This window comes from Patiria miniata, unplaced genomic scaffold (assembly GCF_015706575.1).
Source record: "Patiria miniata isolate m_02_andy unplaced genomic scaffold, ASM1570657v1 HiC_scaffold_7, whole genome shotgun sequence".
In the NCBI taxonomy this organism is placed as follows: Eukaryota; Metazoa; Echinodermata; class Asteroidea; order Valvatida; family Asterinidae; genus Patiria; species Patiria miniata.
The window spans coordinates 9,785,366-9,915,992 of record NW_024037074.1 but is presented as its reverse complement, the minus strand read 5'-3'; the positions used below and the strand labels follow the sequence as shown (position 1 = coordinate 9,915,992).

The 130,627-nt window shown below is 40.6% G+C and overlaps 9 protein-coding genes across 12 annotated transcripts; 4 read left to right on the top strand and 5 right to left on the bottom strand.

The window, feature by feature from the left end:
• Positions 1-10,177: 10,177 nt before the first annotated feature.
• On the bottom strand, positions 10,178-18,659 carry LOC119744948 (PR domain zinc finger protein 8-like). Its single transcript, XM_038221171.1, has 2 exons — positions 18,041-18,659; positions 10,178-10,453 (listed from the first exon to the last, which is right to left on the bottom strand). The coding sequence occupies exons 1-2, from the start codon at positions 18,314-18,316 to the stop codon at positions 10,178-10,180; spliced, it is 552 nt and encodes a 183-aa protein (XP_038077099.1). The 5' UTR covers positions 18,317-18,659.
• Positions 18,660-37,783: 19,124 nt separating this feature from the next.
• Positions 37,784-43,120, top strand: LOC119745524 (spermatogenesis-associated serine-rich protein 1-like). The gene is made up of 7 exons (XM_038221914.1): positions 37,784-37,998; positions 38,484-38,622; positions 38,960-39,060; positions 40,356-40,526; positions 40,929-41,055; positions 41,640-41,702; positions 41,838-43,120. The coding sequence occupies exons 1-7, from the start codon at positions 37,953-37,955 to the stop codon at positions 41,974-41,976; spliced, it is 786 nt and encodes a 261-aa protein (XP_038077842.1). The 5' UTR covers positions 37,784-37,952; the 3' UTR covers positions 41,977-43,120.
• Positions 42,579-54,735, bottom strand: LOC119745523 (chromatin assembly factor 1 subunit B-like). 2 transcript variants are annotated; one of them, XM_038221913.1, is made up of 14 exons: positions 54,557-54,735; positions 51,234-51,377; positions 50,621-50,753; positions 49,323-49,431; positions 48,505-48,608; positions 48,118-48,214; positions 47,918-48,005; positions 47,422-47,597; positions 46,716-46,840; positions 45,919-46,051; positions 44,822-44,947; positions 44,193-44,555; positions 43,905-44,062; positions 42,579-43,450 (listed from the first exon to the last, which is right to left on the bottom strand). In XM_038221913.1, the coding sequence occupies exons 2-14, from the start codon at positions 51,375-51,377 to the stop codon at positions 43,143-43,145; spliced, it is 2,064 nt and encodes a 687-aa protein (XP_038077841.1). In that variant the 5' UTR covers positions 54,557-54,735; the 3' UTR covers positions 42,579-43,142. The 2 variants fall into 2 exon arrangements, with proteins under 2 accessions (XP_038077841.1, XP_038077840.1); XM_038221912.1 differs by having other exon boundaries at positions 43,905-44,065; positions 54,557-54,733.
• A 457-nt stretch (positions 54,736-55,192) lies between these two features.
• Positions 55,193-63,216, bottom strand: LOC119744308 (coiled-coil domain-containing protein 58-like). 2 transcript variants are annotated; one of them, XM_038220177.1, is made up of 5 exons: positions 63,064-63,216; positions 56,763-56,888; positions 56,349-56,495; positions 56,184-56,243; positions 55,193-55,814 (listed from the first exon to the last, which is right to left on the bottom strand). In XM_038220177.1, exons 1-5 carry the CDS (start codon positions 63,115-63,117, stop codon positions 55,761-55,763), a joined length of 441 nt encoding a protein of 146 aa, XP_038076105.1. In that variant the 5' UTR covers positions 63,118-63,216; the 3' UTR covers positions 55,193-55,760. The 2 variants fall into 2 exon arrangements, with proteins under 2 accessions (XP_038076105.1, XP_038076106.1); XM_038220178.1 differs by lacking the exon at positions 63,064-63,216 and adding an exon at positions 62,954-63,035.
• Positions 63,217-63,836: 620 nt separating this feature from the next.
• Positions 63,837-88,779, top strand: LOC119744307 (importin subunit alpha-7-like). Its single transcript, XM_038220176.1, has 14 exons — positions 63,837-63,966; positions 73,104-73,243; positions 74,295-74,372; positions 74,541-74,637; positions 75,339-75,430; positions 76,922-77,053; positions 78,580-78,668; positions 78,860-78,959; positions 79,855-80,018; positions 80,718-80,796; positions 81,114-81,239; positions 81,455-81,582; positions 82,399-82,577; positions 83,594-88,779. The coding sequence occupies exons 1-14, from the start codon at positions 63,954-63,956 to the stop codon at positions 83,779-83,781; spliced, it is 1,605 nt and encodes a 534-aa protein (XP_038076104.1). The 5' UTR covers positions 63,837-63,953; the 3' UTR covers positions 83,782-88,779.
• A 7,317-nt stretch (positions 88,780-96,096) lies between these two features.
• On the bottom strand, positions 96,097-97,946 carry LOC119745576 (protein FAM162A-like). The gene is made up of 3 exons (XM_038222034.1): positions 97,594-97,946; positions 97,093-97,204; positions 96,097-96,755 (listed from the first exon to the last, which is right to left on the bottom strand). The coding sequence occupies exons 1-3, from the start codon at positions 97,844-97,846 to the stop codon at positions 96,551-96,553; spliced, it is 570 nt and encodes a 189-aa protein (XP_038077962.1). The 5' UTR covers positions 97,847-97,946; the 3' UTR covers positions 96,097-96,550.
• Positions 97,947-97,950: 4 nt separating this feature from the next.
• On the top strand, positions 97,951-104,076 carry LOC119745575 (zinc finger-containing ubiquitin peptidase 1-like). Of its 2 annotated transcripts, none has more exons than XM_038222033.1 (7): positions 97,951-98,031; positions 98,848-100,406; positions 100,653-100,821; positions 101,516-101,710; positions 101,836-102,192; positions 103,025-103,248; positions 103,664-104,076. In XM_038222033.1, exons 2-7 carry the CDS (start codon positions 98,859-98,861, stop codon positions 103,697-103,699), a joined length of 2,529 nt encoding a protein of 842 aa, XP_038077961.1. In that variant the 5' UTR covers positions 97,951-98,031; positions 98,848-98,858; the 3' UTR covers positions 103,700-104,076. The 2 variants fall into 2 exon arrangements, with proteins under 2 accessions (XP_038077961.1, XP_038077960.1); XM_038222032.1 differs by lacking the exon at positions 97,951-98,031 and adding an exon at positions 98,077-98,215 and having other exon boundaries at positions 98,849-100,406.
• Positions 104,077-108,164: 4,088 nt separating this feature from the next.
• Positions 108,165-115,883, top strand: LOC119744464 (solute carrier family 22 member 4-like). Its single transcript, XM_038220397.1, has 9 exons — positions 108,165-108,503; positions 109,040-109,270; positions 109,906-110,102; positions 111,026-111,424; positions 112,194-112,328; positions 112,817-112,902; positions 113,067-113,187; positions 113,531-113,603; positions 114,010-115,883. The coding sequence occupies exons 1-9, from the start codon at positions 108,165-108,167 to the stop codon at positions 114,172-114,174; spliced, it is 1,746 nt and encodes a 581-aa protein (XP_038076325.1). The 3' UTR covers positions 114,175-115,883.
• Positions 115,884-122,650: 6,767 nt separating this feature from the next.
• Positions 122,651-130,376, bottom strand: LOC119745955 (procyclic form-specific polypeptide A-beta-like). Its single transcript, XM_038222673.1, has 2 exons — positions 130,161-130,376; positions 122,651-125,065 (listed from the first exon to the last, which is right to left on the bottom strand). The coding sequence occupies exons 1-2, from the start codon at positions 130,221-130,223 to the stop codon at positions 124,841-124,843; spliced, it is 288 nt and encodes a 95-aa protein (XP_038078601.1). The 5' UTR covers positions 130,224-130,376; the 3' UTR covers positions 122,651-124,840.
• Positions 130,377-130,627: the final 251 nt, after the last annotated feature.

The following is a 130,627-nucleotide window of genomic DNA, read 5'->3' as shown; positions in this document are numbered from 1 at the left end:
ACAATCTTTATAGAGACGGCAATGTTGGCACTGAATAGCTTGTTATTCACCGTGGTTGTTCCCTGTTCACGTTAACACAGCTGCATTATAACATCTGACTAACCATCAACGGCCGTTCGCTCACTGACGCGCCGACAAAAGTCCCACTTAAATGTTAGTTGCATCAGATACCTCGAAGCTCGAGCGAAGCAAACCAACCAAACTTACTGTCTCATTCAAATGATGTCAACATTGCATTTCTGCAAGTCTCATGAAAAACTGTCGCTGGAAAATATGCGTTACACGTGCATGACGAAAAGCAAAAACTACTGCAATGTCGATAAACGCGTTATGTTAGGTTTGATATTCCGTATGCTAGCCGATTGCTAGTTTTTGGAGGAAAAAGGTGAAAGGAAAACAGAGAAGTGGACGAGTTGAGCACTTAATGAAGAACACTCTTGCAACTGAGGTTTTCGAGATTTTGGAAGGTGTAGGTCGGGTAGATTATGCTTTAGTGGTGAAGAAGCTTTGCTGGCCAAACTTTGTCACGCGCGTCTTTGTCCGCTTCACCCGCAGTAGTTTAACAGATTCTCCAACATTTGAAAGGGGAGGTTTTTTTCCATGTTATGGCAAACCCCATAATGATCGATTGCATGTCCCATAAACCCTTGCACCCTTAAAACAGGTTTCCACGCTCGAACGAGCCGCCAAAGCACACACTGAACGGGAACCGAGGTGTAGGAGAGGGCGAGAACGGTGGGAAAGTAACCGGTGCTGCCTAGGCTTCTTTTTTTCTCTTCACGGTAGATAGGGTTGGCCCGCCGTGCACGCACGGCGGGGTCTACCGTACCAACCAAACATTCTCCCCTGGTCCGCGTGGTGGCCAGGCCGGTTGCGTGACACGCTACTCGCATGGGGCCGCATTGTCTGGCCATCGATCGCGTTCGATCCACCCAACCAAGCCCGGACTCATTTCGGCTTCAACAAAAAAATGGGGACATTCTTGAACGATTTTTGGTCTTTTCCACCACCATCTCAATCTGGGCCCCTGAAGCACTGACTTGTTTTTTGCTGGGGTTCTGTCTTTGTGTTGTACATCGATCGTAGGATAACTGAAGGATTTTGCTTTGCAGGTGAGATTCTCCCAGAAAAATGCGGAAAAATGCCGAAGACTTTCCCATGTAACGATCGCGCCTCAGTCCAAATACTATACTCCCATTCATATCCATAGCATTTGCCCAAGGGTCATAAGGATTACAGCCGTCACCTTAGCTTTCGGTATAAGACATTATTGCACTAACAAGAGACGGCCATGCAATACTGCCAAACACAAGATCATCCAGTTACTAATAGAAATATAGTTGTATAACTTAATTTTACGTGCACGATTAAAAATACTCTGTTTCCATTCAACATTAACTTTAAACCAAACCAAAGCAGGCTTCTGAAAAAAAAATAGAAAAGTTAAACGAGTAGGCCTTTGTTAAGAGAGCAAATAATTGCGAATAGATACAGACGAGGATCACACGAGAGCTACCACCACGAGAAAAAAAAGGCTGCCACAACGCTCAAGCCGGCCAGGATCATGCCTAGGATACGCATGATGTCCCATCAAAGGAAGTCTACATAAACACCACACGCCCGTTGCATAAAATTTGGCGGATAATTACTCTTTTCAAATATAATTTTTAAATACGTGTACCCTGCAGGCTCTCTCATCCATTTGTAGTAAATCCACCCGAGACAAAGAACACTTTTGTGTATATGCATACGGACAATAACCAAACTTAAACCCCGCCTGCAAGCGCGGAAGCCATTTTACATTGACCAGACATACACACGTTATCCCCCTCATTTTTCGTCGCTGCGGTGCGCATGTACTGTACATGTGTGAGAAATTCCACAGATGCTGCCCGATATTTTTCTGTGTTGTGAATTAAAAACGCAAACATACACACACAAAAACCGTACGTGGATGTGACCGGCATACCAGCTCGCGTACAATGTGCGGGCCAGGCCGGCAAAGCGTGAACTGATATTCATATTTTGATATTAATAATGTTGTTCTGTTGTCTCAAGTTCATAACATCTGCAGTCCCTTGTATAAATGCATTATGGATAGTCTTGTGTGGGGGTAATGTGGCATTTTTCACATGTTTTCCGACACGCTCATGCCGGAAAATCTCAACAATGTTTTCCCGCCGGTGTCACAAATCCATAACAGTTGTGCACGCAAGCCACTTATTGAGATTCACAAGAATGTTTTGGGCATAAACCAACACCGTTTATAGAAGTTACAACATGAAAGACAACGCTAAATACTTGCTATGGTTTAAATTTTCCAAAAGTAACAACTGATAGAGCATCTTTACCCTAAGCCCATAGACGTGGGATGGGTATTTACCCATAATCCTTGGGTATATTTTGGGTACTACAACCGTAGATTCGACTGGATGCTAAGGCAGTAAATGTTTAGAGTTGCGGTGTGCGGTTAAGCCCACTGTATGGCAACACACGTGCTGGTAAATCCGGTCAAATACTGTGGGTTTTTCCCTCAAAGATTGTGATTTCTGATATGTCTGTTTTTATCGTCAAACTAGGCAATGCCCATCCCGATTTAAAGTGGTTAGTTTAATGGACTCCTGTGGACTTCTGTATAATGTCTACCCTAAATTTATTAAAGTTGGTATATACGTACTTTTGCAAAATTTCGATTTTTTTTTTTTTGATTGGGAATTGGTTTTAAATGACGCTCTCCAATTCAGAAATTGCGTACACTATTCAGAACGAACGAATTAAGAGCGTCCCACTCTTAATTCAAAAGTTGAAATTAACTTAATTAATTGATTACTTGTCATGAGCCGATTTTTCATGCGATATCTCATTGAAAAGCTCATAACTAATGTAATGCTAGAAAATTATCAGTTTAATTTGAAAAAAAAATATTTTTCAAGGTGCCACACCCAAAAAGCACGGACACACCAACTTTAATTTATACATAGGGGATTGGGAAGGTTGAGATTTTAAGAAAAGATTTTAAGACAAGATCGACGAATATTTGGCTATTGTATTACGGTGTGTTAAAGACATTTTTATGAACATTAAGTTTCTCCAGTTGCTAACTCAATTTGTAAAGAATTAAAGTACGATAAGGAAAAAGAAAACATTACAGTGTTAGTACACTTTCTGTTGCTAAGATGTATGCGTTGCACAATGTCAAAAGCGTCCCAATTGAGACAAGTTTATGGTCACATGACATTGCACGGTCTTGATAGTCACATGACATGGCTCTTATGCGCATGCTCACTTGCGGGAACTCAAATTCATTACGGAGGCAACTCAGACCAAGTACGAATCCCGCACCACACCTGTCTCAGCCACCCTAAACTTATAAGCCATTCAAGACCGTTCAACTGTCCTGGCAACCTAGCTAACTTTAGCTCTCACTCGCTGTTTGCAAACACAGTTTAACATTTGGAACCCCCGCTGCCTGCTCGGCATCTCTTTTCTTAATCACAGAGGATTATGGGGGATTTAACCTAACGGCCCTGCGGTTTGCGACCAGCTGAACTATCGCCCTGCTGGGAGTCTTATAATCGCCAGACTGCTTCCATTCCCCGCGAGAAACCACGAGACTCGAGACTTTCGCACTCTATAAACAAACAAATTTCACTAAACCTTACTCCAGCTTTTCGCCACAAAAAGTAACTGGCTGTCAAAACCCCCAGTTTTCCTTTCTCAGTCCAAATCAACGGATATCTCTCTAAACAATTACACGAAAGCCCGTCCTCTGCGATCGATCACGGGAATTTTTTTTTCCTATAGCGGGTCGCTCCCACTAGTTGCACGCCGTGCGACACGGCCCAGAGAAACCTCACACCTGGTGTCCGTATTATTCCGTCTTCGATCGCTTCGCTCGGGACAAACGACAGTTAACATGATGGATCCAAAGGGTGCATGGTGGGAAAAGAAGGAGGGAATTAGGAATTGGATTCTAACGGGGATTAGAGCGTGCCGGTCCCTTTCTCATCGTGGCTTTGAAAAGAAGAAAGTCTTTTCAGAAACTGAACGAGAAAATAATTACTGATGCAATTTATTTTTACAAGGGAGAGTTAGGAGGGTTTTTTCTTTTCTTTTCTTTTTTTACTGAAAATGCGATTTGTGGCTTTGCATAATGGTGAAGGGTACAACTTGGGAGAAGTTTCCAATACTCCACGTGAAGTGAATATCTCTTGGGGAGAAAAAGATGGGATCATGAGTTCTGAGAAAAATCTACAGGTGTTTGCTCGTCAATTATGCACTGACCTCCTGCAGGTGTACACTGACCTGCTTCTGTTTTGGAACCACATCTAATGAGAAAAGCACTGCTGTACGCAAACTTCTCTCAACTGTTTGCTTTAAATTATGGAAAAGAAGTATCCTGACGCCACTTCTTTTGGTTGTGTACAAACTCTATGGAGAGTTGAGTACATTTTCAAAGTAATTTTAAACAACAACAAAAATGGAAATGTTTCTCAGTCCCAGATTCGTGTCTTTTCAACATCTTTGCAATGATTGACCTTCATTGAGATAACATGTGATGAAAAAAAAGTGTCGTCAGGATGCAACATTCTTTCCAAAATGTTATGATTATGACGTAACGTATAGGGCTACCTGGGAACGCGTGCCAACTGACCAACCTTTTAAAATCAAATTCACTTGTGGTTTGTACTTTTTTAAATTTTCAACAGCACGTCACGTTAAAGAAGGTTATACGTGACATAAGGCTTTGAATGATGACAACTTAATTTGGTGCGTCAAATCAAAATTCAATTTATAATGGTATTTAACTTTAACAATATTAGTCAATAAACAGGTAAAATATATAAGGTAATAGTTCGATTTTTTGTTAAACAAAACCATAAAATACCATGCATGGCAAATGAAAATGCATGGTTTTACCCAAAAAAAATAGAGGCACAGGTTACATCAAGAACCAAAACCAAAAAAAAAATCGTCTATTTCAAAAATAATGAATGAACGTGCATGGACACAGTAACATCAAAATGCTATACTTTAAAAGACGCCAAAATTCATTTCGCAGAAGGAAAGGGGGAAAAGTTGAAGACCCTACAGTAAACTTCGACGAACAAAACAGAAAAGCAAGTACTTAACCCCTCTCAACGACGCAGAGCCCATAATCCGCCGTCATACTTGTGGCATTTTTTAAGCCTTCGCCAACAGCGCAACTGGAACGAACTTGAAAAAAAACTCGTCATTTATTGGGCGTAAAAATGATTTCATGTCACTGCGAATTAGTGTCAGATACGCGAGACCTTTTTGGTGTGCACGTGGAAGCCTGAAGTGCCTTAATTCTGAGCAGTTGCTTTTAACCATGATTTAACCACCATAATATCCAGTCAGAAACGAGTTAAGTGTCGTGCTCGGTTTTAAAGATATGGTCGTCTACTTTTAATACAGTTTCATTCCTGTAGTACTCCGGGCCATAAGTAGACGTACTGTTACTTTTTAAAATGGCCTCAAGCACCGTTTTATGCACAAATACAAATCGAACGTAAAATCTGCTTTGAGTGCATTGCCAAAATGTGCGATGTTTCGAAAGAAGTGACGATGCGAAATATCCAACAAATTTATACTCAGTTTAAGAGGGAGGAAAACTACTGGCGTTCCATTAAAGAATGAAAAATTATTGATGTCTCTATAAACTGTTTAAGTGAAATCCGATTGAACGTATTTATCGTGGGGCGCTGTGGTTCAATGGTTACGGTGTTCGACTCGGGTGCCGTGGTACGTGGGAAACATAGTGCTTGTGTTCTTGGGTAAGGCACTTTACTACATTTGCCCCTCTAATTCACCCAGGAGTACAAATGGGTACATGTGACGGTAGACCAAATTGCACTGATCTCGAGTTGCTGCAGAAAAATGGTCTCATAATTACCGATGAACAGGGATAATAATTGTAAAGCGATTTGACACCTCAGATATAAAGCGCTATATAAGCACTACATTATAAAATATAAAGTGTTTGTGTTCGCTCAATTATTGTTGATTGTCACAATTCAAAAGAAAATGTCGCTCTCCCAGAATTGCAATTAAAAATAGTAATGCATTGTGAAATCTTTTGGAAAATTATTCCAATTGACGGGAGGGAGAAAAAGAGAGAAATCAAGGGGAAGATTGCCTCATCTGAACACGTCTTTCAGAGATGGAATTGGTGATAAATTATGAAAACATGATGGATAATCCCAAGCGACGAGTTTTGTTGACATTTCGTTATCAAGCCACGAAACAAAGAGGAGGGCGACGATTGATGGCAGACACCTGACACCTTTCCCCACTTATCGCTTTTTATCGCACTTTTCTTATCAAAATTCGCGCGCGGAAATTAATTTATACGATGTGAAAACTGACATGCTAAAATTGGCAGCAGATCAAAAATTCAGTTGATACGGATTCCATCATTACGTAGGTTTTGGTTATAGGCTTGGCTTACGAAAGTCACATGCCTCTTTATCTTGGGGAAAAAAACAGCAATTAATTACTTTGTCTTTTTATTCGTCATCTTGAGCCCCAATAAATTTTGGTGGACGAGACCAAAAAAAAGGTGCTGCATTATGAGTAAATGAAGCATATATTCGGAGTCATATATGGGAAATTCTGGACTTCATAATTTTGGTTACACTTGTAGTGCTCATACTTTTTTCTTTGAATTGTTTACATTCACTAATAATGATGAAATCTTTGCATTCTTGAATAAAATGAAAGATCTGCAACTTGTTGTCCATCGAATACACGAGTGAATGAAGTATATTCGGAGTCATCTATATATCGAGATTTCTAGACTACCGGGAGTGCAAACAACTTTCAATCTGAAACAACACCTGTAGTATTACTACTTTTTTCTTATTGTTTACATTCACTTCAAGAACTCTTATAATAATGATGAAATCCTTGCATTCTTGAATAAAATGAGATAATTGCGGTCTGTTGCTCATCGAATACACCACCCAAACATTCAAGACAGAAACATTAAATCCCTTGCTACAATCATGGAGCTATAAAACACAATCAACCACCACTGTTGATGGTCAAATTTAGTGTGAATTCGAAACGTTCAAAGCAGCCTACCGTGAAGACGTGAAGACAACTTGTTCCGATTTGCCGCTAGAGTACACCTGGAGTGGACACAGTAATGAGTTTTGTGACACTCCCGCCAAAAGTACAACACAGCATCGTCTGCGTTGCGTGGACTAGTTTCTACCAGTGCAAGCTGGGAACTTGCTACCGACGCTCCGCGCCGAACCACGGGGCAAGCACCTCGAGAGCAAATGCTTCTCCAAGAAGAAAAAGAAAAACTCCCGGACAATGTTCAGGGTCCTCACTCACAGATACTCAAACTTCAGATGGCTAAACACGACGCATTTTTCCCTTTTCTTGTGGCTTCAGTTTATACTTCGAAGAATGGTCGAAAATCCGATTAGGCCGCCTTGCGATCCTAACGCGCGCAATTCAAGCAATGGCTAATTGAACTGAGTTTTTTTTCCCTCCGTGTTACACCGTGACAGTATAGGGCTAATATCGCTCCAGGCACTGGGTGGATTTTTTTCCTCTCTCGCCTGACTCTCTTATAGTCTTCTTACAAGCAAGCCGTCTAAATCCGCACTAATACTGTAATTCTGTGGTGGTTGGGTCCCAAAGAAACTTCATTGATCTCTCCTTCCTTGAATGACCTCTTCTCCATTGTGGCTGAGTGGAAGGTTGGACAATGCCACCTGGCTCTTTGACAAGGGAGCTTGGAACGTGTGGAACTCGGCCAGTTATTAAAAAGTTAGAAGGAAAAAATGGTAAGAGAAGAGAACTCCGAGAGTTAAAAGAAAAATGTTAACAGCTCCCCTGGAGAATAGCCGGGCGAGAAGTCAGCAAAAAGGGTCCTTATTTCGCACTCGAGACGACAAAACGGGCGGGCTGGTCCAACCAGTCGGCCGAGCAAAATGAGATGTTAGACGGTTGACAAGGAGTTTGTCTATACAAAAAAAAATAACCGCACTCTCACTAATGGTCACAACCGCTGAAGAACGGGTACGTGGCAAGACTCTTGGACCATCTCCAGCTGGAATAATACATCTTGGAGTAATTGGTCCGAATTCTGTCGGTTGAAATTGGCGCGGCAAACGCAAGATGATGGCACCATTCAAGCCATGAAATGGACCGGTCATCTAGGCCACCCTAACGAGCTATTTAGTGGCTGTCAGAATAAACATGATTACCCGGCTAATTGCGAAATGATTTCCCCGAGCTTTTTACCTAATAATGGTATCATAACTTACAGGTGTTTTTTTTTAAACCAATTTTTGATTGATTGATTGTTTGGTTTTAAGATAATGTTTATTTTCGCCTTGTCAAGCCAGAACAATAACTATCCCTAAGAATAGACTCTGCCATTCAAACCCAGCCGTCAGTTTTGCAGACGTTTCACTCCACTGACGTCGCAAATGGCAAAATGCACCATTCACAAATAAACCTCACCAAATGTATCGGAAAATGGAAACTTATTACACAAAGAATGGCGACCTCAAGTTCCTCAACCCCCCTCCCTCCCTAATGAATTGTAAATTGCAAACTAGAAATGTGTTTGTCACGTTGACAAAGTTAACACATTCTGTTTTGGCTGCTTGAAATGACTCTGTGCCAGGTGATGACGTCACTTAAAACTAAATCTACAACTTATACCGGTCTAGGTACCTACCAAGTTACAACCAACTTGGGACGTATAGTTCTGTAGAAAATGCAACTTTAATGTGACGTCACAAGACTTGTGGTGACGTCATAATGACGCAGCTTCAGTTTTCACCTAATAACACATCCTCGTCTAGGAACGTACCAATTTACAACCAAATCGGATCTATAGTTCTATACACATTGGACTTAGTTAAAACCCTCTAGCTGCATGCAAAAACAAAATGAAACGCGTTACGTCCATCTGCCTCTCGTGCAGATGGGAAATAGATAACAATAATTGGAAAAGGAAATTATAACAAAGATGTGAAGTTACCAGGGAAAACGTTAAAGGTTTTTTACCTTTCGTGAGGTGTCAACATAAAGTAAAAATCAAGTTTCTCTACAAAAGAAAACTTTGCGAAGTTCATGACAAGGACCCTTGAACAAAAAATTGTATCAGTCGCCTCATCAAACAGACGCCGCCCAAAATGTCATACGAAAAGTGCACAATAATTATCTTTGCGAACAAGAAAAGGTACATTAAAATAATATGCACACTCCAGTATCGAACGCATGTCGCAACAGTTTACACACGGCAAAGTAAATTATCAGTTTCGAAAAGACAAGAAAAAAATATCCCCAGCTGGCCCGTATTTGAACACACATTCTCACGGCTGCGTGTTTGCCCAGCACGGCAAATACCGTTAATTTAGTTAGAGCCTTGTCAGCCAGAATCATCAACGGATGGTGTTACTGGTGTCACTGCCATGATAGAGTGACACAAATGGCGCGAAAACAGAAACTCCCGGCAACCGATAAGGTGCGCATGACTACGTCAGTCAGCGCGCGCAGCGCGCATGTTAGCTGTCACATCTGTTTGTTGTCGAATTGTTTACTCATCTCAGAAGAACACAAGTAGACGTTCTTGTAATGAGGCTCACATGAAGGGAGGTGGAGGGCATTAATCACGACAGTCATCATAATTATTGACCGGAAATCGATAGTTTCCCATGCCCAATGTGAGAACCTTTGGACCAGCCAGATGGCAAAGATACCCAGCCGGTAAACATGTCAATGAATCGCATTTTATAACAAATAATGTGTGATTAATATTTTCTCTCCGGAACTACAAGTGGCTAGTCACAAAGTTGATACAACAAATACACATGCAGTTGAGTTTGGCTACCAATGGATTCGCGCCCGTGGATTGACCTTCAGAGCCAACGCGAAACGTTAGTTTCAATCTCCCAAATTATTTGCAACAGTTTCAAACTCCCGCCAAAATCGCACCAGCGGTATGGAGTGCAGTATTGAAATCAATTAAACCAAAATGGTTCCAACAATGTTATCCTCGCGAAATTACTGACATCTGACACCAGGGTTTGAAAGCTAAAACAAAATGGCCGACAGCTACAGCGCCCTCTTTTGGTGAATGACGAGTTTCACTGTGAAGTTGTCATTGCTTCTCAAATCAACATTTTTACAGGTTGACCAAGACTATGCAGTGTTTCTTACCTCTGTATTGGTTGACTGTCGTTGGCATTCCCAGGTACTCGGCAAAAGCGCTGGTGTACCAGACCAGAAGTTCCTCCCCGCGTAGGATACTGCGGGTGGTGCGGAACATCACTCGCCCCTCCGGGGAACGAACAGCGGAGAGGTTCTGCTCGTGCTCGTCGTGCGCCGCAGCGACGAACCGCATCCAGCGGGTGGGATGGGAATCAGGGCCGCTGACTAGCCGACCCTCGGAGTATTTGACCTGGGTCAAGATGAAAAGGGAATTGATAGGCTGTTATATCATACATATTCATATAATTCGATTAATTAAGCTCATTATGGGGGGCTTCCATCTTTGCTAAACTTGAAACCTCACACAGCTTAGATAATCGACCACTGAACTGAACGAGGAATTAAATTGCTCAAAGATTTCCTTATAACGGTGACCTTTCTGATACATTGTTTCAATATAGAGGAAAAAATATTTGAGAACTATGGAGGAACCTGTACGTTTGTGCTTACCGAAATCACGCTAGACTTACAGAAGCTTGTAACTGTGCTTCAACTCCGATTAAATTATGTTCTTAAGAAAGGTTCTTAAGGAACTTTTCTTTATTGGGTCAACTTTCGACTGTATCATTCTGTTAATATAGCTACCCCTGATCTGTAAAAAAAAAAAAAAAAAAAAAAAAAAGGGGGCACTGGCATGCGCTGTCCTCACAAAGACGTTCAGCAAAAGGTGGTATAAGTCCCATACACGCAGAGTCATTTAAGAGCGTCTGAAGAGATAAATGACCGAAAAAAGAAGAAGACTGGTTGTTGGGCCCTTAGAGAGGAACAGACCGCAAGAGGGTGGTAGTATTTAACCCGGGGAAGGACTGCCAGCTAAGCAGCCAGGACAAGAAAAAGGAATACAAAACTGGGTCTTAATCCCCAAATCCGATTAAAGTTCGGAGAGAGAAATGCAGTTTGTGTTATAGTGGGATCCCGTTTCATGCAAAGTCGGTCGTTATACATTTTTATATGGCACACTTTATAATGATTTTCTTTTTCTTTGGAGTGTTGATGTAGCCAATTGTCATGATGCTAAGCTCTGGTAGACAGCATTATGAAAGAGGTGATTCTGTTTGGTGAGTTTGGAAATAGAAAGGCACATTTTACAATTCAGTCACATAAAAAGTGTTTTATACTGGGGAAGCTCGAATGTCAGTCAAGACAACTTGCGGAGACAAATCAAAGAAAAAAGATCTCGTAGTGGAGAAACCAGACTGGGGAAAGTATTTTTCTGTCTCAAAAGAATAAGTTGCACAAACGTAAGTTCCAGAATAAGATTAATTTCATATTTCAGCTTACACTACTGGATGTCTGAGAACATACATCATTAAATTGATCTCTGTTTTCGAATAAAATACGATGAAATGTTTTCTCATCCCTTGAAGGAATTCTTGAAACAGTCTAAATAGTATTCCCATTGGTTTGTCTCTAAATCTTCCCCTAGATGTATCCTTTCAGCCATGTGGAGTTTCCAATCTCGTTAGCTTCTCTGTGGCTCCTTGCATGGTTGCTGGTTTTAGTTGTTTGGTGCCTATGGAGAGTGCCTTCAGAATTCAGTAGAAAGAAACTTGTTAAGTAGAAGGCCTCTTGACGCTAGAACTTGTAGAATGCTTGTCAAGATACCAACCTAAAGATATACAAAGTGCCAAATGAACAAGATACTTTTTCGTCGGTATCTCCTACAACACATAGACACATTATTCCCCGAACAATGCCTTTGGTGTTTTGATAAAGAACTTTTTTTCCCAATAATCTACCAATAATGTATCTATGAGCTTCACACCATGGAGAAACCCGTAGTCTTTCGCTTCAGCGGTTGCGGGTCTCAGCCCAGTGCATGGTAATTGATTGCTTCATTGGAGCAGTGATTTCATAATGGAATGACTCTTGATCCGAAGGGAGTCTAATATAAAAGAGAATCGAAAGACAGAGTGACGGGATCAATGCACTTGTGAGATGTGAACTCCCAGGGAAGTCATTACCGGGTTTAATTGGCTCAGATCTACCTGAGGTTTGGGTCGTAATAAGGACTAATCGGTCCCTCGGGAGACCGGAGTGGACCGACAAAGCAAAGAAACACAGGTTCTTGCGGATTGGAATCCTTGAGGAAAGTTAGCTCATGCAACAAAGATAAGCGAAAGGTATGGCGATCCTTCCCTCACATCCAGGCATCTGGCCCGCAGGCCCTAAAGCGCCCTCAGTTGACATTCGGGTTGGTCGCAAAATAAGCCAGTTTGGGTTGCAGACCAGTAAATAGACTACCGTAGACTTCTCAGTGATAATTACACGCACTTCCCAAAATGTATCAAAAATGTTCACAACTCTCAAAGGTGTTTGAGACACACATCAAATTGAAGCTTACGTCATCATTTTCGATTTTCTTTCCATATTTTTTTAAATTGTATTTTTTTTTTTTTTTTTTTTTTTTTTTTTTTTTTTTCGGGGGGGGGGGGGGGGCCCAACACTCCGACCCCAAAGCTTTAACGATGCCCTATAATACTACTGGCAGGGAGTGTGTCCTTTTGAAAAAAAAAATATTGTACAATGAATCATAAAATACACAAAGCGGCAACGTTCAATAGTGACTACCCGCACCATGTTTGGGCAAATAGTGTAAACGATGAATTTGTTGTATTATCTCCAGGACAATAATGGTACACAGAACGAGGCTTATCACCGAAGCATGACACGTATAGTGTTGACATGTTGGACGGTTATCCTTGGACAATTTGTGTTCTCAATTTCTCAAATTGACAATAACGAAATGCCGCGACAACGACAGTGTTAACGACTGCTTAAAGTTGATGACAAGAATTATTATTATTATCATTATTATTATTATTTATTGCTGGTGATGAAACCAAGGATTCCTCAAAAGCACCCTAGGTACTGTAGCTCGCAAGCCTGAAGAAACCTGCAGAGAGGAAACAATGAGAAGAAAGTACAGTTTTAGAGGTGGGAGGAAAACCCCGGAAGAATATTACAGGGAAAACCCACGGACTCAGGTAGGGACTGAAGAGCCGATCCGCATGTTGGCTGAGGCGGAATTCGAACCTGGGTCACAGCGGTGGAAGGCCAGGAAAGTACCGCTACGCCACCCTGTCTACGCCAACCAAACTCCCCCCAAAAATGACAATACAGGGTGAGTCAAAAAAAAACGAAACCCAAATGTCGGGACTATTGTTTTATTTAAGTTCTGCATGTAGCACTTTCAAAATCTAGGATATGAAAGCCCAATTTATAAGCTTTTTTTAGTACAAGAATCATTCAAATCACACATGTACTTTTTAAGTTACGGAATTTTAAACACAACCACCGTTTTAAAGTTCTGTCCACGGATCACAAAAACGGTGTGCGTTCTTTCGGCAAAACGAAAATAATTCACCCACATCCTATGTAATTTGGTTTCGTTTTGCTGAAAGAACACTGAACTTTTTGTGATCCGTGGACAGAACCTTCAAACGGTGGTTGGGTTTAACATTCTGTAATTTAAAAAGTACATGAGTGATTTGAATGACTTTTGTACTAAAAGAAACCTTATGAATTGGGCTTTCATATCCTAGATTTTGAAAGCGCTACATGCAGAATTTCACTAAAACAATGGTCCCAACATTTGGGTTTCGTGTTTTTTTTACTCACCCTGTACGGTGCGGACAGCGATTGTGATAATGGGTGGGATGTTGACTAAGTTTTCATTGGTGAAACGATTTATAACATCGAGGACGATAGTTATGGTTTTGAAAGTTAACTTTTGTTCCACCAAAGCTCCTATAATTATAAGGGCTAGCCCAGGTTGGACGAAGTCTTCATTGCATTACGAACGTATAGGGAGGAAAGGGAGTCCAGCTGGGCTAGGCCTTGGCCTTAACAACAATCGTGAACCCATCGCGTATAAACTTCGTCTTTTGTGTCTTCTTGATCCCCTACCCGCAACATTGAGTTTCCAAACTCAACTCCACAGTCCCACCCCTCCCCATTAACCCAGTTGACGCTGCTTTGTTCCATTGTTGAGAAAACGAGCCCCATTATGTCTCACACTTGTGTCTTATGGGCCTTCACCATTTGTTTTAGTGTTTTCGTGAAGCCACCACCCCCACCCCCTCCGGCTTTCACATTTCCCAGGATCGCAAACTTCCAACCATATTGGCCCCTTCCCAACATTTTCAAAAGAGATCGCTGTCCATTATACACAGCGTGTTTTTCTTTTGTGTACACTCGCAATCTGCGAGTCTTATTGTTACTAATCATAATTATAAGTTTATACGCGATGGGTTCACGATTGTTGTTAAGGACAAGGCCGAGTATCAATAGTGTGGCCTGGGGCGGGGAAGTTTAGGTGTTGACGTGCTCACTGACAGTCATACTAATGATTTTGTTAACAAGAAAATGTGTAGTGCGAGCATAGGAAAGTATACCTAGGATTGTGTCGGTAGTCCTGGGTGTTTGTAGCCTTGACCAATGCTGTCAAGCCAAGCTTTTTCCCTGAACTGTCCGGCAGCCGTTTTACCCTACTTGTCACGGCAACGTACGCCGCTAGCAGCCCCCTGGCTAGCTCCGCTTGCCTGTACTGTACTTGTCACGGCACACGTACGCCGCGCGCTTTGCCGGTACGTATACAGTACCTACGTACGTACGTACTACGTGCACCCCATGCAGTAACCAATACGCAGTCGCAGTCGAGGCGAAAGACAGCCTTGACGCAACCGTCGCCAATTTCTTATGTGTTTCTTTACGTTTTCGGCCAATATCGGCCGAAAATTTCTGATGCACATATTTTACACGATAGCCAATCACAGCCCGTGCACTTTGACCCAAACATGCATATTCATGTTACTTCGCTTCGTCTTGTGCGTGCGCGTGTTGAACGAACGATGTGTGTGTGATGCGTTGTATTATACATGTACATACTGTACATAATGTACATGTACATGTGTACGTGTGTACACATTGTCGTGCTGCAGTAACCGAACAAAATGGAGGTTTCAGAAGTAAGCCTAAATGGATGTCTCAATTCTGCGGCCGATAAGCTACAAATTGACGATTTTCGTCCTGAACAACGGACTGCACTTCAATACTTTCTTCAAGGACACGATGTCTTCGTCAATTTGCCGACCGGGTTCGGTAAATCAGCGATTTTTCAAGCAGCGCCGTACTGCTGTGAATTTCTTTGGCAGCTCGGCCTGCAACAAGCACGACAAGGAGGAGCGAACGTGGACGAGAGTAGTTTTTGCATAGCCCTCGTAATTTCACCCCTCACCGCCTTAATGAAAGATCAGTTGGACTCCCTAAGTCGCAAAGGAATCAAGGCCACTGCTTTAACCAAGGATACACCCACAACTAAATGTACAGTACAAGTTTGACAGCTACTGAGCTAGCTTTTACTGCGCAAACAACACAAACCACACGCACAAAGTTTATTGACCCTTCGACTTCACGCAGTAGTGATGAATATTTATTTTATCGTCAGCCATTATCCAATGAGAGAAGACTATTTACCATAGCGCATACTTATTATCATAATGAGCAGAAACGGTTGCGTCAAGGCTGTCTTCCGTGTGACTCCCACGGCATGGTTACTGTATACTGTACATGTACATGTACATGTACATGTACATGTACATGTACATGTACATGTACATGTTCTGTACATGTACGTGTACGTACGTCCGTGTGCGGATTTGTGTTAGGAGCATATCGCGCGCGCAGTACTAGTACAGGCAATTCGCAAGCGGAGCTAGCTAGCCAGGGGCCGGGGGCTGCGAGCGGCGTACGTTGCCGTGACAAGTAGGGTAAAACGGCTGCCGGACAGTTCAGGGAACTGAAACTGAAAGCTTGGCTTGACAGCAACGGCTGACGGACAGTTCAGGGAAAAAGCTTGGCTTGACAGCATTGGTCAAGGCTAGGGTGTTTGTAATGAGCGTGGTTAAGAGAGTTGGCGGAAGGGGCTGCAGCCAAGTAATCAAATGAAATTGAACAAAAAGACCATTCTGATCGCCAGCAGAAATGTTCACCCAATTTGTAACAGTTTGGTGACCCCATTAAAGACGAACATTAGACGGCCGTTTCATGTCGTTAAACCCCAACACAAAAACTTTGAAACAAGTTTCATCGGTGCACGATGTGATTTGAGCGTATGTAGGCCTAAGTGAGTGCAATTTGTTTCATTTTTTTTTTTTTTTAACTTTCTTAATTTTTCGAACGAACAGCCGTTGTTAACAAACTTTTTGTATTATATAGAATCAATGCGATTTGCTCGTTGGATTTTCTGTCAAGGTTAAACAAATAAATATACGGGCAAGGTTATCAGAAATAGGTGGTGAAATACAAAGCTAATTAAACAGCGATAAATGTTTTTTTTTGTAAACTCGTTTACTCCACTCAATGCTTCGAGGGGTACCTGCAGAACAACAATGAGCAATCCCGTAAAAAGAAGGAAAAATTGAGTGGGCGGGGTTGTTGAGCGAAGGAGGGAGGTAAACACTAGATGATAATGGAACGCCTGGTGGTCAAGTGGGTTGTATAATTATGTAATTCACATAACCATGTTGCAGTGCACGTACGTGATTGAGAGTGCCTTTGTATGGCCGGCCTCGTGGACAGAAAAGTGCTTTGTATAATGCAATGACTGATCTCCATAGAAGTGTTTTATTATTCACTTTAAACTGACCTCTTCACTTGAACGGATAGATTTCTGGACGTGTCTAATGCTTCATACAGTGAGTAGTTGAATCTTGACTGGTGTGGGTGTATTGATTTGTTTCTGTTTATTTCTAGGTTGCTTGTATTTTCACTGTTTCTGCTTTGTCTGTTATATCACTGCAATCTTGAAACCAAACGCAATTTGTGAACTAAATAACTCATTTCATGAAATGAAATGAAAACATCGATGCTACACCCCTGAGGAACGTAACTAAGATTGCACTGGTTTTATGCAAACAAGGCTCAAGAAAATGTGGAGTTTCCGAAAATAAAATCGTGAGAAAACAAAACATGAGAAGATCTGGGGTTGGAGAACAAAGCATTGCGCAAACTTCACACAAGAAAATGTCTAAAGTCTTCATCCGTTTTTGCCCCCTCTGGAAGCCGATGTAAAGTACCAATATCGAAGAAATCTCAACCACTTCGAATATTGGCACTTGGAATACTTGAAGACTGTGACATTTAAAATTATGCGCCCGCAGAACGTCAATTCAAATTAATTTGATACATTTGATCGTTGAGGGCGCACGTTACACTCGAGCGTTGGCAGCCACCCGCCTCAGTATACTCATTGGACATTTTTCTATAAAATAAACTCAAAACCATTTAACAAAAAAAACATATAAATAAATAAAGTGCTCAGCAGTTTATAACTGGAGACAATTTATTTAGATGTAGGGCCTATCAATACGTCGTCAACGTTGTAACAAGGAGGCGAATTTCCTGTAATTCCTCATCATATTAGCATCATGTCTTCCTTGAAATAATGACGATTTAAGATAAAAGATAACGATATCAAAATTTGCATCATTCTCTTTCGTATTGAGTTTTGCTTTTCCCAGTGGAATTTAAGGAGAGATTGAATCCTGACCTAATTCAAAGAATCGCATGCGGAAAGTCTTGCTGTCGTGTTATTGCACGTTATTTAAAACAAAAGTTGGTTAACATTGTAACTAATAAAATACTGAAAGGTTAGCGTAAACTGGAGCAGCGGTGTCACAAACAAGCATGCCAACCTCAGACAAAACTACCCTGATTTGTTGCATGGTAGTAAATGAATGTGTTTATTGATTTCGTTCCGTTCCTCATGACTCACCTCCAACATGTACGGGCTGTCCCGGCTGTCCTTCATGGCGGCGCCGAGGCGAAACTCCCCGTCGAACGGGCCGAAGCTGACATCGGCCGGTATCTCGGTCGAGGTCCACACGCTGGTCTCGATGTCCGAGGACTTGGTGGTGACCGAGCCGGCCCGCCCCAGCATCGGGGAAGCATGGGGCAGATCCACTGCGGGGAACATCCCCCTGAGCGCGGTGGTGGCAGCAGCAGCGGCAGCGACGACGACGACACTCAGTCCTGGTCCGGACTCAATCATGGATGTACCCCACTAGAGCCCTGGCCGCAACTAAAGGGGGGCCTAGCTGTTACCACTCACCACCGAATGTCTAATGCAAGGCCAGCACCCCGCGCCTATACTGTACGAACGGTGGAGAGAAAAAATAGGAAACGCCAAAAAAAATCTTATCTATACAGAGATGGATATGTTTCGCTTCCACGACAACAAAAAAAATGAGAGAGTGAGTGAGACCGGTGAGAAAAAATTAGCGAGAAACAGCTGTGATTCCGTGGAGTCAACAAAGACCAGTTTTGCAGCGTTTTACCCGGTGATGACTGGTTTTATTGAAAAAAACGAGCGCCTACTTGTTGCGCATGTGCACGGAGGGATGCGCGCCGTATATAGCTCGGGCGCGTATACAGCCAGTCACCGGGTCGCGCTGACACTTCATTGTGGGCAACTCATCCAATCCGCGTCGGCGCTGTGAGCGCCGCATCCACCAAGCCGACTCGCACCGTCCACGGATAAAAAAGTTTCAGGAGAAATTTGCATTTTTCCCCTCTTTTCTATCCAATCCCGGACCAGACAGTGATGTATATTTTACAGGGCACGGTGTCCAAGCCGGGTCTTTTTTTTCCTCTTGTGAGGTATTAATAATTCAGTCAATTTGTAAGTGAGTCGGTCTGGACTGTGATTGGCTGGAAGCAGCAACCAGCCTGACGGCGAGTGGTGCGAATGGTGTCGAAAATACACAGCCGAAGCCTTGCGTGTGCATTAATCATTAACCACCATCAATCTTCACTTGCAGCACCAGTCCAACTCCATCGTCCACCATCTCAATGATTCCCACCAAGTTCTCGACTACCTCAAAGGTAAAGATGGCCAGAGCAACATGGGAACGGGAACAATTATATGCAAGTACATAAAAACGGAAGTGTGTACAGGCACACACCAAACGGGGACGTGTCAAACAAGCCACGTCCGATATCCAATACGCATTTCCCATGGTTCCCACAGACTAAAAAAACACACCCAAAAAGCAGAGACGAGAAAAGGTCCAGGCATAGACGAAAGCAGATGGTGTCCAATAATTTACAGAAATTAGATCGGAAACTGCCTACGAATTGCCCGGCAACCGTGCTCATTAATCTAACTACCGAAACAAAACGGGGGTAGCCGACTCCCCGAAAATAATGGTCGACGCGTGTGGGAGGGTGCTCTTCTTTTCGAATTCGGGAGAAAAGTTTGGAAGATGCGATTGCGCGGTTCTGATTAACTGAGCCAGATTATTTGGACGTAATATACATACAGGGTGAGTTAAAAAAAATGTTGGGACTATTGTTTCATTGAAGTTCTACATGTAGCACTTTCAAAATCTAGGATATGAAAGCCCAGTTCATAAGCTTTCTTTTAGTACAAGAATAATTCAAATCACTCCTGTACTTTTCAAGTTACGGAATTTTACACACAACCCCCGTTTTAAGGTTCTGTCCACGGATCACAAAAAGGTGTGGTTCTTTCAGCAAAACGAAAACAATTCACACACATCCCTTTGTGATTTCGTTTTTGTTTTACTCACCCTGTATACGATCAGATATCTCGAATGGCAAGTATTCAGTTGTAGTCGTGTCAGTTGTAGTCCTGATTCATACTCGTCAAACACTTATTGGCCCTTATTATGAATTGATCATTCAGGCAGTAGCTTGTCATAATTTGTTTGATTATCGTTGGTAGTTGCGTAGACCACAAAGATCAGTGATTATACATGTTCCTACTTTTTCTGTACAATACGCTCTTCTGTGATTCTTGTCGATTTGCTTTAGACCAATCACACTCTCCTCCGGCATCCTTCATTGAGGTCAATTTTAGACACGCCCCTCATAATTTTAAACAAATTCGGCCTCTTAATGATCGTGTATTATTTAATAAGTTTGAGATGCTGTATCCTCATGTTTATGATAAAGATTCAGAAAAAAAATATGTTCTTTCGATGATGCTGAATTCAAGTCTAAAAAGAAGAAATCCAAGACCACATTCCGAACCATATTCCAGTCCTCGTTATATATCACGAGTCTGACGGATCGCCGTCGATCTATCTTGTCTTAAATCACGTCATGAATTTAGAACATTGATTACTGATTATAAACACGAGGGCTTCTAATTAGTTACGACTTTAAAATGTGAAAAGTTCAGAACTGTTGATGATCACCTTTTTTAATAGCTATTCCTTTTTACACACACCGCGTGAAACCTTGAGTTGAGGTCGAGAAGACACCGCCCTTCGCTTAAAGTTATCTGCAGTGTGTCGCATAATGATCCACCCGCGTATTAGTTTTTTTTTTATTATTCATTCGGGTAATGGCTACACTGTAAAAAAGTTGGGCAAAATGGGTTGATAATTCGACCAACGCTGGTCGAATTATCAACTGCCTACACTCTTGGGCAAATTCTTCCCAATAGTTTGACAGTTTCTACCCAATTCAACCCAATATGAGATAATTTCATACCAATTCTGGGTAAATTACATTGTCCAACAATGTTTTATCCAACATGTTTTACAGTGTAAAACTAATTTGAAACATTTCCATTCACCGTAGATCCCCTAGTCCAGTCTAGACTTTAGACAAAACGAACAATGGGCCACTCCGCTTCTATACATCCGAACTATCATGACTGTAAAGATCAAAGCGAAGTCTAGATATCATGACAGAATTCATCATTGCTCTCCTGCTCATAATGCAAGTCACGTCGTGAACGGGACCAAAAAGGGATGAACATTCCCACGAAAATAAAAAGAATCGTCCCAAAATATACCCCCTCCATGGCACTTGTGCACAATGGAAAATGTCTCATTGATGAGTCTGTTTGTAGTAAGTTTGCATTGCGCAGCTAGCCAGCAACTTGTCTAAGTCAAGGGGGGAACAGAATTGTACATTGTCACCGTTTCAATTCAAAAATGTGCGTCCACTAATAAATCATTGCATTGTGGGGAGTCATTGTGCTCTTACCATTGTGCAGATAACAATCATTGTGATACCCCGCACAAAAATGTTTTGAGGGGGAACAAAGAAGTGTTAATTGAAATACAGCAATGTATACAGTTCATTTTTATCTGTGTCATGATGTTAACCTATTTGCATAGCGTCCGTGAGATGCGGGTATTTTAGAAAATTGTTGTCTCACAAGTCTTATAGGGGAAGTTGCAACCTTGGGGTGGAGGGTGGGTTCAGAGCCTTTGAAAGGATAACACTTGCATGGGGGCTAACCCCCTTTATGGAGGGGTGACTTGGAGGGGCTCACACCCATTAAGCGGGCTAACAGCCTTAGAAGGGGGCTCGCACACTTTATAGGAGGGGTTCACACCCACTGGAGGGCCACACCCCTTAATTATAGGAGCAATACCCATGGGGGGTTCACACCCTTTAAGCGGGGCTAACACACTTGGAAGGCGGGCTCACACAATATATAGGAGGGGGCTCACACCCCTTGGAAAGGGGCACACTATATAGGGGGGGGGGCTCACACCCCTTGGAGGGCCACACTCTTCAATGAGCAATGGGAGGGGCTTCAAGGGGCTCACAAAAATATGGAGGTAAAAACTCCTGGGTCAGATTGACCCAGAATCTGAATCTATATTTGCCAATTCCTTTTCCGGGTCAAAAATGACACTTTTCTGGGTCAAAATGATCTAGACAAGCGTCATTTTTTGACCCGGTAAATTGTCATTTTGACCAGGAAAAGTGTCATTTTTTTGACCCGGAAAAGTGTCATTTTTGACCCGGAAAGTGTCATTTTTGACCCGGAAAAAGACCGGGCAATTATTAATTCAGATTCAGAGTCAATCTGACCCAGGAGTGTTGCAGTGGTGTGTTAGAGTGCTCTGTGTAAAGACCACACCATGAGCTGTACTTTGGTGCGAAGCAAATCTATCACAGCAATGATAGGGCCTAATCAATAGAGAAACGAAAAAAAAATCACGGAAACAGGCGATGTGATGTTTGAATGCCGCTAAAAAAACCTAGGTCGCTCAAATGTACGTGTTCTGTCATCAGATGCAACACGGCCTCGGGCCTCACCTCACTTTTCCACCGGTGATTTTTGCCGGTGCGTGACATTTACTAACACAACATAATCCATTTTGAAGTCGATCGCACAAGGACAATCGGGATGTCTGTTGTTATTGTTCGTTTTCACTTTCTGCAAATTAACATCCCGTTCAAAAATTAGAATGAGAATGTCAATTTAATTAGCGTTCATTTTGATGCAGGTGCGAAACATGTGGCGCACTTTTTGAAGGTTGTGTCCAAGAGTGAACTGTTTCGTAGCCGGATTTAAACGTTTAATTAATGGAACAAGTGCCTTCTTCTGGAAAAGAAGACAACCCCAACAATGTTTCTCCTGGGATATATTTTGTTTTTTTAGTGGGTTTCTCGAAGTAGGTCCTCGTGTAGGACCTCCATAATGATGCTTACAGTTTTATATTTGTCCTTAGGTTGAGTTCCAGCTTGCCAGATTTGCCGTCTTTTTAAAGTGACCTAAGATTTTTTTCGACCTTGAAGCAATTGCGGCCAATATTTTGAAGAATTCCACTAGCGAACCTTCGAAGCACAGTTTCCCATGCTGGTAATGTCCAGGCACTGCCGAGACTTGGTCAGCTACGATATTTCAGTCTCTGTCGTTATTTCTTTAGGCTAGTAATATCACAACATAACACCGAAACTGACCAAACCACTTTGGTTTAAAAGAAAAAAAAAGAACCGTAAAGCCCTCTCGTGTTTCATATCAACGAAGAACCGGTGTTGTCTTTTATACAGCCCTGCCGTGTGTGAAGCGTTCCCCACCCACTCGCCCACCGTGCCCGCACCGGTAACCTCTCGCCGTGCACTTGGCAATAACTCACGGGTATCATAACCCGAAATATACCCGGTACCGGATCTAATTGCTTTACACCGCTCCAAGGCCTAATAACATGGATGTTTGTTCCTACCCCCCCCCCCCCCCCCTTCCCGTCGTCAAACTCATTATCAAATACTTATAATGTTTTACACAGTCAATAATATTGGAAAGGGTATATGAATGTGGGAGCCATAATCCGAAGCCCTTTCCTTTTCTCGAGTTATTAGCGACAAGTTATGACCGCACCAGTGGCTCGCATTGTCTACTAGCCGACACTCGGAGACAATCCCGCGCCCCACAGCACCCATTTACCCAATCCACATTTGATTAACACCCAATCGAATTTGGGTTATTGGTTAACTTCTGGCATTAAATACTCATTTCCCCCTTCCTCTCTCGTCTCCTAACGAACCACCGTGCAGTTTAGCCCCGCGTCCCGGCCAGGTTTCCGCCCCGGAATCAGCAAACCATGCCGGCTCTCCTGTGTTACCCCCCTGTACACTGCTCCCCTGCTTGGACCCCCGTCGCTAAATACATTTTCATAATATCCGTTAGGTATGGACCCAACGCGGCATATTGCCGTAATTACACGGGCTGGGGGCTCCCGTGCGGCCAGGGCTTAGCGCTACCGCGCACGGCCCGCTAACGTCCCGCCCGTCCGCTACGGTATATACGCCTCTGGGCGACGCCGCCGCAATATTTCCCTCCCTCCTCCAATCTTGTTTTCTTTGGCCACCGCTTCTTAAACAGATACCTATTTTGTGTCAACAATCGCAAGGGGCAATTTGTGATTAAGACGGCCCGGCTCCCCCTCTCCAATAATTCGAGGGGTGTTACTTTGATTAGAGGGGCTGGCATGTTGACTTGTCAAGGTGATTTTTCTTTATCCTTCGATTAGTTTGCGGGTTGAGGGGGGGGGGGGAGCTGGTTTGGCACAAAAAGTGGACTTTGGAGTAGACTTAAACAAATAAAATTGTGGTATAACGGTAACTGAGGTGTGGCTAATTCCGCGTGCGAACCAACCTGCCAACCTGCGCGGTTTCCGCAAACTCATTCTCTTGAAAAAAAATCGACATTTGGCAAAAGAATACAACGAAAACAGACGAGGTCTACATAAAGAATGACCAACCGGCCAACCTTGGCGTTGCCCTGTGCTCATATCACAATCATTAGCTAATTAAATGGCAATATTAGCATACACCATTTCAATGCAATATCGCTAACCCTAAAGACCAGAAAGTTGGTTGCGGCATGCTATCACAATCCAAAGAGAGGCCATATCGGAAGCAATTATAACAACGCTAACCAGGCGAACAGATTTTGCTGACAACATCGTGTAATTATTAAAAATGAAATGAACTGCTGTAATTTTTGCGCTCAAGGCGTTACATCATTGTTACCCCTGTTAGTATAAAGTAAAGTAAAGGGGACGAATCTGTGTTCACAGGAACGGAGCGCCCATCTCTCTTTCATTAGCGATTGGGCCAGTCATATGCTGCTGTGGGGGGATCACCACACCCAGTGGCGTCACCAGACTTTTCAGTCTGGGGGGGCACAGGGGGGGGGGCACCAGCATTTGATGGGGGGGGGGCACTTAGGTGGATACGGATCGCCGTCCTGGGGGAGGGGTCTAAGGTGCCCCCCTCCCCTTTGGAAAATTTTCGCATACGGAGGATGGGCTAGATGCAAAATGGCGCCACATTTGATGCTAAATTCGATCTGAAGATATCTCCAGAAATTGCTATTTTTGTGGTAATGATTTTAACAACGCGCAGAATTTTACAGAGGATAGGGGGGCACCAGCATTTGATGGGGGGGGGGGGCACTCGGGGGGGGGGCACTAGGTTTTCCAGGGGGGCACGTGCCCCCCCCCCCCCCCCCCCCTTGGCGACGCCACTGACCACACCTCCTCCACAGCGAGTATGTTACCTTCCCAGCACTGAACAATGCCGGTACCCATTTAACACCTAGGTTGAGAGGAGTAATTGAGGTAAAGTGCCTTACTCAGGGGCACAACACGCATGGCCACGGCGGGGCTCGAACCCACAATCTCACGACCATGAATCCTATATGCCCCACCGCTAGACCACACGTTACCCCTGTTCATCGGGCCATTAAAACTATAACGAACATCGCTATAACGAGCATTTGGCTATAACGAACATCCCCTTTGGCTCCAGAAATACAAGCACTATAATGAACGACCACTATTTTTATGGATCCCATTGTGTTCGTTATAGTGGCGTTCTACTAAGACGATCTCAGCTCCGTCTTACTTTAAGCAAAACAATCATCTCTCCCCTCTCGGGTATCATTTCTTTCCTTCATGTATGGAGAGAATTAAGCAATGTTACACTATTAGTTTCTTCATTTGCTCAAGGCCATAGAGAACGGACCCTATCCAACCCTGGGTCCTTGCTTGCTCTGTGATCCCACAATCTGCGGAATATTGTACAAGCTTTCAGTTCGGGTTCTAACTTTTGACCACGAGGACCTGCAGCACTCGCGTCCATATTAAGTTTATGGACTTTCAATCCCCAATCCCCGGCCACGATTTGGTTTACACCACACATGGTGATACACTGCGTGATAATCACGAATCCCCCGGGGTGGGGATGGAGGGACAATTAAACAGGGACGTCAAAAACACAATCAGCACAACAAAATGGCAAACGATGATAATGCTTGCCGATCCTACAGTGCGATACTTTTAAAAACAGTGATTATCAAGTTTTAAGAAATGATCTTAGCGTTTAATTTCCACACTTTCTGTGACATTACATTGTGATTTGGGGAGATGATCGAGTTAACGAGAAATGAGGCTAATAGTTTTATGTTAGATTTACAGTTATTTATTTATTTCTGGCAATGAAACCAAGGATTCCTCAAAAGTGCCCTAGGCACTGTAGCTCGCATTCCTGAAGAAACCTGTTGAGAGAAGACAATAAGAAAACATTACAGTTTTAGATGTCGGAGGAAAACCCCAGAAGAATATTCTGGGGGGAAAGCCCACGGAATCAGGTAGGGACTGAAAACCCAGTCCACATGTGGACCAGGGCAGGAATCGAACCCGGGCCACAGCAGTGGAAGGCGAGGACAGTGCGCCAACCTGACTCCCCACAGTTGTTCGATCAGTACAAAGGTACCAAAATGTTCAAATGTCTGTCCAAATGTCCGTCCAAATGTCTGTCCAAATGTCTGAATTTAAGTCGAGATCTGGAAAATAACCCTCATCTAAGAATAACCTCCCAGAGGCTGTATATGAAATACTGGCCTGACATGAGATTGTAATATATGTTATTCAATAAACGGAAGCTTTATTGATAAAGCAAAAAAGCTTATAGGTCTGAGATGTAACATTTCAATGAGGCTATAATAAGAATCTATAGTACGGGATTTTTTTCAATGAACAAGTTCATCAGCTGCGCTAAATAGGGCACGTTTATATATCACTTTTAGTATAGTACGTGGTCCCTGTGGACATTGTATTACACGTGAATGGACCGTCAGTGAAGTGAGACCGCAAAAGGGGGAGAATAGTGGCGGATCTGGAACGGTGTTCCCGCCAAAATTAGAAAATTAAATTGCGGAACGCGAGGCGTGGTCGTCTGCCCAGCATGTACCGGCTCCCTAAGGGCTGGTGGAGATATTTTATCCATTTTTGTCCTCTTTTTTTTATTTAACAAAGCGTGTTTGTTAAAAGAAGAAAAAAAATGGGGTCCGTGTCGGAAGCAGAGAGGGAGAGTGGGATAATTGGTGTTGGGACCTGGGTGTGTAAAGACAGGAAACTCCAATTCAATCTCGGCTCATTTTGCCGAAGTGGGCTTTTTTGTGTGTGTGTCTGGGTGTGTCGCGGGGTTCTGAATGAATGTACGTGGATACGGATATATTTTGGACGTTGTTGGGGGAATTGAGTGCTGGAGGGGGTGGGTTTAAGATGAGTGAAATTTGAGTCGGGGACCGAACACCGGGTCTAAATATTGGCAGGCACGCTCTTGCCTGGATCGGGGAGCTCATCCGCCTGCCCAGTTTGGGAAGAGAGAGAGAGAAAGAAAGAGAAAGAGGTTGGACAGAAGAGAAAGAACACCGAATAGGTTTTAAATCCGCTGACTTGTTTAAGTGCTCGGAGCGTGTTTCTTGGGCTGCTAAAACCAGCTATTAAAATGGCATGGTGCAAGCTTCATTACACACTAGGGTTTATATAGAAAGGAAAAATATGAAACCGCGTGGAAGTTTTCGTCGCGTGTAGCGAGCACAAAGAAGCATTTGGACTCTAAGCTTGTATAGAAGGGTAAAAAAAGAAACCACTTTTGTGATGTCCACAACTTTTTTGGGGAGGTAGGCTACAATTCCCACTGAATTTGTACAAAAAAACGTTGTGGACATCACAGGCTCTGTATTAAAGCTGTGGGTCCACTGATTTTATACAAGTGTTGCTGCCCACGAATCCCACTGTTTCGATTCTGGTGGCGATTTTTTTTTCCAAGCAAAATTATGCAAGAAAGGAACCCCAAAGTGGCTTGCAATACTCCCCTACCAGTTGGGATAAAGAAGCTCGACAATGGAAGACAGTATAGGCTGGCATGGACTTAAGGACACCAATACGGACCAGGTTACCAGACACTGATTTTTAGGCAGATGACCGCGAGTTGGTGTTTCCCCTTCTGTCCGTTTTCTGGGCGAAGCTTTCGGACCAACATTTCGGTGTGAAGTTGATCAAGTGTGCAGCGACGTATAGTTTAGTGGGACAGGTGCAGCTATTGTTGTCTGGACATGTCAGAGTGTGCAGACGGGCAACTGCCGAACTCCACTTTTTCGTTGATTTGTGTTTGGGTTAATGCTGCCCGTCCGATCACCGGTCTGTAGTTCGCATCGGCGAGTGCCGAGCTTCCATACCAATATTTTTTTTTTCTTTTTACGCTCGGAGGGGAAAAATGGTCTGGGCTTTTGTTGATCACATGCCTGGATCGCTTGGCAGAGCAACGGGGGCCTAGCTTGTGTATAAAACGAATATTAATCTTGCATCTGAAACCGTTTTGCCCGGCCTAAAACAATCGGTGCGAGACAGTGGGGTCTAGCGAGTGTGTAGCTCCCCGGCGCGGTATACGGGTGCGAGAGGTCTGCCCCTAGTGCCCGTGCACGACGCGGCCCCGCTAGCACGGCAGGCCAACTAAAAGCAAAGGGCCGTCTTGTTTGCACGGCATTGTGCACGGCGCACGCGCCATTGTGCGCCTTTTGTGTGCGTCAGTCAACATGTGTTTCTATTGAAGAAAATTCCCACACATCCCGGATTGCGGTGCTATGGACGGCCGGGGACCCGGGCGCTCTACAGCGCGCTGGGTACCCCCCAAGTCACTTAATACGTTACATTAAGTGTATACGGGCGAGCGGCCCGGCAAATAACCTGTTAGTACACAAAATCTGTGCTTTTTGCCCCATCAATCTCGCAGACGCAGCATGCACGGGCAGAGAAGAAATGGGTAATTTTCCGAAACACGGAATTGGATAAATTTAGGACAAAGAGCGAAAGAGCGGACCTGCAATCTGGCTAGCCGAACGGGGGTCTTGCGCGGACAATCAATTCGATGAGAACCGGTCCCACCGAAAAGAAGTGGGTTCTCTCAGAGACACAGGGAAGGGGGTTGAGAGAATGAGTGACTCGATACAGTTTGCGCTTTGGGGAAATCCAGGGGTGTGTGAATGAAAGGGGAAAAAAAGTCTCCAAAAATGCAATCAGTAAGTTGGACGGCACTGTACGTGTTCAAACAGTGGCTGGTTTGGGACATCAATTTAGGCGACAGAAGGGGCTACTTCTTTTCAAACCGACCATTCAGCGCGTCTGAAAGAGAGAAAAAAACAGATGTGGGGCCCTTCGGACCCAAACCATAAAAAAACGGACCAGAACTTGCTATAGTCCAGTGTCTGTATATAACACAAAACACCAAGAGTGACATAAACAAGGAACACATCTCTCCAACTTCAATTCATTTGAGAAACTTTGACAGAGTGGTGGGTCCGATACAGACGGCGCGGCCATCCACCACAAACATCGAAAGGCTGTTTGATGTTCTCGGATTATACACACTCACACGAACCGTCATTTTTTTTAGACGGTGATCTTTTTTTTGACCGAATGTCATCAAAATCTGCTACGGACAGAGAGTCCATTACGAGTACTACCAATTACGAAAACGGAATCAATTGGCCCAGATATTTCTTTTGGTGCTCATTCACACGACAAACAAGTTTGGCATGTGGGTATCGTTTGATTCGCCTGGCCTGCTTTACCAGGAGCAGATTAATTTGATTTTTTTTTTTTTTTTGGATCATCGAGAATTTATCTACATTATAAAAAAATTACTAGTGAAGTTGTACTATAAGCTCGGCTACTTGGAAAAAAAAGTGGGCAACACGTTGGAATGAAATTTTCTACACACGGAGAAAACCCCAAATTTCGAAAGTGTCCGCAGAAGCCAGAGGATTGGAAACAAACTTTAAGAATTTGAGACCGACTCACATTGGTAAGAGAATCTGAGGGAACATTTCTTTACTCCATGCGCGAAAGGAAAACGAACTGAATTGATAGTGTTACGGTGATATAAGCACTAAAACTTATCACCGTTTTGGCAGGGCTAGGGTTGCAGAAGGAGGCAACCTGAACCCCTCTTCGGAATTATTCCCGTCAAACATTGGACAACTTTCACCGTCTAGCCTTCTGTGTTTTTTTTTTGCCATTTGCACGGTTCCACTGGCCATCCTCGGCTGATGGAATCAATTATTACGTAATAGCTTTGCAGCCTGTATGAAACACACGAGTTCTTGTTTTTGCAAGGCCAGCCTCGCTTTGGTTCCTGCACGGCCAGTCCGTGCAAAGTTTGATTTCAAAATGTCCAACCGTTGTAAAACCGAAACGAAAATGAAGCATCGTTCTCTCCCTTTGTTGAAAGTCATTCTTGCCCGAACCCTGCAGCCTCTCCCTTGATTCAACTACTTATCACCTCTCGTGTGAACATTTTTTGTCTCCATCCCCGCTAACCGAATGATCCACCTTCACCATCCGTCACCGAGATAACAAGAGGCAAGCCGACGGGACGATGATCAATAATCACCCGCTCCTGTCAACCCGGCCGCCCCGCTGCAGTCAAGTCTGCGCCAACACGCCGCGCTTCTCCAAAGTGACAAAAAACTTTTTCCCCTTTCCCGTGAACTGGTTTATTGGCGTTACAAAAACTCTAGCTGTCCCGTTTGCATGCCCTCCAAAAGTCGATTACAAGAGTACCTTAGACTGCGAACCAATTCTCTCATACTCGGAGCCATCTGTCGACGATGCAGGGCGCACATGGACCCTCATCTGGAGACCTACTTCTGATGTGGAGGGCCCGGGTGAGCCGGTGGATAGAGAGCATATTGGCCGTTTAAAGCAATTGGTGGGATAGCTTGCGACTGTCCATCCCCATTGGTTGGCTTTGAATCACACTGGTCTCCAACCAATAATGCGCTCTCCATCCATCATATCCCATTCCTCATTCCACACTTTGAAAAACTCTGCAAGTATGAAAAAGGTCTGAGAGTGTAACATTAAGAACACTCGAAATTAAAATACAATTGAAACACACGTTTGCATGGTTCTTTCTTATAGCTAATAAAAGTTGGCTTTCGTCATTGCCAGTCGAGAACGAGTGGAAATCTCCTGCAAGATATCCATGACGTCCTTTCTGTGTTGGTCGTCTAAAAGGTCGCGCCATTCGGTGCATGTACTTGGTTCACAGAACCATGAGAACTTTTCGGGAAAGAGAATAGAGGGAAAACAAATTAGAGGGAAAACAAATTATAAGAAAGACATTTTGGACGAAATTGGACGAAAAGGTGCTTTCGACACTCTTCGTTTCGGTTTGATTTTCCATGGATAAGTAATTAATTTGTGCTACGCGCGAGACTGATATTGTTTGAAATTAACACTTCAATTTTAGAAATTATTTTGGGGTGCCACATAAAAGCAAACAATCCAACAAACAAACAAACAAAATGCGACGTACGAAGTTCAATGTATTTGATTTCAAAAGCCTCATGTTCGGTGAGAATTTGAAAAGTTCATTTCTAAAACTCGAAAATATACGCCATGTTGCTGCTTTTTAAGAATATTTCTCTCTACTGGCTGCCCATAGATTAGAAACAGCTGTTATACTATTTTTATTCTTTAAAATTTTATAAACAGTGCAAAATTTTCACATAGATAATTTTTTTTTCAAATGGATATTTCGTGTTTTGGAAATACACTCTTCATCTATCATCCAAATGTTTCTATATGAGGAGAAAGGCATTATCCTAAGATCACTTCAACCAGAATGCAAATTTCCACATGGGATACCTATAGATCCCTTGCGTATGACGTCACATCTGAGGACACCAGGCCTTTGTCCCTCTGTGATGCCCACCAGTAGACAGTTTGTACTTTCATTGTGACTGAATTTAAATAACAAAAACTGCCCTCAGTAAGGGTACATCGAGCAAAGGGTCTATTGCATGGGAACATTGCAACGACAGGTAATAAAAAGTTGAAAGACGTGAAGAGAAAATGTGAGATAGGAGATCGTACCAAAGTAATAGAAGATTGTGTTCCATTTTCTTCTTCTTTTCCCATAATGGTGTGAACGATAAGAACCGGTTCAAATATTAATAGCTTTGTCGGCTTTGTTAAAACAAACAAATGCGACGACCCGGCAGAATTCAAATGCTCGTAACATTGGTACATGTATTTGTGCACAAACAGTCCAAGATAACATACATAGCTAAATCAACAAGTTGCCCCTTAATGTCTATACACATAAGAGAACTCGACTTGCAACATACCCGCAGGTTGCAACTTGGATTAATACATATCTTGAATTAAAACTAGGACAGACATGCACGGGGCATGCACTTCCTATGTCAACATGTTCCAATCTGCATACCTGCAGCTTTCCAGATTTATGTAGGCCTACCTGCAGAATTTAATGTATCAACTTCAGACGCAGACAAGTGTCTGTTCAACCATTCATCCATTAATAACAAGATGGTAATGATTTATTTGCCTGAACTTACGAGGGGACATTTCGTTGGTTGATCATGACCGTCTCGAGAAGTGGGTTGGCAGTTATGATACGTGATCTGTTTTCTAATGTCGAGACAAATTTCAAAACTCTGAAAGTTCGTCGCCTCTGATTAGATTCGTAATAGACAAGAAAAAAAGTTGGTCATTTTGAAATGAAGCAACAGTCTTCTATTTTGGGCTGATTATTGTAACCACCTTCTTATGGTGGACCAAAACTCTCATCCCCACGGTGCACTGGGTGGAAATATTGAACCGAGGTGGTAGAGGTGGAAAGCCTACAGGAAAGCAATGTTGTAGTCACTTCGTTCACAAGTCCTCATATGTCAATCAAAAGTCCTCACACGTCAATCACAAGTCCTTGCAAGTCAATTACGTGTCCTCACAAGTCAATCACATGTCATCACAAGTCAATCACGTGTCATCACAAGTCAATCACAATTCAATCACATGTCCAAACAAGTCAATCATATGGCCTCACAAGTCAAACTCAAGTCAATCAAATGTCCTCACAAGTCAATCACATGTCCTCGCAAGTCAATCACATGTCCTCACAAGTCAATTACATGTCCTCAAAGTCAACCACATGTTCTCACAAGTCAATCACATGCCCTCACAAGTCCTTACAAGTTCTCAAAGGTCCATCACAAGTCCTCCAGTCTCTAGTCAAGTCATAAGCATATAAAGTGGACTGTGACAAAAGCACTCTCGTTCATCCCCTCATGTTGAATCTTGTGAAAGGACTTTAATTATTTTGACCGGAATTTTGATGGACTTGACAACAGTGCTGCAGGAGAGTATCACTTCGCAACCCAACTCCGTTCACAAACCAAGCGACTGGCCATGAAATTATGGTAGATTTTGGAGGTCACATTGAAATTGTGGATAGGATTTGAACATACTCTCATTTGGGTTTCCGTCCGGAAACAAAAAAACGCATTTGTTCAGCTGAATACGACCTGTGTCAAAAAGCGGCAGTACCGTTTTTGTTTTGTGCCAAAAGGCCAAATGTGTGACCCCTCTTTCCACTATTAACTATAGTTTTTATAGGCATATATATCGATAACATACTAGGCAAAGGCTCAATCATCCCAAATTGTATTATGTGCATTTTTACAATGGACAGAAGATCAGACTTCAGACGTACTTTTCTTTGCAAGATCGAAGTACTGGACTTAAATCGAGTTTCACATCTCTGTGTCCGTGCCGAATTTAGGCACGGAGCGATTTTATCAAACTGGGCCATTTCTTCTTGTTTTAAACAGCCGCAGGGTTTGATTTGAAAAGCCATGCAGGCATCATCAAACAGGCCTGGTATTTTAGAAGGAACAGGATGAGTTAAGTCAAATGTTGTCCGGTCCGTAAGGAGGCCAACCGGCACATGCTGGATCGTACCAGAGAGGAACAAGCCAAGCCGGCCGATGGATGAGCCGACTTGCCCCGTCGCGGGGTGGCCCAGGACGCGCTACGCCATCTGGCTAGTTTTTTTTCCGGCAACGAAGCGCGGCTTTTTGAACAGGCGAGAAAACTCGTATAAATATAAGCGGCACGCCGAAAAAAATTAGCCCTTAAGGATAATTAGAGAAGGGTATACAAACAAGCATGATATATGGTGAGTGGAAGTTGTCCCTTAGTAGTTGACAGTGTCACTTTGATGAGAGGTATCACTGCGTCAAGCCAGATCCGTGCGGGATGGGAGAAGGGTCAGAGCTGGGTGGCGTAGCGGGACACACACGGTGGGGCACAGGGGAGGTATCGGCATCGTCCACCGTTCCATTAAAAAGGATGATGGGGGTGTGGGGGAAGGATGGTTAATCCCCCACGGGAACAAAAGTACAGCCCCAAATCAATTTTTCTCTTTCAATTGATGTTATCAAAAAAGGGAAGGAGAAGTGTCGAGTTGATAGTGATTGATCTTGTCTCTGAAGAAATCTGCCGAAACTGGAGCACGGCGTGTCGGTACGCTTTGTCGGCAACACGCTGGATTGATGAATGGTGGTCCTAGCGCGGTATTAAGGTTTCCTGTTGTGAACCGTCACGCAACTTTTTTGGGTACCAATTTTTTCTAAACATCAGACAGTGAAATTATGAAAGATCTTTCTGTATTTTCTGACGTAGTTTCACCCGAATATCAAAGGGTAAAGGAGAGAAAAATGGGAAAGAGATAGAACGCAAGTATATGGGCACATGAAGGGAATGCCATTTAAGAAAGCCGGAGAATATGCAAGCGCATCACGCAATCAAATAATTTCTTTTTAAGAATTTAGGCCTATCTGAACGCTTGGTGGCAGCAGAGTGTCACGGTACCTGTGACCTTTCACATACACGTAACCCTTAAATGATGCTGTATGAATTAATTATAAAAGCGGCATTCAAATTCAAATACACCATTCAAATCGACAACACCGGATTTTGATCCAAATGTTACAGTGTAATGTCCTTTTGCACCGGCTGATTTTTTCTCCTTTTTGGTCGAATTCTGTTGCAACTATTCTGCCACAAATCAGAATCAGTGTCCGAAGCATGTCCTGCTTCTTGAGACTCCGTACAATTTATCGTCACTTTAAGTACCACCAAAAGACCCAATGGAGTGGGCGTGGTCGAAAATACAATAATCTTTTCCACGAGTGCCGTCATCTATTCGTTGAGGCATCAGAGAAGAGTAATTAGTAATCGCACTTGGATAAGAGAGACAGAACAATATAAGCCTTGCCTCTTACAACAAAATGGAGAGAGATGAGAACATGATAAAGACACCTCAGAACACAAAACTGCGTGGATCATAAAATGGATATGTAGTATAAAGATAAGAATTGGGACTGGGGGTGGGGTGTTTGTGGGGGAGGGGGAGGGGCGAAATCATCCTTACTCGCAGCTGAGAAGCTGAATTGCAAAGGACGCGGCTATAACGAGCCGAAGACATGTACAGGCGCTATTGGCAACCACCATACGACCCATGTATGACCACGGAGCACAGCCACAGATCAAAAGGGTTTGATTTTTGCGAGGGAGGAAAACCGGAGAGCCCGAAGAAAAACCCTCGTGGCACAGGAGAGAACCAACGAACAACTCTACTCACATATGGTCCGAGCCTAGCCGGGAAACGAACCCGGGCCACAGTGGTGAGAGGCGCTTTATACGCACTATAGCCACCCATGCCACCCTCAATCGATAGCCTATCAAGTAGTAGACCCTGTGTCGATTTCACAGTGACTTATCTACTGGGGATAAGGTGAACAGTTGTGCTTCGTAAAATAAAATACTGGTTCAAGTTGAAAGTGGAACAGACTTATACACAGATAAAAAGTGAATTAAGGCACCACCTCCGACTCTTAATACCCCAGGCCCTTTTGGCTAGGATGGTTCCTCAATCTATCCTTCAAAATCTTCCAACTGCGCCACCATGTAAAAATTGGATTCAGCTTCAATCCTCCAAAAATCATCCGTAATTACTTCCTGAAGTTGTTCGGTGGAGGGGCGGCCATTGCCTCAACTTCCTTCAAAATCCCCCAACAATCATTTGGCAATCGTTGAGGCAGCAACGATGACATTCATAAGCAGTGCGAATGATATTAAGGCAGGGCTCAATGCGTGGTTGAACATAAACAACACACAGCCTACGAACTCGATCGACACAGTGCATCCTCCAAAATCAACCAACAGTTTATGCCATTTAGCCTCAATCCTCCAAAATCCTCCAAAAACCGCCTGGGGGATTTAGGAGGATTGAGGAAGGATAGGGTTAAGTTTTTTGGTTTTTGGTGGTTTTTTTTATTTACCGAGGACGTACGGAAGACATAATAGTGTCGGCATTATTTAGTTCACGGAAGCACTGCCGTGAGTTTTACGGGATGGTCCAACTCGAGAAGGCTATAGAGGAGGCCTCACAACTACGGCAGACTGCGGTGGCGATCACAGAGGCCGATTATGATCGCGCCCTTCTGCCGTGTCAAGTCAGGAGGGCCATTTAGCGCCAATTATGCGACTTATACCGGTATATTAGGGTCGCTGAAACAGGAGCGATTTGCCGCTTGATTGATGTACCCATTTACGGCTGAAGAGTTCGTCAGTCGCACGCGCTGCTGTCCATTAGCAGGAACTATAATACTCGAAGGTGCATCATGCCTGTTGTGGTTTATGTGGTATAAAAAAAGGTACCCGGTTCTATGAACGTGCATAAAGCTGTGTGAGTTTTAATTAAGTCTTTGCATCACTGAATATTATTCTCCAGTGAGCGCCTGGGACGAGTGCCTCATAAAAAGCCCTTCACATTGAAATGATCGCGAAAATCTCAGATATATATAACCAGCTTTTGTTCACTGCTTCCACGACCTATGGAGGGAGTTTTTACGGTCCAGCAGTGATGCTGGAGGATGGGACGAGCTATAGGATGCTCTGTTCACCTACATGTCCTGTAGTTAAGTTATACGGCCAGACCATGATGCTGTCGGACCAGTGCATTTAGAAAAGGATAAATCGTCATGTTTGATTGTTCCTCAATCGTCACACGGCCTAAAACGAACGTCAAGTTAATTGCATACACATCCTCGCGTGCCACCTAGGGTACCTGCGTAGGCCTACGTCTTACGACACTGCCCTGGCTTGTAAGGATGTGCTCGCTGTAAACCTCCATTCATAAAGATTTCATAATTATTACCTAGAAAAACTGAAATTCACGTGCTGAGCAAGATAATTGAGAATGGGTCACCAGGAATATGCCTTAGTCTTATCATTCAGCACGGAGATCAAACTAAATACGTACATTAGGCAACCTCAAAACACTCAGTCTACGGTGCAACAAATTATTTTGTTTACTTCGGCCAAGGCAACGTTACGCTTTCGGTTGACAATAGAGGGCGCTATTTCATTTGGGTGCTTTTCGTCCAATTTGCTGATGCATGGAGGAAGGAAAACACTCCTCCCGGATGGCTGAGATGTATAAATCAAAATTAGTGTATCAAAAACACAAAAACCTAATCGTTATTAAACCACTCCAAATTCAGTGAAGAGTGTTTATTGAAGAACTGTTGCGAACTGTCTTGTCAACAATTTTGTTGCGTCCCAACTACAGAGGTTTCAAATAGGCCTTTACAAAGAGTATTTGCCGGTGTGGCAGGTAATTCTGTCCCCCCTGGTAAATGTGTCCCCCCGGACAGATCTACCGGGTCGTGACCCGGTAAATCTGTCCGGGGGGACACTTTTACCTAGGTAATTCTGTCCTCCCGGACACTTTTACCGGGGGACAGAATTACCGTCCACACCGGCGCGGCGTTGGAGGCGTCATAGTTATTAAGCAGGTGTTTTATGGCCTGTGATAGCAGGTGTGCTTTGAAGGCCTTGGAAACACATTTGCACTATCTAAATTAAAACAAAACAAAAAAGAAAAGTTTAAAATAACCATATTTAGGCTGATTAGTACATTCAGAATTGAAAAGTTCGGTACCAATATAAAGATTTAATAATAATGAACATGTTATTTTTCATCCCGAGTAACTAAGCAACGCCAGTAAAGAAGAAGAGCGCCCTCTTTCGACAGTTGTTATGTCAATGCCAGCTAGCTGTACACAACGAGAACGTGAAGAAAGTTGTTGACATTTTGATGAAGTTAAGTGTTTTCCATTCATGTGATTTGTAAAAAAGACAAAGTTAAAAGAAATTGCAATTACTTATAGCTTCCGGGCTGACTGAGACATGTCACTTCATGTCATTACTGAGATAGGGGTGCCAGGGCGAAAAGGTAGGTGCTTAATTTACGTTTAATTTCTTCTTTCCACTTTTTAATACATTGAACTAAACACGTTGAACTAATTTGCCAAATTGATAGTTAGGTTTGAATTGACCGCACTAATCCCGTAAGTTTTACTGAACTAGATCTGGAAAGATTTCCGTATCTGGCCATCACTAATCATTCCCTGCAGTGACCTATCACTATCAGCCATCAGAAAGTGATAATAATGTCCTAAAAAGTCAAATTTAGCAGGGAAAATATTGAAGCACTGAGAAAACACAAATTTTCAGACCAGCCTCAATAATTTACAGGGTTTGTGCACTATGTCAAGTGATGACTAGCCTCCAGGTATGGAAATCTTTCCCTAGGGCCTAGATCTAAACCTACTATTTACAAATTTACTCATTAGCAGTTTTATATTAAACTACAAACAGAGGTTTTCACTTGCCATTTGCAAAGAAATAACGTAGAACTTTATATTCATACATCTGCAGAACGTGAGAGGCGTCACTATGCAGAGAGGCGAGGCCATGAGCAACCCACGGGGCGAGGGCGCCGCTACTTACCCCACGGGGATGGGTCTCAGCCAGACTGGCAGCCCCACCCACACTGTCTTCAAGTCAAATATTCTGAGTTAGTACTACAAGTTTATTACATGTACTTTCACAAATTTGGACTGTATGCCTAATTTGAACAGCTGGAAAAGGGTAATATTTTGTGCAGCATTTCTGCTGGTTGAAATCTGAACTTAGCTGATAAATTCATTGCAATTGACAGATAAACCTCAGTGTATTTAAAATAATAATAAAATATTAATGTCTAACACATTTTCCTGAATCTTTTAATCTTCACTTTCTTTTTAGTGCACTGAAGGAAGGTAATTGGTTGCACGATCACAGCACCTAGTTCAGCTCGTGCCCTGTCCCCTTCATGAAAATAACACTGATTTGTCCGGTCCTTTTTTTTCCAGGGAGGGCCCCGACTGGTCGTCTCGTCTGCGATACATCCCAGCTCCCACCGAACCTGAACCAAGGGAGGATTATAAACTTCCTTCCCTTCGCTGCTTCCCATGTAAGACAATATAAAAAAAGCCTAATGTTGAAACAAGTTGTGAAGTTAATCAAATTAGTTTTTTTGCCCTTCACCGACGTTTAAACACTGTATACTCAGTGGGTTACCTCCAGAGTGAAAGTTGGAAAAAAAATATCCCTCGGGTGGGACTCGAACCCACGACCTCCTGCTTTCTAGTGCAGATTAATGTCTAAGACATTTTCAAAAATCAATTTTATAATTTGATTTATATCACCCCGAGGCAAAATTCCATCTTAATAGAAGTTTTGAAGTTCTACACAACATTTGCATAGAGTAACTCTCTAGAGGGGGACATTACAATTTTCAATGTGAACTGAGGGAATATAATGAAATCTTCTGCAGTTTAATCTAAAGAAGAGTGGCAATCTAGATCTCATACAAAAGTTCCCAACAAACGCAACAAAAGAAGAAAATGAAAGGGAATGTAATACAAAAACCAACTTTGAGTAATTTAATGTTTGGCTAATTAGGCAACAATCATCAAAACCACGAATAAACCAAGTACAGACAATTATATGGGTCAGGGTCACAAAGTGCCTCAGATACCCTGTAATTAATTTGCATACAGTGGATGCTATTCACCCAAGGTTATTTATCACATAAATCTTCATTAAAGGGAAAATACAACATTTGCAAACATCAAAAAATAAAACTACCAAATCATTTTGAAATACCTTGCTGGACTGTTAGTGAATGACAGTGTAAAGCATCCTGTAAAATCATGGCACCTGGTATACTGTCATTTTCAAGAAAAGTGGTATTTTTGTATCAATTTCCAACGCTGGTCGGCCGACCAGCGTTGGAAAAAAACTGGCTTTTTTTTTAAATACTGGCCCCAATTGACCATCGCACTTGTTTGCAATCGATTACACACCTATGAACGGGTACAAGCCAGCTAGACTGGTTCCCTGACCTTACAATTCCCCAATGTATGAAAACTGCTCTGTTTCTTCTTATATGGAGTCAGGGAACCAGACTACAGGAAAATGATTGTTTTTCTTGGTTTTTATAGCATTTTCGAACCCAAAACCTCAAAAAAGTCAGTGTAACTATATTTGCTATATATTTCCAACCCCCCAATTCCATCCATTTCTGAAAATTACAGCAAAAGCAAATGATGTATTTTTCCTTTAACCGATCTATAGATATTTGCCAAAATGCTCTCGTTTACCTTACCAGCGTAGACTTTAGCACCCCTAACCGTTAACAGCTCATGCATAGACGCACTGCAAAACCTTCTTTTTTTTTCTGAACATTTTGTGGTTCACTTTCAGGGCGTCATTTCAAATCAAACGAGGAATGGTCGTTCTATCCCGAGGGATTTCATGTCGGTCGACGATGTCAGTTTCCAGCCGACGCCCCTCCGGAAGAAAAGGAACATCCCGCCAGCATGACTTCAACAAAAGAAGTGACACACTCCTCCCTGCTGGGAATGAATCGAAAATGTGAGTCTGCACAAGCTGTGTTTTTTTCCCTAACTATAATTCTTTCCGTTGAATAGAACCAAGAGTGCTGTACAGGCACTGTAGCTTGGAAGCCTGACGAAACAAAAAGGGGAGAAGATGACAGAGAAAAACAAAGTTCAGTTTCAGATGCTGGAGGAAACCCTGGAATGATTTTCCTGGGAAAACACAAAGAATCAGCCATGGACTGTAAACCCAATCCACATGTAAGCCTCTGTGAGATTTAAACCAGATTCACAGAATGAAAGGCAAGGAATGTATCACCTAGTTGACTCTGTCATTTACAAGATCTTTGTGATTCAGTCTCACTCAAATTTGTTTCAGTGATATCTATTTTATTTACTGGTGTTAACCTCGTGCTTTTGATTTTGCGGTTTCCTATAGTGCCAAGAACGTTTGAGAGGAGAGGATTTTTCCCAGAAGCCTCCCCTGGTGACAAGTCGTACCAGGCATCGGAATACTCGCCAAAGTTTCACAAGTTTGGCTCGACCAGGCCTGTTGTCAACTTTGGGTAAGCTAAGAAGCTATAATACATGTACATGTAGTCACTGTAATTATTGTACAGTCAGTCAATTAATGAAAGAAATCTGAATGCACTTAACTTGATTATCCTCCATGGTTTGTTTATTATTCCTTTCGTGAGAGCCGAGGCTCTTCGGGATAAGGAGCAGCCTTCCCATGTCTGACCAACATGGTGAAACATTTTGACAGATAATAAGTGTTCTTATATTGTGAGAAATAATTATCTAATTGAGGTTAAGTGTCTTGCTCAAGAACACAAGCACCCATCATGCAAGTAGAGTGTAAATAGAGTTAACAAGCAGGACACAGGTTTAGGTGGGTTAAAACCCTCCTGCTATTTAAGAGGTCACAGTCAAAATTTCCTTCCTCACCTCCTGGCCTACTGTTAACAAACCAATGGGGGTCTTGACCAATATTGACCCAAGTAATAACAAGGCTCAAAATGCATGGGTTAATTAAATAATCTGATAAAGTTACACACAGAACAAGTTTACAGAATAGAACATTTTTTTATTGTCAATCACTTTTTTTTTCTAAATTCCTGACGGAGTATCCATTTTTCTTTAACCCCAGTGGCTCACCGAAGAGAAAACACGACACATTTGTTCCCTTGCAAGAGCTTCCACCTTACCCTTGGTAAGTGCATCTATTTTAATGGTGAAATGTAAATTGAAATTCCTCATCACTTGGCGATTGTGGTCGACGATAGATCCTAAATTACATTTTGGACTCGGTACCCTGAACTCAACTTTCAAATGTTTGTTTCTCCAGCGAGCGATATACAAGTAAGGAAAGAAGGCGGAAATACAAGGAGGAACTGGACTCGGTACGAGTATTGGAGAGCTGGGAACCGGCCATGCCGCTGGGCCTCCCCTTCGGATGTGACGATCGGAGATTTGTCGCAGTCTAAAGCTGGCTGAAGATTTTTCTTCAATCTCTTGATGTTGAATTAGTATTCATGGGGGCAAGTTGCATGGTTGTGATCTGCGAAGGGCACAGTTTGAAACAGGAATGCCAGCTAAAGGCAAATTCCATTGTCCGAGCCATTGACAAAACAGCCGGTGGGTAGGGGATAGGGGGCAGGGGTGCAGGGGGAGTGGCTATTAAATCATGCAAAAATGTTTGCAGGAAGAAAACACTAGAAGGAAACACCAGATTCCCCAAGTAACAAACTTCAATCACTTTGTAGAATCCTGTAGTAAAACTTTGGTTTCATATGAATGTTTTATTCCTTTTTTATGCAAAGGTGCAATTCCGAAGTGTAGAACTTGAATGGGGGCTGAGGATTGGTAACCATCTTTGAACAAAACATTTTACCAAGTATTTTTATGCCTGTTGCATTATTTTTTTTATTTTGAAGGCTGTTTTTCAACTCTGTATTTTCAACTCGATAGAAACTCTGATAAAAAAGAACCAGATAGGGGTACTTTTGTACAAAGATTCCGTTAGTAGATTAATATACTTCAGATCATCGGCACACACACATTTTGTAAATGACATTCCACTTTGAAATTATGTTTGAACTGTCTTTATTGTTTGCAGATAAAACTGAAACATTGGAACTAAGTTATTATGCACATGTAAAAAATACATGCCTAAATTTGAAATGGTTAAATAGTATACTAAATAGAGGCCAATGTTTTTTGATACATGTTCAGTTGGAATTAACATACCTAACTTTTTATAAAGTTGTCATATTTCTCAAAATCACTGAAAATGTTATGTATAGCTTTCAAGGTTCTTTTTTTAAATCAAGGTTTTGTAACTAGCAAAACTGCAATCATAAAAGCACCATTTGAAGCACTTTCAATATTCTAAGCCTTGTTAGAAGCCTTATTAGAATAACTTCACAGTAATTTGAGCACCACTTTTGACCATAGAGCAATTTTATATTACTCCCAAGAACAAACCATTTTGTGCAAAGCGTTCTGGCTGAAAACAAAATTGAAGTACCTGACAGTACATAGAGGTTTACCTTTTCAGACCTAACCTTTTTTTATACGTCACAGTTGTAACATAACTTTGTACAGTTTATTAAAAGACAAGATTTATCAGAACATTTTTATCGGGCTTTTCTCAGTTTATCACGATGACTTCCTTGTCACTGCTTTCTTGTGCAGATTCAGTAACACCTTCCATGGGAGTGTCACCCTGTGGCATTTTAACAGCCTCCTCAATCTGTCTGTTGTCTTGCATGGATTCTGCCATTCTCTTTCCTGGGGAAGCTAAATCTGTAGGTATGACATCGGTTTTAGAGGAAATTGAATTTGTGATAGCTGTTGAAGAGTTTGGTGCAGGAACGTCTTTGTTTGTTGGGGGTACTTCACTGGTTGGAGGTTTGGATGACGATAACGAGGTAAGCTGGATACGTCTTGGTTGCACACCTGTGGGCGGAAAAGTGAAATTTTCTTTACGTCTATATCATTTAACACTCCTACTGTTTGAACAGTCACAGACAGTCAAAAAGTCCATCCTCTTCCTCTGCCATGCCTTTGACACAGGCTAGTCACCAACCGTCGGATCATATTTCAAGCAAGCACTCCAACTAGTCAAATTCAGTCAACAGACAAAAACAGGTAAGTGGTAGGCACAGCTGGCTTATCAATCACCCACAGTCAAAGCATGGCTGTATCAAGTTACATAAACAGTCACAGCCAGTCAATCCTGCTTTATGTAGGCTGGGGGCTCTTAACTGTTAAAAACAGTCACTTGACTGATGTTGACTGAAAGGACAGCTTTGCACAGAGTGTATGTTTGCATAGGAGGGTTAATAAGAAACGAGCCATGAAAACTACTAGAGATGACTATTGTCAATTTAAACAAAACAGTGTGACAAACCTTGGGGTGATTTCTGGAGTGCCTGTGCTTGCCCACTGGGGGCGCTGTGGCCAGCAGATACTGGGCTCTGATTGGCTGATGCCGGAGGGCGTGGACTAGGTTGACTGGAGGGCGGACTAGCCAGCAGCGTGGTTGAGATGCGTCTCGGCTGTGGACAACTTCTGAAGAAAAAAAACACAGACTTTGAGTTTGTGGTGACAGGAATTCAAAATAAAATAGCCCTGTGAAATCCATTTCTCACTTCTGTTCAATTCCATTCCAGAAATACTGAAAGACGCATTATATTACCCTGTTGCTTTTGGTGCAGTGTTGGTGCCGAGTGTTGTCAGAGATATCCTCCTGGGCTCCACCTTAGCAACCACAGGCACACTCCCTCCCTGATTGGCTGTGACCTTATGAATATTCATCCCTGCCGTTGTCTCATTGGTCACTGGCTGGTGCTGGCTGGCTGGTACCTGGCCGGGCAGAATTTGATTGGTTGCAAGTTTAGCAGATGACACTTCAGTTGGTGCAGTGACCTTTGACCCCACCGTTGCCAGGGGAACCACTTGTGCTTTTTTGTAAGGAACACCAATTTCACCTTCCTCAAACGCGACCAATGAGCAGAAACCGTCCGTTGAGGAAACAACTAAGATTCGACCATCGGCTGACCTGCAGAAAAATAAAATTTAAAAAAGTTATTAAATTTTAAACAGGAAAAAAACAAACCAGGTATTTTATTTAATTTGACAAGCTGCCAAAGACAGAGTTGTTTATTTTCATGTTGTTTTTTAAATTGTACTTTTTGAGTATTGACCAATGAAAGATGTCATGACTTAATTATTCACATGGCATGGACAAGATTAACCCGTTACATTAATTAATTAAATATTCATCAATACCTAAGACAAACAGTTGAAATTTGATACCACACTTACCACGTCACATCACTCAGTTGGTGGTAGTGGATGTTGGAGATGAACGCAAATGGAATAGTCTGCTGGGAGTCATACAAAAGAATGCTGTCCTCGGAAGCAACAGCAAAGACAATTCTGTACGGCAGGCTGCAAAAGAAGGAAATAGTTCACATTCACTCCAAGGCCGTGTCCCACTATGGGTGTTCAAAGCTACAGCTATGGGTATTGTCAACATGTTCCCATGTAGTTGTAGTTGGAAGAGCTAGACAAAAGCTCTTGACAAGCGATCTAAGATAAGACCTTAGCCTTTCAAGAAAACTCCATGACTTTATAGACAAAATGGTCGACATTCCAAATTATGTACAGCCATGCAACTTAGTACAGTCGACTCTCGTTAATACAAACTCGTTCGGACCTAGCCAAATTGTTTGCTATATCAGAATTTTGTATTCAGAGGAACATCATTCCCATTCATTGTGCACATAAATGCACAGTCGGGACTAAGGCTTTATGTTTGTTATAGCCAGAATTTTGTATTAACAGAGTTTGTACTAACGAGATTCGACTGTATCATTCTTCAGTGACCTGGGCCCAATTTCACAGCGCTGCTTAACAGTTAGCAGAAAAGTTGTGCTTAGCGTAGCAGAAAAAAATTGCTAACCTTAAGCACTATTTCACGGCGTGGACGTGCTGACGGTCGCGCGTGCATGGAGATTTGTATTGTTTCGTCACTGAGTTAAGCAAATTTTTCCTCTGAAGTAAGCGTGCCTTTAGCTGTGCTTATGCTTACAGTCTCCATGAAATAGATGGAGGCTCTGTTAGCATAATCGTGTGCTTAGCAGCGCCGTGAAATTGGGCCCTGTACTTTCAACTAAAGATAGGTACAGCTCCACTTGCAACTTGGAGATAGGCAACCAGATATAAAAACCAAAAATGTATTGAAATTCACTTAACTAAATAAAAATGTTTATTTTTTTTCAGTAAACCTGACTATTTGTTTTTAAAAAAATGGTTCTAAACGATATTTTAATGCAAGAGCTTTTAAAAAGTTTTTAAAAAAATAATTTAATTAGAAATTTGTGGTGATTGATTTTGTACATCTTTGGGTATTGCCCTACCTAAACAGAGACTGAGGTTCTTCGCTGCTTTTGACCGAGTCGGTAGAGGGCGCTGTTTGCTTCACAGCATCAGCCTTCTCTTCCTGTGTGGGCTCATTCTTTTGGCAAGTGGCTTCGGATGTATCCATTGATTCTGTGTAATGTTAATTGTGAAATTATGTTGTTTAGAAATTGACAAAGCAGGGGATGTAAATTTTAACCCTCTCAAATCATTCAAATTCCAACAGAATGTTTGGGAAGATGCAGAAATAGGGAAGGAAGAACCCAATACAAATCAATGGAATGACCCTTGAAAACTTTGGATACCAAACAAAAGGTTTTATTTGGACCATATACAGTAGCGAATTATGACCAATTTAGGAAAGCTACTAGAAAAAAAAACCTGATGGAGTTAGGGCCTGTCTGAATTCATACCCAGGATGAGTTCCGGACAAGTTGCGGACATTGTATCGGGTATAAGTTGCAGGACTCGAAACAACTTCCCCGCAATCTTCTCGCAATAAAGTTATCAGTATTGGTGAGTCAAGCAGTTGCTAATGAAAACTTTCCCGGAACATGTTTCAGGGCAAATGCAGAGCTTCTTCTGGACAAAGTGAATGATTCTACCTGCAACTTGTCCGGAACTCATCCCGGATATGAATTGAGACGGACCCTTAGGGGTTTAGAAATCATTTCTATCCAACAGAGAAAGGCTTGAAATTTTGGCTACTCTCTCTGGACTCGATACTATGCATGGATCAAATATAGCAAATGCAGATAAGATGATGTTAATGCCTAAACCAGGGAAGATTACATACCCTCCTTTGCTGAACTTTCTTTTTCATCTTGCGTTTCCTCGGCAGGTCTGCGTAGTTCAAATAACACAGGACAACAGCGGACGGCTAATGTGGCCTTAGATGACCCAGGTAGGTGCACAGCTGGTCTGAAAATAAACATTATGCAGCCTTATTTTATATATATCATGTTATGAGTTCGTTGTTTCATTTTAGTTGTAAATAAGAATAAAAAAGAAGTCTGAAAAAATGTTGAAAAACAGCAATAGTGGGGAACAAGAGTGGTTTTCAGGTGGTTTTTTTTATAGACGGGCTTGAATCTTTTTAGGGATATTAGGAACTAGGGTAACTAGAATTATTAATTAATTATTTTTATTTATGAGACATTTAAATGAATCGGTGTTCTTTGGTGTTACATTTAACAAAACGAATGAAACACAAATTAACTAAGAAAGTAAATGATTAAGTTGAAAAGTCAGTCGCCGCTCTTTTGGCAGAAACGCAAAGTAGCACAATGAATTTTGAATCATTTTTGTCTTCAAACTCCTCATTGGTATAAAGTGAGCTAGTTTCATAAGAAGCGTTTAATATATGATATTTCGATGGTGAAACAATTGATGGATGAGTAAATGCTATGATTAACCTTGGTAAATGCTATGATTTACCTTGGTAAATGCTATGACTTACCTTGGTAAATGCTATGTTTACCTTGGTTAATCCTATGATTTACCTTGGAACTGAGGATCGTGTGAACACGTAGGTGGTGTTGCACGAGGACGACGCGTCGCCCGTCTCCAGGCAACCAGAGGGTACGATCAGAAGCTGACCGTCGGGGCTAAAGGTCAACCGACGGAAGAAGGACCTCATGCTGTCGTCGTGGAACATGCGACACTGCTTCGTAATGCCCTGGGAAAAAGGCAATGAAACAGTGTAAAGATGGTTTGTCAACACATTTATTGGCGTGGTGAAATGCTGGATTTCTAGTATTCTATTAGGAGCTTTTCAATTCCTTGTGGAATGGAACATTGCATCTGTCACCTCATGAAATTATTCTTGTTATTGCACTCATAATTATTCATTATTTGTATAATATACTACCCGAAAGAACTGAAAACTCCAGGGATTTCGCTAATCCAAGTTGACTCTTTTTTATATTCAGTGGAAAATGAGTTTCATGACAAAAAAAAAAGAACCAAAAAAAATCACACTTGTCTAAAGATTTATACCTCTCCATTGTTGGTGGTGGTAGATAGAGACATCTTGATAATGTTGAATGCACATCGGTTGTTCTTTAGGTTGTACAAACGAAGAGACCTACACAGAGAGAAGTCACAAAAGTTTGTATTGTTTGCTACAGATGGCTGGTCATGTAAGTCAATACTTTTTAACAATTAAAATAAACCCAAGAAAAGTAAATCAAACTCACCTATCACAGCTGAGAGTGGCGCAGTATTTCCCCAGTGGGTCCCAGGTCACGCCTTGGACAAAACTACGATGGTCTTTAAAAATGAAAAGCTTCTCACCTGAACAGAATTACCATAAATTTACATTAATTAATTAAACAAACTACAATAGCATGAAAAATCCTGAGAGTTCTTTGAGTTCAAGGCAGGAAATAATACTTGACAAAATAACATGATAAACAGAAACTGTGCCTTTTTCACACCGAGGCACTAGTGACAACTATTTCATCCATTTTACAATAATACTTAGGGAAACACACGGCAAGTTGTTGGTAGTTTTTACATCATGATTCATGCAAGTGCAATCAAGTGCACAATGTGTGTGCAAACCAGGTACCAGCAAACCCTACCTTTGACTACATCCCAAATGATGGCGCTGTTATCGACCGATCCTGACAACAAACGGTTACCATCAGGGGACCAGGAAAGGTCATACACATCCTCCAAGTGACCTCTACAATTCAAACAAACAATGGATCAAGTTTCTTCATAATTTCTTAAAGTGTATTTGTGGCTCACAAATTACCTTGGTAATGCTATGGACCATTCCGTTAAGGTCGTGGTGAAAAAGTCCATGTTGTAAAAATAATATATACTCTGATGCTGACCTGTATGACTTTCAGAAAACAGAACTGAATCAGCACTTTTTTATCAAAGAAGTCCCCAGAGAATTCATCATTTTCATAGACAGCTCTCGTTCATCCGTCTGTGCATTTTACCATGACGGGTGACGCCTTGTAATAAATAGTGCCACTGTCAGAATATCCGACTGATATTTACGACGATCGATACAAATTTGCAGATTTCTGTATTCTTCGCAATGTCGTCATTCTGATGACACCATTCAGAGCACTCAAGTATTTCATGATGGCTGGGTCCTAGTTCCAAATAGAATTGAACAACTCCAGCCAATCAATTCATTTCTGCAACTGTTGCCGTTAATAACACACAAAAAAGAGTTGTTATAACAAAAATTTCCAGGCAACTTTTTTTTTCATGTAGCAGTAATACGCTTCCATATACGACATCTAGCCAGCACTGGACTGCCCATGAGACTTGTCAATCCTAACTCCCCCTCCCCTTGCCTTTTGTTAGTTGCCTTCCAGAGTGGATTTCAAGGGATCCATGAGAGGGTTAGGTTATAACTTGTAGCTTTGGAGAGGCATACCTGAGCATCTTGAGTACAGTCCATCCTTCTTTGCATTCTTCGTCTTCTTTGCCAAACGCTGAACTGCCTCCCTGGGTGTCTGTCAACTTCCACAAGATGACCAGGCAGTCTGCACATGAGAAGATCAACACAAAGGCATAAAGTTCAGACGGTATGTGACTGGTTTTCCATTTGAATGTGCGCACAACCTTAAGTACACTGCACAGTTTATGCTCAAGTTCCTGCTGAAGAAATACGGGAAAAAAATTGAACCCTGATGTCTTTTTTTCATCACGTGGAGGTCAGTCATTGCAGAAATGTTGAAAAGACAAGAATCTGGGACTGAGAAACATTCCTTATTTTGTTAGAAATACTTTGAAAATGCACTAGACTCTCTATAGTAGCCTTGGTCAATGCTCTCGTCGTTATTCGTCCCGTACGCGGTCAATCGTCGGCATATATCCTCACGCGCTATGCACATGCATGTAAAAATACAGCGCGAACAGCGACCTCACGCGGCCACTATTTTTATGCAAATCAGTTGGAGACGATGTCGAGCCTTGGTTCAATCGTCCATGTGAGGTTTTGGGGGTGGTGCTCATTATGTTAATAGCCTTAGCTGACCTTAAATGTCGTTTTCTTATTGGTCGATCGTTGCGTGGAAACTTGCATAGTGAAACGTGGCACCGTACATAATCCATACACGTACACATTGTGTGTCTCTGCACACGGCACCAATGCACAAAAACTGTGGTTCCTGTCAAGTCCGCAAAAGCCGGAATAGCTGCAAATAATTTGATGACGTCCGGATTTACCAAGGTGTGATTGGACACTCCACATATTAGCCCCGCCTACATTATCTGTATTCGCATACGAGGTCGTGCGCTGGAAATCTAGCGCAAAGTAAAGAAAAACATAAGCTTTGGCCGACGATTGAACCAAGGCTCGACATCGTCTCCAACTGATTTGCATAAAAATAGTGGCCGCGTGAGGTCGCTGTTCGCGCTGTATTTTTACATGCATGTGCATAGCGCGTGAGGATATATGCCGACGATTGACCGCGTACGGGACGAATAACGACGAGAGCATTGACCAAGGCTATCTCTATAGAGACTTTGTACACAACCAAAGTAGTGGCATCAGGATACTACATTCTTTCCAAAATGCACAGTACTCATATCTAAAAAAAAATTAAAATTGCATCATAAGAAAGTTTCTGTGCGCACTGTCTACGCAGGTCTCACGAGAGAAATTTCAAAGCAGGATATTTAGAATCAGAATTGTTATCATTCATTTCATAAAGCAACAAATGAACCCACCATCTCCACCAGACGCGAGAATCTGGCCATCAGGAGAGAAACGCACCACGTTGACAGACTTGGTGTGTCTAGACAGATTAGAGGCAAACTCTGCCATTGCCTTTCCCTCATTGTTGATCTTAATGTACCAGATCTGTTGGGGAAAAATTAATTATATGAATTTCAGACTTCGAAACATAACCAAATTTTATTAGAAAATACTCAAAATTATATAAACAGATTTCTATTTCTCCCAATAGACTTTGTACATACACAAAGGTGCATCTAAATTCTACACTCTTTTCCACACCTTATACTTTACAAGGAAATCCAGTTTATCTCAAACAGCCTTCCTGTGTCACTAAAATTCACATCTTGTTTGCATATAAATCCCAACAACTTTCTAGGCGATACAGTAAGAATTACTTTGACATCCCCGCCTATAAATTTGGATAAAAACCTTCCTGAAAAGCTTTTCTCGATGTTCACAAAGATAAACTTGAATGATGTATTAACTGGATCATTTTCGATGGATTATTAATTTTGTACAAAACTACGAAAAATTTGACTATTTCTTGAGAACGTGTTCCGAGCGTAAGAGTATCAAAGTAAACATGTTTCCACCAATACTAACTCGTAAGTTGCTGTCTGTTCCACACCCTGCGGTGGCCAGTCGTCTGGGTTCCTTCTTACTGGTGCTGGGATTGCATGGTTGGAAGTCCACGCTGTAGATGGGCTCCCGACCGTGCCATGATATCTCGGGTGTATCTAACTTCATCTGTGATTAATTTATGAAAGGCAAAAGGAAAAATTATACACTAGACATGGTAGACCAATCGGCTTTGGTATATAATAAGCTTATCCAGTAAGGAAAATAGTTTGCTGGTGTCTGTGTCATGGTATAGCCTAGCAATGCATGTATTTGTCATAACTGTTTAAACTTTTTATTTATTTGTGTCTTTTATTTTATTTTTACATCCAAAAATAACTAAGCAGCCTTCATGCCTAAGCCTAAGGCCTGTCTGTTTTTCCCCAGACATGCCAGATAGGCCTACCTCTGATTTGAAAAACATTGTTTCACTGAAACTAAAAAGGTTTTTGGTTAATAATTCAAACAGGTAATAAAATGGTAAACATTCATGACATTTCAACACGTTAAATAAAATCATGGAAAATATGTTGCAATCTGACGCCACTTTTTTCTTCATACTCATCTTGCTCATACATAGGCTATATCATCTCATAATCATGACATGATGGTCAATCATTGCACAAATGATAAGACATGAATCTGGGACTGAGAAACATTTCCAATTTCGTTAGGAAATACTTCTTGACTCTCCATACACTTTGTACCATACCAAACCGCTGAAGTGGCGTCAGGTTGCAACATTTTTTCCAAAATCATTCTCTGAGTGATGATGAATGTTACTATAGTACTGTATCACTATGTAGGCCTAGGCCTAGGCCTACATGATGTACAGTACCTCACACTCACAGTCACACACAATTTACAGTGACATTCATCATCAGAGTTGTCGATGTCAGACACTTTTCTATATTATACTAGGCATACCAAAGGCAAGGGCGCCACCACATAAAAACTTCGGAAAAATCGCCATTCCCAGCGGTAATTTCCAGCCTCAAAAAATTATTTCTCACTAGAAACAAAGTTACAACTTATAACAGAGTAGATACGTACAAAATTCTCAGTGTTCCACACTTTAAAACAGGTCCGATCTCAATCTGACGTCGATATGAAGCGAAAACAACGCCCGAAAATGAACGAAAACGCGAAAATCGACTTTCAAATTTGCCGCTCAAAATGGTCCACTTAGAATGAGCGGTAGGACCCATTTTTATAGGAAGGGTGGGTTTCGGAGCAATAATCAATTCTGACAATCTTGGTATCAAATTAAAGCTTAGACTTGGTTTTATTCAAAACTGACTGTTACTTTGTGCCTCATGAATATTAATTAGGTCTTAAAACAAAAGAAAACCTTTAAAAGCGAATAACTTTTGATCTTTAGGGAGTACGCCCTTCCCCCGCATATCAATGGAACGGTCGTCTCGTGCTCTATCCAACAATGCATGGGTCGATCCTTGAGATCGAGGCACATTTTTGTTATGGTCACTTTTAAGGCGCGGCTCTGGGAAAGAGTTTGTAAGCCATTGATGACGTCGACGATGATGAGTCATCGGTCTAGTGCCTAGTGGTCCGCGTGATTTGTACGGTAACGCGCAGCACACAGGGTGGGAACAGACTGACCGCGTTGCGGTCGCGCTATTCAGGACTGTGTATTTTGTTGCGACTCAAAGTGCATTATCGGACCATTTTTTTACTGTGCGGATTTAGAAAGGGTAGGCAATTTTACGATTGTTTCTAGATTGTCATTTTTAATTTGACGATTTCATTTTCTTCTTGTCTAATATTTCATTCTATTGTCACATTGCTCTTTGGATTTCAAGCGATAAAAACGGGGAAAAAACGAAAACTTTACCCACAAAAAAAAAACAAGTTCGTCATGTGCGTGCGTTGACGATAATCCTTAGCATGCTCAGTTGGCATTACTTAGTAACAAATACTAATTAATTTTGCTTCAAATTGCAGACTTAAGATTTCTGTAAAAGATGAATACATATGTACATGTATACCCAAACAGTTTTCTATACTGGTTTACAAAATGTTTACATTAACAAATGTACATGCACGCATGATGTACTTCCAATAACACGAGACACTTATCAGCTTGCTTTGTTGACCCCTTGGCCTAAGGCTAATCCTGTGGTGAGTCATTCATCACCTCTCAAGGTTTCTTATAAACAGCTGAGCTGACCCTCAGGGCTAAGACAATAGTCACTACATGTAGTCTACAGTGTGCTCAAGCTTTAAAGGGGTTCTCATCTCCACAGTTTTCTTAGTCATTTTTTGAAGCCCAAAGTAAAACAAAATGAACACTTTCAGATGATTTTGTTTGATTATTTCTTAATTAAGAACTAATTAATATGCTAATTCATTGACAAAAATTACTTAGTTTTACTAAGGCTTCCATAAAGTTGTATTTCAATCCCTTCTAGTTCTACACAAATGTGGGCAATTTGTATGAAGCAAGATGAAAAATTGTCAATATTTCTTCATTACGCTAATTAACACCTTAATTAATATGCTAATTAATTTCAAAATTTTCACATTAAGTGTACTTTGAATTAGTTTATTTCATTAGCTAACCCTTCTTTTACTTCTTAAACACTTAAGCATTCATAACATTTTACAAAAGTGCATATTTGGTATATTGGGAGGGAGTGTGCCATGTTCTCGTTAAGTCTTAAGTTATATTTTAAAAATAATCAATTAATTTGACATCACTGGCAGATAGTCCCAAGATTGATAGGGTGAAAGAGTTGGCTGGTTTATACAAATGTTTCAAAAATGAAGGAAATCAACACAATACTTTTATGGATACAAATTTTTGACAATGGTCCATTGTTATGTCATGTTATATAACTCCCAAGCGGCCCAGGATCCAGAACCTTGAGTTATGCAAGGTTACGTCACTGATTTCTGGCTGACTTCACAATTTTGTAACTCGACTTGGAGATTCTTCTGGGGTTTGGAACTCCTGTAACGAAAACAATGCATATATGTGAACGGATTTCCACAATTGTAATTCTCAGTTCAACTCAGTTTGCAAATAACGACTTCTGCAAAAACGATTAAGGTGATTTATGGCACTTTTGGTTGCTAGGCAACACAAAATGTCAGCCAGACAGTCACCTTTATTGACTGGAACTCTTGAACCCCTGGGCCGATTTTGTTCAAACAAAAACCAGATGGTTGCACTCAGTCAGCTCTGTGTTTTCAACCGCAGTGCAATGCCCTGGCTGGTAGTTGAATGTTTGGCTGGGAGTCCCTAATTATACTAGAACAATGCTCTAAATCAAGTCAAATGTACGTACCGTTATCCTCTTTGTGTGCGGTTATACTTTTAAATAAAAGAAATATATTTACGAATAGGGCCTACACAAGAACTTTGGAAATCCTTCCGTTCAATCATGGAGGAATAAGAATGCAGCAAGCAGCGAATATTTTTTTTCCGCGAACCGATCACAAATTTGCCGCGAAACTGCAACCGGAATGCGCTTGCGCAAATACTACTCCCTAGCTTATCGAGAAAAAAAACATATCGGGCAACACACGCAGCGCGTGAAGGGGCCATCTCAAATTTTAGACATCCATTGTAGTAATAGTATAATGCTTCAGGTTAATTGTGTTGCGACATTTATTTTTTTCTTTCACTTTAAGAAATGAGACTGCACTAGTTTTTTGGCGGAAGGGGGAAGGAGAGGCCGGAAAAGTGATGATTGACAATCTCAATGTTTCAGAGATTTGTTACTGACATTTTGAAACTTTGCTGAAAAAGGCGGTTTCAAAAGAAGTGCAAGACGGATTTTGGTAATGTTCTTTGCTGACGGTGGGCTGGGCGAATATAAGGTGTGGGGAAGGGGGCGGCGACAGAGTGGGAAGGGGAATTCCCTTACAAATACACTCACACAAAACCAACTTACACAAATGGAGACATTTGCAACAGCCTCTCTAAAATACAAATGATTTATTTTGGTTTTGATTTTTATTTCCTTAAAAGCATCACCAACTGGGCCTAGGAACACCTAAACAATTGAAAACACATGGTTTACTCCAGGAATTTTGATTCCAGTTTAATTTTTTTTAAAAATTGAAATAATCTCATAGTGCTCAAAATGAAAGTATTTTTTAATCTTAAGATGACTTTTGCTCAATCCAAAATTGGTTTTAACAAATTGTCTTAGGTATAAACACAAATTTGGGCCCTTGGATTGTTTTAACACGTTTTGCTTCATTAACCTACTAAGGAATGACCAATTTGGGAGGGGGGGGGGGTGTTCCCCACCCAAAATCACCAAGTTAAAACTTATGACACTGGAACAGACCAAATGGCAGTATTTTTTATGTTAGCCCTGCAACCGCCTATGATAATTAAACACTTAAGTTTGAAACCCAAATTTTTGCTCACTGAATCAAGTCCAATATTTTTCAATAAAAATCAACAGATGTAAAGGACGTTATGAACATTATATCTCTACAAAATGTCTTCTACTGGATGGAACGGGGAATGATACGTCGTCATGATGATTTACTGGCCGGGCTGTAATGGTTCCTGCATCGCTCGTGGAATACCTGGGGTTGAAGAGAGTAGAACACAGAACACAATTACACATTTTAAATACGAGTGGAAATAGTACAATTAATAAATACAATTTGGTGAGTGTCCCTTTAGTGTTGCACACCCAGCTAAACACAACCATGGTTTTTTTCGTTTGGTTCAAATACTGTCCACAACAGGTAACCATGTGTCATTTGCGACTAATCATGGAGATAAATAAGACAATGGAGTTTAAAGTTGTAATTTGTGTTTAATTCCATTTAAACCAAATTTCTATCTCTAAGGACAATAACTTTCTTTTTTATTCGTTCAATTCACTATATTTGTTTTCGGGAAAATTATATGATATAATGTACCAACCATACATACTCCATTGCACTTACTTTCAAACTTCTATCTTTGACAATTTCTTCAACATTGAGCTCCATTTGCATTTGTTGCAGCTGTAACATAAACACACAATGCAGTCAGTATTTTTTTCTGTATATTTTTCTGTATGTTTTTTTGCAATGACATTATTTAAAATTTTTTTTAGCTGTTTGAGTTACCTTTGTTCGTACCTCTCGTAGATTTCTATTGATGGCTACGTTATCTGGGTCTTTAGTTCTCTGGTCGCGTAATCTATTCACCGTCCTGGAGACTTGTGTTATGCATCCCCTGATTGTATTCTCCCGCTGACTGTAAGCTTTCTCCAGCTAGAATGGGTGTTTCAAAATGAAAAAAAAACCAGGAGAATGTTTAGTACATATGAGAACTTGTAAACCACTCCATAAAATATCATGAATACAATGCATTAGCGTTTTAAGCAATTATCAAAAAGGACGATGTTAGGGGTACTACACGTAGAAACCCCATTATAAAGAAAACAGAGACTGTATAGAGACTGTTACACACAGAGAAAACAACAAAAACTTGTCAACTTGAATTTGTAAAGGATATTAAGGTCATAATATCATACAAACCTGAGAGTATAGATCTTTGCAAGTTTCTTTGGCATCAACCTGGCCTGCGAAGGACTGGGTAGGAACTGTGGTATTCAGTGCGTAGATTATTTTGTCGTCGATGGTGCGCATGTTCTTCAATGTATCCTGAAACACAAACAAGATGTCTTGTTTATAATGACTGTGCAGGGAAACTGACCAAAAAACACCATCCGCCACCCATCTGTTTCAAATTGTCTACACTTTTTCAAAAGTGGTGGTGTACATGTAGGTAAAAATGGCAGAGTATATGGCTGCATTTTAAGACAATCATGTTGAAACCTCAAATTGGACCATGTGACCAGGGAAATATAAAACACACTTGCACCTATCAATTGTTCCCCCCCCCCCCCCACGCCACCCCAGGTCTTAGGTCGGGGTTTGGTCACGTTTTTCAAGCCACAGGAAGGGGGTTTGGGTCACTTACATAAATGTTTACCGTTGCCTGGCGCACTAGATGTAAATGCAACCAGTTTAGGGTGGCCCATCCATCAAGTCCATATATGTTGGAGATATGAATTTGCCCCAGGGGTGGGGATTTGGTCACATCAAAAGTGACAATCCCCACATCTTGGGTGGGGCAGTGGATGGGGGGGGGGGGGAGAGACAATTGATACATGTACATGTACTGATGTAGGTGCAATAGTCTATGGATTTTGCACAACATAACATTTGTCACAATTTGTATGAATATTCAAATTTGGAATGCAACTTATAATAATAATAATAATTTATTAATTTATAGTGCGCAAATTCCATTTAAAATATGTTCAAATGCGCATTACAGTCATAAAAAATAAATAAAAAATAAACAGACGTATACGCAAATTCAACAATACAATGAACACTGATACAGGGTACAAAAAATCAATAAAAAGCTCTCATAAAAAGATGAGTTTTAAGTAATTGTTTAAAAACATTCAGGCTACTTGCTTCTCGGATATTTAATGGCAGTGCATTCCATAACTTAGGTGCAGCACACTCAAATGCACGATCACCAAGGGTGACCTTGGTTCGACTTGCTGAGTAACTGAGGAGTGTTTTGTCATTGGAAGATCTGAGATTGTAATTGGATGAAGATCGTTTTTGGATTAGATGGCATAAATATAAGGGAGCTAGACCATAAAGAATTTTATAAGTTATTAACAGAATTTTAAACTCAATCCTGAATCTCACCGGAAGCCAATGTAAATCAAAAAACAGTGGGGTGATATGACAGTATTTGTAAGCGTTACAGACTAGTCTGGCGCAGGAATTTTGCACACGTTGAAGCTGTGATATTTGAACGTCAGGCAATCCATAGAGGAGGCTATTACAATAATCCAACCGACTAGAAATAAAAGAGTGAATTAACGTTTCAGTACATTCCCTGGTCAGATACTTTCTGATACGTCTAATATTATGTAAATAATAAAAAGCCGTACCACACGTTTTTGTGATATGAGTAGACATTGTCAAGTTAGCATCGAACCAGGCACCCAGACTCTTCACAACGGAGACAGGGGAAAGTCTGGACTCCCCAACATTGATGCTGTCAATATTAACCTTAGCCAATTGTTGGCGAGTACCCATGATAATAAATTCAGTTTTATCATCGTTTAACATCAACCCATTACTGAGCATCCATTTACGCACAACATGTATACAACCCTCCATTGCAGAAAGAGCAGACGCCTGGCTCGATGCATCATCTGGGCAAAAGGAAAGATAAAGTTGCGTATCGTCAGCATAACAATGCACATCTGGAAGTTGAGTCTCAATAATTTCGAACAAACTACTGGTATATAAAATAAACAACAAAGGACCTAAACAGGATCCTTGGGGTACACCCCACTCAAGGTCAAATTTCTGAGACAGTTTACCATGAACAGAGACCCGTTGAGATCGGTCAGACAAATAAGATTTAAACCAGAGGAGAACAGTCCCATCAATACCAAACTTGGACTGGAGCCTGTTCAACAAAACCGTATGATCTAAAGTATCGAAAGCAGAACTTAAATCAAGTAAGACTAATAAAGAAACATGTTGTTTGTCCATAGCCATTAGTAAATCGTTTTTAACTTTCAATAAGGCCGTCTCAGTACTATGGTGACTACGGTAGGCCGACTGAGTAATTGGATATAAACCGTTCAATGTTAAATGAGATTGAAGTTGGAGTGCGACTGCCTTTTCCACCAACTTAGATATGAATTGAAGATTACTAACAGGCCTAAAATTTTCCATCTTTAAGTCTAGACTAGGCTTTTTAAGCAATGGTAAAACCACTGCTGATTTCCAGGCTGCTGGGAAATGACCAGTACATAAAGAGGAATTAATCATTCTGGTTATAACAGGCAATAACAGATCTAAAGAACTCATAAGTAACTTCATTGGAATAGGGTCAAGGATACAACACTTCTTACTAGAACCTACAATGAGCTTACGAACACCATCTTCAGAAAGTTGCACAAAATCGGTCAATGTTCCCCCAGACCTAAGTGATGAGGGTGTGGAGGAAGATAACTGAGGTGAGCAGGTCACATTACTCAATCTCAACCTGATATTGGAAATCTTTTGAACAAAGAAATTACCCATCTCATTCGCAAGCATCGAATCATCGGTGTGCGGTGGCACAAGAGAGCTTTTGTTAAGATTGAGCAGAGACCTGCTAACCTGAAACAATTTCCGTTGATCACTACTATTTTCATTAATCAAGTTGGAATAGTAATCCTGACGAGCATTGTTCATCAAGAAAATGACCTTATTTCTGTTCAACTTAAACAAATCAAAATCACGCTGAAGCCCAGTTGTTCTCCATCTCCTTTCAGCTTTTCTACGCATTTTCTTAGCAATTCTGATTTCCTCATTAAACCATGGTACGCAGGGCCGAGCAATAATCATTGTTTTAACAACAGGAGCATGATGATCAACAATGTCACTAAGGATGGTATTATATGAAATGGCCAAATGGTCAAGATCATCAGATTTACCTTGGCTTGAGTCGGTATTACACAAATCAGATTCAGAGATTTCATTCTTAAACTTATCCATATCTACAGAGCTAATCTTCCTATAAGATACCTCTTTTACAGATAAATCAGGTTTGTTTAAAATAAGTTTACACAAAATGGAATAATGATCTGAGAATAAATAATCAACAACAGGCATACGTTCAATTATTGTCTCTGATTTACGGGTAATGATCAAATCCAATGTATGTCCTAGAACATGAGTTGATTGTTCAATATGCTGTGTAAGGTTCAATGATTCCAGTAGCTCAGAAAACCGTATTGCTTCATAGTTGTCAGCATCATCCACATGAATGTTAAAGTCCCCAGTAATTATCAGTGGTGCGCTAGTCAGCAGAACTGATTCCAGGTAATCGGAAAATTCCTGTAGAAATGTAGTCATTGTAACTGGATGGTTAGCTGAATAGGGTGGTCTGTAAATGACAACAACGCGTAGCACTTTCACTGCAGGCCTAATTTACTAATTTAGTCGTTAGGAACTTAATTCCATTTCAAATTGAAATTATCAATGATTACAGATTAGGCCTACATGACAAATACTACATATGTGGCATTAGGATACTGCATTACAAGTTAAGGGCCCTACTCATGTTTTTTTTTATCTCTCAATTCCCCCCCCCCCCCCCCCCCCCCCCCCGCGCCGCGCCAATTCAAAGAAGCAATACAACGCACAGCAAAAACAGACAGCGCCCCCACATGTAGCATTATTACATGAATTTTAATTTTTTGTTAAATATGGCCAAACTATACATCAAATTAAAGCTCTCGATGGGAGAAATTCAATGGTGCAAACAACATTGTCATAGGTGCTTCCGTTCAGAAGTTATGTTCTCCCAAAGACACCATACTCCTGGAACTCTTCTGGTCGTCATTCGAGTTAATGTATTTGTTAACTAAAAACCAACCATACTATTCAATTTTAGTTCAAATATAGTCAACCTATACATCAAATTAAAGCGCCTGATGAGAGAAATTCAATGGTGCAATGGTCATTGTCATAGCTGCTTCTGTTCAGAAGTTATGTCTTCCGAAACACACCATTAATACTCGTGAAACTATTCTGATTGTGTGTTTTTATTTCTGTAACCAGGGCGGAGCAGCACCTACTGAGGAGAAAGTGATGCCTCCAGATATTCCCTTATATCAGCATCCCAATTCCTATGCCCCCCCCCCCCCACTTTTTCTGCATAAGATGGAAGAGTAATATATATTAATGTAACCTTATTGATCTTCAATGATTAGGTCTCCTTTTGGAAGATCTTCCTGCAGCTTGTGGAGATCCACTCATGACTTTTTGTGATGAAGCATGAATCCAGAAAGACTAATTTATGTGTAAAATAAACTGGGAATATTGACACACCTTTTAAGACATTTTCCTTTCCTCCAATAATTGAAAAATTGTTGATATTCCCTGCCCTGGCTACAATCCAAAGGGCTTTGGAAAAAAATCTGACTCCACCAGAAGTATGTCTGACAGCATGTACTTACCACCCCTCCCCCATCGAAGGTTACAAGTCAAGTTTTGGCAGCAAATGGAAATGCATTATTATTGCTGATGTAATTAAATTAATCCTTTAATCAAGTTAAAACATGATGATTTTTTTTTATTATTATTAAATTAAAACAATAATTTTGAAATCAACTGAAATACATTTGTTGGTCATGAATGGACGTTTGTGTACGAGTTTCATTCGTAAAAAACAATGAGTTACTGGTGCAAACATGACAGCGCATCATCATCATCAACTGCGTCAAGGGCTGGCCAAACATTAGCGCGGAGATTGTCATAAGACTTTTAAACAAATACATTTATACAGACCGCAATCAAACGCAGGAACAAAATCAAGATATTCTTACTCAGAAAGGACCAAGGAATTTAGTGATATAGGTTTACAGGAATCCCCCCCATGTTCTGCATATCTAAATTGTGAAAAAAGTGGCAAATTTGATCAAAAGTTGGCAAAAATTGGCAAAAATTACCTTAAAACCTTATTTCTTGACCGTTTGAAACGAAACAAAAAGCATCGGCAGATTGTCCTATCCTATCTGTTCAATAGATGGCAGTATTTATTGATTTGGAAGTCAAGAGAGGGCGATATTAATCAAAAACGGTAACCCATTTTCGAGGCATGAAAATGCCAAACTTAGTGTCAAAATGGCCGCGCTCATGACGGCCGTCCTGAAAATCACGCTCTGAAACTTCTGGTTTTGGACAAATTGAGGTATGTCTTTCCCGATCTATTGCCATTGTGTAAAAGAAGACATATTTCTCGACATGTAGGAGTGATTTGAAGCTGAAGTAGCTTGATGGGACACAGTAACATTCATTTGAAAAACTTCAGTTTTGCGTGTCACCAGAATAGGAAATGTCAATATCGCGGTACCTCGGATATGGATGTCAGACAAGTCGACCGTTGAGACAACTCGACTCGGGACAAGTCGACCGTTGAGACAAGTCGACCGTTGAGACAAGTCGCCCGTTGAGACAACTCGACTCGGGACAACTCGACCGTTGAGACAGCTCGACTTAACGGAAATGTATACACGTGGAGCGGGAAAAAGTTGCGATCCCGGAGGCGGCGCGGGCATACTTGACGCACAGAGGGCGTTCCAATCCGGTGGCCGTCGCGTCGGGCCGGCGCGCCCCGCTAGCGAGGACCGGGCCCGGCCCGGCACGCGGGCACGTCGACCGGGGCGGCAAGTGGGCGCACAGGCCCGGCATAAACGATGTCACCGTGCACGGTACGGCCGACGCTGACCGGGGATAAGTGCGCGCACAGGCCCGGCTGCGCTATTATCGGCTCTGTTATCATGGTTATATGCAACCAAAAAAACAACTCATGTGTCATCACTCCCAAACGGCGATCAGCCGCCGTCAATTAAAATCCCCGCGACTATCCCCAAAACTAGCAACAAAAACATGCGAGGCGACTTGTCTTAACGGTCGACTTGTCTTTCCATTTATGGCACATACGGGCGAGTTGTCTCAACGGTCGAGTTGTCTCAACGGTCGACTTGTCCCGAGTCGAGTTGTCTCAACGGTCGACTTGTCTGACCCCCGGTACCTCTAACATTGCTACCACATGCCCCACATGCCCCACAAACAAGTTCAAACCTTTTTAAACAAGGCCTAAATTCAAGTTTTTAAGGTAAGGATAACCACACCTAACCACCCAGCCATGACCAACAAACGAACAACACATCTTTTATCGCCACTGGCTGCTTTGAATGGCAGTTCCAGTTGTAGAAGCATGTAAACAAGCGAGGTACACTACCTGAAATCGTAGAAAATCTTCGCATATCACGTTCCCGTCCATGTTCGCTGCCATGTTGGATAACTCATTCCGACTGTTTCATTGACCGGTAGGGGTGTAGTTTTTTGAAACCCTTATATCTGAATGCTTTAATGTTGAAATGAGTCTCAAATATAGATAAATGTATAGAATTACACATTTATATGCAAAATAATGCGCATATTGATACTACAAAAGGCTTGATATTCATCTTTCCGAATCATAAACTTCGTGAAATATACTTTGGAATTTCCGAAAAGAAATGGTACAATCTTCGACAAGAACCACCTAACTGCTGTAAACTATTCAAAGACTTGTCTTAGTCGCATCTTTATTTCAATTTACCAGACTTTTAATTTCTAAATCATCTGAAAACCAATTTAAAAAAAACCCAGGAATTGTGCAGAAGGCTTTTCTGATTTTCAGTTTAAAAGAATCAACACACGCTGTCTTCCTGTAATGTGGATTTTAACGACAAAAATAAATATATCAAACTCAAAATATTACGCAAGCCGAATTTCAAGCAAACCCCTAAATAATGTCTCATCATTTCCACGAGAAAGCGAGAGATTTCACAGCAGCTGACAGACTGATTAATATTCGGAATTAAAACGTGTAGTTGATGAACAAGGTTTCAACATTCATTGCTTTAAAATCTAGCAAAAATAGAGCATAAGGACGAGTCATTCTTGATTAAGTACTCATAAGCCGGATATTTGGCAATTTTCAGTTTAGTTCCAACTCTTGTTTGCTCGTTTCAAAAAACACCGAAGTGCTCGTTCTTTTGTAATCACCATTTGTCGTCGATGAAAAAGTAGTGTGCCAAATCGACACGTTCTTCCGGAATAAAAAATACTTCGTTTGTGGATTTTATGAGCAAGACAGGTAAAAAATTATAAAATTTCTGTTTGATATCGATTGAAACATTATTAAGAATTAGTTCTTCTTGTTCAAGTGTGTTATTTGAAGCATATAAGTGTGTTAAAAATTGGTTTAAATTCACTATGAAAATGCCGGCTGCTTGACGTGCGTGTGGCCAGTCACGCAGTGAACAGCATTTGCACAGTGAACAGTCATAGGCATATTGCCCGTCATTCCCGTACTTAGCCCCATTAGGCTTAGCCGCGCACTGGCATGACTGGAGCACCGAGTTTAGTCCAGTGCGTGGCCATAGAATGGGACTAGCCCTAGCCCCATAAATGTGGCCAATTTACTGGACTACCTCCGTAAATAAAGCCCAAGGCCACTTGTACAAAAACATGTGGCCTAGAACTTTGTGAGTTTGTCAAATTTTGATTTTCACATTTATGATTTAGGCTTAGGCCTAGTTTGTCATGTTTGTAGTATAGTCGGACTCCCTATTATCGCGGCATCCCTATTATTGCGGCATGGGAAATTTCTCTTTTTGCGTTGTCAAAACTCCTTCAACTGGCGATTTTTATCCAGTTCACCAGTCATCAAGGATTTTCTACCGAGTTCTATAAAAAGGACGATTAAAAAATGTTGTGTCTTTCGTGACTTTTAACGATTTTAATAAATATTAACGTTTTCCAAAACTTGCAAAATTTTCCCTCACCGTGTCTGCTCAAAGGTACCGTTTATATTTTAACATAAATCTTTAATTGTGCTCTGTCCATGAAAGTTTCATTGTCTGGTTCCCATTCTTCAGAAGCAAATGTAAAATGAAGTCGAACGACGATATTTGCAGCGCGAAATCGTAACAACTTTTACGGGATCAAAATAAGCTCCGCGCATTAGCGAAAATAAAACGGCACACCGTGTAAAGTGAATGGCACCCTCAATCGCCGATCAGTAGACTTGCCTCAGGGATTTGTGTTTTCCTTTCGGGCATGTCGGGGGAAGGGCAGGGTCTTAAGAAATCATCCTGCAGAAATATAGTCTGTAATCAACTTGAACGTTACAGGGAAAATATCAGACTTTATTCAGGGGATATTTTGGTCAAACATTAACTATGAACAAAAAAGTTGGGATCATTATAAAAACCACTTCCCACATACCGCGATAATAAGGAGTCCACCTCCGTTCGCACACTCCGAGCATGTCTATTTTCACAGGCATCGTACACGGAATAGACCACACCACCGTCGGATTTTTTTATATTAATTTAAAAAGGAAGAGTTATACTACACAAAAGACAGGACAATTCAGAAAGGTTAGTGGGCAATCTCTATTCCGAACGAGAAACGTGATAAGTCATGTAAGTGCCGCGATAATACGGCGTTCCATCCTACATGTCGGTGCATATTGCCCGTTATGCCCGTACTTGGCCCCATTCATCAATAGCCGCGCACTGGAGCACGGAGTTTAGTCCAGTGCGTGGCCATAGAATGGGGCTAGCCCTAGCCCCATAAATAAAGGCCACACTTCCACCATGTACAAAAACATGTAGAACTTTGTGAGTTTGTCAAATTTTGATTTTCACTATGATTTTAATAATAATAGGCTTAGTTTGTCATGTTTGTAGGCCTGCTAGTTTATTTTTGCTTTTAACATACTCACCCGCTTTAAATTATAGCTAATCAGAAAGTGCGGAGCAACTATAGAATGCAGGGGCAGGGCCACGCCGCGCCGGAAAAGGTTTTTTTTGTAGTTGGATGCGATGTGAGGAGTGGGGTCGTTGAGTAGAATGGCACTCTTTTGTCTTTGAGAACAAAGCAACTTTAGTATATGAGACTTCTCCTATGCGTGCGTGGGGCCGGATACGGTATTGGTATGAACGTAGATGTATCAACAAATAGAGGGCGGTATAAAGAGTTGAATGAGCATGAAGTAAATTGTGATCAATAGAGGGCGCTATAGAGAGTGAATTATTGACAAGTACGTAGTATATATACCAAGTGAGACAGCTTGGGATGTCTTGGATGCGTGGATGCGCGGATGCGCGGTGGATGAGCATGAAGTCATCAATAGAGGGCGCTTTATTTACCCCCTACTGTATTTACCCTATAGGACCCACTACTTTATTTCCCTATCTAAAACCAACCCCAACCTACCCACTCATTCCGTCTTGGATGCGCGGATGCGCGGATGCGGGGTGGGCATGAAGTAAATTTTAATCAATAGAGGGCGCATTATTGGACGCCCAGTGCACAAATTTGACCAGTGCATCGGATCACCCAATCACCTATACGTTTTTTTTTCTTCACAATTGCGGTCAGACCGCAACGTTACCCGCACAATTGCCCGATTCCATTCTATAGCCCTAACAGTCCTGAATCCTCCCGTTTTAATATGATTTTGCACACCCCCTAGGGAGTTGGGGATAATCGGTCACATATCTTCCCTATACATTTCTTCCCGTATTCTCTGGGGTAGGGGCGCCAAGTAAAATCTAACGGTTGTTAGATTACACACTGAGATACATGTACACAATTAAAAAAACACATTTGTGGATAAATGTACTGTATTGATTTGTTGACACTGTCAACTGACACAGTCTTTATTATCACGATTATTTCAATGCAATTCTTGTATTACATATATGAACACGGGTACCGGTACAGCACACAGCATGTCAGATGTCCCTCCTATTGTTTGACCAGTCACGGACAGTCAAATATTTTTTCAACTTCCTCTGCCATGTATTTGTACATAGACTAGTAAAGAAACGAGTCGGATCACATTCATGTAAACTCTGTGACTAGTCAAATTCCATCAACAGACATACGAGGTAACTGGTAGGTACAGCTGGCAGATCAATCACTTCAAGTCAAAGCACTGCTACATGTTTATGAAATTAAGAAGGGAATCCCAATCCTTACTGTTAAAAACAGTCACTTTATTGATTTTCACTGCTGTGATGGTCTACATGTAGCTGATTTTCCAGCCAGAGGACCAAGTGTGTTGAAAACATACTCATACATGTACATTAAACGTAGGGTTGACGTAAAAAAGTATTTACATACCGCTGTACCGTATGTGTACACATGGTGGATTGTGGGTTCCAGCTCTTAATGCACATTTCAAAGCAGGATGTCAAAATAAAAAAAAAATAAAAAAATTGTAATATTGAAAAAGTTGGCTCAGGTTTTTCATGACCAGACGAGAATGTCCAGGCGATACCTAGACATCAACTGACTATACCATGATGGACAATCAATTGCATACCATGTACGTTTTAGTTCTGCTGACTTGGACAAGTCTATGTTACACCATTGCTTCCTCATTATGTGTGCATCACTGAAGCTAAAAGCAATTTGGTTATAACAGCCTGCGGTTATTAAGGCCAGCCCCATATCACATGTATCTATCCAGTTCCCAAACTTGGATGGATACAATACGCTGGGATTGAAATATTATCATGCGTGCCATATGTAGATTAGACATGCCATGCATTCAGGGAGCAAAAAGCATTGCGAAACTGTATTGATGTTTGTCACTTGCCCAATTCTTTTTTGGAATACACCAATCTAAAGCACCCAGAATGATACATTTAAATTTTAAGGCCCACACTTTATTTTCTGATGAAAATATGTACAACTCGCTGAAATAAAATTCAACAGTGTGCCTTTTACCACAATTGCTGTAAACATAAATCGTTGTAGTTCCAAAAATTGCTGTAAGGGTCTTGTTCAAATCAAGGGCGGATCCAGGGGGGGGCCAAAGGGGGCCATGGCCCCCCCCCTCCCCCCAAAACGAAATCAATTTTTTTTTTTTTTTATGTGACATCGTAATAACGGCAGGCAATGAGTACACCACAATCTTTTCCTCAAAAAAAAACCATTGGTTAAAGTGGTCAGAAATTGCCTCAGATCGCACCACAGAGCATCTAGAATCCAAAAAAATTTCGGGGCCCTTAAGCGGGCCCCGAACCCCACGCCGTAATTTTTTTGACCCACTTTTTGACATAGCAATAAAGGCTGGGCAATGAGTACACCACCATCTTTTCCTCAAAAAAAAACATTGGTTAAAGTGGTCAGAAATCGCCTCAGATCACACCACAGAGCATCTAAAATCCAAAAAATTTTCGGGGCCCTTAAGCGGGCCCCGAACCCCACGCCGTAATTTTTTTGACCCACTTTTTGGGGGGAACCAAAAATTTTGTTGGCCCCCCCCAAAATTGTGTTCTGGATCCGCCCTTGGTTCAAATGACGTCATCCACGTGCATCGGCATTTTGAGCGTCAACTTGCATAATGCGCATCGGCTATGTCATATTTTAAACACATTGCGAGCAACAAGCGCGTGCTTGCAACATTTTCAACACAGCGTAATCCGTGCTTGTTTGCGTAAAATACGCAGTTGCAGTTCTCCCACAGAGATGGCCGTCATTGAGCGAGCCCTATATAAATTGTTCTGTAGTTCCCAAACCAAAGATTGCTCACCCATTTTAGTTGTCATCTGCGACAGGTCCAACAGAAGGATCAAGGAAATGTGGAACAATTTTTTTGTAAACACTGCTTTTATGGTTGAAATGGTCTTTAGGTTTTTTTTAAATGGAAATTAAAATTTGGGAAATGTGTATATGACATTTATGTGTACATGTATATGACATTTATATTCATGAGTACATATGAATAATGTTCCCACTAGCACCTTGTACACAATTCTCAGTACAGCACTATAGCCCAATGACATTTTGAAATTACTAATTAAGGCGTCCGATTAATGCAATGGAAAAAGTACGTTTAAAAGGGTGTTCCACGGTCCATTGATAGAGCTGAACATTACTCCAACAGGCCATGACCTGGTGCCACACGTCAAGACTCGGGCCATTATCAATCATTTATATTGATTAAACAGAAACAATGCATCAATGATTTTGTACAAAATACAACGAAGACAACTCCACATGTACAGCACATGTATACTGATGTACCAGGACATTTGTTTACATGGATCAGCAACATTGATTAATATTTGTGCTGCTTTCTACTTACATGTACGTGTACCAGTAGGTCTTATCGTACATGTAAATTTATGAAATATGATATGATTGGTTTTCCTAAAAAGGGAACAGTGCAGTCTATAAAACAACTATTGAGTCTAATCTACTTGGCAACATATCAATGACAATGTTTACTGACATTTTGTTTTACATGTTTTCCACTCCGTTTTTCCTACATGTACTTCAGGAGTTCCATTTCATTTTCACATTTCTTTTTTTCATTTCCATTTACTGAAATTTTGTAAAAGAATTGTTGTCTATTAGAAACAGTATTTTCTCCCAATGATAAATTCTCAGTCTGTAATATTTCGTTCAAAAAGCTGGATTACGGCAATTTGTTTAGGTCCGTAATTTCGTGGTTTAGCAGAAAATTGTCGGCCGTCACTGGACATTTTTACAATTACAGATGCACACATATTATTGAATCAGTTATCCTGTGCCGCAGATCTGTAGTCCCCCCTTTTTAACCGCACTCTCACTACTGTCAGTAAAATGCATCTCTGTTGCTTCGAGGAAGCATTGAATCATCTTGTGGCTCGGCCGAGACTATTTTAAGCCCCCTGCCGCATGTGTCACGGAGTGACTCAGTGCGCTGCAGAGTCATATCTCCCAGTTTGAGGTCAATTCAACCGTTTGCCATACAGCATTATACTGTCATGTGAATCAATACAGATGGGCATCAACATTTCTGTTTCTATTTAAATTACAGAACTGATATAATGACTGACTATAGGGTTAATGGTGTATAGCGCCGAGCAGCCGAACAAAGAAATTATGTAAGGCAACAGTAAGCCCATGATTTGCCAGTTGCTCATAATTAGAAGCATGGATCTCATATTTCTCATAAACTTCATTTACAGGTCTTTAAAAAATACCATAATTACCAGCGCCTTGAGTACCTAATTGTTGGTACAATGTAGATGCATGCGCTATATAAGACTCCGGTATTATTATTATTATTATTATAATTATATTATGTAAAAATCCAATTAGAAGTTGCAAAACAGGTATAACTTGTTTTTAGCAAAGGAGGCCATTAAGAAGACCACTAACAAGTTATTGATGTACATGTATGTACATGTATAAAGATGGTGGAATGACTTTCGGATATTGAACAGTTTCCATTCATTTTTGTATTAGTCTAAACAAAATCATGTATAAATGTGTAATCTCTCATATTGTCAAACATGTGTAATAGCATGAACATTTAAGTCCTTGGATTCGATTTTTCAACTTTTCTGAAACGAAGGTAAATTCCTTGTGATATGCACAATGTACTGAATTTTATTTCAATTTCTTGTTGGTTACTTTTCGTTGCAAATTTGTTTCTCATAACCACCCCAACCCTTCAAAATCCAACTGCATATTTTGTTGGAATCTGTTGGAGTAATAGTGCTGCACTGGTAAACTGATTATGTTTTACATGGGGTCAAGCATACCACCATAATCAGAGTCCAACAGTTTGGGTGTTGAGCATGGTGTTGGATTTTGCAAGAGTGAGGAAGGTTCCTAGTAAATCACTCATGGAGGTCAGGATTAATTGGATTTGGACACTAATTGTAACAGTGTGCATGTACATGTACCTGCGTGTGCATGTACATGCACAGCTCGTGCGGTGTGAATACATGAGGGCAATTCCACGGTTACTCACGTTACATTTTTGATGTACTTTTGAGTTTCCTTGGGCTGTAATTACCTTACTGAAAAGGTTTACAAAATGTAATAACTGTTAATCCCCATGGTAGATAGAGTAGACCTAGACCTACCTAAGCACCAAAGATGACATCCAGAAAAAATGTGTTATGTATGATAAACAAGACGCACAAAATCGGTTACTCACGTTACGAAAATGTAACGTGAGTAACTGATTTTATGCGTCTTGTTTATCATACATAACACATTTTTTCTGGATGTCATCTTTGGTGCTTTAGGTCTAGGTCTACTCTATCTACCATGGAGATAACAGTTATTAAATCTTTTCAGTAAGGTAATTACAGCCCAAGGAAACTCAAAAGTGTATCAAAAATGTTACGTGAGTAACCGTGGAATTGCCCATGAACAGTACTAGATCAAAGTTTCAGATAATTGTTTAACTTCATTTTTGTGCTGGTATATTTTATCTAACATGTACATATACATGTACCGATACAACCTTTTTACTTACTATACAGTACTTCTTTTTAAAAAGATATGTTTAATTTCAAGTCTCACAATCTCATTATCTGGGTGTTAATCATCATGTGATAATGTTACGATCTTAAATCAAACTCCTAATCATAGACTAATTGGGTGTGTTAAATTTAGACCCGACATATACATGTACGTGTACTGTGCATACCAAAGATTTTTTTTTGGCGGGCAGGCTGGTATCTTTGCTTTTGGTATTGGTGTGACATTTGGAGACTGTGTTGAGTTTGACTCAGTGCCCTGAGGAAAGATTTTTTTCTCTTTAAGAGCAAAGTGAGGGAAGAAGATAAGGATTAAAGATGTATGCTTACCCCATGCTCAATTTGTATGTTTTGTTTCAACGAGGAAAAATATTTTATTCCGATTTTTTGGCGTCTGCAACCCTCTGAAAAAAGGTTTTAATTTTCTGCACAATGAACCCGCCCTGCGAGAGCCAAATTATTGTCTGGCAGCCAATAATTCACATGTTGTGAAGAAATATTTTGATAACTTGATGTCTATATTTTTTTTTCTTCAATGACTCTTTCAAAAGTGAATAACTATTATATTGCTAAGAAAATAGCAATTGAAAAAAAAACCCACAATCTATTTTTCGATGTGAAACTCGAAAATAACATGAGGAGTACATCTTTAACCCTAACCGCCCTGAATCCTTCGAAATCCTCTTCGCCAAAGTGGAGGTATTTGGAAGATTGCGGTTACATGGCAAAAGTGCATTACGTTCGTAGGATGCACTTTGTCAAGGTCTTGGGCCTGACCTTGTGTTGTTTTTGCTCAGCCATGCATAAATATATGCCTGGATTATGCTTGAAATCCTCCGTACTGCTCCAGGATGTCACTGGCCAAGCCTCAACATATTGACAGTCACTGCCGCAGGATTTTGCAGGATTCAGGCAGTGGTCACCCCTCCACGGACCATATTCAATGAATAATGGAGGAATTTGCAGGATTGAGGCTAAGCTATTTTTCCATGAGACCAATTGGAGGATTTTGCAGGATTGAGGCTACATCTTAGCAAAAAAGGCCATGGGGTTAGGGTTAATATTACATTATCATATTAGTTACAGTTTTATTGTAACAAAGAGCACATCAAATTACACAATGTACCACACTGGTCTGTAGAATTCAGATGGAAAGGCTCAGGCTTGTACCTTGATCAACAGGATATGGCTCCTTTGATAGTGTATTACTATTACATGTACTATTAGAAATATACCACGAGCAGTGTTCATTCGTATTGATTATAGAATGAGCCACAGAACAGGTGAATATGTACCATCAAAGTGCGTTCATGTGACTCACATGAATATAATGCCACATACATGATGCGCTGTCAGCAGTATTGAGAAATGGTATCGCAAAAAAATATTCATAGTAATCATAAGGGCAATTCCACGGTTACTCATGTTACATTTTTAATGTACATGTACTTTTGAGTTTCCTTGGGCTGTAATTACCTTACTGAAAAGGTTTAAAAACTGTTATCCCCAAGGTAGATAGAGTAGACCTAGACCTACATGTACCTAAGCACCAAAGATGACATCCAGAAAAATGTGTTATGTATGATAAACAAGACGCACAAAATCGGTTACTCACATTACGAAAATGTAACGTGAGTAACCAATTTTGTACGTCTTGTTTATCATACATAACACATTTTTCTGGATGTCATCTTTGGTGCTTAGGTACATTCTAGGTCTACTCTATCTACCTTGGGGATAACAGGTTTTTTTTTTACCTTTTCAGTAAGGTAATTACAGCCCAAGGAAACTCAAAAGTACATCAAAAATGTAACGTGAGTAACCGTGGAATTGCCAATGTAACAATTCTTGATCAATATTAAGTACATCTGTGACCGTAGTATACATGTACATGTATTTGTTAAATAGTTTGTTTCAAGGAAGTTTTATTCTATTTTGCTGTCCACAGTTGTAGCAACAATGGCAAGTTCTCAGCAAAACAAAGGTCACTTCCACATGTACAAGAACAAGGCGCTGGGCCTGGAGGAGCTGCGCAAACGGAGAGAAGAAGAAGGCGTTCAGCTACGCAAGCAGAAACGGGAAGAGCAGGTATGTCATAAGACTGAAGACTGACTGTGTACATGTACATTGTACAGGGTGAGTAAAAAAAACCTGAAACCCAAATGTCGGAACCATTGTTTAAGTGAAGTTCTGCATGTAGCACTTACAAAATCTAGGATATGAAAGCCCAATTCATAAGCTTTCTTTTAGTACAAGAACCATTCAAATCACTCATGTACTCTTCAAGTTATGGATATTTAAACACAACCACCGTTTTAAGGTTCTGTCCATGGATCACAAAAAAGTTCAGTGTTCTTTCAGCACAACGAAAACGAATCACATAGAGATGTGTGTGAATTGTTTCATTTTGCTGAAAGAACACACACCTTTTTTTGTGATCCGTGGACAGAGCTTTAAAACGGTGGTTGTGTTTAAAACTCCGTAACTTAAAAAGTACATGAGTGATTTCAAAGATTCTTGTACAAAAAGAAAGCTTAAGACTTGGGCTTTCATATCCTAGAGTTTGAAAGTGCTGCATGCAGAACTTCACAAAAACAATGGTCCCGACATTTGGGTTTCGCTTGTTTTTTTAATCATCTTGTACAGTGCACAAGGATAGGCTAGGGCCACATACATGTAGGTTGTTCAGGAAGTCAATTATTCGATCATTCTACCCATTTTGTGGTTACGTTTTCAGTTCAGTTAATTGAGAAGAAAGTGTTTAGTATGAAAGTTACTTGTCAGAAGTTGGAAGAGTTTTCATCAAAAAAAAAAGCCATACATTTCTATAAAAAAAAAATTGATTCCAAATATAATCCAAGACTTGTGTGCCTACAGACAGTGTCCTCAAAGCTTTTGAAAGTTTGTTTGATTTGCTATGTGCCATCGAGATTCTACCCTCCCTATAGCCTGATTGGATTTGCTCTCCGGGAAATAAAAATTCAGTGCTGATTTGAAAGTAATTGCTAAACATGTTTTCTCATACTTTTGAAAAATACAGATAAGGTCAAAATTACACAGCTCTGGAACATTCAATAGAAGGTACATGACCTTTTTATGAATCAAAAATATGTATTCTCTCTTCATCTTTCGCCACCAGCTTTTCAAGAGGCGAAATGTAGACATTGTACTGGAGACTGAAGCGTCCCTTCAAGACAACATAATCACCTCTACGCAGGTAAGACATGTCACTGTTCACTCCCAGAGTTTTCTTGTACGCATTCATGTGAAAAATAGTATTTAATGAGTACAGCATCTAACAATAATTAGCAAACAAAAATCAATTCACACACGCTGCGATACACTATTCCTTGCCATGTTTTACGTTGTTCTTTTGTTCTGCCAGGGTTTTGTCAGTCCGGACATGGTTCAAGCCCTCATGAGTGAAGACGTCACCCAGCAATTGGCTGCTACACAAAAGTTTAGAAAACTACTCTCTAAAGGTGCTTAAATTTTCACCAACATTTTCTGTATATTTTTTTACGGCCATGATAAAGCATTGTTTAATTCCATCAAAGTCTTGTGTTTTAAGTTTAATTCAAACAGAATAAATTGAGCATTAGGACAATTCCACGGTTACTCACGTTACATTTTTGATGCACTTTTGAGTTTCCTTGGGCTGTAATTACCGTACTGAAAAGGTTTAATAACTGTTATCCCCATGGTAGATAGAGTAGACCTAGACCTACCTAAGCACCAAAGATGACATCCAGAAAAATGTGTTATGTATGATAAACAAGATGCACAAAATCGGGTACTCACATTACGAAAATGTAACGTGAGTAACTGATTTTGTGTTTCTTGTTTAGCATACATAACACATTTTTCTGGATGTCATCTTTGGTGCTTAGGTAGGTCTACATGTAGGTCTACTCTATCTACCATTGGGATAACAGTTATTAAACCTTTTCCATAAGGTAATTACAGCCCAAGGAAACTCAAAAGGACATCAAAAATGTAACGTGAGTAGCCGTGGAATTTCCCATTAGCATTTCAGTTATGTGACCACTGTAACACAAAATACTGTTCTGAATTTCTGATCAATCAATTTGGCAAGATGTTCCTGCTGCCACTGGTTAGACTGTACATGTATATCTTAAGATAGGCTGAGCCATATCTTAATTCATGAATAATTCATCCACAGAGCCCAACCCTCCCATCGATGAGGTCATCCACACTGGAATCGTACCCCGATTTGTTGAATTTCTACAAAACGATAGCAACAGCACCTTGCAGGTAAAGCAGCCGGCAGGAGTTGCGTTATACAAGTCGAAGCTTTCCCAGAACCAAATCTTTCGTGATGTGACTCACATTTCAGGATATGACATAGGCAATGCAAAAGATTCATGATACAGTTGCCTTCCTAAGTTTATCTTCAGAAGGTCATTTTTTACTCAACTTGACAGCTTCCTGCTTTTATTTTCCTGCATTTGATTGACCATCCTTCATTGTTCCCACACTGTGAGGCCTTCAAATAAAAACAATATCCCCATACCATCAGGGCCTATGATTAACCCTATGTACCGAGATAGTCCAACAGGGCATTGTGTACAGTATAGACCGCTTGCAGATGCGTTCGATAATCGACAAGCTTTTTTGATGCACTGTGTTGCGTCTGGCAGGGTAAGGGTTAAGTTAAGTCTTTCGCTAAACGCATACAGCAGGGACAAAGCATATCTATCCATGCACATTTTGTCCCACAACATGGCGTCGCGCACCTTCGCGCGTCAATTATCGAACGCGTCTGCAAGCGGTCTATACCAGCAGAAGCAGAAGCAGAAGCCCTCTGCCACCCGAAACTGCCTTTTATTCCCTGTACAACACAAAACCGCCTAAAGCCTTATTTGCATTAGACTTAACTTTGCAAAATGTTACCGCGACTGATAGTTAACATTGCAGTTATTCTACCGTACGTCCACTCTCGGCTTAATTTTGGCCCGCGGAAAGTCATCCATTAAGTAAAACTAGCAATGTACAAAATGTACATGTAATTCTTCCGCGACCCAGTTGGCCCTGTAAAACTTACAATCGGGAAGTTTACCAGCTGTCTGCACTGGACTTAATTTGGTCAAGTTGACATCAGTTACCATTAGTTTTACCCAAAAAAGTCCAATGCGAAAACGGCTTTAGCCCTCAAATTTTGTAAAGATACATTAGGCCAAAAAAGTCTCCGGTTTCTGGTATGGAGCTTGCCCCAAAAGTGGTGCGGCGACGCAGCTTTTTAATATTTTATTTTTACCATTTTCTTCTATTTAAATGTCAGCTGATGACTGCAAATGATACCCGACTAAATTTAGTGCAAATATATGAGAGTCCAGAGAGGCCACATAAAGCTTATACTCGATCGTAACCCCATCTAAAAACTCGTTTAAAAAGTGCAGCAGCAGGATGCCAGTCAAACCAGTGAGTTTGGCAGTTTTGAGACATCCTCTTACATTGAAAAAAAACCTTTTTAATTTTGCCGGCGCGCATGGCCACGGCGACGCGCGCGCATACCAGAAACCGGAGACTTTTTTTTTTTTGGCCTTACGTTTCAATTGTCTGAAAATATGGAGAAAAAAATTTGAAAATTATTCACTTGACGTGACAGCATGTTAAAAAACTTCCACCAGATTTTAGGGAATGTTTGTTTTGGCTTTAGGGAATAAAGTGTAATACCGCCAATAATTTCCTGGTATTGACTTTTATATTTTGATCATTTGTTGTGCCCCTTTTTAACCCCGTTAGTTTGAGGCAGCCTGGGTGCTAACCAATATAGCATCGGGAACCTCGCTGCAGACCCGGTGCGTCATAGAGGCGGGCGCCGTGCCACTATTCATCCAGTTACTCAACTCAGAATTTGAAGATGTACAAGAACAGGTTGGTACAGTGTCTTGCATTGTCACCCCTCCACAAAAAGTTACTGTAATGTTGCCAAAGTCTAACAGGGTTCGACCATAACTTTTTTTGTTCACTAGCCAATCTGGCTACTGAAGAAACAGACTCTTAACTAGCCTGTGGGCATTTTCACTAGTTGTTGGGGTATTTTTTAGCTCAAATACAAAATGGCGTACTTTCAGGCTCAATTCTGTCGCAATTTTGTCAGTGTTTTTAATAAACAGATCTAATACTTTAAAACAGTTGATTAAATTAGACACAAATTGATACAGGTCTGCTTTCTGAATTTAACGATATATTTCTTCCTGTCCTTTCATCTTTGCTGTATCCAACATTTTTTGACTCGCCAGCCGGGCTACTAAAGGAATAGTTTGACTAGCCCGTCGCTGTTTTGACAAGCATTTGGCTAGCAGGCTACCGCTAATTTCGAACCCTGTCTAGTTTGTCGGGTGCCCAGCAGAAGGGCATATGAGCGTTCTGACGCGAAAATCACATTCAAGAAAATTGCTTTGAAAGGCTCCACTGTTCCCCCACGCGTATTATGAATCCAGTTTTCTCCCACGTGGAATTATAAATCGTATGATTTTTAACTTTGTCACACATATGAATCATAATTTTTAAAACAACTTGTGTTAAGTTCCGACGGAAACGTTTAAAAGTCATTATAATAGAGGCAGTTTTCTGCATATGCCCTAATCCTGGGAACATTTTGGTGATTACGCGTTTGTGCATAAGGGCGTACTCGCATACGCCCTTCTGCTGGGCTCACGACGAGTTTCAAAATCTTACTCTTATTGAGAACACAGAACTAAGAGCTCCCTAATTGTATCTTACACTTTTGCATGAAGTACTGTCAGTTTTAATGGTGTAGGATTGCCTTTTTTTCTTCGAAAATGTTGAATGTTCTGTAATTTACTCGCGTATGTGAGAGCAGGTAACTAGTGGTTGAGTGCAGAGTTCTGAACTGCAGAAAGGATTTTGTTTTTGTTTACAAAAGGGAAAGGCCAAGAAATATCAAGACAAAGTATTTGAATTAAGTATTAGAAATAAGGCCAAAAAAAAAAAAATAGTCGGTCTCTGGTCAGACTGAAGTTCCGGAATTGATGCGGCGATGCGTTTTTTTTTGGTGTTTTTTTTGGTGGCTTTTTTTTTTCAAGCTTGTATTGTACAGACAAGGTGGGTACTATTTTGCTTTTTTGTGTCCTCATTAGACATTGGTGTCCTCCATAATTTGCCTTGGTGCCCTTTATCATTTGCCTTGGTGCAATTTCCCCATTCCTTGGTGCTCCTTGGTACAAAAATTTGAGGAGGCGCGGCAATAGTGGGCGCTGTTGTAGCTTCCGTGTTCATTTGGAGAAAAAAAAGGTTGACGTGCATGATTAAAATCGACGCGCACGCTGACCAGAGACCGAGTATTTTTGGGGGGGGGGGGTGGTCTAAGCTTACATATTAATCGTACACTGTTCTTGTAGTCTTCGCAATCTGATGTTTTCGTTTTTTATCAACAGGCTGTCTGGGCACTAGGCAACATTGCAGGCGACTGTCCCGACTGCCGAGATTTTGTTATCGATAATGGAATCATCATGCCACTATTGCAGTAAGTACTGACAACTTCCTTAACCCTTTGCTTTCTGGCCTTGGGAATGGGGCCAAAGATTTCTGGTCTTGGGGAAGGGGCCAAAGTATTATTGGGGTGGGGCCAAAGTATTCAATCCAACCCCCTCATTAAATCACACCTTACATTCTCTGTTGTATTTATAATGTTGCTTATTGTTTGCCTCTTCACAGATTACTGGCTAAATCCAACAAGCTGTCCATGACAAGAAACGCTGTCTGGGCGCTGTCCAACCTCTGTAGAGGAAAGAACCCTCCACCGAACTTTGATAAGGTACGGTAGCAACAGGGTTTGGAAATTTTGGGACTTAACCCTAAAGGGGCCCGGGGGGGGGAGGGGGGGGGTAGCGGAATCCCCCCCCCCTGACTTTTTCGCGACCCGAGCTGTTATGACTTTTAAGCCTCGAGCCTTGTGCATCTTTTGATTCCAAAAACATAAAAAAAATCCGGCGTTGAAAACTGAATTTCCCCATATACGTAGTGTACACAGAGCAGAATTACCATTCGTGCATATGAATAATTAATTCGACCTATAGTCATGAAATTTCTTGGGTAGGTTTACATTAAGTTGTTTTAGGCATGTACTGAGTTTCATAATTTTTCCTCGCTCGATAGCAGAGATCATGGGGGGGGCGGCGGAATCCCCCCCCCCCCCCCCCACGGCTGAGAGCTGGTCAAAAAAGCCCGGCCATTTTAGGATTAATGGGGGAAACGCCAACAAATAGTGACATATCAATGTTATAGTCTTGCATGTAAGACCTATGATATATTACGTCAGTGTGATGCAGATACATAGACCCTTCGTTTCCAAGGTTAATGAGTTGTTGGACTTCTCTATTGAAAACAGAAATAATTTGTTGTTGTTGAAGTAACTAACAATTACGCTCAAAAGTTTTAGTTTAAACAAGGAACATTTCCTTCAACTGGGGCAGGATTTGATCGTGAGACCACTAGAAAAGCCATACCAGCATTCTACCAATTGAGCTATCCAGTTCCAACGAGTAGAATCCATGCAGTACAAGAAGTGGTCTGGTATTAAACCTGTTTCTCTGTGTGTTATTTCCTCCCCAAGTTCAAGATATTTCAGGAATTGCCACAATGTGTAGACTCCATGCAGTACAAGATGTGGTCTGGTAACCTGTTTCTCTCTGTGACTTTCCTCCCTGTAGGTCAAGACATGCCTGCCGGTCCTGTCCCGTCTATTATTCCACAGTGACCACGACGTCTTGGCCGATGCATGCTGGGCCCTCTCTTACCTCTCGGACGGACCCAACGAGAAGATTCAGGCTGTCATCGACAGCGGGGTCTGTCGGAGACTAGTGGAACTCCTCATGTGAGTCTTGGTTCGGGTTCTCAAAGTCACCTGTATATCAGTCACTCATACTCAAATGCCCACCAAACGAGGGCGTTGTACTTCATTCCCACCCAGTATCTTTTTCAAGGACACAGGTGACTGCTAGTAAAGAGGTAACCCTAAGCCTCCTGGGTATGTTATCTAGAACCCTGCCAAACCTTGTAACATGCAACACTTGACTAGGTGACAAACCTGCCAAATGTAGCAAGATCCATCAGGAGAAAAGTCTTGAGGCCACACTGCCTCAGAGTCTGTGGTCACGCAGCAGGATACAACTGTGGCATTGTTCAATGGGACTAGCTCTCATTGTTTCAGAGCTGGCCATTCATGCACTGGTGTTGGTAGCTGAATGTATCAAAGTGTGCACCAGACTTGTCCACCTGATGCACTGTGTTGCGTCTGGCAGGGTAAGGGTTAAGTTAAGTCTTTTGCTAAACGCATACAGCAATGAGTACTGAAAGTTTCGCGTTACCGTTCGTGTACGCGAAAAAAACCCAAATTGACCAGGTATTTCATAGAATCTGTGTACGCGAACCCTTAAATTTTTTTTTTTTTTTTTTTTTTTTTTTTTTTTTTGCAAACTGGGGTATGAAAAATAATTTTATATTTGGGGCAAAATTTCATAATCCTTGAATCTGGAAGTACAATAAACAAAAATTGTGTGGTGATTTGTATCAGGAATGCCTCACAGAGCGTTGTGTCCGCTGCCCTACGAGCCGTTGGAAATATTGTCACAGGCGATGACATCCAAACACAGGTACTTTTTTGATTGAGAATGTAAATAAATAAACCTTAACTGTGCTGTAATGGACTTGGAGGAAAGAAGCAAATAATGGTAAAGTCTCCTGCTCAAGGACAAAAGTGTCATGATCTCCTGACTTGTTTCAGAGAGGCGCCCATCACAAGGCCGTATTTATTAGAGCCACGTAAGGTGAGGGACACACAAAGAAGGGATAGAAAAGGAAATTTGAGACAAAAGAAAAATCACTTCATATCGTGCAGAAACATAATTTGTGAAACTGTATCATACTAGGAGAACTGAATGTTACTTTCCCTTTTTTTGTAAAAAACCAGATCATCTTGAATTGTTCAGCCCTGCCATACCTCTTGCACCTGTTGAGTAGCCAAAAGGAATCCATCAGGAAAGAAGCCTGCTGGACAATATCCAACATCACCGCTGGCAATAGACAGCAGATCCAGGTATACATTAATAAAACAGTCTTACTGTGCGCGTGAAACTTTGACAATTTCCCAATTTCGACAATTTTAAGTCATTTTTACATTTTGATGAATTTTGCGTCTTGATGAATTTTGCGTCTTGAAACTTGCCAGTGTCCTCAGTGATGTGAACCTCTTCATTGTGATTCTTTAAAAGCTTTAAGAATCGTTTCTTCTTCTTCCTCCTCAATCACCAGTGCGTCATTGATGCCAACATCATACCCACTCTAATAGACGTCCTAGGAAAGGCGGAGTTCAAGACAAGGAAGGAGGCAGCTTGGGCAATCACCAACGCCACATCAGGAGGCAGCCCTGAACAGATAAGGTAGGTGGTTATAACTCGGAGATGGGGGGGGGGGGAGTGGCTACAGAGATGAAACTTTTCAGATTTTTAAAACTTTTCCAATGAAATTTCAGATTTTTTAACGATCCCACAAAAATGATTATTTAACTATTTTTTCTGCAAAATGTTTTTTTTTTTTTCTTAATAATTTCCAAAAATAGTCAGTGAAAAGTCGATGAAAACGGCACGTAAAAATTTGCACAAGTGTAGTAGTTTTAATTTCTTTCACCAGTCGTGAATGGAGTGATTCTACGGTAGAATAACCTAGACCAATGCTGATCAGATCCTTGTTCGGCTGGGGAAAAGGTTAAATACTGACCTATGACATTGAAAAATTCACTGGGTCCAACATTGATGCTGCACTGCGCTGCGCTGCACTGCGCGACGCTGTGGCAGCTCAGACCCAAGGTCCAATTTCAGATTTTATTTGCCAAGGCCAGTTTAATCACTGTTGCTAGAAATCTGTTCCACCCATACATGTTCATGATCAATCTAAGCATTGTCATTGGCTATATTTATCTCAAAATTTATAGTTTTCTCAAAATGTATCGTAGTCACTGAGCTGAAAGATCCACAGGTTAGTTGTTATGCACCTGTCTTAAGATATTAAGCACTTTTGTTGCTTAAAACGAAACAAAATGCACAAAAGCAAATGATCCTATGTACTGTCTATGGGTCAAAATGAGAGGATTGGGCCCCATCTGTCAACAGCTGTTGTTCTCGGCAGACAGAAATCTATGATGAAATTGAGCATCACAATCTGATTAAGATAACACACGCATGCATCCGTTTACATAGATTCATCGTTGAGCACAACTGCATCCCACCGCTGTGCGAACTCCTCAACGTCATGGATGCCAAGATTGTCCACGTGGCCCTCAACGGTCTGGAGAACATCCTGAAACTAGGCGACCAAGACGTCAAGAACAATCTCACCCAGCAGAACCAGTATGCTCTTGTTGTTGAACATTGTCAAGGTATGATCACGACCTTTTGTTTTATAACTTCCAAAGATTTCAATATAGCAATATGAAGCTACTGCAAGCTCACTAAGTTGCTGAGAACAGGAAAGGTGGCATGGGTGACGCAGTGCGTAAAGCGCTCGCTTCTCACCGCTGTGGCCCGGGTTCGATTCCCGGCTCAGGTCATATGTGAGAAGAGTTGTTCGTTGATTCTCACCCGTGTCACGAGAGTTTTTCTCTGGGTTCTCCAGTTTTCCTCCCTCTGCAACAATGAACACTTAAGATCTGGCTGTGCTATGTGGTGAGACATGAGTCGTATGGCAGCTGCCTAAATCACCTTTACATGCATTCGGCTTGACCGCGTTATAGCTGCGTCCTTCACAATTCAGCTTCTGCTGTGAGTGACAATGATTTTCCATCTTTAATTCTCCAAAATCCTCCAAAATTTTGCACTTATGTTCAAATGAAGGATACCCGCTGCCTTAATCCTTCAAAATCCTCCAACAGCCCTGCCTCTCAAAATGCATTCAGCCTCAATCCTCCAAAATCCTCCTCTTCTTCAGACACCATGCAGCCCCAATCCTCCAAAATCAACCGACACCAAGGGCGGATCCAGGGGGGGGGGCCAAAGGGGGCCATGGCCCCCCCCCCAAAACGAAACCAATTTTTTTTTTTTTTTTGGTGACATCGCAATAAAGGCAGGCAATGAGTACACCACCATCTTTTCCTCAAAAAAACATTGGTTAAAGTGGTCAGAAATTGCCTCAGATCGCACCACAGAGCATCTAGAATCCAAAAAAATTTTTGACCCACTTTTTGGGGGGGGACCAAAATTTTTTTTGGCCCCCCCCAAAATTGTGTTCTGGATCCGCCCTTGACCGACACCAAATGTCCATGTGTCTTCAATCCTCCACAATCCTTCAAAACCGCCCAGAGGACTTTGCAGGATTGGGGTGGTCAGGGTATCGGTCTCTTGAATACCAAATCACCAGATGAAAACCCAAAATTGTATCCCAAACTCCTACTGACAGGTGTGGACAAGATAGAATTCCTACAATCCCACGCCAACCAGGAGATCTACCAGAAGGCCTTTGACATCATCGACCGTTACTTCAGCACCGAGGAGGAGGACAGCAAGCTGGCCCCCAAGATTGCCGAGAACGCCCAGGTCTTTGAGTTTGGCCCGCCCCAGGAGAACATCGAGGATCTGCAGTTCTGAACGGACGTGCACAAGCCCATATGCCAGAGAGAATCGGTGTGGAGTCTACTGTGAGAACGTTACCGTGAAGTTATGTGGTCCAGTGCGAAAGAGGTACCTTAAGTGGATGTTGGGTAAACTCAAAAGTCTCAAAGTTGTCGATAAAACTGAGTATGAGATTTCTTCTTCAGCATCGGTTTGGTACATCTTTCTCTTTGTAAGCTTCATTTGGTCGTATTTAATGAAATATACTCCATTGTGGTTCTATCAAAGCCCACAAAAGTCTCCATCTGTTCCTGTACAATCAACCACTTCAGCGTGTAATGCCTTGATTTCTCCTCAAAATATTTACAATGTGAGAGACCAAGTATAGAGAGCATTTTGTTAGCATGATGAATACGTGATTCAAGGACTGGCATTTTCCCAAATAATCAGGGTTTTAAATGGAGAAAAAAAAACGTGTCAGTGTTGAGTTGCAAGTTGTTAATCGGAATGATACCTGGATGCCTTGTTTGTAATAAAAGTGAACTTTAAAGAAACCAGATAATGTTGTAATTATCCTGAATGGGGTGGAATCTTCGCGACTTCAAGCAATCAGTGTGTTAAAAACATATAATCCAAGTGGTACATTTGTGTTTTGGGAATGAAGTGTGCGAATGAATGACTGTGGATGAGACATGCTGCTGAGAGAGTGGGTGGGAGGCAGTGACAAGCAGAGTGACAGAAGGGTGGACGGACAGAGTGAGAGAGAGGGGGAGAAAAATGAGTGTTGAGAATTCTGTGAGAGAGTGTGGAGAGAATCTCTACGTACATACACATGCACAAGTTCTTAACGATGCTAACTCCTGACTTCCGTAATTTTGTTTCACTAGTGGCCTTGAATACTCGCATAACCAGACTTCCCATGTGCACTTGGCCATCAGCAAGACTACAATGCATCACTGTTTGACAATTGTCAAAAGTGGGCGCTGTCCAGGGCAGAGGTTCCACATGCCTGTACAGCCCCTTTAATCTATTTTGGCATTAATGCTTCAACCTTCAATACCTTTAGGCTGATCATTTTTCGTGCAGAATTTATGTTGTTAATTTTGCAAACGGTGGAATAATTCCTGCTCTGTAAACTGCAACAAACCATTCTAGGCAGTTTGAGGAGTTTGGGCAGGCCGTTTTGGGGCATTTTCAGGACTGAAAAGGATAAAATATTGCCCACCTTCTGTAAAAGTAAACAGTAAGAAAAAAAAATGCAACACGTTAGTCTTTTCCACTTGAGACTAACCTATTTGATTTCGTATCATGAGATGCTAGTGTATCTGAAACAAAATTTGAGAGATTTTTCTACAATACTTGTAGCTTTGTTATATACCTGCAGTGTCAATTTTATGATGCTGATGATTTGCTGATTTTCCTGCATTGTGAAAAGTTAAATCTCTGAAATTGTGAGAGAGACCTTTTTTTACGAAGATGATTTCATACAAATGCTGCTTTAGGGATTGAACTGGTATGTGCGCGGAAAGAGAGTTTATAAGAAATCTAAATAAAAAATTATAAAAAAAAAAAAAAATAACAAATTGGAAGCGAGAGAACTGTTGATGAGAGAAAGAAAGGTAATAAATTACAGTAAAAAAAAAAAGTGGAAAAAAAACATATTTTAAAAACCAGAAAAAAAATTGAAAAAAATAATAAAAAAACAATTATGAATATTCAACAGTGTGTGATGTAGGGAGTTGAGTTGGAGGAGTTTTTATGATGCGGGTCAAACCAGCTTTTTTTGAGCGATTGTATGTTTTGTTGGTTTTTTTGGTAAGTGTATGTGTGTCATAATGCTGTATAACAGTGTGTTGTGCATTTTATGTAGGAAAATAAAAACACAAAGAGAACTGGTCTATAGATGTTTGAAATTTGCGTCAATAGCTCGAGGGTTATGGCACGTTGTCAGTGTATACATGGAATATTTTCCCAGTGATTTATTTTGATATGGTATGCGTATATTGCACTGATGCAGAGGTGCATATATGGATATTGCCCTGAAGATATTGCCCTGCAGATATTGCTCTGCAGCATTGCGCAAGGGGAAATATAGTGCCAGATCTGTTTCTGTTAGCCTGGATGCATACATGTAGGTTTTCTGATCGATACATAATATTGCCCTGGTGTGTGTATATTACCCAGTGTTTTAAGTTGAGGGATGTTGCCCTAGTTGGTAATATTGCCCAGTGGAATATATTTCCCCATCGGTGTGTTGCCAATGATGAAGGCCCATTGCCACATACATGTACATACATGTACATTCATACTGTAACATTGGAAGTGTATACATGTACAGTAATAGCATATTGGGCTTGCCATAAAGCCTTCCGTACTGTTCTGGCAATGGTTCAAGTACCTGTATAAATATTGCACTGGTGGGGCATGACTATCACCTGTGCTATATTGCCCCTTAGATGAAACATATTGCCCCCCTAGATGAAACATATTCCCTTGATAATGGAAAGAGTATTGTGAAGAAGTGAATAAGGTTATTTGAAGAGAAAAAAGAGTGCTGCGTGGAATGGTTGAATAATTTCAATAGGAGGATTTATTTTCTTCTTTTTGTTATTTAGAACTGTCAAATTCTTTAAGAGGATATTTCCCAGGCATATTTTACCCTTGATTGTCTGAATTTCAACTTTAGTTGCCTGTTTCAATCTGTCATGTCCAACCTACGTATTTTCTGTGTACCAGATTCTAAAAAAAAAATGGCTCCCAACCAAATTAACAGAAACATATTGATAAGCTTGGCGAGATAAGAAATGGTGTATCAAACTGTTTCAAGTAAATTGGTGAAGGTTTTAGCCAAGCAATAGTTTTCTGCTTACAGGTATTTCGCCTTGAAGGCCCAGTCAAGTTAAGTCTACATGTACCTCCATGTTTTTTTTCTTTCTAAATAGCCGTCATTTTCTTTGAATCGATTTTGCCTGAAATAATCCATTTGGACAGTGTGTGCAAATCCTTTCAAAGCTTTGTTTTTCATCTTGAACGTTTTTCAAAGTACTTCAAATTCAATGCCCTGGGAGTTTTGTTTGAGAAGTTTGTCCTCTGTTAATCCAGATTCCAGATTTTACAGAAATGTTATCACTAGTGTTTTGGTATCATGATTGATAAACCGTTGAATCTTATTCATTTTTTTGTTTGCCCTCTTATCACACAGGGATACAACAAACTCTGTGATTGGTCTATATTAGTCATTTCTATTTAGAACTACCGGTATACTGCTGACCAATCAAAAGCTTCTTTTTTCATAAAGTATACTCATTTGAATTTCGAGCAAGGTCAGTCTTTGCTGTGAAATGGCCCAATGCAGTGATTCGTTCATTTGTTTGTTCTGTCTTGTTATTGTTTTCTATTAATGAGTATACCAGGGCTGCGCTCTGATTGGGCAAATTTGTTCTGGAGAAAAATTCATTAGGTTTAATTCACCATTTCACATGCCTTTTTTTTTCACTGTTGTTTTTGATGAAATTTGAATCTGCCACAGCGTTCTTTGTTAGGATGTATATAGGAAAATTGTTCATATTCCTTCATCCTTGAGGCAAAAATGAAGAAAAAAAATGTCATGCTCTCAAACTGAAAATTTTGTCTCTGTTTGCAAAAGGTGACACTTTGTGGCAAGAAGACAATATTTTTTGTCACAAATTCTGGGATCTCTTTTGAAATGTTTTATACACCATCGTTTGGAGTCATATTTGGAATTCGCGAGTCGTTTCCGTTATACGGAACATCTTTTTTTTCTTCAAATATTTCAAGGATTTTGAAGGAGTTGTATGTATTTGGGATGCCAAATTTTTTGGTTGAGTTAAAAGTTTGACGACCAGTGACCAGCCTATCCAAAATTTGGTTTGGGCAAAGAAAAACAAATTTTTGAGTAGTCAATGTACTTTCGTTGGGATTTTGTTTAAATACTTTAATCACTCAACTGGTTTGAGTGAAATATCAAAAAAGGGGAAAAAATACGAAATTTGAAATCGAGGTAACAGAAATTTATGTTAGTGTGGCTGGTCACAAAATTATACGTACGTAGCATAGAACATAACAGGCTGTATTTACCTAGAATAAATGTTATATGATATGTGCAAAATTTATGTACAGACAACAACAAAAACATGCAAACATAAGTTTAAAAAAAAATATGAAACATGTCTACAAACTTTGAGCAATTGTATGCCACTTGATACACATGTTGAATATATACATACCAAGTACTTGCTATTTGTACATACTAAAATATTATTACATTTCACATCATGAAATGACAAACTTTTTATTTTTTACAAGAAAACAAAGAAAAAAACCAAAACATGCCTACATGCATTTAAATATATTGTTACAAAAAAAAGAAACGAGTGCAAGATATTATTAAAAAATTGAAATTGTTAGATATTATAAAAACATTAGATTGCCATAACATGACAACATCATAGAACATTTTATAAAAATTTGCAATATTTTGGCATATAAGTCTTTTTTTTTTTTTTTGTACCATCGACTATATACATGTAACACGCCACTTAACACGACTTGAAATACAAAAAAAATAAACAAAAAGTGTGTGTCATTAATTTTTTTTTCCTCGTATTTTGTTTCCATCTGGGCCAGAATACTTTTTTTAACTTTCTTGAATTGAAACATGATCCTATGCAAGTCTCGTTTCAGAATTGTATTTCAGTCACCAGCATCTTTGTGTAGGTAAATGATAAAAAAAAATAACAAAGTAGGACTAAAAAATGTGATGAGGGAATTCTGATCTTTAAACTCGCAACTTGTACCTCTAATTCCATGTAACATCTTATTCATGTCTCTTCAGCTCAGGAAAATATTTAGAGAACAATATTTAGTTATTTCGGAAATTACAAAAAAAACAATGGAAAAAAGTCATTAATATTGTATGGAAATGTTTATTTTTATTACCGGGTATAGCCCTTCGGCAAATTCCAATATTAAAATCAGTTATCATTTCAATTCAGGTATAAATTAGAAATTCGACATTCAGTCAGTGTTTTGCAAAGTCAGTCAGTTGGATTCTAGAGAAGTCGGCACGTGAAGATATAATTGCTCTGGGTTCGAATTCAGTCGAACTCATTGTGCACAACTTATGTGTCTTTTGCGTACTCATCCCGAGTTTAAATACATCCAAGATGTGACTTACTCCACCGAGCATAGAGAAAACTTTTGGTGAGGTTTCTGCATAGAACGGAAGAAAAACAATATGTCATTTGTGATTTTTTTTTTCAGTGAAATTTTGTAGATGTTTGCAAAATACTGTAAATTGTTCGTGGATAATGTTTGTTTTGCAAAATTTCTGCCAAAAATGTATGAAATTCTAAAAGCAAAATTACAATTTCAAATTATTTAATAATTATAATTGAAAAAAAAAAATTAGAATATATTTCGGTCAGTAGAGAGGATATTTTGCAAACATCTATGCAAAATGTTAAAGACTAAATTTTTTTGTGAAACAAATTAAGACAAAGTCTACAAACGATTGCTGAATCTTTGTTTTGCTAAATTTGAATTTCTTTCCATTTGTAAAGTGCAATCTAGTTATCTTTATTTGGACTTGGTTTTACAGAGAAATTATACGGAAAATTGTTATATTTGATGAATGATCATTTTTCACTACCATGAATATAAGTTATGATTTTTCCATTACCAATACCTTTACGTTTCAATTGTCTAAAAATATGGAGAAAAAAATTTGAAAATTATTCACTTGACGTGACAGCATGTTAAAAAACTTCCACCAGATTTTAGGGAATGTTTGTCACGCCTTGGCGACTACTTTTATGCATCTGTTTTGATTATAAATTGTAATACTGCCTTATCTACCTGAAAGAAAAAAAAATGCAAAATTGACAATTAAGCAGAACTCTGCTTTTGCACTTAGTCTTAGGGCTATCATATGTAGGTCACGTTTATACGCACGTCTAAATATTCATTCCATATTTGTCCTTTTCAAGTTGAAAACAGTAACTATTTTTTTTTTGAAGAAAATGTCTTTCTACTCCTCATTTGGTTTTTCCCTCACTTTTGGGAGATTTAAACAAAAGTACCAGGATTTTTTTAGAAGAATATTTGTCAGGTATGAAGTCAGTTGTACTCCAAGTAAAAATTATACCTTGCGATTTCAACAGAAATTTTCGAAATCCAACAGTTTTCATTTCAAAATTTAGAAGATACAGTTTATTGTTAAAGTCTAGATTGGCGCTGCACTTCAAGATTTGTTATTAATGCCATTGAAATACAAATTTGTCATATTATTTTTATTGCTCCTGTGCTTCCATTAAGTGAATGACTTAATTTTTTTTCCCAAAACGATTTTTTTTTTCCAGTGGAAAGTTATAACTGTTGTCCTTTTCCAATTATTTGTTACCTCCGTCAAGGAGGTTATTTTTCATCGGATTTTCTTGGTTAGTTGGTTGGTTGGTTTGTCTGTCAACAAGATAGCTCAAAAAGTTATGGACAGATTTGCATAAAAATTCTTAAGGTGGTCCTTGGTACAAGTACAAATCGATAACATTTCTGAAGTGATCCGGATCTGGGTCTGGATCCAGGATTTTTTTTTAAGGATTCTTCACCATTTATGCGAGTATTTCTTTGGGGTGTACTGGCAATATGTCGGGGAATTGTTTAGCCTTGAAGGAGTTTGTGGTCTCTGAGTGTTTTCTAGTTTCTCTATGCTGCCAAAGGAATTTTGTTTTTGTCCTCAGACCAAGCTGCCGAACTGTAATATTTTTGTTTATGCCACATGAAAAACAATCCCAATCCGTCTGTTATGTTACACATGTTTTTAAAAATGCCTAAAAATAGTTTCCTCGACTTATTTTTGTCACTTAAGTTTTCGGGATCCTATAATTGTATAATTTATTTTCTTCAGAGCATATAGTAGTTATTTCAATGAGCTATTTTGGCCCAGAAAATGTTTTGGTTTTTTTTGTAAAAAAATGCAATATTTATTACTGGACTTTTTTTCAATATTGAAAAGATTTAGGATTATGTGAAAATTGGCACACACTTTTATTTTTTTCTATTAATTTTGTTTTTACAAAACACATAAATACATGTACATGTACTTACCATGCACACACCACACACACGCATTAATACGTACAAACAAAATAAATGCATTGTCATCAGAAACAAAAGTATTTCAGTTAATTAGTTAATTGTGTTAAATGATCTACAAATCTTGCATATTTTGGACAACTATGAAACATTGATATACATATCATTTATAACACAACATACATTTTTAGGCTGGTCACTGCTTCGCTAGCCTTTTCCCATACTTACGCATGGAGGAGAAGTAGGGTACCAACCTCAACATCACAAACACACACAATGCACAGACATTTACCTTTTGTTCAACAAAATAACATTCAAAACCAAAAAAACAAAACCAAACAGTCACACGTGCAACTGTCATTTTTCTGTTAAACATCAATATAACTAAACATGAAACAGTTACCCAGAATTCAAAGGAAGAGACACAGAAAGCTTAAACACAAATAACATTGTGTATATAGCATGATAACTGTTAACTTGTTTTAAAGGAATTTAACATTGTATAGTTGCAGTTACCGTGGTAATTATGGGGTGTAAAGTTAATTGAATTCCACCTGTTCCCAAAAGTGGGGAGTTTTTTGGTTGTTGGGTCATATAGCAATAGGAATTCGTTCTGAACTACAGTTACTTTTTTTTTATCTCATCTTTCTCCACTTGGAAACAAGAGGGAAACATTTCTTCTGTTGCTGCATTTAATATTGAATAATCGTTTGAATGGATATTAATTATTTCTGGTATAATGAAACAAAGGATTCCTCAAAAGCGCCCTAGGCACTGTAGCTCGCAAGCTTGAAGAAACCTGTAAAGAGGAGACAGTGAGAAGAAAAATACAGTTTTAGAGGTGGGAGGAAAACCCCAAAAGAATATTCTGGGGAAATTCCACGAAATCAGGTAGGGACTGAGAAGCCAATCATATTGGCCATGGCAGGAATTGAACCTGGGTCACAGCGGTGGAAGGCGAGGAAAGTACCACTACGCCAAAACGCCAACCTGACTCCTCCCACTGGTCAGTTGTGGTTAACTTTTACCACACCAAACTCTCTCTTGCCTCAATAGGTGGGGGCAGGCTGACGTCATCCGATGAAAACATCATTTCATTTGCACACCAGTTGTCATCGGTTGCTATGTGTTACCTTTCAGCACTCCAGACTCAAGAACCATCGAGTTTCAAGAACATGGGTCTGGGAGGAAGATGAGGCAATGTAAAAAAAAAAAAAAAAAAAAAATCCCGGATGTCAGTGCCCACCTATACAGTCCACTATCTTAAAGGCATGTGGTATCATTTGCTTTCATCTCAAAAGTAAGCTACCAAATTATTATCCAAAAGCGTACCTTGATTAAAGATCGTACTGGTACTAAACACCCCATGAAATTATTGCGTCTGGCTTGCTGTCATTTAGAAGAAATCAAGAAATGTAGGTGATTTCCAGCGATCAGTCAGCGGACTGATTTTTGGAATAAGAAGTTGTATTGACGAAGTTGTGTTTCGTGATCGAAAGGTTGTGCATGGATTTTCACTGTTTCCTCGAAAAGTGTAATATCCTCTGAGCTGAACGTTCAACAGGTTAAGGTTTTGAACATTCTCCCTTGGATTTTGAGTGGTGTTATTATTGGAAACAGACAAAATGCATGAAAAGCAAATGATCCTATATGCCTTGAAGGTAATGCATTAGAGCTCAAGAATTAGAAGAGCTCGTCGAGGTCAGAGGCAGTTTGGTTCTTTTAGACCAAAGTGTTATTAATATTCCTGGTCGAGACCCGTGTCAAGGGGATCATTAATTTTGTCAATGAGACCCCAATCTGATACCCTCTGCATTACAATGGGAGTTTGTGGTGTCGGTAACATTAGGTACGGTGTACAGTCAAACGCCTTTTATAACAAGTTCCTTGGGACAAATTATATCAGGTATCTTGTATTATTAAATAGTAATGGAAAACAAAGAAAAACAAAGACTTGCTATGGAACCTAAAATTGTGCGTGTTATTAGCAGGAACTTGTATTAACAGTGCTTTTCTTATCAGGGTTCGACTATATTTTTTTGTTCAGAATGATCTGTAAAGAACTCCAGAGCATGAAATTACAGCCGGACCTCAGACACGTTTGCACTATTTTACAGTGGATTTGCTCAGTTAAGTTATGTAAATTCTCCCAAGAGCTCAAAATCGACAGCTGGTTCATTTTTGTGTGAGCAGTGTGTGTCTAGTTCATGCTTTGGAATACTTTTTTGTAACTTTTGGCCTCTGTACAGCTTTCCATCTTGGGTAGTTTTCAGGTGTCAAAAGTAACAGGCCAAGCAGCACAAGAACTGAAGGGATCCAGGAAAGTTACTGTTTTGGGGATCGGGGACAAATATACCAGATTTTCCTTTCTTAACAGTCTGCGTTTAGACAGACTTTGCAGTGGGATGGGATATTTCATTAATCGTTATGTAGGTGGTTTTCAAGCAGGGTTCGGAGAAAATCCGGAGTGAACAAATCTGTTAATGTGATAAATCTATACCACGTCCCGGCCACTTGCTTACTAATATGCAGGAACGGTATAAATGAAAAAAAAATGGACAATTATTACCCGGATCATGTTATGATGCAGACATTGTTTTCTTGTTACAAAGTAATGTTTATTATAACTGGAACTGACTGCAAACGTGTACAACAGATTTATATTGCAGTGATGTCAGTTTTGAAGAGAAAAAAAAGGAATTAAGAGTAAAGAATAATCACACAAAATGTGTGGCCAGCCAATTTTTGTTTCATTTTTGATTGCAATTGGTGCATCAGTAAATTATACAAATATTATAGTATCAGTCTGGTCCAATTGAAGCGACACGCAACACTGTTTTTTCCTTCTTCACAGAATTCAATATATTTTCCGGCAAATTTTATTGATAAAACATAAAACAATTTTTTTCACGAGAGATGTTTTATTAGTCAAAGCATTTTTTTTTAAATTGCGGTTATTAAATTAACCTTTTCAAATAATTTGAAGAGGGATCACAATAGGGAACTTGAATCTTTAAAAAAATAGTAAAGATCAATAAAATCCATACCGTTATAGAAATTCATAATTGTTTGGTGTTTCATTGTTTATATACCTAACAATTACTCCCCCCCCCCACCCCTCTTTCCCCTGTGGTATCCCCACCCTACAAGAGGTGATTGTCACTCGAAGAGGGGAACCATCATCTCGGCAAGACCAAGTTATATTTTTACGGCCCACCTATGGATTTTATACATGTAGTTGCGGCATAGCATTTTTGCTAAAAATATCAAAATCCCTAGTAGTAGTTTTGCTAAAATGACCAAAAAACCCACCCTTGGGTTTTAAAATGTAACCGGCAAAACCTGGGTGGGCATGGGCGTCGCCAGTATTTTTGTTAGGGTGGGCAAAGCACAAGTGACGAATATGATAGTTTTTCCGCACTGCGCGTACGAAGTGCTGGATCATATATGGACTTTGTGCACACGCGATGCATCACTATACCTGGTGAGACTGAAAAATTTTCTTTGAACTTATTCAAGGGCAGTTGATTCGAGATTATGACCCGTTTTCTCCGGCAGTATTTGGCGATATAGTTACCGTTTACTTTTTATCATAATGCCCATAACTGGGACGGAAAGTTTAATCTATTCAAAAGATGAAATTTGCATCGTGGGGTGATGTAAATCCATATTAGTTTTTGCCCATCACCGACGTATACTCGGTGTGTTACCTCCACCTCCCGACCAAGGGCGGATCCGGGGGGGGGGGGGCCAAAGGGGGCCATGCCCCCCCCCCCCCCCCCCCCCCCAAAAACGAAACTAATTTTTTTTTTTTTTAATGTGACATCGCAATAAAGGCAGGCAATGAGTACACCACCATCTTTTCCTCAAAAAAAAATTGGTTAAAGTGGTCAGAAATTGCCTCAGATCGCACCACAGAGCATCTAGAATCCAAACAATTTTCGGGGCCCTAGCGGGCCCCGAACCCCACGCCGTAATTTTTTAGACCCACTTTTTGGGGGGACCAAAAAAATTTTTGGCCCCTCCCAAAATTGTGTTCTGGATCCGCCCTTGCTCCCGACTGAAAGTTGAAAGAAGTCACTCAGGTGGGACTCGAACAAACGAAAGTTTAATCTGTCGTGAATCAAGCAGCTCAATGGGACAGGCAATAATGTACGTAATTGCATTATTTACAAGCCAAAAAGGGCATATTGGGATACCAGTCCCACAAAGGTGTACAATGTACATGTATGGTAGCTATAAAGTAACGTTTAGTGTGCCATTTACTTTCCTTCACAAACACCCCATCCCTTTTCAAGTTCCTCTTGAATCAGAATGTTGACATCCATCATCACGGTACCCTGCCATCCTTGGCACATTTTGGCATTACACTAAACTGGTAACCATTCAGGCTGCCAGACATACTAATAGGACAATAAGGTTGTTTAGGAAATCATCATGCAGACTTGGGTCTGATATAATGTTGACACTCAAAAAGTTCATTTCATCAAATAAGTGGCTAACATTACATGTTGCCAAGTACACATATCTCTAGTCGGAAGCAAACTTTTAGCCAAAAGGGTGTCTTGGCATCTTATGGACACCCTGTAGGCTTTTCTGCACAACTACTTTTGATATTATAAAGCAAACTTAACTTTTGCACAAATGTAACACCTCAACAAAGTAGGATGCCCCGTTTTCCAATGCAGGGCAAATTTGGCCACCACTTTTTTTCAAATGTTAACTCAAGCCCTGGTTGGAAGTGTATAGTAGACTAAAACATTTTGTCAAAAAAACACTGCAACAAATTTTATCTAGCACTGGTAGTGCTCACACTTCTTATGACCCCCTCAATGATTGCAAATTGAGAGTTGGAGGAGATCATGGGAGGGACATTTGATTGCAAAAGATGCCTGATGCTCACACAAAGACGCTACAGATTTATGGACATACAGAATAAAATTGGTTTGACATACTTTGCGCCATACGCGTGCAAACCAGTACGTGTGCGCATGTGTGTCCCAGCCACCGCGCTCTCAAAAGAGGAAGAAAAAAAATCCCTCTACTAGTTCATGCAGAGAATGCGTAGCTTAGTTATCCATTTAAAAATATTCATTTCAGTTGGCATGATGGCATGCAGAATAGATAAGCCACACACTGGGACCTGGAGTGCTGAAAAACATGTAAAACGAAATCAGGCCAACTTTACTCTTTGGCCGACAAAATACTCCAAAATTTTCATGAGGCAAAGACAAGGTCCTCAGTATTCCACCAAGTAAGTTTGAAGTCTCAATTTAATTTTTAAAGGAGACTCTTCTTCAATTTTCTGCACCTGAGCAGTGATATCAATTTGAGGCTAAAGACTAGACTGGTACATGTCCAACCATGGTCCAACTGTTTGAAAAGACTGACCTCGTCATTTAGTCTGGTAGCTGACTATTGAGTAAGGTGTAGAAATAGAGACTAGTACCAGACATGCCAGATGTTTCTTTTGGCACAGTTGATTGGTGCAGTACCATTTGGACTGGTTGTTTCAGGTGCCAGTCTATTTCCTTGTACTGCATGTTTTTAATGCCTTTAAGTCCTGGGACTCTCATACACAGTAAGGAGAGTCCCAAAATGTTTGGACTAGTTAAGCCATACTTTTCATTCTCACTATTTGGTGCTATGGAAGTCTAAAAAAACAACAACGCCATCTACTAAAATGTTCGGCTCATTTCTTGGCGTCTTCCTGGGCGATCATTTTGCCGTACATCTCTGGGTGTCTCCGGATGTTGAGGCCGGAGACGCTCTCGCCCTTCTTGGCACGAGACCGGCCGATGATGATCATGGCGACGGCGGCCAGGAGAGTGGCCGCGCCCATTAACAGGTTGATGTAGATGCGGAATTTGGTCTTGGCACTCATCAGAGCAGCCTCACTGTAAAAAAAACAAACACAGAAAATATGAGCGGGAAATATAAGGCCAGTTAAAGGATGCATTTTATAATGTAAAGTAAAGTTGAAGTTTACGTGTATAGACCTTGTCACATTTGTTTACAAATTTGGATATTGCTGTCAAGTGATGCCAATTTTCAGCAAACCATTCTCTTCTGCACTGCATATATATCTATTGAAATATGAGTGGTTTGACGTTGAAAGTGTTGACATTAACCGTTTTAATGCGAGACGAATAATATTCAAAAGATGCTTAAATGTTTGGGTTGCCCGTCAGTTGCTCAGAAAAAAAAAATAAGGAAACAAAAATGTGTTCTTACGAGACCAATTTGGGCACTTCATCCACTGTCTTGTATTTTCCAGTCCACACAAATACTTTTCGCTCCATGTTGCTTGGTTCTCTGTGTCGTATGGCTGCACTCTCAGAAGTTCCTTAGCAAACACAAGTGACATGGTGAAATCAAAATGCATTTTTATTTTTTGCTTTCGAATTTTACAACTAAATATTTAAACATGGTTGGGCATTCATGAATATCACCAAAACAGACACTGGGTCAATGTTCAGAGCCAATTTCATGAATGCTGTAAATATAGATTGCCAAAAATCATTATTTAAAAACACCCCACAATTTTTTTTTACCCATTTTATACTAGGCCTAGTATCAACTATCAATATCCAACCACCTCATCAAGTTCAAAATTTGCATTTCATTTGTTTGGATTTGATTGAATCTGAGAAAAAGCTATGAAATTCGTTTTTAATTTAAGTCTGAACAACTTTCTCATTTTAGTATAAGAAGCAAGTGGTTTGATAAATTCACCACTCGCTGTTCCCGATGTCTGTGGCTCCGGTGTCTTCTCAACTTCCTTGCCGGTGCTGTACGCCCGAAGTGCCCCACAACAATTCACTGGCGAGCCGCTCGCGTTGCCTACGTGCGTCGATACTGCGGAGTCAGCATTCAAGTTCAACAACACACGGTTGTTCTGCATCTGGCAAGGCACCTTTGCCGACGTAAAAGACCTCGAAAAAACCCTTAACACTGGGGCTACAGCCTGCCTAGATATTCTTAACATTGTCGTCTTGCCTTCTAACAATCTCTGATCAAAATCGGACAAATTGTCCTGACAAAATTCCTTCAAATCCAAAAAATCTGAAGCAACCGGCCTCTCTCGCTCGAATGCTGTGCGTGACCTTTGGACCCTTGAGGTCACCAGTCGTCTAGCTCTCTTTTGTAACAGAGGTTGTGAATGGATTAAATGTGAGTACTTCTGACATTTAAGCCAATCAAAATTGGTGTTTTGTAAAAGCCACATTACCGAGTAAGATAAATAAACCCCGACTGGACTTGTTGGGGGATTTCTTGTCAAGGGACATTCCCACACGCGCGCGGCATGTTCGCTGAGAAATTCGACTCAGAAGGAGGGGAGAGCTAGTGCAAGCAAGTAAGTCAATGACTTGATGACGGTGTTTTAAACAGCGAAAAGGCATCTTGAGTGCAAGCGTGTTGGCACGGCATATCTGATGATGTTCCTCGATCCTTCGTTCTTGTTATTTAAATATAAATGCATGTTTTGTTTTCTGTTTTACAATGACAATCCTTGCGATTCTTTCTCAAACATGGTCAAAACTTAAGTCATTGACATGTTTCCAGTTAAATTTATGAAACAAAATTCTTGGAAATAAACAATAAAACATTTTTCCTACCGCCATGGTTATAGTACCTTCAAAATATTGTTTTGACAATAATTCCGATTTTGTTTGTTCCATTGTTTTTCCAATAAGTCAAAATTATTGTTCAAAAATGAAATAAAAATGTACACCAACATTTTTCGGCGCATCAGTTTTCATGGATCAGTTTTCATCTTATGTCAGAACATGGGGGAAGGAAACTAGGCTCAACAGATGTCACGTTTCCTTTTTTTTTGTACAGAGTCGTTTTAATCAAGCATTTTTGAGTCGATCACAAATCAGGTCACAAGTACTATTTAAGTAACGGGATAAACGGTGACAAAAGAATGTTGTGATTTGTGTTAATCAAAACATGCACATTTAAATTCTGATTTGACTACTCCAGGGTATAAAGCTATGGCGTCGACTCTACAGGGCTTCAACTGTGAAATCTGTGGCCAGGAGTGCTTGACGGAAGGCAACCTGCGAACCCACATGCTCCTAGACCATGAGGAGAATGCGGGCAGCTGCCCGATGTGTGACCTTCGACATTTGACTTTGGAAGAGTTACACCTTCATGTGAACACTGCGCATTCCACAGTGTTGAGCCCAGGCAGACTTGGACAGGAAGATTCAGCATCATCTTTGGTACAGAAGGCATCCAGTCTGGTGGATCATTGTCCAAATTCAAATGGATCATCAGAATCGGTTGATTACGAATTAAAGATGAGAAAATTTGATCCCAATGAGAGCATGGAAGGATGCCAGAACTCGGAGGAAGAACGTTGTGAGTCCTCCTTCACAATCGCTGGAGCCAGCCAAGCAGTGGATAGAAGGAAGCTTCCAGCTGATTCTGAGGTGACAAAGACTACATCGGACCCTTCTACAAGAAGAGACGGTGAAAAGGTGAAGTCCAGACCTTGCGCCTGTAGTTTTGGCCTCAGTGAAAACATGGAAACTGACGGTAAGGGCAGCTCAGAATCCTCATGTTCAAACGAGCAGTGTCTCTTGAATGGCTACGCAAACTCAAACTGCTGCGACACCGTAGGGAAACCAAGCAGAATGGAAGACAGTTGCGCAGATTCTGAAAGTGAGCCACCCAATCAGGGAAAGATTCTTGAGCGAAAACGATCAAGAAGCAAGGCCCAGTTGAGCTCCTCAAGTGCCAGCAGCAGTGCAGCTGACGTCAGCTCTACCGCTGGAGATTCCACCGACAGGTCATCTTTGTCCTCACAGACATCAACTGCAAGCCCATTTAAGAAATTACTTCGGATATTCAGTCCCAGTAAGTCCACGCGGAAGAAGGTAGTTAAAGACACAGGTGCCTCTGGAGTTTCTTCTATGAAAGAAACAGATGATCAAAATTTGGATCAGGATAATGACATATCAGATCCAGAGTGTCCTTTCTGTGATATCTCAGGTCTTGACCCAGATGCAATGATGAGGCACATTGAAAGTAAACACAGCAATTTTTTGGCAAGTCCCTGCGTGGAGAAGCAGCCGGCTCAGAATGGGAACCAGTGGAACACCTCCATGATCCAGAAGCCCAAGATTCCGAAGCCGACACTCTTGAGTCTTAGCAAGCAGGCGCAAAACCTGGATACGGTGATCACGTGCCCGATATGCGGGCTTGGAAGCTTCGACCCGGACTTCTTGACTGTGCACGTCAACACAGAACATGCAATATCTGACGACAGCAGGGACCAACTAGCAACAGCGCCCTCACCCTTTGACGATGAGGCCGGCCCCAGCACAAGCGCAAGCTCAAATCCCCAGCAATCGGTATGTCCAGTGTGTGGGATGGGCGGACTGAACCCGACATCTCTCAATGACCATGTGGAAGGTCACTTTGAGGTCAAAGGTCAGGAGTCAGTCTCCAGTGACCGACAACTTGCCAAAAAACTGGCCGAAGAAGAACGACAGTTACAGGAACGACAGCAAAGGGAAACTTTCAAACAGCTGCAGGTATTTTGAGAAGTCACGATAACCATAACATTAGCTTTCACTGCAGGGACCCAAATGACAGATTTCAAATAAGCAGTGATACATCGCATGCTAATACGAAATTCCTATATTCAATTACAATTTCATTAAAAAAATTAAATGGATAATTTCCATCTGTATGTGAGCAGATATAACATCCCCCCCCCCCAGATTTGTGTATGTGCTTTGATAACCCCACTTCAACAATCTTTTCTCCATCATAAAAAGGCAAAGTATGGCATGGATGAGGTCGGGAGCCACAAGCAACAGTCTGAGCAAGACCTGGAGAAAGCAGTTACCCGAGGCCAGATCACCGTCAGCGATTACAACCAGCGAAAGACAAGCCTCAAACGATCGTTGGCTGTAGGAGTTGACGATGGAAAGTCACGTACCTCTGGTACGTTTGAAATCTTTCTTTCTTCAATTACTTTATTTTTTAATGATTATATATTAATCACTAAAAAGCTTTAAAATTTACTTGAGGTCCAAAGCCTCATACCCCTCATAATCAAAGCTTCATGTTACGCCCAAAAAGAAAAGTTACATCTGAGTCTTTTTATCAATTTCCCAGCAACATGCATTCTGCAAAACAAACCCTCCCCACCAAAAAAAAAGTTCTACTCATAATAGTTGAATACCATAATTCAGCTACTATGATTCACACTTTACAGTTACAGTTATATTTACAATGGAGTGTCATGGCCTAGCGGTTAAGAGCACCGGACTCGTGCTCTGGTTTTTCAGAGGCAACAGTGGCGTGGGTTCGAGCCTGCCGGGTGGACACTTGTGCCCTTAAGCAAGGCACTTGACCATCATTGCTTCGCCCTTCGGATGGGACGTAAAGCCGTAGGTCCTGTGTGTTAAATGCAATGCACGTAAAAGAACCCAGTAACACTTATCGCTAAGAGAAGGGGTTTGCCCCGGTGTTTCTGGCCTCCTGTTATTACTCCCCTGCAGAGTCCATAGGAGACAAACCAACCAAGAACAAGAATAGATTTGTGGTGCAGTATCCGACTCACAAACAATGTGTCTCAGAGTAGTTGTTAATGTATGATCCACAGACACGAATCCTCCAACACTTTACATTCCAGGTTTGATTCAGAAGATGGTGACCTACTACACTGATCAGACAACTCCAGGCTTGAGCTACGTCAGATTATGCAGTGACACTGACCACTACTCCTCCACATACGGAGACAAGGGATGGGGCTGTGGCTACCGGAACCTGCATATGCTGCTGTCTTCACTGGTGCGCATCGACGAGTACCGACAGGTTCTCTTCAGTGGTAATTGTTCATATGCACCCTTTTATAAAATGATGTAAGATCTTAAAGGCAAGACCTGTTTTCAGATCCACGCCCCCAACACTAACATTTATCCCCCCAAAATATTATCTACCATCCTTTTTTAGGTCAGAACGCTATTCCCTCCATCTCCAAGCTCCAGCAACTGATCGAGGCGGCCTGGGCTAAAGGCTTCGACCCCCAGGGACGGGAACAGCTCGGTGGCCGGGTAGCCAACACTCGCAAGTGGATCGGCGCCACAGAAATCACGGCTGTTCTTTCCTCCCTCCGGGCCAAGTGTCGACTGGTTGACTTTCACACCCCTACTGGGAGAGGCGGTACCCACCCACTCATGTTTGAGTGGGTGCGGGACTATTTTGGAAAGCCCGGAGCAGCTGCTCTGAAGCTGCGAGTTCTCGGGAACAATGCTACTAGAAGGGAAAGCATCCAGACAAGAAAGACACCACTGTACCTTCAACACGAAGGTGTGTATAAAATACTATTGACAATGGGGTATTTGATGCCTTTCACAAAGTCGCTCACGAGTCACAAATCACAAAGTCACTTGTGATCGACTTGTGATCGGCTTGTGATTGACTTGTGATTGACCTGTGATTGACTTGTGATTGACTTGTAATTGACTTATGTATGACTTGTGAATGACTTGTGATTGACTTGCGATTGACTTGTGATGGTTTTCTCCAGCTTTGCTATTTCTGCTTTCAATCGCAAGTCAAATCATAAATCTAATCATGAGTCATGTCACATGTCAAAGCACAAATTGGAAGAGATGAATAATGAATGCCTTATGAACAGTTCATTTATGTAAACATGTGCCATGTTGTTTTTTAAATCAAAATCAATCAAATGACTGTTTATAACAGCTAAGAGCTCCCAGCCTACATAAAGCAGGATTGACCGGCTGTGGCTGTTAAATATAACTTGATACAGCTATGCTTTGACTGTAGGTGATTGATAAGCCAGCTGTGCCTACCATTTGCTTGTTTTTGTCTGTTGACTGAATTTGACTAGTCACAGCGCTTGCTTAAAATATGATCCGACTGTTGGTGACTAGCCTGTGTTAAATGCACGGCAGGGAAAAGGATTGATTTTTGACTGTCTGTGACTGTCCAAACAGCAGGAGGGTTGGATAACTTGATACGTGACTTGAGAGTGGATGACCTGTCGTTGACTTGTGATGACTCCAACACTTGATCAACAGTGAGTTACTCATAGCAGATGAGGCCCTAGCTTTCATGGTGCTTTGAGGAAAGTGAACATAAAGTAATAACCTTTTCGTCAATCATTTTATTCCAGGACACAGCAGGACCATCATTGGCTGCGAGGTTCACAAGGACAGCTCCATCAGGCTCCTGCTCTTTGACCCCAGCTACAAGGTCATTGATGGGCAGGGTCTGGGGTCAGCTAAGCTGGATGCCTACGCCATGCGACCAATCAGGAAGAGCCTTACTCAGATGAAGGCCAAGCAGTACCAGATAGTGAGCGTTGATAGGCTGATGACATCTGATCAGGAATACGAGGTGAGTTTTTCGGATCTTACTCATTGATGATTTTTTGTTGTACTGTCATTCAGTGGTTTGATGTTGAAATTGTATTGGTTTACTTCAGGCTTTCAGTCGGGAATTGAGTTGTAATATTTTGCGATCAAATTAACTGAAGAAACAAAGTGCCTATGTGATAAAGTTACCCTTGATCAGCAGGGATTTACCTATCCAAGATTCTGGATGCATTGTTTGAACTGGGGAGGCCTCGGGGGTAGGAGCCTACTGGGAGGCTGCATTTTAGACTTGTTCGTAAGTCACACGAATGTTAGTAAATGCGAAACGAAAATTCCAAAGATGTTACAGTGTGACAAACTGATTATTCAGTCTCACTCTTTTCGAGTGTGAATCCCAGCTACACTTATCTCCCCTCTTGTTCTTTTTTCCGTTCCAGCAAAGTAAAGTTCTCCGGTCTGAAAGAAAGCCGTGATCAAGTTCAATCACAAATCCAAGGTCTGTAAAGTCTACGTTTGATCTATCCAAATTACTTTTTACTTTCCATATATAGAGACAGAAATATACTATGCATGGTCATTATTGTTTCACCTAATTGTTTACTCTTCACCTCTTATTTGCACTTTGTAAGATTATTTTGTTCCGCTCCGATTACATGTAACATGATGTACATGAACGTTCATTTTTAACTTTTATACTTTTTGTAATGCATTGATCCACTGCCGTACAAAAGTCTTCCTTCTATTTTTGTCCGTATGATAAGTGCAGCTACAATAATGGCCAAGTTCGGGCAAGAACCATTAGTCGACTAGTGGTTGATTTGTGACGTACCTTACGCCTGCGCACTAATAGCAACGTGCGAACGTCTCTAGTCAAACGCTGGTCAAAATGTTATCGCAAAACTTCTGGATCCTGGCTCTCTGATAGCGTTATGAATGCGCGCGGCTATTGGTTACCAGCGAAGCAACCAACCCCAGTAGGCTGGTTCCAAATAGTCGACTAGCGTAGTCAACCATCGTCGACTAGACAGAGTTCGGGCAAACGTTAGTTAACCATTGGTCAACTATAGTCCTTGCGTGAACTGGGCCATACTTTGCCCATGCAGTTGATGTCATAGCGCCCTCTAGCATATTTGTCTGCAAAACCAACAGGGTGCAGGCCAGTAAATAGGCCAAAAATTGTGTGATACCCGGGCCAAATCATGATTTGTAGGCCCTCAATTTTTTGCTATTAGAGTATTTTGTGGGTCATGCACTTGAGGGTTTTTAAAAAACAGAAGAGTGGAAGCCGTGATCAGGACTGCAACATTGTATTTCTGGGAAATTTTGGATGAAGTTAGGCCCAAAAGTTGCTCTATTTTGCAATGGAGCGTATAGGCATCATTTTTTTTTAAAATGGCGATGGGCTTGGCACTACTTTTAGGTGTGATTGTCTTTGGAGGGAAGTTTCTCCGAAACGTCATCGGATTACGCCCAAAAATTGAACAGAAAATGAAAGATGATGAAACAAGGTTTCATTTCATGGGTGTCTCAAACACATTGGAGAGTTGCAAGTATTTTTCCTGATCTTGAGAATTGGACGGGGGGCTATTTATCATTGAGGTCTGTGGCAGTTTATTTGCTGGTCTGCAACCAAAAACTCGAAGTGATAGAAAATTATTGTAATTTGTGTCTGATTTCTCTGTTCAAGGCCCTAAACTTCACTTTCTGTGTAAACAACTTACAATTATTTCTCAGATTTTCCATTATGAAAAGTTTTCATTGGAAAAGGTGTAAATAAGTTCCTTAACCTATCAACAGAGGGCGCTCTAGTTAAAGGTTGTGTTGTGCCAATTCCACCTAAATTTCTAAAATATATATTTCTTTAAAAAGCTTTTACTTGCCATTACAGCAATCAGTAGCTCGAAGGTATATTTGACTTTACAATTGACTATTTTTCACAAAGAAGGCATTGAAAGTGATGCCAAGATATAAATTATTTATATTTTATCAATCGTTTATCATTTTGTTAAAATATGTTGCACAATCGTGGCTACAAAAGTATAACAGCCGTGAAACCATTTATGTATTATACCACAAAAGAGATAATACATATATGTATTTTGTACATTCTTGTTGTAAACATCGTAACTGCGTTGAAAACTATCATTTTTTTCTTTCAAACCAGGGTCGTTTCACTTCTTTTATTGTAGTTTGTTCAGTTATTAGCCTGGAATAAAATCTCGAGTAAAGGAAGCATTGTATTAAGGGAATGATTTTAATATTGGTTCTTGTGGTAAAAAGCTTAATCTCGTAAACTGCTCATCCCCTTGACCCGTTGACCGGCACGTACCATTGGGATTATTAGTTTGGTAATAAGCCACTATATTGCCCCAGGGAGGGTTATATCATTCTCATTCAGTGGCTACTATAGTGCGGTTTTAAAATTGAAATGCTTATGATACTGATGAAAACTAAGCCAAGTTTGATACTGGGCCGCGTTTCGCGGCGCTGCTCTTCTGGCAACAGAACCTTCACTCACTTCGCGGAAAATACAACGAAGCTTGCTTACTTCAGACGCAATACATTGTATTAGCTTTTAAAAAGTGACGTGGCAGTGGAAACTTTCATGCGAATCATTTCTTGATTTCTATAAAAAAATACATATAGTTTGGAGTTTTAAAGAAAAAAGGGGATGAAAATGAATAATACCTAATTACTTCAGCAAATGTAATTTTATTGAAATTTTCAACCGCAAAATATTTTTGTTAATCTAAAGTTTGCAGGCGCCACAGAGCACCTGTCCAACGTAACTTGTAGGCCACGTGATCTCACTGTCCAATCCCAGGCTTGCCTCAGTATTGCGTACTGTAGTCTCATTTTAAGCCTGAAGTCGCTTTCATTGGAATCGAACGATAACTATGTCATTGATTTTAAGGTCTGGCAGGAGCTGCTACATGTCACTTGGTGGTCTGTCTGTTTGTCCCGAAAATTGACTAAAAGTATGGTGTTCCATATGTGTCATCGGCGTCGCATTTTTCAGCTCTAGTAAGGGATAATTTTGACGCTTTCATGCAAGACTTTCATAAAAGACTTCTTGCAACACGGCCAGAGCTTATTGTGCACTCGCACTTCAAGTTAGGCGTCAGAAAAGCTCTTCGGGAGTCAACAAAACTCGGTTTGTGTTAATTTCCAATATTATTGAACAGGGAAATAATGAAACCATTTTTCCTGATACGTTGTTCACACCATGAACGTTCGATCCGTGTCGACATCTACACGGTTCCAACCCGTGTCGACTTCTAAAAATTTCAACACGGTTCAATTTTGCTACGTTTTCACACTACTCATCGCAAACCCAGCGTTTAGGAGAGGGACCGGTAACGTGAAAGGGTTTAACCAATGAAAGGGAAAATGAGTCAGATTATCATGCGAGTTCGATTTTCATATCACACCGGTGGTGGTGCGACAGGGCAGCAGATCAAAGGTTATTTCGTTGCATGCTAAAAAGTAACAACTACAGCGTGATGCTGCATGCACGCACTCTCGTTCTCAGGCCGGTCCGCGTCCGATAAGTCGATATGCGGTTGTACACGGATCGAACGTAACTCAGAAGTGTTCACACTACGGCTTTCAACACGTGTCGGACTTCTCGACACGGATCGAGAATTCTCAACCCACCTCCCGAGTAGGGTTAGTTTCGACACGGGTAGAGCGCTCTATACGGGTCAGTGCCGTGTTCAAATGTTATGGTGTGAAAAGGTTAGTCCACTTTACACTGTCGGACCCGTGTACAACACGGTGATTTTTCGTACTGTGAAAAGGCCTTATATGCATAACCTACTTTTTGTTTTGTATGTTCGCATCAACTTTGATAAGCGTCACCATCAATCATACAAATACGATGCATGATACTGACATGGGTAAATATTAGCCTATCACATGTAGAGCATAGCAGAATGAGGACCAAATAGTATTGGCAAACTCCAGAAGCGTCCTTGCAAATTTATTGGCGTTCTAACTACCGTGAACCTTGTCAAGGTCGAAAGGTCGTGTCGTGATTCAAAGTCAAGATCGGTCTGAGATTCATACAAGCTAGGCCTAGAGGTTGCGACGGGAGTGTATCTAAAAAGAACGCAGGTAAGAATTCCTCATTTTTGTAGGGCTGTGCTCTTAATGTGAAAGAGGAAAATTGGTTGCCGCTTATAATGGACAAAATCAGACTGAGTGGGGAGGGGGCGGGAAGACGAAGGATTTTCTTTCAATTGTTAAAAAGCCCATTGTGCGTTTGTTTTGCCGAGTAAAAAGTTAGAACACTTGGACCAAGTCAGCAAACCCCTCTGTACGCTGTACTGCGTGCCATTAATTTATTACCATCTATATAATGTACCTTTGTCGCAGACACAAGTTTGATAACGAATTCTATAATATAAGACATTTTGATCCTTGACTAAAAGCACACCCTTCAATTATCCACAGTTTTACACGTTTTTTTTTGTTTTGCTTCACCAATGTAGGCTTATAATGGCCTTTTTTCTGGGCGATAGGTTCCCACATCTTCCACAAGAAGAATTTGCACCAAAGTTGTAAACCTACACCAAGTTTATCCGAGTTGGTGCAGGTGATAAAGGTCAAGTAATAACATCTGCCACTCCACTCAGCTCGTGAAGTATTCATACCTTTTCCTCCTGTGAACTCGTTATGTTTTTGTATATGCGAGCAGAAAATCTGTGTGCGAGCCCCACTTTTGGACAATCGGACAGACTGAAACACAAACAGTAGTACTGCAAACAAGAACGGCATTGACGTTATAATATATTAATTCAGTCCAGTATTTGGCCTCCGTTTGATATTTCAGGTATTACTGAGGCATATGTGGTTGCTTGGGAACCATAATATGTTTTGACTCGGTGTTGCTGATATCGACACACTACTTCTCGTTCTGTTTTGTTTTTGACAGAGATGGATGTGGACGAAAGTCTTAAGATTGTGGGCCTTAGTGGACGTGTGCAGAACACCAACTTTGTCATCTTTGGTCTGGGCCTGACTCTGGCGGCCATACAACTCACCTGCGTGGCCTTCACGATCAACCAATCAGTGGAGCACTACTGTAAGCCGCCGCCGGGCTTTTCAGCCAATGAAACCACGCCTTTTATCGTCAAAGACGGTCGCCATGTTCCCGACAGTTGTCATATGTACAGAGTCCTGAACGGGACACTGACGGAGAACACGACGACCTGCCAGCATGGTTGGGAATACCGTGCTTACGATACTTACGGAGAAAAAAGCTACGTGACGGATGTAAGTTGAGTTGGCTTAGCCCAGACTGGGACCTTGAGTGCAGAAAATATGCAAAACAAAATCAGGCCAACTTTACTCACTTTTTAGAGACTGGGTACCAGATGTTTCTTTTGACACGATTGATGCAGTACTGAAAGGGTTGGATTGGTTGTTTCGTGTGCCAGACTATTTTCTTGTGTTGTATTTTTTGTAATCTTATCTTTTGGGACTCTCACGTCACACGCAGTATTGAGATCTCCACATTTTGGGACTAGGCTTAGCCATGCTGCCATCTTTACAAGCATTTCTAATCGGTGTTTCTATATTTTATTCACTACATGAAAAAGGGTCTGCCATATTCCGTACGAGATTTTAAAGAGCAAGGTCGAACAACTGGACAAACCCTCAAATCGAAGCAGTCGATATCGGCTGCATTGCATATGGGCGAGCAAGCACATAGTACGTCACGCATCGACCACTGGTTAACAAAATAATGGACCGTAGTCGAACCTGCTTTTGATTGAAACCAGTGGTTCACATTTGTTCTCTCTCTTCAGCTGGACCTTGTCTGCGACCGGGGCTATCTGGCCAATCTACTAATGTCCATTCACTTCGCCGGCGTGCTGGTGGGTGGTTTCGTGACAGGTCAGGCCGGGGACATGTTGGGCCGACGCCCGGTCAGCATGGTCACGTTGCTGCTCATCAGCGTGTTTGGTACGGCCGTCAGCTTCACGTGGAACCTGGAGCTCATGATGGCCCTCAGGTTCCTCTTGGGGGCGGCATTACCGGTATAGTATAGGCCTAACGTGCTTTACCACACTACACATATTTTTTTTCAGTTATTTCAAATTTGAAATGTGCAGTGCTGGTTTTATTGCCCAATCAGTCAACTTGGCATTCCGAGTGAACATGGGCACATCAGTATTATGTTTGGTATTAATACAGCACATTATCAATGTACACCGGTTCATACGAGCATTGGTTACCAAATTTGCAATCTGCTTTTTTTCGTGCAATCAAATATCGAAATGCAGTTATTATAAGTTGTAATCGGAAAGTTGCAATCAAAACAGTTGAATTTATGAAAACACACCAAAGCACGGTATAGTCTGACAATATTTCTTTTCGAATTTTGTACTTGAATTCGAGCCGAAAAAAATGCCTCAGATTCTCTGATCAGCGGTTGATTGCGCTAGCAGTTTTTGACCACCAGACTGCCTCATCGAAGTTGATTGTGGGTGAAATGCAATTGACAAAGTAAACGAACTCAAAGAAAAGTTCTGTTTCGTCTGTGCTATAATTTGCAAAATTAAAAGGCTTACTTTTCTTTAACCTATATAACCATTTAAAAAAACGGGTTGGCGAAAGGGACGATATATGTATATACATATGAATTTAAATTCCTTGATTTGTTTTCTGTTAGGGAAATTCTTTGGTCGGTTACGTCCTTGTGGTCGAGATGTTTACTCCCAAGAAGCGACTGCTGGGTCACGTACTAATCCAGCATTTCTTCAGTCTTGGCGTAATGCTCGTGGCACCGTTGGCCTACTTGATGCCGGATTGGCGTCTCTTCCAACTCGTCACGTCGCTGATGTGCCTGCCTGTCGTCCTGATCATGTGGTAACTAAGAATTGTGTGTATTAAAAGAACTTTCTTCAAGTGAACCCTCCCTTTTTTATCGTTCAATCGCAAAGGAATCCTGAATGATTTTCGTAATTAATGTGGAACCACTGGCGTAGTTGATCACTGATGCTCGATTGGCGTCAATACCAGTGATGTTCTGATCATTGTAATGAAGGGAATTTTAAAGCAATCAGTTTAGTCATGAAGGAATCGCAGTGGAAGCTTTACTAGACCTAGCTGACGAGAGAGCTTGTCCAAAGTGAGATTGAACCTCCATCCAGTTCGGAATCACACAACAGTGGCTCGTGGTCTGGAGCATTGAATTCGTGGTCTGCCGGTAAATCTGCCAGTTGTGGGTTCGAGTCCAGCCTGAGGTTGCGGTGCTTGCTCCTTGGGCAAGACACTTTCACTCATTGCTTCTCCCCATCCAGGAGTAAATGGGTACCTGTGAGGGCAGAGATGCTAATTGTGGTTTATTTCAGCTGCTTTGCGCTGAAATGGCAGCATCGAGCTGTACACTACCCAGGGAGCTGAGATTGTCTTTGGAATGTTTAATTGGCCCAATTATCAGGGTAATAAATTATGCTGGTGGATACGTGCGCTTCATAAATGCAAATTAACAGCACCAAAAAGAACGAGTTCACATTATAACCATCGATTTGTAAGGCCACTTAAGGCCTTGGGCAGTATTACATTATTGACGGTCACTAAAACGCCCAAAAATTCCAGGTATGGGCTTGTTGAAAACTCTTACATTTTTTTCGAGGTGCTATCCGTGTGTTCCTCAAATGGTATTTCATTCTATTTATACTTTTGGGTAAATTTAATGGATTTTGTGATTTAATTTGGGGTTTTTTTTGCCTTAAACGTTTTAAAAAGGAGGGCAAAAATGAGGATTTTTTCCTCGAATATCTTCCCAGGTTCTTCACCTACGAGTCCCTTCGATGGCTAGTCCAGAAAGGACGGTTGGAGCAGGCAGAGGCCATCCTTCAAAAAATCGCCAAATCCAAGAATCTCCGGCACGAAGGGCCGTTCCTATTGAGCCGGAAAAGAAAACCTTCGCACCCAGTCTACACGATCGAACTGTCTGACACATCGGATAACGGCCCGGGAAAAGACCGCAATGAGTCGATATCACCTGCAAGGGAAGATGGGGCCCTGAGAGAAGAAAAGAGTCAGAACGATCAACCCACAGGCTGTGAAGAAAACAAGATGGGAGACATGGCCCAGGCTAAAACTGACGCCAAGAAATACACCGTTTTAGATCTCTTCAAGACCAGAATCCTCATTAAACACACATCAGTCATTTTCTGTTGCTGGTGAGAACTTCTCCTTCAAAAACCTTAATTTTAAATGATTTGTTTTTGGTTTAAATCATGAAAATAACTTAAGAAATTATGAAATCGTAACCCGCCATCTCTTCAGGATCAGAATCCTCATTAAACACATAATCATATTCTAGTGCTGGTAGAACTTCTATTTCAACAGCTTTTATTTGAAATCATTTGTTTACAACAGTAGCTATCATGAAGTAGTGTAGTTGTTTCCCTATCGTACTATACAGGGTGAGTAAAACAAAAACTTTTTCTGCATAGTACTTTCACAATCTAGGATATGAAAGCCCAATTCATAAGCTCTCTTTTAGTACAAGAATCATTCAAATCATTCGTGCACTTTTCAAGTTACGGAATTTTAAACAAACGCCGTTTTAAAGTTCTGTCCACGGACCAAACATTTTTTTAGTGTTCTTTCAGCAAAACGAAAACAATTTACATACGTCCCTATATGAATTTTGTCCTGACAGTTGGGTTTCCTTTTTTTTACTCACCTGTATATAGTTCAAGATCAATAAAACGTGAAACTAGAGGTATCATTTTTATTTAAAAAAAAAAAAAAGGCAAAGTACCCAGTGTTATAAAATGTTCAGGTACATGTATTTAGCATTTTACAAAACCCGAAGGGGTAAAATAGGTGGGTTTTCTTTACGAAATAATCGTGGGTGTCTAGCAGGGATATTAAATTGCATATTGATGTGTATTGTTCCCTATGTCCACAATTTCATAAACGTTTGTTTCTGGTCTGCCTCAGGTTTGTCATGAATGCAACGTACTTTGGTTTCATCGTCTATTCGACCAGCCTGGTCGGCAATAAGTACCTCAACTTTTTCTTGTTGGCCCTCGTTGAGGCGCCGGTCTATGGTATCGATTTCTTCATTGTCAGAAGGTATGGCAACTTCTTTGGAATCGATTATTGTGACATCCAAGGTGTGTGGTATCGTGTCGTATTGTATCGCAAATCCCACACTCGGAGAAGTGATTTGAGAACTAATGATTGATTAACAATACCATCGGCATGTGATTTTATGTTTTACACCACAACATATGATATCATTGCCATCGTCATTAATGTTTCTGCTCATTACCTGACCAGAAGTAAACTGACTCTTTAAAAAAAACAAATCTCGGTGTTTTAATATTTTCCAACCCTCTTTTGAATGTACATGCAGTTACCTCTCGATTACAATTGGATGAAAATTCTGCGTTCATAAGGTGAACCATGTTCGTACAGTTCGATTAAGCTTTGAAATTTCAAATAAGACAAGAAGAGGTGACTATTTGTAAAGTGTTTTTCTTCTCTGTAAACTTTTTGACACAATTTAGGTTTTGCAAAGTTTTCAGCAGGTTTTTGTTGCTGGTTTTTGTTTCTTTTAGATTTGGCCGGAAGAGGCCCGTCATCATATTCTTCTTCACCGGAGCGGTGGCTTGTCTGCTAATCGCCTTTCTTCCCGTAAAAACAGGTATAAAACAGCTAGGCCTAATTCGTATCTGATGGCATAACAGTTTAGTTAAGGCTGTCCAAGTTACGGTTTCGTCAAACTTAAGCAACCTACAAGCTTAAACCATGCTAAACCTTATTGGTTTAACCATCTGTTCCTTGCTCTATGATTTAACTCTCTTGCAGGCAGCGGAACGGATTTATCAGCGCTGATCCTTGCCGTGGCAATGATCGGTAAATTTTACTCCAACGCTGCCTTTGAAGTCACACTGCTGATGAGTGCAGAGATCTTCCCAACGGTGTTACGGTAAGGCTGGAAAAATGCTTATCTGTTCCATAGCAATACAGAGAGAGTTTATAATCCTGTACTCCATTTCTGATCAATTCCCTCAGACACGGGCCCACAAAATTCAAGGATACAGAGAAGTCATGATGAAGAATGGTGATACGCCATAAAAAAAAAACCTTTTTACGGGAAGCCACCAAAATATGTGCATTTTCAAAGTTTTCGTTTCAAAGTCATTTTTACCCGGTCCTGTATAGAGAACTATGAATCTCTGTGATTAGTCGGTGGTACTTTTCTTGCTCAGCAATCTGAGCATCAGAGAAACATGAGTTTTAGAACAATTTTTATCGTTTCTGTCCGATAGAAACATTGCCACGGGTAGTTCATCGACTATCGGGAGGAGCAGTGCCATTATTGCACCGTTCATTGTTTATCTGGTAAGTAGACGTTCAAGCGAATGATAATTGGCCGCTGCCCAAGCCACTGCGCAATAAACAAAAGAAAAATTGCATTTTTACTTTTATTGTATTACTTTGCTTCAGTTCATGGGTGGCAGAAACTGAAAACTTAACTCGTATATCGGCTGAGTGTGGTTCGAACTTGGGAACAGGTATCGAATGCGATTAGTTAGTATACCGTTCAAACACGAGACCTAGTTGGATGAGACAGGATGATGCAACTTAAGGACGGTGTCTCGTGCGGTGCTTTAGTGAGAATAGGAAAATAAAACGAGACTTGGACGGCAGAACCGTCAACAATTTCTCTCTTTGGATTCGCTGGTAATCAGCCTCTTTGGATTCGCTGGTAATCAGCCGTCCTGATTTTTTTTCTTCCATGACACAGCAAGAAGTCAAGAGCTACTTGCCCATGCTTATCTTTGGCTGCCTTTCGCTGGTAGCCTCTGGGTTGGTTATAATGCTCCCGGAAACCAAGAACAAACCTCTGCCGGAGACGTATGAGGACGCCACCAAGTTGGTAAACAGCCGAGAACAAGATACGAAACTATAAGTGATTCCCAAATCACATATTCCTAAAGGCTTCCTATGTTTGTCTTAGCTTATTCCACTTATCCCAGTATTCCACATGTTTTTACTGTTTGCAAGTCACATTAGAGTAGGCCTAAATTAGTCATAATAATAATAGTAAACCGTATCAAGCTCATTCCACACAAGGTCCCTATGCGCTATACAAGAGTCATTATTACCCCCGCTCATTGGGCCAATGAAATATTCCAAACTATCTCAGCTTTCTGGGGAGTATACAGCCGTATAATCTGCCACTTTGGCGCAGAGCAGCTATCATCACAAATACCAGTGCCCTCACAGGTACCCATTTACTCCTGGGTGGAGAGAAGCGACAATGTTCCAATTTGGTGCCAAGTCGGTAATTGATTTGCGTACGGTACCGGTTTACTGGCTCCACACACGCAAAGTAACGCTGCAATGCGCGTAGTCTGATTCCCAGACCAAATGATGCTGACTATTGAAGATCAATAATAACCGACTTGGAGAATATACGTTTTCAATTTTGTACATATACACAACGTATGGGAGTACATGTATTTGGAATCGGTGAAGTCCGTTGAAAGCAAGTAGGGCCTAGGCAAATTTCTCCCAGAGCAAAATGCAGATAAGAAGAAGAAGCAGCACGTATCCAGAAAGCCCTTTTTCTCTCATTAGTGAATACATTATTTTGGGCGTCTCTGGCACAACGGAACGATTTTGTCACATTTTGGAATTTGATTACTCAGAAATGCATGAGTTGGGACAAGTGGAAATTCAAGTTGCATGCACGTGCATAATGATTCACTCTGTAAACCGATCCTTCTGTGAATTGGGCGCCTAAAATGGTGTATATGTATATTTTATGGTCAGAAAAGGGTGGAATGATAAGGATAAGAGAACTTGTTCAGGGGAAATGGGTTTAGCACATCCTAATTTTTGTGTTAGTGCGGTTCAAGTTGGGTTGGACAAGAAATATCAATTTGCACTACTTATTGTATTCGGCACGATAAAGTTCCCCATAATATAGCTATATTATCCCTAACAATCATGAATCCTCCAATTTTAATACGATTTTGCACACCCCATAGGGAGTTGGGGATGTAACACGTGTATATGGTAAGCAATAACGGACACGAACGAACGGTATTCCCAACCGAACGAAAGTGACCCCAGTGTAGTTTATGACGACCGCCAGACAATGAATGTTGACGAATTTTGCCTGCAGTCCGAATCATGCCAATTGTTCTTCTTATATAAGATCGACTCCCAGATCGTTAATTTCCTGATGTATAAAAAGCACCGCAGCATCTTTTCAATCGCACGTACAACGCATCCGTAGATAAGTCAATTAAAAATGTATTGCCAAGGTTACTTCCAGCATGCACAAAGGTTTATTTAGGCTGTATTAATATGTCAACCGTTACCGTTTCAATACTGTAAATCGATTTTAATCCATAACTCCTATTGTCCAACTATATCAAATAACTGTAACGCCGGATATATTCCAGTCTTTGTCAACACTCAGTCCTTGAACTATAAGTATAAGACTTCACTCGAGATGAACACAAGGTTTTAATCTATAATTATGTAGGCATTATTCTTTCGCTTGTGCAAAATTAAACGAGCAAACGAATACCATATTTGGTATACTTTTGGGCGAACGTGTGGGGAAATGATTATTGTATATAGAACCCTTATATTGAAGCAGTATATACACTATGTGCCAATTTGTGTGGTATGACATCTCTGCAGAAACTATGCTCATGGTAATGTAAAAAATTGATTTAAAAATCGTATATCTTTGGTGTATGTTCTTGTCTTTTTCTTTTGCTTTTGTAATACATGCACATGTAATTTGATTTGGTCTGATAATGTTGCGCTCAGTACATTACTAGCACAGAAGCATTGGCGTCCTTCGTGGAGATCGGTACACAAAATGTAACCGCGCGCCATAACTATAATGGTATCGCAAACTCAAAACAGTTTTGAAATTGTGAACTCGCAAAATGGCAGCGATCCTTGCAGATATCCGGCGGAAACCGGCAGAGAGAGAAACGAACTAAGAGTGTCGTCTCGGCTAAGTCTAGTCTTGGCTTGATAAGGTCGCGTCTTCGATTGTATTGATATATCTTGGAGGCTTCGTGTGGGTCACGTACCGACACCATAGCAACTCATTCGGCGCGTCACACACACGGAGACTGAGGTCATGAATCCATAGGCACATTTTGCATGAACTAGAACTACAGGCCTACATTGTGTGCAGAGCTTTGATAATAACCTGCTACGATTTAAAGGGAATGTACATCATTGGCTTTTGCTGTAATTTTCAGAAATGAACTATTTGAGGGGTTAGTATAATAGATCAAATATTGTTACACTGACATATTTGAAGTTGTGTGTTCGAAAAGGTTGGAAAAACCAAGAAAAACAAAAATGTACAAGTAGTCTGGTTCCCTGACTCCACAAAAGATAAAATGGATCAATTTATAGATGATGGAAAATTGTAAGGCAATGGAACCAGTCTAGCTGGCCTGCACCCGTTCATGAACATGTAACCAATAGCAAACAAAATGTGGACTGAAAAAATGGTCAATTTGGAGCAGTAGTTGAAAAATAGTTAGGTTTTTCCAACGCTGGTCGGTCGACCACCGTTGGAAATGTATACAAAAATACCATTTTCTTGAAAATGACTTGACACCAGGTGCCATAATTTTACAAGATACTTGAGACTGTCATTAACCAACATCCTAGTAAGGTTTTTCGTAAAAACTTGGTAGTTTTATTTTTCGATGTTTGCAAATGTTGTATACATGTATTCCCTTTAAGTTGAAAAAAAAAACCCGTACGCGGTACACCAGGTCAATGTTATCTAACCTTCTGACCCGTATCCCACTGCAGCGGTGATAATAAATCGCATGTCATTTCTGTTTGCGAACCAATACAGAACATGATCAGTTTCCCGCCAAAACCTCGGCGGGACAAGGCGCTAAAAGTATCTGTTTCAGGACTGAATGTTTCGCCATTGTGTTTTATATAATTAAAGCTTTAGAAATTATCTATTGCAGGCAGAGAGACGATATTCTTATTACATGTATATTTGATCCTTCACTTGGTAGCTGGCCATATGTACTTGTTTTCAAATATGTTGAAAATAACCAGCTTTCATGGTATACATTTTTTTTAATTAAATTTTTTTCATTTAAATCTTTGGGCAATGAAACAAAAAGTCCGTTAGCAGGGGCTGCCCAGGGAAGTGCAAACGTTTTTTTTTTTAAATGTCATCAAAAGATGTGCCCTCCCAAATTCAGCTGCAAAAACTTCATCAAGCGAGCAATATGTTAGAACTGTCACACCATTAGGGATGATACAGTGCAGATCGAGGTGAATTTTGTTAAAATTTATTGACGCACTCGGCCTTGGATGAATTAAGGGAGACACCCCTCCCCCTTTGTACCCCCCCCCCCCGGATCGCCGCCGGTGCAGCGTTTGAAACTTCATGAATATGATACTTATCATGGACCGATCCTCACTAACATAAAATATCTCATTGTAAAGCTATCTAATGTTTGGAAAATAAAAGCAAATTTCAAGATTATTTCCGGGTGCCAATCCCATGATTTGCGGAGGCAGTGCAACTTTAAAGGGAAGATACAACATTTGCAAACATCAAAAAAACGAAATGATCAAATTATCACGAAATACCTTACTGAATTGCTAGGGATTGACAGTCTAAAGCTTCCTGTAAAATGGTGGCTCCTGGTGTGCTGACATTTTCAAGAAAAACTGTATTTTTCCAACGCTGGTCGGCCGACCAGCGTTGGAGAAAACTGGCTTTTTCAAAAACTGCTCCTAATTTTTCATTTGCAATAGATTACACACTTTTGAAGGGGTACAAGCCTGCTAATGCTAGACTGATTTTTTGACCTTACAATTCCCTAAAGTCTTTACATTATTTTCTCCGTTTCATCTGAAGTAGGGTCATGGAACCAGACTACAAGAACATGATTTGTTGTCTTGGTTTTTCCAGCATATACAAGCCCAAAACGTGAAACCAGTCAGTTTAACAGTATTTGCTATAACATACTAGTCCTCCACATCGATTTATTTCTGAAAAGTGCAGCAAAAGCAAATGGGCAAGATTACCATATGCAAAGTTCACTAATTTTCCTCTGTATTGACTAACAAGCCCCAGATAGCAATTTCATGTCATCAAAGTCAATTTGAGCAGTGAGAAAATACAAGCATTTTCTTAGAAAACACTTAGAATTTTTCAGTCCAATCTCATAGGGTTTGTACACAGGGTGTTGAGTGAACTTCGTATATGGAAATCTTTCCAGCAAATGTTGTACATTCCCTTTAATACACCTGCTAGCAATATGCTAAAGAGATCGGAATGTCTGGCACCGTTCCAGGGTCTCGCCTGTTTGCAGTCTCAACGGGCAACAAAACATTATTCGCCTGCCAGTTGCGTGACTACATATCATTATTACATATCTGTATTGAATTTGCATATGGGTGGGGCTTTCCATATGACAAATTAAATGTGGTTCGGGGGCACTAGTATACAGGGCGAGTCAAAAAGAAAGTGACCGAACGAGAAAAAAAAAAATTAAAAAAATATGTGGCTGTCTCCATTTCACAAAAATGACATTTGACTGAAAATCAATTTGCTCACTCTATTTCCAAGTTATAACTATTTAAATAAAGAGATCACAAAGTTATGCTGTTCATATCACTGATCATTTCTGGCCCAACGAACTGATAAATACCATTAAATACAGTGAAACATGGACATGTCCACACCTTCGTGAATGAACGAAAACGCTCTGAGGAAAACAGACAAAAAAATGGCATCAATATTTCAGGGGAAAAAGTATGGACTTGTGCCTCATATTCAAACACAAAATCTGAAAGTAGAAATATTGTGGTCTTGACTCAAATGATAAAAATACCATTTGTATTTGAATGCGTGTTTGTAATCTGTCATTCTCACCCAACTCATGCCATTGCTTAGCTCATGTCCATAGCCATTCCATGGGCAACTGTTTTCATAAAAAAATCAGATGAGTGGAAGAACACGCTCTTTTAAGACATATTTCATCGACGAATCAATACGATTGCTTTTTAAGAAAACAAAAAAAAAATCATTAATCTAGGTCACTTTCTTTTTGCCTCACCATATATTGTAAGGGAACGGTAAAAAGGTCCTGTATGTCTATATATACCTCGTCCCATTAAAAACTTGAACCATCAACGAGAGATACATAAATATATTTTTTTCCAAATGCCAAGGTATGAATTATTTAGATGCGCTCAGACGAAACCCTGCAAATATGCATGTCGTGACATCGAAGAATAATAAACAAGCGAAGTCATAATCCAGATATATATATAAATATCAGGATAGGGCTTTCAGGGTTTTCGGTAGATTAGTTACACTGAAAACAATAGAAGAAAACGGACTTCATAATTTTGTCGTAACCAATTGTACCGAGTAATATGGAAACAACAAAAATCTAATGACATTTGGGTTTACTAGTTGAAGCTGGAAAATATCCTCGGTCTGAAGCCGGATGATAAACAGAATCTCATTGCAACAAAAAAAACCGTAGAAACTGCATGAGAATTTGATCCAATGAACAATTGGAGGTAATCCTGTACTGTAATAACTTGTGTGTTTTGTAGTTATACTTTTATATACATGTATCGTTTTGTTTTATATAGTAAAACAATGTGTGCCTATATTAAAATATCGTAGAAAACTGAGACTTTGATCCAATGAAAAATTGGAGATACTCCTGCTCTGTAATAACATGTGTGTTTTATACTTACTTTTATAAACATGTACATGTATTGTTTTGTTTTATATAGTAAAGCTCTGGGTGCCTATATTAAAGACCCTTGCATTGTAATTGTTAAAATGCAGTCCTTGAAAATGCAACTTTGTGTCCAACTTAAGCTTATTTTCAATGTTCGTTTGCCATTTTCAAGGCTATTTTGGTGCCTTTTTTATATTTATGGTAATGAATTTCCATATTCATGAGCAAAATCGTGATGTTATTTCAAGCAGAAACCTCAATATCACATCTATTTCAGCGCCAAAAGTTGTCACAATTGTGGATATTTCGCTGTCGTAAATTTTATTTTCTTCGGTGATTCGTTATTATGTCATTGGGTTCACAATTTGAACGGAAAACCCCCGAACTGAAGAGTATCTTTCTGAAATGACGTCACAGCAACATCGCCCTCAGTTGTCCGAAAAGGCATGGATAATTTATAAATGTTTAAAGAAGTGCGCTTTCAGTAAAATTAACCGAAAAGGGATGTCAAATACTTTTCGTACATTTAAGAGTAGATAGTTGCACAAAATATTTTCTTCAGAAATATTCACGTCATGGCCCTAAACTTCACCTGCATAATAACCAACCCCTGATAACAATTTGTGGTGTTACGTTTGTTTTAAATGTTTTTATACTTTTTTCCCTTCTTCTTTACGGGTAAAAAGCTCGTGATATCTACCTTGCATTAATAAAGTGACTTTTGCCTGGTTTGAGTCCAGTAAAATAACACGTTCATCAAGTCAGAGAGACACACTTCCTTGTACGCAATTCAACCAAATGATATGTCCATTAGCAAAAAGCCCTATATACACATTGCATCAAACAGACTCTATCAGTCATCTAACGACAGCCCAAAAGGACCAAGAATGATTCGATTTTCTGGGTCTGTTATTCACGTTACAATGTATAGCTTAAGAGTGATAACCACATTTTCAGTCTGCGTGTGTCAAGATTTCACGTGCGATCGACCGTCGAGGACAAAGATGGCAAGTCCATTACCACCTCGGTACCCTCTGACCTTGACAACCTTTTAGTTCAATGATGCTGGCGAGTATTGTGCTGGCCATGCAAACCAAAATAAGAATATGGCTCACCAACGACATTTAATTTTCACTGACGAATTGTGTTGAAAACGAAACTAAAGTGATATCAGGGAGTCACAATTCCCCATGACAATACAGGTTATGTACTGTTCGTTTCTACTTTTGATTACTTTTTTTCAGGCATTTTCCAAGACTTTGTAAAGTGTTTTTTTTGTATCTTTAATGTCACACATGGGAAGTAAAAAAAAGGAGAAATCAGCTAATCCGAGAAAAAGTTGCCTGCCTGTTTACACTCTACAGAAACTGCGTTGCTAACTGACGAGTGCGCTTGTGTTTTGCACAGGGTCGCCATGTTGGACACCGAAACCGAGGCAAAGGATCCTTCTTGTCATCAATGTAACATTTAGGTTGCTAAAATAATGTCAACACTTCATTCATGTATCCGTAGCTTGGACGTACTGCCTCTCTTTCCATTCAGCCGTACGTGCTTAAGAATAATATGTCTTTTTTTCTTTTCTTTTTGAGAACGGGGCCCTTGTTAAGACGCCATTTGTAATCAATTAAAAAATCAAGTGTGTTGAGGAAATAAGCAGCTTTGGTTTAATCTAAAAATTGAAAAGCGTAAAAATGTGAATTTGGAATAACAAAAAAAATGGAGTCATTAAGTCTACTAATTGTTTTCTCTGCGGCATACCAATCTATACCAGTACCAGTCAGTATTTTCATGCCTGCACGATCATTGTTGAATACACCGACACATCAATATAAGCCTCTGCTCAAATTAACAGTTCAGGCTCATTCGATATCTTCCAGACTGGCGCCAGCAAAGTGTCTCATTTCTACATGGTACAACGCTCACGTGAAATATCAATTTTATCGTCGACTTGCTTATTACTGCGGCTTTTCCTAGTTCACTTGATTATTTTATAAAATTGTCCTTGACGGACTAGGACTGGGATACGAATGTAGTGGTAAGGACGGTATGTTAGATTAATTTCTTTTGGATGTTTTTTTTGTATATGCTGTTTCGACGTGCAGTGTTAGAGTGTATATTTCTTGAGTTATTTTGATCTATTTCGTTGGCTTTTCCGCAAAACAAAGGTGCGGAAATACATTTGTTTTTGTTCTGATTTTTTTCTTCTTCTCCCTTGTTCTTCTAAATGAAATCCCTTATACTATGTACGCGTTTCATTTTCGGGGTCAGTTTTGATGAAACTTGGCATAAACCAAGACCCCATAAAGTCGTGCATGGACAAGTGACGTCATGATGACGTCGTCACGTGTCTTGTGACATCATCTTAAAGGTGCATTTTCAACAGCCTATATCTAGTTTTGCTTGTTCTGTTGTGCTTAAAAGGCCCGTCGGACCCCATTAGAAATAAGCATTTGTCTTTATGGGCTATTGGGCTATCCATGCAGGCACCAAGCTATTTTTCAAATTTTCTGTTCTGTATTTGTGCAGTATACTGTAGTTATTGTGCTGTAGGCCTATTGCCTCTGCTTTCTTTACTTACATGTTTAAATGTATCCGTGTGTAATTGTATTCCCTTTTCTTTGGTATTTTGTGTGAGTGCCAAATAAAACAAACCAAACCATGTTTTTTACCAGGTAAAGAGTGACCTCTTCTTTTTATTTGATTAGGTAGTAGCTAAAAATATTTATTGTCAATGCAAGACGGCAATGCGTGGCAAAGACATGTTAAAATATAGACCTATAAACTTATACATATATAACTAATGACTAAAATGCAAGGTCTACTTAATAATAATTATAAAAGGGGAAATAGTTTAGAAGTTTTTGTCAGAAACTGCGGTAAAAGATGAATTACATGTCGATTTTGAACGGCATCGCTGGATAACAATGCCATGATTTTTTTTCCGAGAGTATAGGACTCCAGAAAGTCTACCTTGTGTACCTTTGTGGGTTATTTTTTTTCTTTCTCACACTTTTGGGGCAGAAAAGCGAATGCGTCAGCGATCATATCTCAGAGAGATAATCATAAGCTTCATTTCTCATTCGCTCTGTACATTGTTCACGAGATGACGAAATGTGGATAAATATCTATTTTCTTGTTTAACAGCAACACGTTCTAGTCTACTGTGGGTTGTTTGGCAAGTTACGAATTGGTTGTATCAAACAAGCAAAAGGGCATGACACATAGGTATGCCGCATTTTAAAGTCAAATGTGACTGCGGCCATTTTGTCTGGCTCCAAAGGGGTGCATCTGTGATCATTATATACGTGTGCATATGCCATATGAAAGGCCCCAGACTATCATGGTAATTAGTCCGACAGTCAACGTCGTATAGCCAAAAAAAATCAGCCAATTTGAAGAACACAAGATGACGACAGTAGAGTCGTACAACAAACCATTCTTGTGCGTCATGTCCCCAGTGTTTCATAAACTCGTAAAATGCATACAGTATTGACTAAACCTAAAATGTCACCGAAGTAAAAATGAAAATACATGTACCAAAAAACACCAGGTCACCACATTCCAATACAGATGCGAATAATAAAATCTCATGAGTTTGACAAGCAAAATGGCTTTACTCGCGAGTTCTTTTCTTCGCACCTCGTAAAAGTGTGTGCTTAGTATACCACTTTATTATCCTAGTACTTTTATTCGTGCTTAGTAGCCCATTCTATAAGCCTTGTGGTACTTTTTTTTAAACAGTACTGCAGACACGAGTACTGACTTTCAATTACATGTACAATGCATAAGCTTGTGCGATAAGCTCACAACCAAATTGACTGGAAATCGCATGCCGTGGATTGACAAATAAGGCAAGAATCAATGCACTGTATAGCTGCCTCGTATAAATTGGCCTACATCAATGGATTTATTTTTATCTCTATAATTCAACCGTAACAAGATTCATAAATTATGTCTTCCGGTCATACTGGTACCCACAAATTTTAATATCAACTGCAGCGCTTTGAAAATGTCACACACTGTTACGCCCGAGTAGGTGAGTTATGCAGACCTCGTGTGCCCGCGGTGGGGAACGGACGGGGTGTGGAGGCCTCGCGTGTAAAAGCAATCAAACTCCTCGATGACAGAAACATGTTTATGAAAGAAATTTCTCCCGCTGTTTTGAGTACTTAATTTTAAGTCCACGTCTTAGACAGCTGGCATAAGCCAATTCGAAGAAGCCAAAACAGAAATCATTTGTGGAGGAGGCATTTATCTGAATTCCAGGGTACTGAGACCGATGTCGTAAATATTTTTGTAGCGAGCACACACGGTCAAATAACAAATACCACGGTAGTACTGGGGAAAACACTGTGCTAAGCCAAGGGCTTGCCTGTAAGTATTTTTAAATACAAATATTCATTTGAGATTTGTTTTTCCTCACGAAATTTGGGAAAGAACCGAGTGCTTATAAACATTACTCCCATAAAATTACACCATTAAAATGATAAAATTTCAGACCCAGTCTTGTAATCGGTTCGTGCAAAAAAAAATCTTAGACACTAACTATCACTGTTTAATAATTCCAATGGTATAAGGAGAAATTCATTAAGGAAAATTAACTTCATGATGTTTAAGTCCGTTTAAAGAGTAAGTGCAAAGGTGCATTAACCAAAAAAAAGTAGAAAGAAAACATTTGACGACGAATGGCGTGTACTCCGATACACCTGCATCCGATTTCTTGGCAAAAGAGAAGGATTGCTGCTGCGCACTTATACTCTGTAGGATGCTGCAACTTTGTGCGACAAGACGAGCCTGCTGGGTGCTTGCCGGGTTGGATGTTTCGGGTCGTTTTTTGTTTTTGGAATTCACCTACGCGTACAGCACTGCCAAAGCGGCGTGGAGCAACAGGAACACGCCGCTGATGTTGGCTGCGGTGGTGGCCCCAGACGTGGTCATCATCTCGGGCTTGCTCGTACCGGCGTCCGGCTCTCCGGTCGGCTCGGGCTCGGCAGCGCCGGTCGGTGCTGGCTCGGGAGCTGCTGTAGGCTCTGGTTCGGGAGCAGCCGTAGGAGCAGGAGCATCAGTGGTATCTTGCTGTGAGAAGAAACATTTTATGAAATTGTGATCATTAGCCTTTTGGTAATTATGGTAGACACAATGGAAAAGGCAGCAAGCTATCGCAGTAGCGCCTCCTAGTAGCGCCTCCTAGGCTCCTAGTATAGATGTACACCCGTGTGAGATAAATAACTAAAATATTAAGGTTTTCTGTCTTTCTGAAAAGAGCCAGCACTCTACGTTTCGGTCAATATTCTCAGGCCGCCATCATTGGGGAGGCGCTACACCATTCACCGGAAGATTCATGAATTTCTCTAAGAAGCTATGTGCTCAACGTATGCATGTCAGAAAAGAAATGTTACTTGGATATACAGTCACATGATAATATTGTATACACGCTGCCTGTACTTCAGGCCGGTCCAGCAAATAGGAAGATGTTATTGTGCGTAAAGAGCTAAAGACGTGTGAAGAAGTCAAAATGGCAGCATTATTCATGACAGAATCGAAAACGACAAAATCGGACTTCAGGTTAAGCCAAGACTATACTTTAACTGATAGAACAATCAACCTGGGGATGATTTACGAAACTGTACATAGATAACTTAATCAATGTTGATGTGCTGTGGTGAATAATTCTTTAAAAAAATTGGGCCCAAATGCAAAATATTCTCGTAAGTGGGGCAAGCACTGCACTCGTGACAAAATAGTCTGGCAACTTTGCGCATTTGTCGCGCACGCTTATTTATAATATATAGGAACAGAGTAAATGGATTTTGGGAACACGATCCACGATGACTATCTGACTTGACGTTTCAGAAATAATTACTGTCGTCGAAGCTCGCGGCCCACAAGAAAACAATCAATATTGTAAGATCGCAACGCCTGCAGGCGATGTAAATTATGAATTATGACAGCGTCTATTTCTAGCCGACAGCTTGTCAGGAACGGTTTGAGCAGATGTCGGTCTGCACGCGTCCTCGAACCCTGCATGACACGTACGACAACCCGCTGTTCTGGGCTCACTCATCAGTGCGATACCCGCTCATAATGGCGAAAGTATTCAGCCAGCTTAATATACTGTTAAGATAATCCGCCATGAGCCAGTTGCTTTGTAAAGTCTCTAAAAACAACTTAGTCAAAAGGTTGACTGGTTTTCCTAGTTATTGAAAATTGACTAGATATTTAGTTAAACATGTAAAGTTACATACTATGACAAGAACAAGAAGTTGGATTTGACTCCAATTTTAGTTATTTGCATTACTATTTTTCAATACTGACCGAAAAAAATCTAGTCAGATTGACTGATTTTCATTTGCATCCAGCTGACCCTGAATGGCTAGTCAAAATTTAACAAGTTTCTAGTTAAATCTGACTATGTTTTTTTCAGAGTATAGCTGGCACAATGCTTTCGATTTCGCCATTGAACTTGGGGGCCTCTGCGAATGGCGATACCCGCAAGATTATACAATTACACGGTGTCCCCCCAAAAGTTGTGCAAGCAGATATCCTTTAATTCTCAAAAACTATACGAAACATGAGTATTTCATCTTGATGGAGCATATTAATTATACTCTTGTGTATAATCAGTGAAAATGCCATGGAAATCTGTTCAATGTCTATAAATTGCTCCGTTTCATCTTAAGTGGGGTCAGGGAACCAGACTACAGAAACATGTTCATTGTTTTTCTTGTTGTTTCCAGCATCTACGAACACAAAACTATATACTAATATTTGCTATAAAATATTACCCCCCCCAAAAAAAAAATCCAACCATTTCATGCATTTCTGAAAATTTAATTGCACATTCGCTATGATAACGCAATCGGGTCTATCGATGACGTCATTTGTAGGGTAAATAAATAACCGCATTTCCAGTCGTGCTTGTAACTAATTTGCAATGTCTTATTAAAGTTCTTTGATACAAAAGGGAGGATATTCGGCACTATCCGGCCTTGTATTAAGTGTTTGAGCCTGAAGTGCGAGTCCTGAACAATTTTAAATAAAGGGCCATTGATAAAGTCGTCCTACTTCTTCATCCTTGGAAAAAAAACTTCCCAGGTCTGTTCGACCAGACGTCTGATGACTTGACCCTGACCCGCACCGGGGCACAGGCGTTCATTTGCCATGGTATGCTCGCAATGCGTACATCGTGGAAATTTGAGAAGAGAACGGGCCGTCTGTCCCGTCGGTGCATGGGTAGCGCAACTGTCTTAAAGGCACACATTCGTCCGGAGATTGCGAAAATGTGGTGCTTTTGTGGCTTACTATAAACCACTATGTCTGGGTCACCAGAAATATGTCTACTCCTCCAGAGAAAATGCGAAAAACTCACTTTGTTGACATCTGATCTGACGCGGCAGCCATTTTTGTTTGCCTTAAAATGTATTTCCAGCTGCGAATTGAAGCCGTCGAATTATGAGCCAAAGCTGCCAGCGTCGGACTAGCTCCGTGTATAATACGTGGTAACTCGACTCCAACAATGTGATGAAAGCACGTATTTCTCAAGCAAATGTTTAAAAAAACAACCGTGTTACTTGAATCTCCATGGCTCCATTTTAGAGTACCAACATTGTGTGCCCCGAAATTCCTTCGCGTGACAATAACACGTAGGCCCTAAACTAAAAACAATTTAGCCTACACTTTTTCAGAGACGGATTTCTCAAAATTGAAGAGACATGTTGAAATTGTTTTAAGATATTCCTAAACTACAAGATCTTGGTTGTGTATGGTGAAAACGGCGTTGAAAATAAAGCTCAAGTTAAGAGATAGCAGCCATTTACAGAAGAATGGACAAAAACTAGTTTGTCCGCGTATATAGCACTTGGCAGTCATGTAGACCTATAAATTACAATAATATTGCAGTTCTTTGTGCGTGCAGTGCTATTGTGTTGACCATAATCCCATAGACTTGCATGAAAACTGGCGTTTGACCCTCTTTAACCATCGCCACTTCTTAATTTAGGCTTTGTTTTCAGAGTCGTTTTCACCGTAAATAGTTTAGGAATATCTTGAAACAACTTTAACATGTCTCCCCAATTTCCAATAAATCTGGATCTGAAAAAGTAAAAAAATTAAATTGGGGGGCCTTTATTTTGTGGAAATAATTTATGCATGAGCACGGGCGCATTCCGGTCAAAAATACCCCTTTAATCGGTCTCAACACACCGTCATTTTTGCTGACATAGTCTTGCTGTAATGTGAGCATGATCGCTATCATGTGATAACACCCACGGTAGCACATGTGGTTAATAAATTGCCAGACACAACGACAAATACCCGCCAAATCCCAAGGGCAAAATATACGGCTATGGTTATTAAATGTGTAGCTTTCAGAGGGTATTCAACTCTACCCTCCTTTTTTGTTTTTACATATTAATATTTTCATGTATTTCACACCACTTCAATTAGTTATTGGTAGCGTCCACTCGATCATCCTGGAAGTAAATTACTGTACAGAGACACAAACTGCGGCGGCCATGTTGATAACACAACCATCCTCATTGCTTCATCCAATGATGTTTGCAATATGTTTGTCATGACATATCCATTTTTGAAGGCATTTCAAAGTTAAGCTCGCGAAACTAAAATGATTGCGGTTGAAGGACATATGTAGTGATCGTATGACAATGACAGAAACTGCATTGTTGTCTGGGACAAATGAGCCGTGACTAATTTTACAGACGACAATTGACATGCTTTAATAGCTACTGTGCTGAGTTTTCCTCTTCTTTTCTGCGCATCCATTGTGCCCACGCTTCAAATACACAGCTGGGAAAGCCTAGTATGATGCACATTGAAGTGAAAAACAGGAAAAGGGCGATAAACATAATATATATGACCAGTGAATTAAAAATAGAACTGTTTTGAACACGTATGCTACATGCCTACTTACGAAACTGCAAAACGAAAATGATGTGATGAATTTTAATTTCACTGTGCTTGCGTAAATAGTTTGAAAATTACCAGTAAAAATCCGCAATGAATAACAGATTACAAAATCGTGTATATTGGTAAAAGTCAAACCAGATTGCTTTTTTTTATAAATTGATTAATTGTATCATAAAGAAAAAAAACCCTCTATTTTAGTATTAAACTGAAGGGAAAATAAGTTGTATTTTTTTCATTACTCATTTTATTATTTACCAAATTTAACAGTTATTTTATTTAAGAAAAACCATTGCAATATTAATATTGTTCGTTTTGCCCATATTTTTGTAGCGCTGACGGAATTCTTTCCAAACCGAACTAAACCTTTGAATAAATTACTTGTCAAAAAATGTGCTTTCCATGGTACTGAATTGATTTGCTATAAAATGAAATAATACTATTTTCTGACGAATGTGTTGTAAGAGGAATTCCAAGTAAAGATCTGCCCCTCAGGAACCCTTTGTCTTTGACATTCAACACGCCAGTGAATTAATTAATGTAAATAAATGCCTAAACCTACACTATCCAGCCGAGACCCGAATGTTTATGTCAGCGCATATGGTCAGGGTAGATCAGGTATACACATGGATCATTTTACATCCATGCATAGATCCACTCCTTTGTCAGAGGCACGTCTAAATTTGGGCACACGAGGGTTGTGTTTATATCTCAAATGATATCCTTTTGTCATACCTAAAATCGTCCACAGAGAGTCTAACAAGATAACAGCGTACTTGGCATCAAGTTTAACATGTGTCGAAAACTGAAACGTGAAATATCGACTGACTGGCAGAAAGCGAACTGAAGCCATCGAACTTTCGAGAAACGCACGTTCGCCCAAGCCAGGCCAAGGAATGTGGAGGCATATCATTACACAGGGCATGAGAACATGAGACTCGGAATCTATGTGCAATGGCGACTTCGACTTGGTGACTGTGCCAAGTGTTCGAAGCGCGAGCGAAATTGCAAGAAATTTTTTTTTACTTCACTGATAGTAACTAGTATCTAATCTGTAAAATAGTAAGCTCACCAACCCACCCAACAACAGTGTAAAAGAGCTTATTCATGAGAAAACACAAAATGGGTGACTTTCTTATTTTTAAACCTCTCAAGATATTTTCAATGGCAAACTGCAGTATGCATACATGGAATGAGCAATTCTTGTTACTAAGCAAAAGTGTTGAATACTTTTCCCCCCTAAACTTACCGACAATGCTATCGCAACCAAGAGCAAGACAATAGCCAAGGCGAGACACAGTCTACGAAGCATGATGGTGGAGTTTTCTTGGCTACTCTCTTAAGTTCCTTCTAAGAAAGGATGTAATTTATCCAAGCTTTAGACAGACTGTCCTCATACACAATCTCACTCGCCGACTTCTCGTACAAGACTCAGCATGGAGATTATGCGCTCAGTGGCGTATGAACATCACGAAGCCAAGAGCAGAGTGTCGCTCAAAAAAGTGCGTGCGCATCTTCGCTCGCCCCGCCTATCCACTAGTCTGGTTCCCAGACCAGAACATTCTGACTATTTCTGACTTATCATTAGGTCAGGTAGCCGCCACGGCTAAAAATATACATGATGGCCCTTTCCCAAAACTCGGCTTCGTTTCCGGTTTGGCTTTGTCATTACAAGGGCCTTGCATGGTTCGATCAAATTGTAAAAACAAATCGCTT

Excerpts from the sequence above, each read along its gene's own strand:
- LOC119745576 (XM_038222034.1), bottom strand. The coding sequence starts at position 97,846 with ATGTTAAGAATATCTAGGCAGGCTGTAGCCCCAGTGTTAAGGGTTTTT. Across the intron at positions 97,205-97,593 it reads GACATCGGGAACAGCGAGTG|GAACTTCTGAGAGTGCAGCC; the intron begins GTGAATTTATCA and ends GTGTTTGCTAAG. Across the intron at positions 96,756-97,092 it reads GAAGTGCCCAAATTGGTCTC|TGAGGCTGCTCTGATGAGTG; the intron begins GTAAGAACACAT and ends TTTTTTTTACAG.
- LOC119745523 (XM_038221912.1), bottom strand. The coding sequence starts at position 51,377 with ATGAAGTTAGATACACCCGAGATATCATGGCACGGTCGGGAGCCCATC. Across the intron at positions 49,432-50,620 it reads TCTCGCGTCTGGTGGAGATG|ACTGCCTGGTCATCTTGTGG; the intron begins GTGGGTTCATTT and ends TCTCATGTGCAG. Across the intron at positions 44,066-44,192 it reads ACTGCACCAAAAGCAACAGG|AAGTTGTCCACAGCCGAGAC; the intron begins GTAATATAATGC and ends TTTTTTCTTCAG.
- LOC119744948 (XM_038221171.1), bottom strand. The coding sequence starts at position 18,316 with ATGATTGAGTCCGGACCAGGACTGAGTGTCGTCGTCGTCGCTGCCGCT. Across the intron at positions 10,454-18,040 it reads ACAGCCCGTACATGTTGGAG|GTCAAATACTCCGAGGGTCG; the intron begins GTGAGTCATGAG and ends ATCTTGACCCAG.
- LOC119745955 (XM_038222673.1), bottom strand. The coding sequence starts at position 130,223 with ATGCTTCGTAGACTGTGTCTCGCCTTGGCTATTGTCTTGCTCTTGGTT. Across the intron at positions 125,066-130,160 it reads TGGTTGCGATAGCATTGTCG|CAAGATACCACTGATGCTCC; the intron begins GTAAGTTTAGGG and ends TTCTTCTCACAG.
- LOC119744464 (XM_038220397.1), top strand. The coding sequence starts at position 108,165 with ATGGATGTGGACGAAAGTCTTAAGATTGTGGGCCTTAGTGGACGTGTG. Across the intron at positions 109,271-109,905 it reads TCTTGGGGGCGGCATTACCG|GGAAATTCTTTGGTCGGTTA; the intron begins GTATAGTATAGG and ends GTTTTCTGTTAG. Across the intron at positions 113,604-114,009 it reads CACCGTTCATTGTTTATCTG|CAAGAAGTCAAGAGCTACTT; the intron begins GTAAGTAGACGT and ends TCCATGACACAG.
- LOC119744308 (XM_038220177.1), bottom strand. The coding sequence starts at position 63,117 with ATGGCAGCGAACATGGACGGGAACGTGATATGCGAAGATTTTCTACGA. Across the intron at positions 56,889-63,063 it reads AAGATTTTCTACGATTTCAG|GATACATTGAAGAACATGCG; the intron begins GTAGTGTACCTC and ends TTTGTGTTTCAG. Across the intron at positions 56,244-56,348 it reads TACGAGAGGTACGAACAAAG|CTGCAACAAATGCAAATGGA; the intron begins GTAACTCAAACA and ends TTTATGTTACAG.
- LOC119745575 (XM_038222033.1), top strand. The coding sequence starts at position 98,859 with ATGGCGTCGACTCTACAGGGCTTCAACTGTGAAATCTGTGGCCAGGAG. Across the intron at positions 101,711-101,835 it reads CCGACAGGTTCTCTTCAGTG|GTCAGAACGCTATTCCCTCC; the intron begins GTAATTGTTCAT and ends ATCCTTTTTTAG. Across the intron at positions 103,249-103,663 it reads CATCTGATCAGGAATACGAG|CAAAGTAAAGTTCTCCGGTC; the intron begins GTGAGTTTTTCG and ends TTTCCGTTCCAG.
- LOC119745524 (XM_038221914.1), top strand. The coding sequence starts at position 37,953 with ATGTCACTTCATGTCATTACTGAGATAGGGGTGCCAGGGCGAAAAG. Across the intron at positions 38,623-38,959 it reads CTTCAAGTCAAATATTCTGA|GGAGGGCCCCGACTGGTCGT; the intron begins GTTAGTACTACA and ends TTTTTTTTCCAG. Across the intron at positions 40,527-40,928 it reads GCTGGGAATGAATCGAAAAT|TGCCAAGAACGTTTGAGAGG; the intron begins GTGAGTCTGCAC and ends GGTTTCCTATAG.
- LOC119744307 (XM_038220176.1), top strand. Across the intron at positions 78,960-79,854 it reads CTCCACCGAACTTTGATAAG|GTCAAGACATGCCTGCCGGT; the intron begins GTACGGTAGCAA and ends TCCTCCCTGTAG. Across the intron at positions 80,019-80,717 it reads AGACTAGTGGAACTCCTCAT|GAATGCCTCACAGAGCGTTG; the intron begins GTGAGTCTTGGT and ends GATTTGTATCAG.